Genomic DNA, 117,200 nt, shown 5'->3' with positions numbered 1-117,200 from the left:
TGAAAGACTAACTATATTTCCCTCCCTCCTATCCTATCCCCCTTTATTCAGTTTTCTCCCTTGACCATGTCCCTTGTCAAAAGTGTTTGCTTTTGATTACTTCTTCCCCCATCTGTCCTCCCTTCTATCGTCCTGCCTTTTTTATCCCCTTCCCCCTAATTTCATGTGGGGTAAGATAACCAATTGAGTGTGTATGTTATTTCCTCCTCAAGTCAAATCCGATGAGAGCAAGATTCCCTCATTGCCCCTCACCTGCCCCATCTTCCCTTCCAATGAACTGCTTTTTCTTGCCACTTTTATGTGAGATAATTTACCCCATTCTATCTCTCCCTTTCTCCCTCTCTCAATATATTCCTCTCTTATCCCTCAATTTAATTTTATTTTTTTAGATATCATCCCTTCATATGCAACTCACCCTGTGCCCTCTGTCTGTACATATGTATATTGCCTTCAACTACCCTCATACTGAAAAAGGTCTCATGAATTACACATATCATCTTTCCATGTAGTAATGTACACAACACAGTTCACCTTTAGGAAGTCCCTTATAATTTCTCTTTCTTGTTTACCTTTTCATGATTCTTTTGATTCTTGTGTTTGAAAGTCAGATTTTCTGTTCAGCTCTGGTCTTTTCACTGAGAAAGCTTGAAAGTCCACTGTTTTATTGAAAGTCCATATTTTGCCTTGGAGCATTATACTCAGTTTTGCTGGGTAGGTGATTCGTGGTTTTAATCCTAGCTCCATTGACCTCTGGAAAGTCATATTCCAAGCCCTTCAATCCCTTAATGTGGAAGCTGCTAGATCTTGTGTTATCCTGATTATGTTTCCACAATACTCAAATTGCTTCTTTCTGACTGCTTGCGGTATTTTCTCCTTGACCTGGGAATTCTGGACTTTGTTGACAATATTCCTAGGAGTTTTCTTTTGGGGATCTTTTTCAAGAGGTGATTGGTGGATTCTTTCAATATCTATTTTACCCTCTGGTTCTAGAATGTCAGGGTAGTTTTCCTTGATAATTTCTTGAAAGATGATGTCTAGGCTCTTTTTTTGATCATGGCTTTCAGGTAGTCCAATAATTTCTAAATTATGTCTCCTGGATCCATTTTCCAGGTCAGTGCTTTTTCCAGTGAGATATTTCACATTGTCTTCCACTTTTTCATTCCTTTGGTTCTGTTTTATAATATCTTGATTTCTCATAAAGTCACTGGCTTCCACTTGCTCCAATCTAATTTTTAAGGTGGTATTTTCTTCAGTGGTCTTTTGGACCTCCTTTTCCATTTGGCTAAGTCTGCCTTTCAAGGCATCCTTCTCCTCATTGGCTTTTTGGTGCTCTTTTGCCATTTGAGTTAGTCTATTTTTTAAGGTGTTATTTTCTTCAGTATTTTTTTGGGGTCTCCTTTAGCAAGTCATTGACTTGTTTTTCAGAATTTTTTTGCATCACTCTCATTTCTCTTCCCAATTTTTCCTCTATGTCTCTTACTTGCTTTTCCAAATGCTTCTTGAGCTCTTCCATGGCCTGAGCCCAATTCATATCTTTCTTGGAGGCTTTTGATGTGGGCTCTTTGACTTTGTTGACTTCTTCTGGCTGTATGTTTTGATCTTCTTTATCACCAAAAAAAGATTCCAAAGGCTGAGTCTGAATCTGAGACCATTTTTGCTGCCTGTTCATGTTCCCAGCCAACTACTTGACCCTTGAGTTTTTTGTTGGGGTATGACTGCTTGTAGAATAGAGAGTACTTTGTCCCAAGCTTGAGGGGCTGCGCTGCTGTTTTCAGAGCCACTTTTACCCAGCAAGCTCTGCCACACTAGTGCTTCTCCTCCTCCAAGAACTGCCAAACCCGGACCTTTGCCCAGATCCAAGCAGACTCTGCACTCCTGCTCTGATCCGCTACTTAATTCCTCCCACCAGGTGGGCTTGGGGCCAGAAGCAACTGCAGCTGGAGCTCTGGAAGCAGCCCCAGAGTTGCACCACTTCCACACCCCCGGGGCTGGGGCTGGGGCTGGGGCTGACAGTACCTTCTTTTCACTCAATCCAACAGTTTTTCCCACTAACCCGCTTTGTTGTTTTTGTTGTTTGTGGGTTGAGAAGTCTGGTAACTGCCACAGCTCAATGATTCAGGGCCCTACCGCCTGTTCCACCCGGCTCCCAGTCTGGTTGGTCCCGGCATGGCCCATACTAGGCTGTGATCTGCTCCTCTCCCAGCTCTGAGTGATAGACCCTTCCCAGAGACCATCCAGGTTTTCCTGGGCTGGAGCCCTGCTTCCCTTTGTTATTTTTGTGGGTTCTGCAGCTCTAGAATTTGTTCAGAGCCATTTTTACAGGCATTTGCAGGGACCTGGTGGAGAGCTTAAGCAAGTCCCTGCTTTCCAGCTGCCATCTTGGCTCCGCCCCACCTCCCTCCCCCCACCCCGGTACTTTCCTCTCTAGTATTTTTAATAAGAATGGGGGCTGTATTTTGTCAAAGGCTTTTTCTGCATCTATTGAGATAATCATATGGTTTCTGTTGTTTTTGTTATTGACACAGTCAATTATGCTGATAGTTTTCCTAACATTGAACTAGCCCTGGTATAAATTCCTGGTTTAAATCTCACCTGGTCATGGTGTATGATCCTTGTGATATATTGCTGTAATCTCTTTGCTGGTATTTTAAAAAAAATTTGCATCAATATTAATTAGGGAAATTGGTCTGTAATTTCCTTTCTCTGTTTTGGCTCTTCCTGGTTTTGGTATCAGCATTATATTTGTGTCATAAAAGGAATTCAGTAGGACTCCTTCTTTGCCTGTTTTTCCAAATAATTTATATAGTATAGGGATTAATTGTTCTTTAAATGTTTGGTGGAATTTGCGAATTGATCTGGTCTTGGGAATTTTTTTAGAAAGTTCATTGATGTCTTCTTCAATTTCTTTTTCTAAGACTGAGTTATTTAAGTATTTTATTCCTCCTTTTGTTAATGTGGGTAATTTATATTCTTGTAGATAGTCATCCATTTCATTTAGATTGTCAAATTTATTGTCACAAAATTAAGCAAAATAGTTCCTAACAATTGTCTTAATTTCCTCTTTTTTGGTGGTAAATTCACCTCTTTCATTTTTTATACTGGTAATTTGATTTTCTTCTTTCCTTTTTTAAATCAAATTAACCATTGGTTTATCTCTTTTCTTGGTTTTTTCATAAAACCAGTTTCTAGTTTTATTTATTAGTTCAATGGTTTTCTTACTTTCAATTTTATTGGTCTCCATTGATTTTCAGGATTTCATTTTGGTGTTTAATTGGGAGTTTTTAATTTGTTCTTTTTCTAGTTTTTTTTTTAATTGAATGCCCAGTTAATTGACCTGCCTTTTCTCTGTTTTATTGATGTAAGCAATTATAGACATAAATTTCCCCTAAATACCGATTTGGCTGCATCCCATAAATTTTGGTATCTTGTCTCATTGTTGTCATTTTCTTTAATGAAATTATTGATTGATTCTGTTTTGTTCTGTTACCCAGTTATTTTTTAGAATTAGATGATTCAATTTCCAATTATATTTTAATCTCTTTGTCCATTATTGAATGTAATTTTTATTGCATCATGACTTGGAAAGGATGCATTTACTATTTCTGCATTTGGTTGTGAGGTTTTTGTCCTAATATATGGTCAATTTTTGGGTGGGTGCCATGTACTGCTGAGAAAAAGGTATATTCTTTTCTATTCCCATTTAATTTTCTCCAGAGAGTTATCATATGTAACTTTTCCAGAATTTTATTCATCTCCTTAACTTCTTTCTTGTTTATTTTTTGGTTGGAGAGGGGAAAGTTAAGGTTCTCCTCCCCACCCCCCCACCCCAACTAATATAGTTTTATTATCTATTTCCTCCTGTAACTCATTCAACTTCTTCAAAAATTTAGATGCTATACCATTTGGTGTGTATGTGTTTAGTGTTGATATGACCTTGTTGTCTATGGTACCTTTTAGCAAGATATAGTTTCCTTCCTTATCTCTTTTAATTAGATCTACTTTTGCTTTTGCTTTGTCTGAGGATCAAGATTGCTACTCCTGCTTTCTTTGCTTCATTTGAAACATAATAGATTCTGCTCCAGCCCCTTACCTTTACCATATGTGTATCTCTCTGCTTCAAATGTGTTTCTTGTAAATAATATATTTGTAGCATTCTGGTTTTTAATCCATTCTACTGTCTACTTTCATTTTATGGATGAGTTCATCCTATTCATATTTACAGTTATAAATAATTGTGTATTTCCCTCCATGTTATTTTTCCCTTGTTATGCACACACCCCCCTGCACCCTTTCTCCCCTCAAGTGTTTTACTTCTGATCACTCCCTTCCCTTTTATCAGTCCCCTCATCCCCCTTCTATTATCCCCATCCCTTTTTACTTTCTTTTAGGCTAAGATAGATTTCTGTATCCAAGTGAGTGTGTATGTTATTCCCTCTTTCAGCCAATTTTGATGAGAGTAAGATTTAAGGTTTGCCTGACCCTCCCCCCACCCCAGTCTTCCTCTCTATTATATTTCTTTCATGCCTCTTTTACGTGGGATAATTTAGCCCATTCAATCTACCCTCCCCACTTCTTTTAGTGCAGTTTTTTTACCCCTTTATTTTTTTGGGGGGAGGGACCTGAAATCACCCCATCAGAGTCACCTTATATCCACACCCTATGTCTCTATATACACTCCTAATTGCTCTTATAGTAATAAAGTTCTTAAGAGTTACAAATATTATCTTGCTGAATACAAATATAAATAGTTTAAGCTCATGGAATTTCTTGTATTTTCTTTCTTGTTCTTTTTTACCCTTTTATGTTTTCCTTGAGTCTTGTATTTGGAGGTCATATTTTTTATTTAGCTCTGGTCTTTTAATTAAGAGTGCTTGAAAGCCTTCTATTTTGTTAAATGTCCATTTTTTGCCCCTGAAAGAGTACATTCAGTTTTGCTGGGTAGGTGATTCTTGGTTTTAATCCTAACTCCTTTGCCTCCTAGTATATCATATTCCAAGCTCTCTGGTTCTTTAATTTAGAAGCTACCAAATCTTGTGTAATCATTATAGCTCCATGATATTTGAATTGTTTGTTTTGGCTGCTTGCAGTACTTTCTTCTTGATTTGTGAATTCTGGAATTTTGCTATGATGTTCCTGGGAGTTTTCATTTGAATCTCTTTCAGGTGGTGATTGGTGGAGTCTTTAAATTTCTGTTTTTGCCCTCTCACTCTATCAGGGCAGTTTCCTTTGATAATTTCTTGAAAGATGTTGTCCAGACTTTTTTTTTTTTGATCATGGCTTTCCAATTCCATTTTTCAGGGAATTATTTTCCTCAGTAAAATTTTGTATGTCATTTTCCATGCTATTGATTCTTTTTTTCATGATTCTCTTGCATTACTCTCATTTCTTTTCCTGGTTTTTTTCCTTCTTCTCTAATTTGCTTTTTAAAATCCTTTTTAACCTCTTTCAGTAATTCTTTTTGGGCCCGAGATCAAATTACATTTTTCCTTGAGGCTCCACATGTAGCCATTTGGACAATATTGTCCAAATTTATGCCTTAATGCTCCCTGTCACCATAGTAACTTTCTATTGTCCAGTTCTTTTTTTGTTCTATTGCTCATTTTCTTGCTTTTTTTTTTTTGTGACTTAGCGTTTTCATGTGAGAATTCAGCTCTGGTCCTGCTTTTTGTGCTGGGGCTTGGGGTCTTACTGCTGGTTTCACTGAGCTTCAGGCCTCAGCTACTTGCTACTAAATGAAGGCTCGCTCATAGGTTCTCCTTGGAGGGGGAAATAAAGGATTTTTCAGAGTTAGTTTTCATCATTCATCCAAAGATAGTGAGAAACATGATTTCATGGACCATTTATTCAGTTTTAACACAGTGCTCCTTAGTACTTACAGGACTAGCATGAAAATTACTGCAACTTATATAACAGCATCTTTTGTAGAGGAAGAAGAGGAAAAGAAATTCTACTAAAAACTCAGTAAGACTTTTACTTTTAAAATTAATTTGATATATACTTTGACATTTGGTAACCTTAATGCAAAGATACAAATAATCAGGATGGAAAAACATTGGAAAATATCATTCAGGAATAAAATAAGGTCAAAGATTATTATACTCAAGAAGTCTCATACATGTCTGGTACATAGAGTGCTTAATCCTTATTGAGAAAATCATATGGTGCTGAGCATGGAAAACACTGAATAACATAAAAAAAAAACTGATTTTTTTTTCTTGACAGGAGATAATTCATTACTGATATAGGAGTCATTCCTGACTCAGATGTCTTTGTATAGTCAGGCCATCAACTTGCTAGAGAAAAGATCAGGAATAAAATTATTATAGTTTAGGCTTGGTATTAGAATGAAATAAGATACTCTTATGTCATTCAACAGGATTCAAAAGGAGGCTTACTTATCCAAAGCATGAAATGGATGTTTAAGAAAGATAATGCAACACAGTCTGAATAGACAGGTTCCTTTTTGCCCCACCCCATCCTACTTTGTTTCATATGGAAATGCATCTGATCTGAAGGCCTGGTGTGGTGATGCATGTGACCCTGCATCATCCTCCCCTGTTCCCTCAAGTCTGATAGGCCCAGACTCCATGGAGGTGGACCTTTTTAATCCCCTTAGGTGAACAGAAAGCTACATTTACGTGTCCAGAGACCACCAGGAAGTTGCATCAACTGAGACTTGGCTTGAGCTTTAGCCTCGTGGGTCAACCAAATCTTTAGAATAGACTCTTTACCTTTTGGAGAAAGAACTAGCCTAACCCATATGAGATGGGAGTGGGGAGGATGAGATAGAAAGTATGTCCCTGGTAGATAATGATCTTATCACAGTATACAAGGAAAATGGAATATGGAGGGAACAAAGGACATCAGCACAGATTATCACAACAATTTCACCTGTAAGTTTTAATGATATAAATCAATTGCCAGTAATGAGAAGTGCAAAAGTTGCTAAAAACTGCCCAAGACAACAAACACTTCACTTGCTGAAGATAGAGATGGTGGTAGGGAAGGGCACCACTGATTTTGAATATAAACATTTGTAAAATCTTACATAGAAAGATGGTGAAAGGTAATGAACAGTATTGTGTAATAAAAAACTGAGAAATACTGAAGGTAAAAACCATTCTTAATTAAGCTTGCCAAGAACCCAATTTAGTAAAGTCATCCAAAGAATATTTAAGAATGAAAATGGAAGGACAACAGATGAGATAGGGAAAATCAATCAGTCAATATTTATTAAGCATCTACTGTGTGTCAGACACTGTGCTAAGCACTGGGGATACAAAAAGAGGCAAAAGGGTTTTTATTTGAGAACTCAACCTAGGGAGCTCAGTAGGTATAAGAGGGAAAATGTCAGCAAAGTTTTTTATGACAAATTTTATCAAGGACAGGAAAGGTACTACAACTGGGTTAATTCCAGACACACTTATTGAGGTAAAAAAATAACATTGAAAGGAACAAAACGTAAGAAAAGCAGCTAGACCTAGACCAAGTATACGCAGATGAGGTCCATACTGAGGCAACACAATTTTGAGAGCATTGAGAGATCAATTTTAAAAGTATCTCAAAGGAAAGCAAGATATAAAACATGGAAAAAATCCCCCTTTATTACTCTCCAAAAAAGATGCCCAAGAAAGCATCAATAACTACCAATTCAAATGCCTGTTTTCCCATCTCTAGGAAATTTTTTTGAGAATCTACATATCTCTCGAAGCCATCCCCCTGAGGTTATTTGAAGAGAATAGGCAGTCCTTTATGTGATAATCCACAGTAGATTATATCCTTATGAAATGGCCCAAAAGATGTCAAAAATACAAAATCCTACTGTACTTAGGAAAACACCTTAAAGACTTTCCTCTTACGAGCTACATCCTATACATGTCATAATTATGTAAGATTCCTTGAGAAACATAATGGATAACTTTGTTTGATGATCCTTTGATCATTTATACCAAGTCAGATATAAAACAAGGAAATTGCTAGCTTGCCAAAGATGTTCCATCGCTGTTACTGAGGAGACCCAGTGCCAAGTTCTAGTCCCCTCATAGCTATAAGGTACTCTAGATACTTCCACCTGAAGATCACATTGTACCAATTGTATCAAGCCCTAGTACACTGCAGAGCCTCCTTGTTGATATACGTTATCAAAAGAACTGACTCTAACCATCCCCACAGGAAAAATCAGCCAGATGAAGAATGCCTATATTCCATACTACAATATGCAATTGGATGGACAATTTGTGGAGTTTACCTGTCAGTATATATAATCTTGGCCAAAGGTTCCCTCTCCTACTCTACCTACTGAGCTCCCTAAGTTGATTTCTCAAATAAAAACCCCTCTTTTACTGGAAGCCTTTCACTACCCCTCTTAGTTCTAGTGTTTTCTCTGTTAATTACTTCCTATTTATCCTGAATATAACTTGTTTCACATATATTTGTGTGTGTCTGTGTGTATTTTCTTTTTGCCACAGCAACTCTTAAAAAATATCTACGAAATTGTGGAGGGATGGAATGTCACTGGAGAGAATGCTCTGACAAATAACAGATTCCTGAAGTATAAAGCTATGTATGAACAAACACTCAAGTCCATTATTTCCCATGGATAAACCATAGCTAATTGCAAATACCTGGGATGTTAATAATTTTAGACTGTCAGTGTCTTTTTTTCTACTGCTTCTTTATAAAAGCTTGGGTGACTTTTACTAATATAGTACATATTCATTTCCCCTCCATTCAATACAAATTTTTCTGAGAGTAGAGGAATCTCCATTAAGGAATTTTGCCAGCCCCTTTCCCAAAATGGTGCAAATTTTTTGATGAAATTCAAAATATGATAACAATGGAATACAATGTTTTTGTAATGCAGGTGAGAAAAGTGGAATTTTTTTGAGGATATTTTAATAAGGGTTCAAAGTTAGTGTTGTCATAAAAAATAACTACAAATGTTCATCTGTTAATGCTGATCTGTAATGAGATTTTACATATTTCATTTTTGAAAATGTCTTTCCACAGAGATACTGCCAAATGCCGATACCAGTCCGAACATAAGATTTTAATTGAATGAATTGATCACTTGGAAGGCACTTATGGAATTTACCAGATTCTTCTTGATTTTTGCCTTTTAGCATGTCATTACATTGCAAATTAATCACAATTGAAGGTTACCTGGTGGAAGCTCCTTAATTGTAGTTAAATGGGATTTTGAAATATGGAAATTTCTTTTGCATTTCCATCAAAGTCTGACAAAACATTGCTAAATTGTAGTTTTAGAATATAAAGTATATCCACTGCAAATTCATGTGGAAATGGAGATCTCACTTTTTCTTTTAAGTTTTGACAGCACAGGAAGTATATAAAGCAGCTTGATGCTATTTGTGATTCAAACAACATTAGTGGTTGAATTGACATTACGCCAGTACAAGTTTTGCATATAAGCACTGTTTTGCCTTGTAATTTTATGTTGAATTCACTAATCTGCAGCAAAAACTAATTTCCAGTCATTCAGTCTTCCATAATAGTGGTTGAGGACAGTTCTTTTTGTTCAGAAAGATTTCAGCCTCAAAAAGTCATAATAAAACTTTTTTCTCCTCTTGTTCTGACATGGTGGGAATACACCAGTAATTAAAAAAAAAAATCATGGCAGTACACATGGCACTCAAAATAGTGTCATTATAGTCACATCACTGCAATTTGGAGTGCACAGACCAGCAGTGTGAAGCAAGGAGTACTACATCTGGTCAATGTCTCTTGACTCGTTTCTGCCACTGTAGTGTGATGGCAACCATACACAATATATAACTAATGAGCATAGCTGTGGTCCAATAAAACTTTATTTAGAGATGCTGAAATTTTCATTTTCATACAATTTTCATGTCAAAAAATATTATTTTTTAAAAATCTTTTTTCAACCACTTAAAATGTAAAAATAATTTTTAGCTCATAGGCCTGTACAAAAACAGGCACCAGGCCTTTGCCCCTTGCTTTATAAAATCAACCAGTGAAAGCTAGTCTTTCTCTTTTCCATTCCATTCCTTTCTCTACTACTAGAATAATCAAAAGATGATATATTTAGAGTTAGAAGGAACCCGAGAAGTCAGGTTCAACCCCTTAATTTTATAGATGAGGAAACCGAGGCCCAGAGAGCTTAAATGCTTGCTTTGTCCAGTCATGAAGCTAGTAAGCATCTGATGTGGGATCTGAACCCAGGTTTTCCTGATTCCAAGTACAACGCTCTATCCACTACAGTATGCTGCTTCCATATTCATAAAACACCTTTCTAAAGAACATCATCCTTCTACTCTTAAGTTCTTCATGGTTTCCCACTGCCTACCAAGTTAACTAGCTTTCAAAGATTCCAAAAGCTGGCTCCAATCTTAATTTTGCAGCTTCTTTCATATTTCTTCCAGTAGCACAAATTGGATTCCACTTTAATCTTACCACCTTTTGTCTTCCTGCCTTTACTCTCATCATTTTCCCTTCCTCCATAAGAGTATCCCCATCTGTATCTGTTGAAGTGTTTCCTTTGAAGAGGCAACTCAACTGAGTCAAACTTAATACAAACCATTCTCCAATTGATAAATGGTCAAAGGATACGAACAGGCAATTTTCAGATGAGAAATCAAAGCTATAGGCATATGAAGAAGTGCGCTAGATCACTTTTGATTAAAGGCATATTAAAACAACTCTGAAATACCACTCACATCCATCAGATTGGTTAAATATGACAAAAAAGGAAAATGATAAATGTTGGTAAAGGATGTGGAAAAATTGGGACAGTAATGCACTGTTGGTGGAACTGTGAACTGATCAACCACTCTGGAGAGCAATTTGGAAATATGCCCAAAGGGGAACCAAAGTGTGCATACCTTTTGATATAGCAATATCACTATTAGGTCTGCATCAAGGACCCACATGTGTAAAAATATTTATAGCAGCCCTTCAGTGGTGGCAAAATATTGGAAATTGAGGGGTTGCCCATTGATTGGGAATGGCTGAACAAATTGTGGTATATGAATGTAATGGAATACTATTGTGCAATAAGAAATGGTGAACAGACAGATTTCAGAAAAACCTGGAAAGGCTTATATGCATTGATGCAAAGTGAAATGAGCAGAACCAGGAAAAAACTGTACACAGTATCAGCAACGTTGTGTGATGATCAACTACGAATGACTCTGCTCTTCTCAGCAACACAACAGTCCAAGACAAGTTAAAGGAATCACAAAGGGAAATGCTATCCACATCCACATGAAAGAACTGATGGACTCAATGCAGACTGAAGCATATTTTTGTATTTACTTGATTCTTTTTTGTGATTTTTTTTCCTTTTGATGTTTCTTCTTTTACAACTGTGATTAATATGGAAATGTTTTACGTGACAGCACATATATAATCTGTATCAAATTGCCTACCATTTTCAGAAAAAGGGAAGGTAAAGAGGGAGAAAAATTTGAAACTCAAAATCTTATAAAAATGAATGCTAAAAATTGTTTTGACATGTAATTGGGGAAAAAATAATGAAAGGGCAACTCAGGTGCTATCTCCTTCATGACATCTTTCCTGACCTCTCTCCCTTTCTTCCCCTCCCACAGCTGACAGAGAGTCTCTTCCTTAGATTTTTCATACTTTATACATCTCCTGGACATCTCTCTTACATTTATACTCTCCTTTGTAGTAGTATTGTTATTTGAATATGCCATTTTACTATTTGATTGTAGGTTCAGTGAGAACAAGGTCTATGTAACCTGTCTTTGTACTCTCTCATGGTACCTATCACAAGGTGCTTTGCATTCTGTAGGTTAATATTATTAAATTAAATATTTTAATAAATCACTTATTAAACTAGCTTTAATATCAAATTAAATATATAAAAATGTTACAGTCCCTCAAATTATCGAGTTTACATCAAATCTTCCATGCAATGCTGGCTTGCCTCTGATTTCCAAAATCTTTTTGTGCTTCCTGTTTTTATTAGAATACGGGCTCAGTGGAGGCAAATGAATTTTGGTATTAACCTAAATCAGGGCCGTCCAAGATGCCACCCACAGCGCTATTTATGCAGCCTGCCTACAAGCGTGGAAATTTACATAAATGCTTTAATAAAGGAAGCCGAGCTACCACAGAGCTCTCGCTGAAATGGCAAATCAAAATATATTGTCTATTGTTTCAATAAAAACCTAAGGTTGGACAGCCCTGACCTAAATGAAAGAGTATTAAAAACACAAATATATAGGCAGGAGGAAATAGATAATTTATCAAATGTCAATGAAGTGATCTGTGGATTATTCATAGTAATGCACTTTTACTAACACAGGTTGGGGCTTTCTGCCTTAAGTTTTGTCTGCACTATTATCATTCTTTTCCTGGCTCTACTTATAACTGTCCAGACTTGACCACGGTGCCTCTCCTTCCCTCTGACCCTGGAACCTCTTTCTACCCCCACACTCTCCCATTATTTTTTTCCCAGAATATCCATTTTGAGGAAAGGCCTAGATCATATGTCCTGTATTCTCTGGACTTTACCACTGTACCCTGGGAAGGCAGCTTCCCTCCTGCCCCTATTTTTCCAGCTCCTTTTTATGTTTTGTCTCCCCCCAATAGAATGTAAGCTTGAGGACAGAAACTGTCCTTTTACCTATTTTTGTATCCCCAGTGCTTAGCACAGTGCCTGGCACATAATAATGGCTTGACTGTTGACTGACCTGGGAAGCTTCATCCTTTTACCCATGTGCTTGCCAAAATCCTCCCTCTTCTTCATGACCCTGTCCATATGCCACCTACTCCATGAAATATTTCTTAATCCTCACAAGTGCAAAGCACTTTATTATGCCTTTTTTGTCTAAGTTACCATATGCCACCTTGCATTTTGTTTATTTGTCTCTATTCTACTGTAAAGGCCCTGAGATCAAAGACTGTATCTTTATCATCTTTGTAGCCTTTGCATTACTTATACAAGGTTTTCCATTTAGTAGGAAGGCAAATATTTGTTGGAGTCAGTTAAATTAAAAGCTTAACGTAGTCCCCAGTATCATAGATTCAAAGGTAAAAAACTACTTTGATCTAGCCTCCTCATTTTATAGATGAGAAAACGGAAATGCAGAACTCATACACAGTAAAGGCAGAAATGGCAGAATGTAGATTCAAACCCAATCCTTTGACTCCTGTCTTTGTTCCATGCTGCCTCCTCTAGTATTGCCTACTGAAAAAGTCAAAAGTACTCAATGACCAACTAATTTTACTTAAAAAAATGTACACCAGAGGATTTTCTGATAAAAGAACTTATGACAACATAATCTATTTTCAGAAAGAAATGAGTGAGGCCTATCAGAATACAGACTTCACCAAAATGATAAAATTCTAAGTAATGTTAGAAAGACCTCTTGTATAAAAGTGGATAGATATGGTACATTTTCTCTAAAACAATAGTTTTCTTAATAGAATCTCAAGAGTTGTAGGAACCATGAGGTCATCTAGTCTAACTTATATCTAAACAATAATCCTCCCAACAATACGGACACATCCATCTAACTTCTACTTGAAAACCTCCAGTGAAGGGAAATTTACCATCTCCAAGGTATATCAGTGTTCAAAATTTTTAACATGTGTATGTGTGCAGACATATAGAAAAAAAATGGAAGTTTCCTGCAAGTTGTCTGGCATTATTAAGTTATAAAATCTTAAGTGTTCAAATATTATAATCTTTAAAAGACCTAATACTACAGAATCAAATTTGACTTCATAATACATAATTCAATTGAGAAATAGGGAATAAAAATTACTAGACAAATGAAATTATTTCATTTGGAGTATAATCAAAAAGTATCAAACTAATTTGCGTATCATAGCTTTATGTATTATTTTCTCATCTAAATAAAATACTAAGATGCAAATATGATATTTCAGAAACCTAGTCAACTACCATGGAAAAAGAAAATATTTGAATAATAGTCCCAGCAGAGTCAGCTCCATCAAATTATAGGGGAAAGATGAGATGTGAATTAGCTGCTGTTGCTTCATCTTTTCTTTCTTTCTTTTTTTTTTTTTTTGAGATTACTTAGGTCCATCCAACATACTGTAAAAAAAATTAACCATGTAACTTTATATTTAGCCATGAAAAATCAACATATAACAATCAGGTAAAGTCTCAAATGTTGAAATGATTTCAAGGTGAATTTGTTGACTGTATTTTAATCTTTCCACTACTGCCTTTTGAAGTAAAATTCTAAAGGCCACAGTAACACTGCAAATAGCAACCTGCATCACTCCTTGCTAAAATGAAATGAAAAATAACTAAAGTCAAAAGTAGTCAATTTTCCCATTAGTTTTTATAAAATGCAAATATTTATATATTTAAAGGTTGTATTCTTGTTTTTGTGGGTTTTTCCTGGGCTCAAAGCATAGTTGTGTGATATGTCACAGGTATAGATAGTCAAGTAGCCACTATTTAGAAATGATCTTTCAACCTAAAGATACCTAGTGAGTTAATGATTAGTTCGTTTCCTTGCCTTGTCCAAAAGCTTATTCTGTCCCACTGGCAAGAAAGGCTTATCGGCAATTAAAGTCAAAAGCATATCTTTTAGGAAATTAGCCAGTGGACAAAGCAAAAGATCTTAAAGGGGGCATTAAGCTTAATTTTTATTTAGATAAACTTAAGAGCATCCATCTCTGTTGACAATTACTACAAAATGATTTCCTTAGATCCCTATTCTATTCTAATTCAGGTTTTATAACATGTCTATGAAAAAAGATGCTTTAAATCAAAATGGAAAAAACACCCTAAAATGGAGTCCTTTAGCACTAAAATAGGCTAAAAGAGAATGTGATTAAAAAAAGTAAAAATAACTCCAATACCTAGACCTCGACACAGTAATAAGATGTTCTGATGTAAGTACTTGTGATAATCTTAAATTATTTAAGAAAAAAATGAGAAAGTCTTTTTTTCCTTTAGCAAATATAGTTAGGTAGAGGTGTTACCACTAACACATACCCATTCCCATTGCAACTTATTGGGATGACAAAGACAAGAATCATTAAGGACAGCAAGAAAGTATGGAGTGGGATCTAAGTCACTGAAAGATATATCCATAACAGGAAGATTTAAGATACATTTGGGTATCAGTGTCTTGAAACTACTCTTCAACACTTAAAAATTCAAAATTAAGTTTCACTAAAGTTAAAATAAATTGTTCGACCCAAATCTTAAGTAATTTTAGGATGCTTAAAACACTTAAAAAATGAAAAAGAAAGCAAAAGATCCTTTCAAATGACTGGCTTGTTTCCCAAAGTGATAAGAGCTCTTCGCTCTAGGAAACCATAATTACCTCTTAAAAGTTACAATTAAAATGCAAAAATTAATTTGATGAGCTTTTACCATCAAAAATGCTTTAATATGAGATTCTGTCAGTTTCTGTCACTTGCATATTATTGTTTTGAAACATATAAAATCTGCTATGGTGTTATAGAAAATTACATGAAATTTTCTTTTTAAAAATTTAAGATAATTGTGTAGTAAGAATACACCTGTTCTCTATGCTTGTGAGAAAATGGGTATACTATAATATTATTATGAAACAATTCCAAATTAATATCTGATGTGTTAAAAATATTGGCCCTTTTACATTATAATTCATATGATTATACTGCCCAAAAGAGAGGACAGCTAATTAAGGTCTGGCTACAAATAGCTAATAACCATTTATCATCTACTTTCAGGTAAAGGATTATAAGAGAAAACCTTTTAGAAAAATTAATGAAAAAGCATTTCATTATGAAAATTTTATCTGTTTTTGGAGGGGAGAGGCAGGGCAATTGGGGTTAAGTGACTTGTCCAAGGTCACACAGCTAGTAAGCTTGTCAAGTGTCTGAGGCCGGATTTGAACTCAGGTCTTCCTGACTCCAGGGCCGGTGCTCTACTCACTGCAACACCTAGCTGCCCCCAATTTTATCTATTTTTGACATGTGTATGTACACACACACACACACACACACACACACACACACACACACTCTCTCTCCTCAAGACATTTTTTTCTAAACGAAGTATTATACTTCTTACTACAAATTTATTCTCTCTGGTTGTAACAATAGCATATAAGCACCACAGATAATGCTGTAAACAAAATTTTAACAAGTAAACTAAGGGCAAATATCCATTTCCCTTTATTACAATATTTAATAGATCATGATTTAAGAGTTTCTATTTACTACAATTTCATTTTCATAATTAAAAATTCAGGCATATTTATACAAACAAGAAACAGTTACATATATTTTAAAAAAAAGCAGATTAGCCGGGTCTAAGACTTTTAGCATACAAAGTGAGCACACGAAACCTATAAAATGTTACTGTATGCAATGTATAAAAAATCCAATAACCTCTTATTTTAAAGCTTGTTTGAATAGATTAATCACTAGTAAGAAATAAGGATGGTAGTTTTGCTGGCTTATAAGTATTCCTGTAAACAGTCTGAAAGAAGCAAAAAATTAGAAATGTTTTAGTCAATAACTTACCCCTTTTCTTCCCTTCTAAACCAGTCTAACAGTAGTTAATATTGGCTCTTTTAAATAGATTGATTCTAGGAGAAAAAAAATTAGGACCATGGAAAAGCACTGTAATTGATTCTTTACAAATATACTAAAAGGAAAAAAAATATTGTACTCCAAATGTGAACTGGGCTGCAAGTTGTGTGAAAAAGTAAGAGTTACTATTCAATCTTACTGGAGGTTTGTTGTTATCCAACTGCTCAATCATTTGGTAACAATATAACAGAAAAAAATCCAAGGGTGGGGGGAACCCGAGTGCTTAACAATATATTTACAGATTTATGCAATTAGAACAACCTAATATTGAGAATGGTTTTTTTTTTGCTCTTGTTGCATAGGGAACAAATTTCATTTGGCACACTGGATTGAATTTTGAGAAATAAAATAAACTTACAGCATTTGGCATTCCAATTAGATATTGTAGTTAAGACAACTGTGGAAAAGGGGAATGGAAAAAAATGTTTCGAGGGGAAAAAAAAGCAAGAAGACAGAAGACCAAAGTTGCTGGTGCCTTCTACCATTCAATGTCTCTGGAATACTTTCATCTGTAACAACATATACAAATTATTATTCACACCATGATTAAACTGCTAGAAGATCTTAATGACTTTTTATTGTGCTCTAATTTACAGTACCCAGCAAGGAAACCCTGACTATAAAGGCAAGGATGCCTTAAACAGCAAAAGTGTTTTATTCACATTGTATGTTTTTATTCAAATTTGCTTTCTGGTTCAGTTTCAAGTTTAGTGCACAAATAGTTGTGAGAATCTGTAAGATCCCATAAACTCAGGCCAAATTTCAGCAGTTTAAACCAGCTGCTCCTTGCAAATAATGTTTTTCCTTCTTGGCAGGTAAACATAATCTCAGTTTCACACAAGTACTTCTTTAAACTGTAGTATCTCCAAAGTCTTTGTTCCAACGGATATATGCTTCTAGGGTTTGAGGGCTCACACTGCGCTTTATCTTTTTCAAGGACTCAGTGAAATCAGATAATCGAATATTTCTCATCTGTATTTCAAAGAATAAGAACAGAGCATTTTTATAAATACCTGCAAAATTATCAAACATTTTCTTTAGCATACATGTCTAAGACTAAAATTATTCAATCTGTCCATTAATGCTACAAATAGAGATGTATTTTACCTTACCCACCAAATTCTTCAAAATATTGTATAAAAATGTTTTATTAATGCTGTTTTAAACACACAAAGAGAATTTTATCTACATAAAACAAACTCTGAATTTTCATGTTTCTTAAAGTGAGGGCACATCTATGTGACAAGCTGAAGCACTTTTGTGCCCACCTATAATTTTAAAGATCATTATAAAGGTCAACTTGGACATTTAAAAAATGTAGGAGGCAGCATGACAGGTAGAAGGGGTAACTGGACTTGGAATCAATAATTCTGAACCTCAGATTTCCTCATATTATCTACTTCAGAGGGATTTTGAAAGGAAAATTATTGTAAATTCACGTAAAGAATTACATAATCAAGCTATTATAATAAAGTATAGCTTCCTAAATACAATTATCTTACGTTTTTGCATAAGCAAAAGATTAAAATCTGAAAGGACCCCAATTTATTATTTCAGTGCTTCAAAAAAAATTTCTCCTGTGTGGTTCTTTCCTCCATCAAAACAGACTACAATACTTCCTTGCTTTAGTAGTCTGCTTATTTAAAGTTCCAGTGGCAGGAAAATAAAAAGAAAATCACCAGTGGCCTGCCTCATGGTGACAACCTTTCCAAACTTAGCTAAGCTGATACTCTGACTATACAAAGCCTGTATAAAAGGACTTTCTAGCAGAATTCTCAAGTAAAAGCAAATTTTTACCTCATTTGTTAAAAAAAAACAAATATAAAATAATTTAGGTAAATCATCTGACTTTTTTTTTAAACATAAAGGGAATGATAAAGTAATATACCTCACTGGCAGACATATTCTTCACTTGTTCTGGTTTCAGTTCTACAAAATATAAACATTTTTTTGTAAAAAATGAAACTAAGGTTTCTATTGCATAACAATACAATACAAGAATACATGTAAGGTATACTGGACAAAAAGACACGTGATAATTTTACCAATACATAAAATCCTTCAAAATGTTGAAAACAATAATTCCTTAGCTGAAGAACTTTGAGGTACCCAATTACTATGCACAATGCTGAAGAACTGATTGTTATTCCTCTCTTATTAATTCTGGAGAGTACAATTTGTCATTCATATAGACAACTATTCAAACATTGTTCTAATTTGTTTCAAAATAGCAAGAAATGTTCAAAAAATATAAATGACTTATCTTTTCCAACGACCTTGGTTCTACTGTGACAAGGCTTGAGTTGAGTAGTTGGGAAAGAATTTCTTAATATATCCCTAAGCTTGAAATGCGCAAAGTTGTCAGCCTCACTGTCATCCAGAGTCATCGAAGTCCAGTGGCAAGACAAAAGTCGAGCTAACTGGTGATGGCCCAGGATCCAGTGAATAACCACTTGGTGTCTTTGATGTCTCTGAACAAGCTCTAAGCACTCCACAGCACTGGCTCCAGCTCCCTTCGTGGCCGTTGGAACAAATTGTTCTTATTCACCCATTCTGCCAGGGGAAGTCTTCACATGCTGGGGGGCAAATCCCACTCGGAACTTACTATATTAATGAAACCACAAGGCCAGTCCCTAAAACCTTTTGTTTTTTTTTTTAAAGTTGCTTTTAAAAAAAATATGGCTGAACAGAGAGGAACAGTACTAATGCTCTAATTATGTCTACTACAGTGGAAGGTTTATAAGCACTTAGTATCAAAGCAATCTTGTTCCAAATCAATTAAAACCATTATCTGGCAACTGAAAATTACTAGAAACCTATAATTAAATAGGTAAGGGGAGAAGCCACTAATCAAAACTAGCACTTCTGAGTCAAGCACCATGATTCAAGTCTCAAAATCTCCTAAGCATGTGGAGGAGTCTGAGGAATCCAGAAGTAGTAAAGGGCAGTTGTACCGTTATGGCTGCATATTAGTACAAAGGTGGCTCATTCTATCACAGGATGAAGAAATTCACTTAATCCTGATGATGGAAGTAAAAGCTGTGGCTCAAACAGGAAAAGATATCCTCTGAAGGTTATGACCAAAGTATCCAGAAGACATTACTAGAGTTGGCAATAAGGGCCTAAAGGTATCCTCTTGACATCCACATGATGAATAAATGATGAACATTAATTAAATACTGAACAGTTCTTGCCAACAAGGAGCTTACATTCTAATGGGAGATAGAACAAATAGGTGTGTCCTGGGGAAAAGAATTATGCTGAGAAGTCAAAAAGATGGCTATCAGAATAATATGATTATATTTCTCCCAGTCTAGAAAATGGAGAAAGAATCCTTTGTTTCTTTTTACTATTGGAATGTTCATGTTAATGTTTTATTCTCTTGTGGGCTCTCTTTGTTTTTCAATTAAAAAACAAGCTACTGCTTAGAAACTACTTTATTCCACATTTTCTAGTCATGGCAATGCTAACTCTGACTTAGAATGAATGATCTTTGTAAGCAATTCCACTTGAGAAAAAGTCTATTATTGGAAATCTCCTATTTTAAATGCTTTTGGTGCCTATAACCTTTGACAGTAAAATATTTACAAGGTGACTCTCAAAAGACAGTTAAAATAGATAGAAATGGCACATGTCTGTTTATCACCTACCTCGTATGGGACCCAGGGCTGCATCTTTTGCAAGTGCTGTTAAATCACTTCCTGAATATCCTTCAGTCATTCTTGGAAAAAGGGAAAGAAAAACACCAGAACACTTATCCCACTGGAAATATTAAATCTTAATGATGGCAAGTTTGGCACATTCTATGAAAAACAGTTGCTTACATCGCATGATCTTATGGTCTACCTGCCGCCCCCCCCCCAAATCTTCCACACTGGTTTGAAGTTTCTCTGATTACTTTAGGTTAAAGTATTTCTTCTACCATCAGAAAGATCCTGCAATTTGTATTTACTGGAAAGGGCAAAATCTTTCAACCTATGGAATTCATTAGAACATTAACAACAAATCTATTAACACTGATTAATTGCCACCTTGACAATGAGCCTAGGTAGAAGGGACAAGGACATAGCCTAAAGATTAGGAAACATATATCTAAATGAGAATGTCTTAGTGGAAAATCCGAGGGGAAATTCAGCTTGGAGCAGGAAGGGCTGAGAAGAAAAAATGTTTGTTGTAAAAAGCTATTTTAAAAAAAAGCTATTAAGAAAATGTGTGATAACCAGATCAATAAAGCACTTTTGCTATATGTCACATATGAGGATATGGAAATAGTTTCACTGGGTACTATCTATGTAAACTATAAAAAATAAATTATATTTGTTAAAGTTGAAAAATAAATGAAAATATTTAATTTTCTTCTCACTTTATCTTAAGGTGTTTAAACTTGATTCACTTATTTATTCCCATGTACTATGCCAAAAAGTAATATGATAACATTTAGTAGCAGTATACTTTATCAAAAAGACAGAGTAACTTCAATTTGTCCCAGTATTATTTGACTCTTTAAATATAAGACTATGACTATGAATGAGAAGCAGTCACTTACCTAGTTGTCAGGTATATACATATGCATGTTAATCTAATAGGGTTTTTCAGTGATTAAAATAAAGACCATGTGGCATTCTGAAGTGGAGACTTAAGTATATGGTGAATTGTTCAAAACAGGAGTGTGCTCACTTTAATATTCTCAGATACTGAAACAACACATTCACAGAGAACCAAGAAACTAATGTAAAAGAAATGAAAAGGAACCATACAGCCAGTTAAATGGGATAAACTGACATGCTAATAAATGCATATAAAGAAAAAAGGTGCACATAAGGCTATCGAAATTTGCATAAATTTTCAAAATTGGAAGGAACCTTATTAGGCATATAATCTAATCTAAACCTGAACAAGGATTCTCTCAATGAGTTTCTCAACAAGTTGTTATCCAGCCTTTGCTCCAATACCTCTAGAGTAAGGAAGCACTCACTACTTTCAGAGCCAGACCATTTATTTCACTTTTGAGGAGCTCACTTTTTACAGGGAAAAGGTTTTATTAATGCCTTTTGTCTTTATGTTAGTCATTTCTGGAAATACTCTTCTCAGTTCCTCTACCCACACTACTCCCACCATTGAACCCTTTCTTATAGCAAAGAAAAACAGTTAAACATAAACACCTGTTACAGAAAGTACATCTAACAATATATACATTCTGCCCTAGGAAAGCCCTCTGTCATAAGTGGGGAGGAAAGTTTCATCATCTGTTCTCAGGGAATATCACCAGTTATTCAGAGTCTGTCATCCTGTTAGTGACCCTTTCCTTTACCTTACTGTAATAATTATGCACATTGTTCTTTTGATTTTGCTTATTTCTGTCAGCACTAGTTGATATCAATTACCCATGCTCTTCATATGTATAATTTCAAAGTAAACCTGTTTCTTTGCAACTTCTACTCATTGTTCCTAGTTCTGTACTTTTGGGCCAACTAGAATAAATCACATTTCTTTTCTAATGACAGCCCCTCAAATACTTGAAAGCTGATACCATTCTCCCTACATCTTCTGCCAGTTCCTTCAATCCATCCTCATTTGTCATAATCTCCAGTCTCCTAATCACCCTGGTTTGACTTCCTAAAAACATTCTTTAACTTAATATTCTTCCTCAAATATTTTATTTAGGACTGAATACAATACTTCAAATATAGTCTAACCAAGATAGAGTACAGGTTGCTGTTAATGAAGCCTAAAACTGCATTAGCATTTTGTGCTTCCATCACACAGAACTTAAATATTAAGCTGTCAGTTCAATAAAACTTCCAGATGTTTTTCAAAAGAAATGATAACTTTTATGCCTCCCTCATATTATACCTGGGTCCAAACAAATGAACTTCACAAATGTACTTTAAATTTATTTCTATTAAATAAACTTTTCAGATTTGATCCATCTTTTTAGCTTACTAAGCTCTGTTTGGATCCTATGTCATTCAAAGTGTGGGTTATTGGTCCCAGCTTTGTGTCAACCCAAATGCACGTCTCACAAGAATGCCAATTATTCTTTTATCCAAGTCACTGGTAGAAATGTTGAATAATACAGTCATGAACAGCTCGTCACAGCACGCTATCATACCTTTTTTCAAGCTGACATCAACAAGTTCTGAATTTGTCTAACCATTAGTCTTACCTCCCAGTCAGTCAGTTAACAAGCATTTCTTAAGCACCTACTATATGTAAGGCACCATGCTAAGGAATGAGGAAACAAAGAAAGGCAAAAAACGATAACAAAATGTTTTTGTTCTAAAGAAGTTCAGCCTAATGGGGAAGATTACATGAAAATAACCATATACAAACAAGATCTAGACAGGATAAACTGCAGATAAGTAAACAGAGGGAAGGCACTAACAGTAAAGCGCATTGGGTTAAGGCTTCTTGAAGAAGGTGAAATTTTAGCTGAGACTTGAAGGAATACAGAAAAGCCAGGAGGCTTGGATGGGGAGGGACACAATTCCAGAGGACAACCAGTAAAAATGCATGGTCAGGACATGAAATAGCATGTTCAAGGAATAGCAAAGAAGCCAATATCACAGGATCTCAGAGTATGTGGGGGTGAATATGGTATAAGAAGAGTAAAAAGGTAGGAGGAAGGCCAAATTATGAAAGGCTTTAAAGCCAGAGGATTTTCTATTTGACCCTGGAGGGGACAGGGAGCCAATGGAGTTTACTGAATAAAAGGGTGACATGGTGAGAACACTGCATTAAGATCAATTTAGCAGCTAAATGTAGGATGGAAAGGAATGGGGAGAGATGAAGTAGGGAGGCAAAGCAGAAGATTACTGAAGTAGTCTAGATGCAAAGAGATGAGGATCAACAACAGGTAGCAGTGTCAGAGGGGATCTAGGCAACTGATTGAGAGAGAGAGAGAGAGAGAGAGAGAGAGAGAAAGAGTATGTGTGTGTGTGTGTGGGGGTGGTGTTAAATATGTCACCTGAGGTTTGAGCCTAGGTGACTGAGATGGTGGTGTCCTCAGAGATTTTAGGAAAGGGAGGTTGGGGGGTAAGGAGGAAGAAGAGAAAGACAATGAGTTCAGTTTTTAAGATATGTACAGGATATCCAGTTTGGAGATGTGATGAAGGATAGGGCTGGGCAAACAGATTATAAATGACAACTGAATGCATAGGAATTGATGACCTCACCAAAAAACTCAAATAGTACAAACTGTCTACTACAGAGGAGGAAGAGAAGAGGGTATCCAGGACAGAGCCCTGGGAGAAAAATCTAAATTGAACAATTTAGATCCATTACTACGAGGTCATACAAAACATATTCTTTTTGAGAACACAGAAATATTTAGGTAGAGATTTTACATTATATAGAAATTTGCATCTCCTTATTATGAAACTTACTTTAAATCAAACAGAAAATCACTTCTTCACAAAAATACTGAAGTAATCCAAACAGAAATACTCACCTTGCTAGCTGAGCTAGCTCTTTTTGGGTTAATGGGCTTCCTTGTTTGCTTAATAGATTTTTTAGTAAAAGTAGTCTAGTCTGAAAAATGAGAAGAAAAATGTACAAGTCACAAAGATCATCAGTTTAAAATCATCTTAAGAAACAAACATTTCTATTCAAATGATTCTCATATTTCTCTATAGCTCTCTTCTCAGCTCCAGGCACACATCACCAGCTATTGATACCTGGAAGACATCTTAAACTCAACATGTTCAAAACAGAATTTATTATCTTTTTCGCAAAGCCCTCCTCTCTTCCCAACTCCCCTATTACTATTGAGGACATCGATAGATCAATCAATAGGCATTTATTAAGCATTTGCTATGTGCCGGGAACTGTGCTAAGTGCTAGGCTAGGGATAACAAAAAGAGGCAAAAGAAAGTCCCTGCCCTCAAAGAGCTTGCAATATGACAGGGAAGACAACATACAAACAAATACAAAGCAAGATAGATACAGGATAACTTAAAAATAATTAACTGAGGGGAAGCACTGGAATTAAGAGGGACTGGGGAAGGCTTCCTGTTGAAGGTGGAATTTTGGTTAGGACTTAAAGGAAGCCAGGGAGGTTGAGTATTCCAGGCATGGAGTACAGCTAGAGAAAATGCCTGGAGCCAAGAGATGGAATGTCCTGTTCCTGGAACAGCCAGGAAGCCAGTGGCATTGGATCAAAGAGTATCTGTCAGGGGAGTAAGGAAAAGAAGACTGGAAAGGTAGGAGGGGGCAGGGTTATAAAGGGATTTGAATGCTAAACAGAGGATTTTGTATTTGCTCTTGGAGACAACAGGAAGCCACTAGAGTTTACTGAGTAGAGGAGTGACATGATTGGACCTGAGCTTCACGAAAATAACTTTAGTGGCTGAATGGAAGATGTACTGGAGTGGGAAGGGAAGAGACTTGAGGCAGGCAGACCCATTAGCAAACCATTGCAATAATACAGCCATTAGGCCATGAGGGCCTGAACTAGAGTAGTGGTAGCATCAGAGGTAAAGAGAGATGTTGCAAAGGTGATCACCGTAGGCCTTGGCAACAGATTGGCTAAGGCAGAGTGTGTGTGTGTGTGTGTGTGTGTGTCTGTCTGTGTGTGAGAGACAGTAAGGAATCCAGGGTGACTCTCAGGTTGTGAGCCTGACAGACTGGGAGGATAGTATTGCCCTTGACAGTAACAAAGAAGGGAGGAGTGGTGGAGGGTTTAGGGGGGAAGATAATGAATTCTGTTTTGGACATCACGAGTTTAAGATTGGAGGTCAGCAAAGAGACTGGGGTAAGAAAGGCAGATTTGAAACTCATCAGCACAGAGATGGTAATTAAATCCATAGGAGCTGATGAGATTACCAAGTAAAGAAGAGAAGAGGGCCCAGGACAAAATTCTATGGGACACTTATGGTTAGAAAATATAATCTGGAAGAAGATCCAGCAAAGGAGATAGAGGAGTGGTCAAAAAAATAAGAGGAAAACTGGGAGAAGGTGTTGTCCCAAAAACCTAGAAAGGAGAGATTATCAAGGAGGAAAGAGTGATCAACAGCATCAAAGGCTGCAGACAGGTCAAGAAGAATAAGGATTGAGAAAAGGCCATGGGATTTGGCAATTTAAAGATAACTACTAACTTTGGAGACAGTGGTGGAATAACATCAGAAACAAGACTGTATGGAGAGAGAGGAGAGAGAAAGTGAAGGCACCTGTTGTCAAAGGCCTTTTTTGAAGAGTTTAGCTGCAAAGGACAGAACAGATTTGATAACAGAGATGGAAGGATCAATTGAGGGTTTTTTCAGGATAGGGGAGAAGTGAATCTTTACAGGCAATAAGAAATGAGTCAATAGACAGGAAGAGATTGAAAATAAGCCACAAACAATAACAAATATTTTAATGATGATTAACAGTGAAAGACTAAAGACAATTCTAAAGGACCCATGATGAAAAATGTTATCCACCTCCAGAAAGAGAATTAATGAATTCTGAATGCAGACTGAAGCATACTTTTTTCAACTTTGTCTTTTCTTTTTTTGTATGTGTGTATATATTTTCTTTTGCAACATAGCTAATATGGAACTATATTTTGCATGACTTCACATATATAATTAATATCATATTGCTTGCCTTCCCAAGCATTGGGGAAGGGGTGAGGACAGAGAGAATTTGAAACTCAATTTTTAAAAAAATCAATGTTAAATATTTTTAAATGTAATCAGGAAATATTTAATTTTAAGTAAAAATACATTTAAACAAAGAAAAAAGTGATAGAGTAGGGATGATGGAAGTGACAGTCCGTTGGAAGAGATGGGATGGAATGAGATCACTTGAATAGGCAGAAGGGTTAGCCTTGGTAAGGAGTAAGTCTCCTCACATGAGACAGGGATGAAAGAGGAGCTAATGGCAGAAGGCATCAGAATGATAAGAGATAAGGAAGGAGTTCATGGTGAATGCTTTGAATTTTTTTCTATAAAATATGGGACAAAGTTCTCAGCTAAAAGGGCAGGACAGGGGTATCCACGGGAAGTATGAAGAGGGATGAAAAGGTCTGGGAGAGCCACTATGCTGTGGAGAATGGGCAGCAATATAATAAGGGGACTGGGGATTCAAGAGAGGAGGACACTAAAGAGCTGAATTGGTTCACCAAGGAGTTGAGATGGGGAAGAGAGAAGAGAGTGGCTAGTGTAGGGGAGACAGTCTAAGAAATAATTGAGGGATCAAGGTATTGGAAGTCACAATTCAAATGAAGAGTAGGGTTACATAAGGGAAGCCTGGAAACCTTGTTGCCATCAACTTCTCCCTTGAACTGTCACATAGACAATCTATTGTCAAGTGTTGCCACTTGTACCTTTACAACATCTCTTGTCTCCATTCACACAGCAACCACCATTGTATATGATCTTACCCCCTTTTGCTTGGAGTATTTTAAGTCTTCTTCCTAAGCATAGGTCTGACCATGTCATTATCACCCTATTCAATATACTCTAATGGCTCCCTATTATCTCTAGGATCAAATACAGAATCCTAAGTTTGGGCTTTAAAGCCCTTCACATTTCCTATATTTCAAGTCTTCTTACACTAGATCCCTCCTGAAACCATTCAATCTACCTATGCTGGCCTACTTGCTGATTCTGGAACATGACACGCTATCTCTAGTCTTCTTGCTTTTGCCCTGGCTATCCCCCCATGTCTGAAATGCTCTCTCTGCTCACTTCTGTGTCTTCATTTCCATGCATCGCTTCAGAGCTCTGCTCAAATTCCGCTTCTGCAAGAGGCCTTTCCTTCCCCCTCCTCATCCCACACCCACACCCTTCAGCTAAAGCCTTTCTCCTCTAAGTTTACCTTCCATCGTTCTGCATATATATCTTGTACTTATATAATTACATGCATTTTGCCTCCCAATAGGACATAAGCTTTTTGAGAATAGAGACTACATTTTTCTCTGTATTTGTAGGCACAGTGCCCGGTACACAGTACCAGGGTACCCTTAGTAAATGCTTGGACTGACTGGATGATGTACTTCTTCCTTCAGTTTAGCTTTTCTCTTATATTCACAAGTAGATATTTAGCCCTCTTTTCTGTTAACCGAGTTACTACGCTCCTAATCATGCAAGTTCAAAACCTCCCTCTCTCTAGCTCTTCATATTCAACTGAACCATCATTTAATAATGAATAAATGTCATGCACAAAGCACCAGAACACAAAGAAGAAATGAGATAGTTCTTGCCATCAACTAGCTTGCAAGCTTACCAGCTTGCAAAGGGAGACACGACATATAAGTAGTACGAACTAAAATATGAATGGAAAGAAAACATTTAAAATATATGCTATAGGGAAGTTATAGGAGGGAGGAGTCATTTCCAGATTTAGAAGGGTGGGGACCACAGAAATCATCTTTTAGGAGAGTATGCCCAAGGCTGAACCTGAAAGAAGAGAAGAATTATAAAGGTAGGGATGAGGGGTGGGAAGGCTTCCAGGCATTGAGTATCAGCTAAACAAAGGCACAGAGGTGGAAAAAAAAAGATGATAAAAAATAGGAGGCACTTACATAAAGCTTTAAGGCTTGCGAAGTGTTTTACACACAGGTTGTCATTTAATCCTTATAACGACTGTGTGAGGCAGGTGCTAATGGTATCCCTATATTACAGATGAGGAAATCAAGCCTCAGAGGCTGACTTCCCTAAGGTCACACAGCTATGAAATATCTTGGGGGGGGGGGGTGGTTCAAAGCCAAGTTTCTCTGACTCCAAGTCCACCATGGAATAGTTTAAATGGAACAAAATTAGTGAGGTGGAGTAGTGGAGTAGGGTAAGTAAGGAGGCAACATAGACTGAAACTAGGTTGTAAAAGCTCTTGAATTCCAAGTTAGGACATTAAACTACTGAAGGTTTTTGAACATCAAAGTGATGTGATCTGAGTAAGAAATGAAGAACATTCCAAGTACTGGAGTATAAAGGATGACCAGAAATAGAAAGACCATCAAACAGCCTATTACAATACACCAGTTAAAAAGTGGTGATGGTCTGAATTAGGATGGTCAAGTGGAAAGGAAGGGGCAGCCTCCCGAGTTACTGCACAGGGTAGAATTAACAGAACAGAAGGCATAGGAGCAGAGAATAGGGTGGTGGGGGGAGGAAAGAACCAAAGATGATTGTGATTTTGAGCCTAGGTGACTGGGAAGATAGTTTTATCAATCAAAACTGAGACATTAGCAGATTTGGGGTAGTGGAAAGGAAGGGGGTAAGTTTAGTTTCAGATATGCTGTTGAATTTGAGGTATTCCTGAGATGTTCAGGCACAGATATTCAAATTGCAGTCAGAAATGTGAAACTAGAAGAGACTGTGGAAAAGGCTGGGGCTAGAAGTGAAGATATGGGAATTATTCTCAAAAAGTTAACTGAACCATGGGAGTGAATGAGGTTACCAAAAAGAAAATAATTAAAATTAAAAGCATACAGTCTTTCTATATAAGCACTATGTAATTGGTAAAACAAACAAACAAGCCTATATATTCATTTCAAATTCCACATTTTTCATGAAGTTTTCTCTGATTACCCTGGCTACATGTGATTGCTACTTCCTCTCAACTCCTATAGCACACGAAACCATTCTTATGATACAAACTATTGCACTGAGTTATTTGTGTACTTGTCATGAAATAATTTCTCTTACTAGAATGTAAAATCCTTCAGGGTAAAAACCATCTTACTCATTCTTATTCATCTTATTCTTTTGACAAAACATAATCAGCTACCTTACTTACCAAACACTTAGGTATTAAATTAAAGATTCCCTCCCCCCTCAAAAAGATCTCTTTCAGCTTCTAAAATGGCATAATAATTAAATGAATTGAAATGAAGAAACCTATTTTTTTTGTTAAGAAAAGAGGCACTAGCTGTATAATTGGAAGTAAAAATATATACTTACCTCCTCATTTGGTAAAGACACATACACTCGTTTGATGAAACGCCTAAAAAATTGTTTTGATCAATTAAGAAAAATTTGATTTAAAATGTTAAATTCACTTTAAAACAAAGTCTAAATTCAAGACATCTTAGAGAAGACTTGAAGGAGGTTGTTTAAAAAAATTGTTTTATATAACTTTGAAAGACTTGGGGACTCAGATCAACACAATGACCAAAGAAATCCAGAATTCTCATGACAAAACATGCTATCCAGTTCCAGATGAAGAGGTGATGAATTCAGAGTGCAGACTGAAGCACTTTTTTTTTCAAACATGGCCAATGTGGGAATTTGTTTTGCTTGAGCATACATTTTTACAATGGGTTTTGTTTTTCTTGCCTTCTCAAAGGGTGAAGGAAGCGGCAAGGGAGGAAGAGAATGCAAACCTAAAAATAAAACTAAATTTTTTTTAAAAAAGAAAAACGTTTCAAAGAAATGCTTTTTTATGTTTAAATTTAATTTATCTACTTTACTTAATACTGTCATAAAATAACAGATAGAACTTCTGTGATAGCCAAAAACTGTGAACAAAGTGAGTCCCCAAAGTGAGAGAATGGCTGAGCTGTAACATATGAATGTAATGCAACACTCTTGCACTGTAAGAAATGACAAATATAAAGAACTGAATGAAGCATGGGAAAAGTTACATGAAGTAGGCATAAATAGAAAAAGTATATACAATGACCATAATAATGTAAATAAAAACAACACCGAAAGGCAGATAAAATGATTAATCTTAATGGCTTATTTGTTTATAAGAGGTGAGAGACAATGAATTTAAATGTTGCATGTACTATCAAATGATTTGCTTTAATTTTGCATAGCTGTTTTATTTTTTGAACAAGGGATGTCCAGTGGGTGGGGGTTTCGGGAAATGATTGTGGTATCAGAACAAAAGGCACTAATACAGCTTTAAAAAATGCCAAGTGTTACTGAACTATTTTTGGTAATAGGAAAGACATAGTAACATGCTACAGTGGCAAAATAAGTAATTAATTAATCAATTAACTCAAAATATATACCTAAATACTTGTACACCTGGGTTAACTTTTTAAGTACAAATATTTTGTACAACTTTGCCATAAAAATGTTTCAAAATAATGCTAATTCCTTAAATCTAGCTGCCTCATCATTCCAAGTGGTAGCTCTCTCACCTTCCTGTTTTAGAGGAAACGCTTCTACCTTCTTATTCTTGGTTAGAAATTAAGTACAACCAATCCATAAACAGTTACTGAACTTTTTTTCTGCCCAAAGGAGTTTCTATCTAGGAGAATTTCTTCTTATCATTATATACTTCAAAAGTTCTCACACCAAGAGTTTTAGGTCCTAAAAACAGATTTCTCATTTATAAGATTGGTCCTATTGAACTAACTTCCTTCCATACTGTTTTACCTAATATTGTGTTTTCACAAAACCAAATGACTTCATTAGGGTAGACATGTCTAAACTATGGAAATAGAAATAACTAGGAAGAAAATTGAAAAAAAATCCTACTATAAAGTATTCTATTATGCTATAGATTTAATTTTACTATTGTGTGAATCATGTTCCTCATGTACAAACTGATGGAATAACTATAAAGTAGATGGTGGATCCTTGCTCCTCAACAGCATCATGAGGACCTTTCTGTAACTGAAATTATGCCTACATCTTATAGAATAGTATACTTCTTCAGCTACCAGCAAGGACTCGCTTGGTAGTGCAGTTTTCCCACATTACTAATTACCACTTCTGTCTTTCCACTCTGCATTTCCACAGCTGGAAATTCATAAAAAGGTCAGAGAGTAATGGGGAACAGCAATATAGCTTCTCTACAAACCACTGTATATCAATGACAGCCATGATGCTAGGGCTATTATATGCACTCAAAGAAACCCAACAGAAACAAAGAATTTATCAACTTAAGCCTGCTTACAGAACTCCAATTCAACTTTATTCATTTGAATGGCTGAATGCTTATTCATCTGAAAGCTTACATGTAATAGTAATATATAACTGAATGAAAATATATTGAAATACCTCATATTTTTACAAGAGGGCACCAGACTTGGTCAATATTTCCCTAAGCCCTTCCACATTTTGGCTTTATTTATATCCATCCTTAGTATTAAACTAATATGAACATTATAAAATTAATGTTGGGTTTTGGGGGTTTTTTTCAGTCATGTAACAGTCAGAATATACTAAATTACGTGCTTTGGGAAAAACATATTTCTTAAAGGGTGTAAATCTTGAGTTGGAAATGTAAAATACAAGTTCAAATATAGTAAGTCAATATATATACTCATATAATTCCCATTTTCCTCCACCAATATTTTACTACTAGAAGAAGAAAGTGAAGGTTAGGATGCTAATTCTCAATTAAGAAAAGGAAAATGTAGTTGCTTTTGGTTTGAAGAAAAGTTTTCAACTATGTTGATTTACTAGTTAGTAGTCCTCATAGCTAACTCAAGAAGAGTTAAGCATTTGTGTGAACCATTTAACACAATGAAGAAAAATACAAATGATGACAACAATATGGTCTACCTTCAAAGAGCTGATATCACTGATAACCAAACACTACAGAGGAAATCATGACAGGAAAAAAAATATTATCCCCTCCTCACAATTAAGGAACAGAGGAATCAGGGGAAGAATAGAAGGCGAATGAGGGAAAAGGAAAGTAAAAGTGTAATGTAGCTATTAGAAAAACAGAAAGACACAACTATTTACCTGAGAACAGCCTCATCAAGCTCTTGTGGCCTGTTAGTTGCACCCATTACAAGGACTCTGTCATCTCCAGCAGACTGTACCTTTAAGATGAATCCAAAAAAATTTTTTTTTTAAGTTTAAATAAAGTGATAGAAAAGAATATATAGAAATAATATTACACACAAAAACTATATTTCTAATTTTGATTATTTAAAAGGAAAATGTTAAAAAATAATAAATATCATGAAGAACACTTACACCATCAAATTCTATCAAAAATTCAGTTTTTAAACGTCTACTAGCATCATGTTCTCCTTCTCTTCTTTCACATAAAAGACTATCGACTTCATCTGAAAAAGACAAACATGATACCATTATCAATGGTCAAACTACCCAAATCATTTAAAATTATTTCTATGTAGTTTACTTCTTGTTTTAAGAGCTAAATGGTTCAAGTTATTAGCAGAGGGAAACCAATTTAAATCATCATGTAGTCATCATGACTCTTCTTTGAACTTTTCCATCCAGAATGATGTTTGCTAACTAGTATCCCTTCTCCTCCATAAAAGTCTTATTACGATGTCCTCTAGGGGCAAAGAGATAAATTTGGGCTCTTGAAGACTCAGTCAATGGAGAACAAACTCTCTAAGGTTCTAATGTGCTGAAATGGTTTGAAGTAACAAAATAGGTCTGCTTTTTAAAAAGTGTTTTATTGACAAAACTTTTATGTTTGGTATGATAAAATTTTTATGTACTTAACCTAAGTACAAAGAAACTCATTTTCAGTACGCAATGAATGCAATAGCCAGAGCAATGTGTGAAACAAAGAAATACACAAAAGAGCCCTTGCTCTACCCTGACAGCCATGGTGTCAGTGGTTGGAAATAACGCAAAGAATGCTACAAATAAAAAAATAAAAACTGTCTTACAACAAAAAAGTTGTAAGATAATTAACATTAGTTAGCTGCTGGTACTTTTAATGTGAGATGGTTGGCCTATGACTGGGTATCCACTGTTCTGAAACCAAAACATGATAACACTGAAAAGAATCATATAAATCCTGGCACTGTCATTATAAAAGAAATCAGAAAATATAAGACTATTGCAGCTAAACTGAAAGACTGCTTACAAGTTCTTCAAGAAGGAGGTTTTTTGACCCCTGTAAAGGCTAAAAGAAATATAATTTCAAAGAACACCTGATCATTCTGTACTACAAAACACATGAGGACCATTTTGCAAAAGGATCACCAAAGATACTGGCAACTTATGTGACAACCTCTATCACAAATGATGCAGTCGTAGAGAAATTTATGGAAAACTTATTAAGACCTTCCTGAATTAAATCAATATATACTTTAAAACTCAAGGGTCTTCAATGCAAAGATGACTGAAAAATATGATAGAAAAATATGGTTCAGGAATAAGATATAAGGCAGGACAAAAATTCATATTCTATTCAGAAATCATATGCCTATAAATTATGAACATTTTCTTCAAGAAGAGAATCATAAGGCTCTGGCCATGGTAAAGATAAAATGTCATCAAAAAAATGAAACTTTCTAAACCTTAATAGATAAGAAATGATGGGTTACTAATCTACAGTCAGACCACTGACTTGTTATGGCAAAAGTCAAAACCCAACAAATTTAGAAGAATAAAAATAAGAAAAATGCTTTGTCTTAATATTTTGAATCTGACCTACTTAAATAACCTATTGATGCATAAAAATGGAAATTAAAAGACAAAGAAAGAGACTTATTAGCATTTCCAAAGTTAGTTTAATCAACACAAGTCAACTGCCACAGTGAGGGAATCAAAAGAGGTTGGAAACCACCTTGGATGGCAAACATCTAAATATCCTTGACAATTGGAGAGCTATGATAGCTAAGAACAATACTGACTTAGAACATATTCATTTGAAAAACAGAAAAAAACACATGTAATTCCAGCTACCAGGGATTATTGGGAGAATGAAGCTGGCAGATCTCTTGAGTTTGAGAGTTTTGAGGTGCACTGGAACATATCAATCAGGTACGTGCACTAAAGCAGGTATTAATATGATGAAGTCCGAGGTGGGGATGGGCTGGGAGAGCCAAAAATTATTGTGAAAGGACAGAACTGGCCCAGGTCAGAAATGAAGCATGTCAAAGCACCCATGCTGATCAACAGACTGTGCCTGTAAGTAGTTCTACACTTCCATCCTGAGCAAGATGGGGAGACAGGACAGAACAAAGGAAAGGACAAAGAATGGACAAAGGAAGGTAAAGGTAAAGAACGACATAGTTTCTCTAACAAAAATGATAATGGAGTCAATTTAGAATTTAATATCATACTGCCTGATATAATTTATGAGGTTGTAGAAATGGCACTAAAGAAAACCGAGATGGGAAAACCAAAAGACAACCTGAATACATGTCATGCACAAGGCACCAGAATACAAAGAAGAAATGAGATAGTTCTTGCCATCCTAGTGCCAACCTAGAGGGCACTGAATGACCAATTCTTAAGCTATCTAAAAGAGGGGGAAAAATCAAAGCTGTTATCATTACAAGAAAAGAAGAGAGAGGAGAACTCGGGAATATATCAGTAATGAATAATTTGTGTATCTATTCTTGCAACTCTGTAACATCTTTACGAGAATTTACACACATAAAAGACATTCTTGATGAAGAACTAAGAAGAGAAAAGGCAGGCTGCAAATTATATTCTGTGGCAGATGACATTTTTATAGTCAAAGAGTTGACTGAAAGGTATAAAGCCTAAAAGAACCCTGTTTGTTGACTGAAAAAGCATCTCTGGTCTGGCAGAGGAAGATGTTAGCCTTAAACATCTCCATCAAGATGTCTCCCAATCATATATATATATTAAGATCATAAAAGGTTCCTTGAAAGATGCAATAATAGAGAAAATGTTGACATTCCTCTGATTATTACTATCAAGTGAGGCATAAAACAGGGAGACATATGCTCACCAAAGATGTTTGTCACTGTCATGAAGGATGTCCAGTACAAAGTCCAAATAGAAGAGTGATTCCCTACAGATGAGGTCTTCCAGAAGCTCCTGTTTGTGGATGACATAGTGCTGGCTGCATCAAGCCCCATAACACTGCAGAGCAGCCAAAATGAAATCCATAATCACTCAAAAGAGTTTGACCTAACTATCCATGCAAAAAATACAAAGTAGATGAAGAAATCATACGGACCAGACTACAATATACACTCAATTGGATAATCTATAGAGCATATCACATACTTTAACTGGCAAACATGGTAGATGGACAATGAACTGGGCTCAGAATTGAACAGGAGAAAGGAATGGGCAAGATTGCCCATAGCACTCTCAATTGCTCCAAATTTCTCCATCTCCTCTTTTTAACATCACTAGTTTTCTAGTGATTGTAAATCATAGAATCCCATAATTCATGAGGAATCAAAATTATAAGTCAAAGTTAATACCAAGATGTGTGGTAGTAAACATATTGCAGCATGTTATCAATAATAAACTATGTACCCAAAGCAATGTAAAGGATAACAAAGAGATTTCTGAACAGAGAAAGTGATAGACCTGTTATAAATCAGTTACAGATGGATAACCAACATGCTGCAAAGATACCCATATAAAACAAAAGGTCTAGATGGAATTCCTGAACATTCTGGGCGAATCACTTATGAAAGATTTATAGGAAGACATGAATAAGAATCAAACAGCAAGCAAGAGTTTTGATAGGTTTCTATCCATAGCAATGATACCACAAATCTATTTAAGTACCGAAAGAATAAGAGCCTATTTGGAGAAAGGGATTTCATGAATGTTATTTATCAGGACAACACAGTCTTACCTATGAAAATTATAGAAGGCTGAAGTTCTCTAGCCACAGCAAAAAGAGCTCTTACCAATTTCTCTCCTTCACCTACCTAAAAACAAAGATTTAAACATTTTGTTACACATTAAACCTCAAAATTATTCCACCTGCTATCATTTCTATGACTGCAATCTTAGGACAAATAGACTTGATTTTTCTCCTTTTGTTATAATATAAATTTAGGGGGTAGAGAAAGAAAAAATATTTATCAAGATTAATTTGGGTTTGAAAATTAAAACAACAACAAAAAATAAAGACAACTTTGGTTTTCTTTTCCCTCATGAACAAATAGAATTTGGGATGGAGAGCACAGAGGGTAAGTGAGTATATAGGAATAAGTGAATTCTACATATACATACATACACATACACATGAAATTTTTTATGGTGGAGTAGTAGGAGGGGAAGATGAAGGAGAATCATCTTACAATGAATAATCCCAGTGAAACTTCCTGAGAAAGTTAGTGTCGTAAACACCAGCAGTAGGCAACAAATTCCAGGTATCATGAGTCACTTTAGCCTCTCTGAAATATTCCTAAAGTGCAAAAACCAGTCAACTTAGGTCATTCCCAGATGCCATGGTACTCAGTACTGCATAAGGAACCAACTGGCATATAGACAAGCTTAGCTGTAAATATGTTTCTGTAATGCCTTTCTTCCCTTCCGTTTCCACAACTCCATCATCAAAAGAACTTGGCATTTGGCCAAGGAGACTTGGCCCAAATTTATGGATGCCCAATCTTTGTACAAAGCTGCTTTGATGACTGTTTTACTTTACACATCTCAAGCAGAAGCTAAGGTGCTATTAGTGTAATGACTACCTTTAAAAAAGCTTTTCTAAATTATTTAAAAAAAAACCCAGCATACTAAGTCATACAGATCCTTTTTGTTTTAACATTTAAACTGAGCTAATCACTACACTTCCAAATTTTTGTCAGTTTTCAGATCCTTTTCTAACACCATCCTCATTGCCCTTGCTATTCTTCCTTTAATGGAGGAAATACCTCTATTTGCTACAGTATTAGGATTTGTAATTCATAAGCTAGTAAATTTGGTTTTTTATATATTTATTAGTCTACGTGTATGTAAAATTATCCATATTTAACAGAGAAAGAAAAGATATGCAACTGAAACCTTTGGGAAAGATTTGAGGGATTTCACACAATCATAAATTTAATATACACCAACATTCATATGCTCTTGCTAAAAAAAAGCTAATATAATCTTGCACTATATTAACAAAAATACATCATCTGGACAATGCAAAATAAAACAAATTACACATTTTAGAACTGGACAGCACCTTAAAAACATCAAGTCCAACCCCTTCATTTTGCAAATAAGAAAAGCGAAGTCCAGATAGTTTCCAAAGTTTTTCAGTTCCTCTGTATTTCTGTGCTACTCACACATCGGCAGTAATACGCCTAGTTCTGTCAGTTTTTAAGAGAATCATTTGCCAATCACAGTGTCCTCTGAGGCTGGGAAACAAGGATAATGGAAAAGTCCAGAGCCCTTGATCTTTGAGGGTGTGTTCAGCCTGGAGATAAGACTAAGGGCAGATACGGCACACTCATGAAAGGGTGTCCTGTGGAAGAGAGCACGTACAGTCTCGTTCTGTGCTGCTTTTGAAGGCTGGATGAATATTAGAAACAAGTAGATCTGGGTTCAACACAAGGAAAAGCTTTATAATAACCAGCACAATCCAATAACTGAACAGGCCAACGTGTTATCCTAACAGATGAGATTTCCTCAAGGTATCTAAGCCAATACTGGGGAGCCATTTGTCAAGGATTCCTTACTGAGTGTGACATTAAATTGGCCGACCTCAAAAGGACTTGGTATTTAAGGCATTTAATAAACATTCGTCCAACTGAATCTGTAGAATGATTCTAAGAACATACTAGCGCGACACACTAGAACACACTAATCCATAGTCAGAAAACGATTTTAGTTCAGCTGCTTTAATGATTCATTTTGCTCACCATTGTTATAAAACGCTTAATAACTACAGAACTTATATGCATACTTTCATCAAAGAAATCTACAATCAAAACCAAACCATCATCTAGGACCATCATAACATAGTATGATTTGAGGGGAACCAGAAAGGCTTTCTTCCTCAGAATTACCCCATCCCCTGATCTGCCACCTATGGCTAAAATTCCACCATTAGAGTTCATTCCTATGGCTTAAACCTTTGACTTCTATTAAAATCCAAATACCTCTGGAAAAGCTGATATAGTATATATCATCATTCCCAAATCTAAGTATGAATGAGATTAAAGTTTTTCCATCAAAAAAGTATAATCTTACTGTCTTATTTCCTTGGTTGCAAAAGAAATTTTTTAAAAAAGCTAGGCAAATCATCTTCAAAATATTCCTCTTAGTAAGAACACATTATTTCCAACTTCTAATATAGACAGAATTTATTATTTCTGCAACTACTTAAAAGTTCTTTTAAGTTCTGTTGGCTATTGTAATTTTCGCGTGTTTTCAAACTAGCATAATAATTTTTAAAAGGTTTTAAATTTTTTAAAAGATTGCAGATTTCTGCAATAGGATTATAGTTCACCATCCTAATCCAGGTTTTTATCACCTCTCACCTCAACTACTGCAAAAAAGCCTACATTTTTTCTTGACTCAAGCTTCTCCCTACATCAATCTATCCTCCATGTAACTGCCAAAGTAGTTTTCCTAAAGCTCAGGTCTCAGCTCTGGCACTCTCTTACTCAACAAACTCTAGTGGCTCCCTATTTCCCCTAGGATGAAACAGTGGATGTACCGGAAATCTTACTGTAGTTTTAAGCTTACTAGCTCACTAAGACTTCCAGGACACACCATATAAACTCTTCTGTTTGTACCTAAGCTCTTCACAACACAACTTCTTCCTACTTTTCCAGTCTTCTAGATCACTCTACAATGTGGCCATACTGGCTGACTTCACACAATACTCCGTCTTTCATTTCCATATCTTTGCACTCAATTGTTCCCATACCTGGAATTAATACCCTCTTCATCTCTACCTTTTGGAATTCCTAGTTTCTTCAGCACCATGGTTCAATGCTTCAGGTGCTTCTCCCCCTGATCAGCTCTACTCAGATAAGTTATGGTTCATCCTTCAGACTTTACCACAATCCAAACCTCCACCATGGATACAGCCCTTCCTTAAATCCTTCCTACTTTTCAGCCCTCTTTTATGTGTTGTCTTCTTCCACTAAAAAGTAAGTTCCTTGAGGCCAGGAGTTATCTTTCTTTTTGCTTGTATCTGTATCCCCAGCACTAAGCAAAGGGCCTGGCACAGAGAAAATGGCTGAATAAATACTTGTTTGTTTTTTTAATTTCCAAAATAATTTTTATTGTCAGGATTCTGTACTTTAGTTCTCCTTCTCCTGTACAGTCTTGGTACCCTGGAATCGACCAGTATGCTGGGCAGCAATGAGACCAACCTTTTGTCCAGCTAGGGCATCTCTTTGAATGGCAGATGGTTTTCTAAGATGCTAGTGATTATCTCCTCCGAAGGGATGTTCCACAGGTGAATGGCCACACCCTGCACATGAGGCCAGCAGTTTCTCTTGGCCTTGTATTTGTGGTAGACACAACCTGCCTTAAGGATGGGTTTATTAATACGACCTCCTCCAGCAATAACACCAACCACAGCTCTGTTTGCAGAGGAGATCACTTTCTTAAGAGCCTGAAGGTAGCTTCACCGGTGTCTTGTTGGTTTCAGGATTGTGAGAAATCACTGTGGCATAGTTTCCAGATGCATGGTCAAGCTTATCCTGATCCCTAGGCTTTTCTTCAAGACAGCACACTGTGGTCTTTTTGGGCATAGTGCCAACTGGAAGGACATTGCCCATGTTGAGCTGAGCTTTCTTACCACAGTACACAAACTGGCCGGTATGGATGCCTTCAGCAGCAATGAACAACTCTGTCCTCTTTTTAAATCGGTAAGGATCCCAGAAAGCTACTTTTGCAAGAGGAGTCCCTCAGCCTGGATCGTGGATTATGTCCTTTATGATATCCTTAATGTAGCCATGACTCTCAGCAAAGTTGACTGCCTGGAGCTTGGTGGCCCCTTTCCTGCGCTTCACGTGAGCATGGAAGACAGAGCCTGCACCCTTCCTCTGACCACGAATCACTTGGCCCATCTAGAGCGGTCTGGCTCTGGACTTGCTAGAAAGAGCTGAATAAATGCTTGTTGATTCAACTCCAGTACCACTTTCTCCATGTAGCCATTCCTGGTCCCCCCCACTGTTAGGGTTAGTGTACACTCTGCATACACTCCCGTATGTACATATTTTCTCCCCAATTAGAAGGTAAACTCCTTAGAAGTGGCGACTTTAGTCTCTGAATCGCCTGGTACTTCAGCACCATGCCTTGTATACTATGAGTCCTTATTGGCTGAATGAAGGTTGGAAGCAAAAGTCAAACTATCATATTCACAATTTTACCTGGCATTGACCCTGCTGTGTAATATCAGACACTGCTACTCTTAAAGTTCTTGCCATTGGATATACTAATATCAAATTAAGCTCTTTTTGGAATATCATCATAGACATTATAAGGCAAATGGAGAAAAGATACACAATTGACATATATAAATAACAGAAGGGAAATAAGAGAGAGGCTTAGGAAGGTTATATAGAAAACCTGAGTACTAACTAATATTATCTACTATTCCCTTCCTTTTAGGATAAAAACAAAACCTTTATCCTGGAATTTAAAGCCCTCTGCTATCTGGCTACCATCTAGCTCTCCAGTCTTATTTTACATTATTCATCTTTATAGACGTTCTATTTCAGTCAAGCAGCCTATCAACAATTCCATTTACAAGACATTCAAAATCTGCTGGTTGCCTCTTGTACCTTTGCACAGGCAGGCCCACATATCTCCGTATAGCTGCCTCATAAAATCCTTAGCTGCCTTCAAAGCATTGCTCTGGTGTTACCTCTTCCATGAAATATTTCTTGATTTCCTCCCACTAGTAATTAATGCTCTCTCCCTCTTGAGATACTTTTTATACATTTTATATTCATATTTTTACTTACTTTGTGCATGCTGTATTCTCTCAGAAGAAATGTAGCTCTTTAAGGGCAAGGACTGTTTCATGTTTTACTTTGTATATTTGGTGCTTGCATTAATAACATTTGTTGAACTGAATGTTTAGAAGTAAAATGATCATGTTCCACAAAAGGGGAATATTAAGAAGAGAGTGACAAACACAAATGAACTAACTACTATTATGTCTATAACTTCTTGTTATATCTTTAAAGTAGGTACCAAATTCTAAGATTTCTTATTTATACTACCATTATTAGTATTCAATATATTAAAATGTACACATTAACTTAATAAATATTGAAAGTAGTTACTCACATATTTTGAGGTTAAACTTGCAGCACTTATATTAAAGAAAGTTGCATTGGACTCTGCAGCTACTGCTTTGGCCTTTAAGAAATGTTAAAAAGCAGATGTAAAACCACATGAGCACAGGACCTAATCTGAGATGTTAAAATAACAAAGATTTTCTAAAAATTAAAGACATGACTACTGATATTACAAAACAATTAAGGTCAGCTAGGTGGTGCAGTGAGTAGAGCACTGGTCCTGGAGTCAGGAGGACCGGAGTTCAAATCTAGCCTCAGACACTTGCGACTTTGGGCAAGTCACTTAACCCCAATTGCCCTGCCAAACAAAACAATTATGATGTTTTTCTCTGTTATGTGAGAGGGGAAGCTTCCTGTCAGTCCTTTTCTCAAAAGGACTAGAAGGAAAAGAACAGGATGCTGGCTTTTCTCTTTTCTATTATGAAAATGGCAGCTTGCAATAAAGGGAGTTGAACTGCCAGCAAAAAACAGCACCAGGTCTCTGTTCATTCTCTCTTTTTGGCAAAGATATCCAGGAGAGCAGAAACACCTGGAAACGTTAGCAGGAAAAACGTCTTGGCAACTCTGACAACCAGGTTTCTGCACAAATAACCTGAACAAAATATTACATATAGTTCTTGCTCATTATTTTTCAGTCTACCAAAATAGCTAAAAACTAAAAAAGTATTCAACATAGTAGGGTGTATACAGAGTATATATTATTTGGTCCAGATGTAATTTCACTGATGTGGAGAACTTAAAACTTGAATACTCTCTCCACAGATGCAGACTGGCCATGCTTAAAGAGTTGCCTGGAGTCACCGAAAAATAAAGTGACTTCCCCCTGGTCCACACTTGTATCGTTTTAGAGGCAGAACTTTAATACAGGAATTCCTAACTTCAAGGCCAGTCTTCTAGTCACTCTGACATGTTGCTTATTATATCCTTTCATATAAAGCCTAAAATAATGAAAATTATTCCACTACTCCTTTCAGCTGTCCAAAAACACATACTGAGCAGAACGCATGTTAACCATCATGTAAATATGTTTGTGAGGTCTTTAATAGGAAAGATGGGAAGCAGAAAAAACATGCATCAAAAAAGAAAACTACAGTTATCCCTTCCACATCATGGGGGTTAGGGGTGTGGAGTCCCTGCAATCAGAAAAAACTGCATAAAATTTTTTGGCCCTCTTATGTAACAGAAAAGGGGTCTGAGTATTTTCTTTTATGGGGTATTTATAGTACCTTATTGTAAAATTTCAGTTAAGTATTTGGTCATAGGTTCCGTGTTGTTGGCTGGCCTTCATGTGTCACCTGTGGCTTCTGCAAAATTCCCCAAAAATTCCCATTTAATTTCTTATGGATTTGTTAAAGGCTGTTAAGGGGTCCTCTGAACTTATCTTTTTGAATCGTCATATTTTCCAGAAACATTGGACCAAGAGCATGCAGGAGGCCATCAATGTGTCAAGAATGAAGCCCCACTCTCTCCCCCACTAGGCTGACATAATTTGTTGTCTGCCCCCCAAGCTGGATTCCCTGTGTGTCCCTGGGAGGCAAGGCAGGTGTTAGTACTGGGCTGGGGAAAATGCTTGTGCAGCTGGGGTCCTTTGCAGATAAGCAGACCTTCCTCTCTTCATAGTCTAGCAGTTGCCAAGGGAAAAGAATGAAGCTTTTGCCATTACCTTCCTCCTCCCCTTCAGAAGGGGTTATTGCACCTTTCCCTTCCCATGCCATGCCCCTTCCTGTTTTCTCCTTCCCCTTTCTTTGCACTTCCATAAACATGCGAAATTCTGTAAGGATTGTGAACTCTTTGAGTTCCACATGCATGTTCATTTCTCTTATAATAAACCTGGTTTTCACATAAGTCTTTGTGACATTGTGATTGCTTGTTGACATGCCAACTTGTGATATATAGCAACCATGATCAGGAAAGTCGAAATGTGGAAGGGATAACTATACTCAGTTACAATTAAGGAAAAACTATCAAATACTACACAAGATGCAACCATTAATAAAATATTCATTTACTATTTATTTCCCAACTCATTTATACAGTTCTCTAAGGAATACAAAAACTTTCTTCATCAGTAAAATCAGGACAATAACATTTGCCTTATGAATCTCATAAGGTTATTATGAGCTAGCTTAGGCCCAGAACAATTAAGTGACTTGCCACTGATCATACCGCTAAATGTCAAAGGAGGAATAGGGGTGTAGATTTAACTCACAGTCTAGTCCTTCTTCCACTACACCACAAAGCTTCTCCCGCATTAATATTATTTTACATTTATCTACTTCAGCACTACTGAAGTTTCTGGATAGTGATAAATCTTTTAAAAAGAAAAAATCAGAGAACCTATCTAGGAAAGAAAAAGGATTTCTAGGATATATTTCTATATTTCTCAAATATAAAAGATTTACACACATAACAGCATTTCTTACCAGCATAGTTTTTCCATTTCCAGGTGGGCCGAATAGCAACAATCCCCGAGCTGGAGCTCTAAGCCCTGTGAATAACTTTTAAAAATACAAAAACATATTTTAGTTTAAAACTTTGTTCTACACGGAGATGAAAATCACCAAATCTGGGGGGAAAGTTATTAATGAAATAGAAAACAAGGACAAACATTTCCTAATTATTTTCATTCAGATATAAGACAAACAACATCAGAATCTGAAACCCAGGGAGACACCAATACATAGAATAAGATACTTTTAATTAGAAAGAACAATACGTTTCACTGTTTTTTTTTAACTGATATCGATAAGGCAGAAGGATAAACTAGGCTAAAGTAAAGCAAAAGTTCTAAGTACAGACAGAGATATGTTCAAGTCACACAAAAGAGAACTAGGGTATAATGACTCACATTAGAATATTATTGACTAGAATTTTGAACTTATTTGCAAGTTAATCGTATGAATCCATTCATGCCTCTATCTTCTTCACCCTCTTCCTTCTTTCCAAGCCCTACCCATCCCAAACACTACTTCCTCCTGGGAGACACTCAGCCCACAACAATCTTGTCTTGCTTCAAAATTTCAATAGCACTTAAAAGTTTGAACAATTCATTTGAAATCCAACAGCATAGCACATTATGACATTTACTTCTATTATTAATGCATTCAATTATTAATTTTACCTCTTAGAATGCTATTTAAGTTTTTTTGTAATAATATATTTATATTATATTTTAAGTTGCTTATATTCCCAATTATACTATAATTTCCTTGAGGGCTGCACACTACGGGAGATAAAAATAAGTAAGAGATTCCCTATCTGCACGGAGCTTACCAAGTGGTACAAAGAAAAACAAATTATTAAGGAAGAAAATGATTACTGTCACAAGTATATATAAAACGGTAGGGAGGATAATGAATAGAACACTGGACTCGGAGTCAGAAGACCTGAATTTGAATTCTGGCTTAAATATTTACTAGCTGTGAGACCCTGGGCAAGTCATTTAACTTCTCTAAAACCTCAGTTCCCTCATCTGTAAAATGAAGATAATAATAGCACCAACCCACAGTGTTATTTTGAGGACATTAACAACAGCAGCTAAGATTTACATAATACCTGCTATTAGCACTTAGCTAAAGTAATTAGCACTGTACTAAGTACTTCAGAAATTATCTTATTTAATCCTCACAAAAAGAAGGTTGATCTAGGAGGAAGGTCAATAATACATGAGATAACACATATAAAGAACTTTGCAAACTATAAAGGACTATATAAAAAAAATTTTTTTGGAGGGGGGAAGGCAAGGCAATTGGAGTTAAGTGACTTGCCCAAGGTCACACAGCTAGTAGTGTGTCAAGTGTCTGAGGCTAGATTTGAACTCCGGTCCTCCTGACTCCAGGGCCAGTGCTCTACTCACTGCACCACCTAGCTGCACCCCAGACTACACAGATCTCAGCTATAATTAATTATAATCACTTACATAGGAAGCCTAAGGGCTGAAAAATATGGAAAAGCTTCAGTGAGGAAATGGCCTTTAATATAAGCCTTAGCGTAAGTGTATAAACAAGCAAGAATGGCAAAGGGAAAAGCTTTCCAGGTACATGGGACAGAATGAGTGAAAGGTGGAGGTGGTAAAGTTAAATGTTTTAGAGATGAGATGTTTGGTTGTAGTTTTGATTGACTTGACCGTGTATAGTTACATTCAATCCAACTCAACAAATATATATTAAGTACCTGCCACATGAACGGTAAAAACAAGGTGCTAAGAACAGGACACAAAGATTAAATAGTTTTTGTTCTCAAAGAGGTAGAATGTCTCAGATGGGGAATACCAAAGTTGGTTTGACTCAACTATAGGGTACACGAGGGAGACTAATATGAAATAAATTTGGAAAGAAAGTCTGCGACAAGATTGTGTAAGGCTTTAAATGCCAAAGAGCTTGCATTTTATTCTAGGGACAATAGCAAGCAACCCAAGCTTCTTGAGCAGGAGAGTTGCATAGTCAAACTTGTACTGTAGGAAGGTGATTTTTACTGTTTTGTGGAGGATGGAATAGAGAATGGAGAGGCCAGAATCAAGAAGATTATTTATTATTATTACTTAGAAAGTTAATAGTTTGGTCAAGACACAACATAGGAATGAACATGTATACTGGTCACGTGAAGAAAGGAGGTGAAGGGACGCATACAAAAGAGGTAATGGAGATAGAATCAAGAAGACCTGGAAAGGGACTAGAAATGGGAGTGTAGGATCAAAGATTTTGCTGATCTGAACCTGGATAAACGGAACGACGTTGGTTCCTTCAACAGAAACAGAGACATCAGGATGAGAGAACTGGTTTACGGGGAAGGTTAGTAAGTTCCATTTTAGTCAAGTTAAATTTGAGATCTGTGGAATACATGGGGGAGATGTCCAGCTCCCAAAAAGAACAAAGGAAAAAGATAAGGTCTATCTAAATCTGTCAATTACTGCATGAGAAATGATTAAAGTATTAATTTGTATCAATTTAGAAACAAATAATATCTGAGTATCATCCATTACTTTGAAACAAATTTTATTACTTAAATAATCTGTTACTCCATAATTCTATTATAATGTGACTATGTTCCTGATAATACAAATTATCTGTTATTTTATTACAACTTGGTTTGCACATTGTTACTTCTCTGGGATTATGTCTCATACAAAGTCACCGAACAGTTTTACTCTACTGAGTAGTAACATCATTTGAGGGAGAGAGTTGGGAGTTATCGCCAAAAATAACTGTACCCTTGTGAGCTTACCAAGAAAGTGTAGAGAGGGCATAGAACAGTTTTGGGGTACACTTATGCTTAGGAGACAGGTCAGACAGACTAGAAAGGAAACTTGAAAGGAAGAGTCAGACAGGTAGGAAGAGAAACAAGATACAACAGTGTTGTGAAGACCAAGGGATAAAATGGAGTTCAAGAAGAAAGGGTAGTCTATAGTACCACAAGCTACAGAGAGGTCAAGAAAGAGGAGTACTGCAAAAGAAGACTATTCGATTAGTAGGAGTGACACCTAAAAAGCCAACATATGACCAAATAATAGAAGGTCTTGACTCATGAGATTTAGGCTTTATTTTAGTTCTTGGGCAAAAGAATAAAATGCTGGGAGCTTTATGAAGATTAATCTAGCAGGACCACACCAAATTAATGGAAGGGTGGAGACAAGAGGCAAAAAGACCATATAGGAGACTACAACAGGATGAGCAAGAGGTAATTTTTCTGCTTAAGTAGTACCTGGCCTTTCTATTTGCTGTGAAGAAACATAACAGGAATCCTCCTTTATGTGTGTCTCCCCCAATTAGAACATGATCTCCTTGAAAGCAGGGAGCATATCAATTTTCTATATGCACCCCCACAGTTTATCACAGCACTTGGCATACAGTAAATGATTAATTTTCCATTCCATTCCATCCCTCCCAAGCCTATTTATATTTTTAACAGAAAATCCATAAAGATGAAATCCCTTAGTCAAAATATGAAACAGTAACAGTGGGACTTTGTATACTATTGAAAAGTTGGTAGTAACATCAATTAGAGGAGAACCATTAGCAAAACCATTCCGATCACACTACCTAGGAAACTAATGATAGCTAATTACAATTTTACAATTTATAAAATACTTTCTCCAATAATACAAGTACTACAGTTCATTTTAGAGATGAATAAACTAAAGTGAAAGAAGGGCTTAGTGACACTGCCTGGGATCAGAGAATTAGTAGTGTGCCACGTGGGCATCCACTTATTTGCTTCCAATCCCAGCACCCTATCCCATAAACCTCGTGTCTGTCATGCCAATGTCTATAGCCAAATGCTAGACAGGGCAGAGTATATTCTCCTTTGGAAACATTTGAGGAAAGTTGTTTGGAAAGAAGATATTCTGGCACGGTGGGAAATAATCAAGTAGTCCTGGATACCATAGGGTTCTTTTGAACATCCACTAGAAGTTTCTGCATGAGAAAAGATTAAAGCATCACCTTCTATCAGTCTAGAAACAAATGATGTCTGAGTATCATCCATTACTTGGAAATCATTCAGATTGCTTCTGTTGTCACCTCATAATTCTACAATAAGGTAAAACATAATTGTCGTAACACTGGCATGTTCTTTTATTCCAGCTTGGTTTGTTCATGGTTACTGCTCTGGGAATATACCTAATACAAAGCCACAAAACAGTTTAATTCTGCCGTTTCCATCAGGTATGTTCCTGAAAATCTGAGTAATGACAGAATCGTTTTTCTCCATGATTCCATTACAGTTCCAGAAATGTTTCCCACAAAAAAAGATAAAAACCTCAGCAAGTATTAAAAACCACATTTAGTGAATACTCAACACTTTGTTGAGTATTTTCTTGATCTTTGTGCATTTGATTCTGTTACATAACTACTGACAGAAGTCAGTCAAATTGATAATCCATGTGGTTTGGCTACAATTTGAGGTAGGATCACATGATCAATAGCCAGACGAGATCTAGAGGTTCTCTCATTTAAATTGTTCATTTTATATATAGATGAGGACACTGATGATAAAGAGGTTAAGATGACTTGCCCATACTAAGTGACAAAGAGTGAGGGAATTTAAACCTAGGTTCCCTGACTCAAAATGTAGGGCTCTTTTCATTGCCTGTCAAAGAAGTAAGATCTCACTCTCCACAAGAAATATACAAAGATAAGACAAAGAAATAGCTATAATTTGAACTCTAAATAAAAAGCATAACTGTCCCCTTCATCAGTCCTATCAAATTTCCTCAAAAAAGTATGAAGATTTAATCAACAACAAAGGCTTCTCAAATAAAAGAGAATAATGTTTATATTTTTGTTTTTAAAAGCTTGAAATAATCTTTTAAGGTTTTTTGGTAGTGCTCACAAAATATGAACAAATATATAAATTGTAAGACTTGCTTTGTTAAGTGTTCAAATCCAAAACAACACTAAATGTTGCACTAAATACACAAAGAAGAGCCCCAGTCAGCAAACTGTTAATTTCCACATGGCAATTAAGTAATGTATTGGAAATTTAGAAGTCTCTCTGCCATTCACTGTCCTCCTCTTCACTCTGGTGAACTCAGTGACTTTGGAGAGTAATTCCTAAGCATTACCGAGGTCAGATTTCAAAGAAATTTCCTTTTGTTTTTCTAATTCTAGTTTTGTTTAGGACCATTCTATTAAGTTCCCTCTAAGGTCTCTCAGCTCAGAATCTATGATCCTATAATAATATAACAATTTTTTAATGACTGAAAAATGGAAAATACTGGTCCCTCTCCTACATAACTAATCATCATATTGTACTGATACATAGTATTGGGGTTTCCATTCCCCTCTCTGTCTTACCAATTTTTCCATGTTTTCATTACCTCTATTGTCATAATAGTGTATATAGCATGTGAATATAAATGTACTGACATAGCGGCATTTCCTTACTCTCTCTACAGATGCCATGATGCATGATGCTACAGGAGAATATTAATGATTTCCTTACCTCGGGTCTAAGGGAAGGAAGAATAACAATTTCTTGTAACGCTTGCTTTGCTAACTCTTGCCCAGCTATATCATCAAACTTGACAGCTGTTCCACTGACAAAGAAAAAGAATATTAATCCCATGATGGGAATCTATTCACAGTTACATCTAAATTTAAGTTAATTAATTAACAGTTTATTAGGCATTTAGTAATTTTCATGTTTAATTTAAATATTTAACTATAGCATAAATCATCTTTATTAAGTGAAAACTATCATGAAAATTAAAAATGTAAAAAGTATATAAACAGTGAACTTTATTCACTCAGAATGAACGTTAGTTATAGAACAAGAATTTTAAACTGATGAATAGAAGAAAATTCAATAATATAACTTACTTGTCAACAATTTCATTCATAATAAGATTAGCAAGATTACTGTCCACATTCCTAAAATTCTTCAAGTCTTTCTTTTTTCGAGCAGCAGTCACAGGGGTTGAAGGCTTATTTGTCCTATTAATTTTGGGAGTGCCCTTAAAAAATAAGGTTTTTAATAGTGAAACAAATAGAATATAACATTTGTACTCTTTTCCTTTTTTTTTTTTTGCTTTTTGTCAGGGCAATTGGGGTTAAGTGACTTGCCCAAGGTGACACAGCTAGTACATTTGTCAAATGTCTGAGGCCAAATTTGAACGCAGGTCCTCCTGATTCCAGGGCCAGTGCTCTACTCACTGTGCCACCTAGCTGCCCCTTGTACTCTTTTCTAACAAGTTATCTTTAAGGTTTCAAACAGTTAAAAATTTTAAACCATGAAATAAAAATTAAGCACATGCTCAGTTAAAAAGTTTTTTTTCTTAATTCTGTCAGTTAAAATTTAATTTTACCCCACCACCCTGGCTGAAGAACATTTCAAAATCAGATGTGCTATCCCACAGATGCATAGTTTTTCATCTTAAGTATTTCAAATCTGAAATGTACCATACTTACTCAGCAAAACTTGGCTAAACACATCTCCATTATGAGAATATTTATCATAAGGCAGGTCTGGGTTAGACTTTATCCAAAAGAATTTAATTGCTAAATATTAAAAATATCCTTTTGAAATCAGCATTTAACATATAAAGTAGTACTATAGGCTAAATAAGATCTACAAGAAACATTATACCAAGTCTCTAAAATGCTAAGATTCAATGACATTTCAAATGAAAATGGAATGCTATGTAAGTAAATGCAACATATGAAGACACAATAGGCACTGAAGAAGTCAGGATTAGGAGTCCCTTTAATAGTATGTTCCCAACTGTACTTTAAGTGAAATCCATTTTCAGAAACACAGCTTGTAACTTTACTTTTTAGGAACATAATTATTCAGTTAAGGAAAGCACATATGTACAAAAAATGAAACATAACCATTTCTAAGTTTTCACTTGTGGCAGCACAGTAAGTTAGGTTACATATTAGAGTACCTTATGAGACGTAGCTGCAGGGACAGTTCCCTGTCTAGCTGAAGAGAACATGGATAGCCCACTACAACTAGGTGCTCTGTGGTGACCTGAAAGACCTGTAGATGCAGTCTTTGCAACTGTTTTTGACCGAGGAAGTGAATTACTAGTGTGTGTTAATGGGTCTTTTCTTTTGGGAACAGCTCCACTTTCTAAAAGAAAAAAGTGAAAACATTTTATGAAGGTAATTCTTTAACAGTTAATACCAGAATACTGCAACATATTTACTAGTCAGTCTAATATTCAAAATCAAAATTATAATCACACAAAATATTTTCTCTACTCAAAATGATCAAAGCTGCCCCTCAAAATTGAAGAAACAAAGTGCTTAAGATAACGATTTTAGAGTGCCCTTGAGGATAAAAAGTGTTACTAAACTAAATGAGTTCTAAAATTTTAAGTGTTATTACATATTATACATATTTTTACAACCTGTGCCCCTTCATATATTTGAAATACAATAAACTATTAACCTATGCTCAATGATACCCCAACTGATAAATGGTCAAAGGATAGAAACAGGCAATTTTCAGATGATGAAATCAAAGCTATCAATAATCACATGAAAAAAAATGCTCTAAATCACTAACAATTAAAGAAATACAAATTAAAACAATCCTGAAATACCATTTCACATCCATCAGATTGACTAACATGACAGAAAAGGAAAATGACAAATGCTAATGGGTATGTGGAAAAATTGGGACACTAATACATTGCTGGTGGAGTTGTGAACTGGTCTAACCATTCTGGAGAATAATTGGAACTACAATGAAAGGGCTACAAAACAATGTATACCCTTTGACTCAGCAATACCACTATCAGGTCTGTATCCCAAAGAGACCAAAGAAAAAGGGGAAGGACATATACATACATACATACATACACGCACATATTTCTATCAACTCTTTTCATGGTGGCAAAGAATTGGAAACTGAGAGGATACTCATCAATTGGGGAATGGCTGAATAAGACATGTTATATGATTGTGATGGAATACTTTGATGCTGCAAGAAGGGACGAGCAGGATGGGTTCAGAAAAACCTGAGAAGACTTATATGAGTTGATACAAAACAAAGTGAGCAGAACCAGAAGAACATCACACATAATAACAACAATGTTCAAACAATGATCAAGGGGGAGGGGGGCCGAGCCAATATGGCAGCTGGAAAGCAGGAACTTGCCTAAAGCTCTCCCCCAGGACCCTCCAAACACCTATAAAAATGGCTCTGAACAAATTCTAGAACTGCAGAACCCATGATGCAGAACAGGCCCTAGCGCCCTGAATCAGTGAACTGTGGCAGTTACCAGACTTCTCAACCCACAAACACCAAAGATAACAGAGAAGGTTACTGGGAAAAACTGCGGGGACAGAGTGAAAGGAGTTTGCGGTCGGCCACCACCCTGGGGGGAACACAGGTGGTGCAGCTCTGAGGACAGAACTACAGCTGCGGTTGCTTCCAGTCTTAGGCCCACCTGTGGCAGATCACAGCAGGAGTGCAGAGCCTGCTTGGATCTGGGCAAATGTCCGGGTTGGTGGTTCTTGGGAGAGGAGGAGTGCTGGTGTGGCAGAGCTTGCTGTGTAGAAATAGCTCTGAAAACCACAGCACAGCCCCTCAAGCTTGGGACAAAGTACTCTCTACTCTACAAGCAGTCATACCATGAAAAAAGCTCAAGGGAAAAGTAGTTGGCTGGGAACATGAACAGGCAGCGAAAACAGACTCAGATTCAGATTCAGACTTTGGAATCTTTTTTTGGTGACAAAGAAGACCAAAACATACAGACAGAAGAAGTTAACAAAGTCAAAGAGCCTACAACAAAAGCCTCCAAGAAAAACATGAACTGGTCCCAGGCCATGGAAGAGCTCAAAAAGGATTTGGAAAAGCAAGTTAGAGAAGTAGAGGAAAAATTGGGAAGAGAAATGAGAATGATGCAAGAAAACCATGAAAAACAAGTCAATGACTTGCTAAAGGAGGCCCAAAAAAATACTGAAGAAAATAACACCTTAAAAAATAGACTAACTCACAATGGAAAAAGATCTTAAAAATTATTGGACTACCTGAAAGCCATGATCAAAAAAAGAGCCTAGATATCATCTTTCAAGAAATTCTCAAGGAGAACTGCCCTGATATTCTAGAGCCACAGGGCGAAACAGACATTGAAAGAATCCACTGATCGCCTCCTGAAAAAAGTCCCGAAAAGAAAACTCCTAGGAACATTGTTGCCAAATTCCAGAGCTCCCAGATAAAGGAGAAAACACTGCAAGCAGCCAGAAAGAAACAATTTGAGTATTGTGGAAACATAATCAGGATAACCCAAGATCTGGCAGCTTCTACATGAAGGGATTGAAGGGCTCGGAATATGACTTTCCAGAGGTCAGTGGAGCTAGGATTAAAACCAAGAATCACCTACCCAGAAAAAAATGAGTATCATGCTCCAAGGCAAAATATGGACTTTCAATAAAATAGTGGACTTTCAAGCTTTCTCAGTGAAAAGACCAGAGCTGAATAGAAAATGTGACTTTCAAACACAAGAATCAAGAGAAGCATGAAAAGGTAATCAAGAAAAAGAACAAGAAAAAGAAATTGCAAGGGACTTACTAAAGTTGAACTGTTTTGTTTACATTCCTACATGGAAAGATGATGTGTATGATTCATGAGACCTCAGTATTAGGGTAGCTGAAGGGAATATGCATATATATGTGTGTGTGTGTGTGTGTGTGTGTGTGTATATGTATATATATGTACATGTGAGTGTGTATGTATGTATATATGTATATGTGTATATACATATACATATATATATACACACACATACATACATATATATATAAAGACAGAGAGCAGGCACAAGGTGAGTTGAAGATGAAGGGAAGATATCTAAAAGAAATAAAATCAAATTAAGGGATGAGAGAGGAATATATTGAGAGAGGGAGATAGAGAGATAGAATGGGGTAAACTATCTCGCATAAAAGTGGCAAGAAAAAGCAGTTCTGTAGGAAGGGAAGAGAAGTCAGGTGAGGGGGAATGAGTGAATATTGCCCTCATCAGATTTGAACTGAGGAGGGAATAACATACACACTCAATTGGGTAACTTACCCCACAGGAAAAATGGAGGAAGAAGAAGATAAAAAAAGGGGGTGATGATGGAAGGGAGGGCAGATGGGGGTGGAGGTAATCAAAAACAAACATTTTCGAAAGGGGACAGGGTCAAGGGAGAAAATTCAATAAAGGGGGATAGGTTAGGAAGGAGCAAAATATAGTGAGTCTTTCACAACACGAGTATTGTGGAAGGGTTATACATAATGATACGCATGTGGCCTACATTGAATTGCTTGACTTCTTAGGGAGGGTGGGTGGGAAGGGAAGAGGGGAGAGAATTTGGAACTCAAAGTTTTAAAAACAGATGTTCAAAAACAACAAAAAAAAAGTTTTTGCATGCAACTAGAAAATGAGATACACAGGCAACGGGGCATAGAAATTTATCTTCCCTACAAGAAAGAAAGGTCAAAGAGGATGGGAGGGGAGTGGGGTGACAGAAGGGAGGGCTGACTGGGGAACATGGCAACCAGAATATACGCCATCTTGGAGTGGGGGGGAGGGTAGAAATGGGGAGAAAATTTGTAATTCAAACTCTTGTGAAAATCAATGCTGAAAACTAAATATATTAAATTAAAAAAAAAGAATCAAGAGAAGCATGAAAAGGTAAACAAGAAAGAGAATTCACAAGGGACTTACTAAAGGTGAACTGTATTGTGTACATTCCTACATGGAAAGATGATGTGTATAATTCACGAGATCTCAGTATTAGGGTAGCTGAAGGGAATATACATACATACATATATATACACACACATACAGGCAGAAGGCACAGTGTGAGTTGAATATGAAGGGATGATATCTAAAAAAATAAAATCAAATTAAGGGATGAGAGAGGAATATATTGAGAGAGGGAGAAAGGGAGAGATAGAATGGGGTAAATTATCTTGCATAAAAGTGGCAAGAAAAAGCAGTTCTGTTATGAAGGGAAGAGGAGACAGGTGAGGGGGAATGAGGGAATCATGCTCTCATGGGATTTGACCTGAGGAGGGAATAACATACACACTCAATTGGGTATCTTACCCCACAGGAAAGGAGGAGGAAGGAGATAAAAAAGGGGGGACAATGAAAGGGATGACAGATAGGGAGGGGGAGGAGGGAATCAAAAGCAAACACTTTTGAAAAGGGACAGGGTCAATGGAGAAAATTGAACAAAGGCGGATAGGATAGGAAGGAGCATAATATAGTTAGTCTTTCACAACATAAGTATTGTGGAAGGGTTTTTCATAATGATACAGATGTGGCCTATGTTGAATTGCTTGCCTCCTCAGGGAGGGTAGGTGGGAAGGGAAGAGGGGAGAGAATTTGGAACTCAAAGTTTTAAAAGCAGATGTTTAAAAAAAAAGTTTTTGCATGCAACTAGGAAATTAGATATACAGATAATGGGGCATAGAAATCTATCTTGCCCTACAAGAAAGTAAGGGAAAAGGGGATGGGGGAGAGTGGGGTTACAGAAGGGAGGGCTGACTGGGGAATGGGGAAATCAGAATATATGCTATCTTGGAGTGGGGGGAGGGTAGAAATGGGGAGAAAATTTGTAATTCAAACTCTTGTGAAAATCAGTGCTGAAAACTAAAAACATTAATTAAATAAATAATTTTTAAAAAGAAACATTGATCAACTGAAAAACTTAGCTACTCTGATCAAGACAGTGATCCATAAATAATGCCAAAGAATTCATGAAGAAAAATGCTATCCACCTCCAGAGTGAGAATTGGTGAACTCTAAGTGCAGATTGAAGTATGTTTTTAAAACATTTTTTTCTGTTTTTTTTTTCAACATGGCGAAGATGAAAATGTTTTGCATAATGTCATACGTATAACGCATATAATATTACTTGCCTTCCTGATGGGTAGGGGAGGAACTGGAGGGAGAGAAAGAAATTGGAACTCAAAAAATAATGTTAAGGAAATATAGTAACCTAAGCTCAATTTTCTGGAAGAAAGAGAAGTAGATAATTCCCAGAGCAATTAATTTGGGTTTAGGAATGTAACTCACTTACCCAACCCTATATCTATTTCTGTCCCCCAAGAGCTTAGTTCTATTATCAATAGCCCAGCACCCTGAGGGAACATAAGCGGGAGGCCTTCAATCATATTATAGAAGGAAAAGCACAAATAATTTACTTTTTGGTAATCAGAGGCAATTTAGAAGCAATTTACGACTAGTCCTTATCCAGTTTTCATTTAAGTGCCATACTGGGTGACAGTAATAGCCCACTGAACCCAGTATTCATTCATCAACTGTCAGTAAAAAGAAGTTTTGTATAAGAGTACAGATATCTTCCCAAACAAACTCCGAAGGGATGACTCAAGTGTCCCCAACCACCTGCCATGGATATGTCAATCAATAATGTAAACTCTTGCTGAACTTAAGAAAATTTTCTATCCATATAATCTGCTAAGAGCATTGAGCTCATGTAAAGTATCATAATATGCAATACTTCAAAGCTGTGATTTCCTTAGAGTAGGTAATTCTCAATGTGAACATTTTCAGCAACAACACAAATCATAACTCACCTACGACTTACTACTCCTGGGGAACTGCCTTAAACACAAAGCTTAGTATTCACCCAAAGTCACACAACAGCATCAGCAGTAGGATTTTATCCTAGGTCTTTCTGACTCTAAGCCCAATAATTAATCTCCTATACTTAGCACTTAATCCAAAATATAACATATTATACCAAATACAATAATAATTCCTTTAATGTTAAAACAACAACAAAAAAAAACCTTTTCAAGTCTTACTCCTTACTTATAGCATTCTGGGTAAACAAATTCTTGGTAAACAAATCTAGGTTTAGCCAAACCACATCTTTCATGATTCCAGAAAATCTGATCAAATCTTCTCTCAGTTTTTATCCTTATATGGCTGGAAAATTCTAATTGTTTTACTCTATTCTCACACTGAAGCCTTGCTGTTCCCTTGATCCCTTTCGTGATGTTGTTCAGTCTTTTCAGCCATGTCTGACTCTTTGTGACCCCCCTGGGGTTTTCTTGGCAAAGATACTGGAGTGGTTTGCCATTTTCTTATCTAGTTCATTTTATGGATAAGGAAACTGAGGCAAGCAAGGTTAAGTGACTTGCCTAGGGTCATATAGGTAGTAAGTGTCTGGGGCTGGATTTAAACACAGTACTTCCTGACTCTAGGCCTGGCAATTTAACAAGCCTTTTCTGAATCCTTTCTTATTTTGTCATATTTTTCTTGATGACAATCATAATAGCATGCAGCATATCAAATGCCCTTGTAACAAATATACATAGTTACGCAAAAAAAAATCCTGTTCGGTAATGTTTTATTTAAACTTAAGATAATGCTTTATTTTAATTTCTGTACACTTTCTGACATCATTTAGCATCTTGCTGCTCACACAAGGCTCCAAGATGTTTCCTGGGTCATGGCTGGTAACTGTAGTCTGGCTTATTTTCCCCTAAGTTGAAGTTTTTATCTGTGGCTTTCTAGTTCTGCCATATAGTGGCCTTTCCTGATTTTCCCAGGTATCACTGCACTTTTCCCCTTAAGATTACTTTGTATTAGTTTACATTTACATATTTATTTACATGTTTTGTCAACCCTAGGAGAATGTAAGTTGCTTAAGGGATAAGGTTATTCCATTTTTTGCCTTTGTATTCTCAAGCTCCTATGTGTTAAGGTGCCTAACACATAGCAGGCACTTAATAAACTGAACTGTGAGATTTTCAAATAGTTCATCTCCATAACTCTGACATTTAACTATCTGGAAGAGATGACAATAGTGTCTGGTATAGAACCTCAACACATAGTAAGTATTTAGTAAATAACTGTTAAATCTGTAAGCCTATAGATTTCAGCGTATACAACTTTTTTTTGGGGGGGGGGGGGCAGAGGAAGGCATTTTATTACGCTCCCCGGGAAAGCGGGTGCAGTGCTCGTGGGAACACTCACACTGATACAGCTGCAGGAGCAGGGGTAACCATTCCCTCCACTCCTGCTAGAGTCATGGTTAGTTTACAATCTTTGGTTTTTTACATAGTTTTCCTAGGTTATATAGTTTATATAAATAGGATAATAAGGATACAGAAGCAAAAGTGAAGTTAATTAGATTTTCCTTGTCTTAGTTTAGGATTAAACTATATTCTTTTACTTCCCCTACTTTCCCTCTTTAACATATGCAAATTAGGCCTGGATTCTTGACCAAGACGAGACCCTAGATAAGTTTGAACAGGTTCAAGTGGGTTTGGCCTCTCTAATTCCCTAGACTGCCTTCTCAAAAACTATGCACATGCGTACAAGCCTCTCACCTCTCACCTGACCGACCTTGAGGCCTGGTGTCTGCTAAAGCTGGGGTGGGGGAGGGCAGGGAAGCACACCTTTAGTTCTGTGGAAACAAAACTCCTTCTCCCATTTCTTACAATTTCCCCCTCTTCTTTTATTCAAATTTTTGTTTCCACATTTTTAATATTCCCTTACTCTCTTTCTCATCTGAATTTTTTCTTTAATCATCACCCCCTTAAATATGGGAAGGATTGATTGACGCATTGAAAAATCAAAGGGGGCAGTCCCCTTTGTAAATACAGATACAGAGACCTGAAAGAAAACGATAATGCAATTGTCCCTTTAAGATTCAAAAGTCTCTTCCCATAAGCTGTCTGGCAGGGAACATCAGTGAAGTCTTCTGGTCCTTGGTATTTGTTCCAGCCATCTCCAGCATCTTCTTCTTGCCTTCTTGTAGGAGCCAGCTTTCTTTCCATTCTCCTACAAAAGTTACCCTGGCACAATTTTCTAATTCTTATACCCTGATCATTTTTACAAATTCAAAATTGGAACTTTGGCCAATTGCCATGTTTAAGAAATTTTACATTAGAACCCAGTTTCTCATACTTTACATTAACTCAATATTAATTTCCTCACTAGGAGGACGATATTTCACTAAGGAATTAACAACATACTCCAGCACATAACAAAGCTTTAGACAAGCATATTAACCAAATAACAAAATATTCTCACAAGCCCTTGACCTAATTGTCTCCATACCATTTTCAAGAAAAAACCTACCTTAACACTAGTCCCAGTCCTAGAGTAATCTAAGATGTTCCATAATCAATTATTTTAATAGATTCACAAAACTTTCTGATTATAGAAACTTGCCACCAAGAGAGTAGGGACTTAGAGTAAGGGGACCATATTTTCCCCAGCTTCCTGTCAACTCCAGGCAGAGGCTGTGTCAAACTGCAAGCTGCATTGAGCCAGGTCTAGTCTGCCAGGTTTCAGTTGAGGCATCAGGTCAAGACAGTCCCACCTCAGCACATGCTGAACAGTTTTCCCCTCAACTTTGCCAAGAAATCATACCTGCAGCTCATGCCTGCCCTCCCACAGGGCTGCTGCCATCTTGGGTCAGCCTTCCTCGATACTCACACCTGGAGTTAGACTCAGAAAAACAGTCAGTTAACAGTCCCATTAAGTCTTTGAATGACAAGTTCCAATAACTGGTGACTATAAAGTCACATTGCTTCAGGAACATCCTTAAAGCTAGCTCTAAATAGCTTGCAAGCATTTCCTCCCTTTTTCATAAAATCTTCCCATTAAGATCATAAGTTACTGCTCTGACACATTTGCATCAGTTTCTCCTCTATTTCTCTATTCTTCTCTAATTATACCTGATCTGAAAGAATTGAACCATATAATTTTTATCTTTATGTTTTAGAAGATGGAATGAATTCAAATTCACATTTAACTTTTTCCATCAATACATAACTATTCTACAACTTCTCTCCTAAAGAGACTTACTTTGAAATTCCTTTCCCTAAACTGAAAATGTCTCTGATTTAGTTCCAGGGATTAATTACACTATTTGTATCAATACCTAATTGCTCTTATATCACTTTTAAACATCTAAGGACCCTATCCCACAAAGATACAATATAACTTTATATCCCAGCCTTAGTCTATGGGATAATGATTCAATAATATGATCTCATAAAACTTCTTCCACTCCCCCCTTTTTGGATTTTTGCTCCCACACTTCTTATTCACTCCTATTCTCAATTTGTTTTAACATTAATTCACATTCTTCATCATCTTTCCCATCATCTGTTTTTACAATCAACATTTTTTTTTTTACCCTCCCTCCTTCATTAAAATATACCACCCCCATACCCTGAATGGCAGTTTTGGTAACCAATTGTATAATACAGGGTATACATAGAGGTAACAAGAATAGGCCACATAATGCTAGCAGGAAGACTCCAATAATGCTTTTTAAAGCATTTTTTAAAATGCTAATGAGACTAAGCCCTAGCCTAGTACAGTAGAAATAACCCAGGTTCTACAATAAGAGGATGTAGTTCAGCTCCTGTGTCTGACATTCATTACACGTGTGACTTTAGGGAAGTTCCTTACCCTCCCTAGGCTTCAGTTTCTTCAGAAGTAAAGTGGAGGGTCAAATTTAGATGACCTCTAAGGTCACAACTAACTATAGATCTATGATCATATGATCCACATTCCAAAGGCTAACATTATTCCATTCAGAGAGGTGCTGATTACCATTTGTTGGATTTGTTTAAATAATGTCCCTATGTGGAAACGTTGCTCCAACTTCTCCTATAATCTCTTCTTTTTTCTCTTTGGATCTATGAAATGTTCTCCAAAGATAAAAAAAAAACAAAAAACAAAACCTGACTCTGAAGAAAGTATAGCTACTGTCTCTTGTTCAAAGGTAAAGGTGTGACAAACTTAACTATATCATAAATGCCTGAAGGTCCAAGTTTTTTCACTGCTGTACTTATAGAAGTATCTATAATCTCAAATTTTCTCTAAAGAAAAGTAGTCTCACTTCAAATTATAGTTCATTTTTTGGACTAAGGTCAAATGTAAAAATAAGGGCAACTGTTAATTGTTAGAATATACTGCGGGGACAGCTTGGTATAGAAATAAGTAGCAAAACTGCCTCCCTAATACTTGACTTAACAATTTCCCAATTAACTCATGAAATCTTGAGAAAAAAGGAGCATTGGTGTGAACTAATAAGGATAAAAGGAACAAAAATTAGATAAGCCAAGTAGATCATAAGGAAAAAAACTGGTAAACAGTAACAGAGAAGAAAGTAAATTGTGGATTCAAGAGAGAGAGCTAGTCTTGGCAACTGAGAACTGCTAGTTAAGAGAAGAACAGAACTGAGGAGCCCAGATGAACAACGCACTCAGAAAAAGCATTTTGCTCAAGGAGGAGAACCATGAGGAATCCATAGGAGAAAAAAAACTTTGAGACTCAGCAGTGCCAAAAGTAATGAGTTACCTACATGTATCTATCACTATTAGTATATTCTAAGTCTTTGCCCATTCTTCCTATAGATACTGTGTGTATCTGTGGAATAGTGGGGGGAGGGGTGTGCTGAAAGTGTTCTAACAATAAGGTCGTAGTAAATCTCTTTCCTAGGATCTAACTGTGTCTGACTGGCTGACTGTTAATGGGAAGCATACCATTAGAAGCTTGTTAGTTATTAGAAAAGGAGTAGCCACAGGTACCTTGAGAAGCTTAGTACCTTTAGAAGCCACTATCTGGGAATCCAAACCATAAGGGCCAGTGCAAGATGAGGAGGTAGCCCAAAGGGCTATAGAGAATCAGTTTCACAGAAAGACAAGGTAGAATTCTACTGATCACTCACAAAAATCCTAACAGGACTTATCGCTTTCTGGGGACTAACCAGATAAGAAGAGAAAGGTTGACTAGCCGCTAAGTTCTTTGGCTATGGCAACACACAAAACAGAAAATTACAAATGATCAGCCTAATATTAGTGTATTACTGGTAAGAACTGGTCCAACCATTCTGGAAAGCAATTTGGAATTATGTGCAAAAGTTTACTAAACTTATACCCTTTGATCTAGGAACACCACTACTAGGCCTAGATCCCCAAAGACATCAAAAAAAAAAAAAGACTCATACAAAAAAAAAATTCTTATGTATGAAAATTTACAGCAGTTTTCTTTTTAAGTGGCAAAGAACTTGAAATTAAGGGGATATTCATCAATTGGAGAATGACTTAACAAATTAAGACATATGAACATTATAGAATGATGTTGTACTATAAGAAATGATAAAGTAGATGATATCAAAGAAACACGGGAAGACTTGTATGAACTGATGCAGAGTGAATTGAGAAAAACCAGGAGAGCAATATAATTAATATAATATATAATATAATACAATATAACATAATACAATATAATAGCAATAATATTCTAAATAACTTTGAAAGACTTAGGAACACTGATTAATGTAACAACAACAATCATGATAAAATGTGCCAGAGGGGAGACAGTGTCAGAGTGAAGATTAAGAGATAAGTTTTTGGATATGGCCAAGGCAGGAATTTGTTTTGTTTGTCTATATGTGTTTTGAACATGGGCTTTATTTTTCTTGCTTTCCCAAATGGGGTCACTGGGAAAAGGAAGTAGATTCTGGCTTGAAAAGAATTAAATTTAAAAAACAGACCAAAAAATACTATAAAAATTATGGTATACGAATATAATGAAATGCTACTGTGACAAAAGAAATTATGTAAAGCACAGTTTTAGAGAAACCTGGGAAAGCTTGTATGAACTGTTGCAGAGTAAAGTGAACAAAATCAGGAGAATAATTATATTACATAACTACATTAATCAGCCAAATAGCTTAGACCTCTGATCTAAAGAGACTAAAGAGATTCTAGCGGACCCTGATGAAGCATGCTACCTATTTCCTGACAGAAAGGTAATAGATTCAAAGTTCAAAATGAGACATGTATTTTTTAGACATTACCAAATGGGATTTTTTTTTTTGCTTGACTACGTATGTTTGTTACAAAGGTTTTGTTTTCTTTTTCTTTTTTTCCAGCGGAGAGGGGTAGGAAGTGCGAGGTAGAGAAAACAGATTTTTGTTATTTGAAAAAAAAAAATTAATTATTTTTTAATGGCCAGCTTATTATGAGACTTTCTGTACAGGTTATCTCTGCTCCCTCTGCTTCTGCAGTGATAGTGACAAAGGGAAATTGAGGGGCCGAGAATCAGTTTCCAGAAATTCTATAAACATAACTTAGTTATAGATACTCTGATTGTAATACCCTTCTCCAACAACCAATGAGCAAACATACTCTTTTAGTAAAGGAAATGAATTATACAACAATGTGGTATTGTCCAAATTAACAAAATGAGAAGGATGCTATAAGTACATGTAAAGACAGATCATAGCTTCTCGTTTGAAAAACAGAAAAAAAGCAACTGGGAGATTTGGCTTTACTATACAATGACAACAAAAATACCTTTCTTGGGAAACCTGTTCATTTCATATTTGTAGCTTGTGAACTAACATTATGCTGAACATATGGGGAAGGAAAATTTTATGGAGCACTGCATAAGACTTTATTCCCCACGAAATCAATATATACTTTAATACTAACTTCACTGTAAAAATGCCCACTTTTGGATTTAAAAAATAATCAATTGTGTGACTGTAGAAGGAAGGCAATGAATATAAAAAATGTGCATAGATTTCTGCAACAAATTATTTTCTCCATCAATGACAGTAAAGCCACTGTGTCCTCAATGTGATTCACAGAGGAAACAAAAATGGAACCATGAGAAATGCAGTTATACAAGAGACAGTCAAACGCATGTCTCACTATGCTTACCATTTTTGACCATAAAAATGCATTTGCTGACTTAAAATTAGAATGTAGACTTAGAATATTATACATATATATGAATTATATGTATATATACTTAGAATTTTGATATAAAAGGCTTTCTCCAACAAGATGTCTCCCATGTATATATCAAAATCACACAGATTGCATTAAAGATTTAAAACAATTATCTTTGTCTGATGATCTATTAACATCAGACAAGGCATAAAACTTAAAGATAACTATGTTTGCTAAAGCTGTTTGCCACAGTCATCAAGGATACCCTAAAAAAGAGTACAAATGGAGGGACTCTTAACACAGGATCAGGGAATTTATTCTTTAGTATTTTGATGATGGGAAGCTGGTTTCCTCTGTAATCTTAAACATTTTGTTTTATGCGTTTAAAAATATTCTTTTTTTATTTTTAAAATTTATTTAACATATTTAGTTTTCAGCAATGATTTTCACAAGAGTTTGAATTACAAATTTTCTCCCCATTTCTACCCTCCCCCCCACTCCGAGATGGCATATATTCTGGTTGCCCTGTTCCCCAGTCAGCCCTCCCTTCTGTCACCCCATTCCCGTCCCATCCACTTTTCCCTTCCTTTCTTGTAGGGCAAGATAAATTTCTACGCCCCACTGCCTGTGTATCTTATTTTTTAGTTGCATGCAAACTTTTTTTTTTTGTTTTTGAACATCTGTTTTTAAAACTTTGAGTTCCAAATTCTCTCCCCTCTTCCCTTCCCACCCACCCTCCCTAAGAAGTCAAGCAATTCAATGTAGGCCACATGCGTATCATTATGTATAACCCTTCCACAATACTCGTGTTGTGAAAGACTCACTATATTATGCTCCTTCCTAACCTATCCCCCTTTATTGAATTTTCTCCCTTGACCCTGTCCCCTTTCGAAAGTGTTTGTTTTTGATTACCTCCACCCCCAGCTGCCCTCCCCTCCATCATCCACCCTTTTTTTTTTAATCTTCTTCCCTCTTCTTTCCTGTGGGTAAGATACCCAATTGAGTATGTATGGTATTCCCTCCTTAGGCCAAATCTGCTGAAAGCAAGATTCACTCATTCCCCCCTCACCTGCCCTCTCCCCTCCTCCCCCAGAACTGCTTCCTCTTGCCACTTTTATGTGAGGTAATCTACCCCATTCTATCTCTATCTCCCTCTCTCAATATATTCCTCTCTCATCCCTTAATTTGATTTTATTTCTTTTAGGTACCTTCCCTTCATCTTCAACTCACCCTGTGTCCTCTCTCTCTCTCTCTCTCTCTCTCTGTGTGTGTGTATATATATATATATATATATATATATACACACACACACACACGCATACATACATATATAGATACATATACATTCACATATATATACACATAAACATATATATATATATATACATGCATATTCCCTTCAGCTACCCTAATACTGAGGTCCCATGAATCATACACATCATCTTTCCATGTAGGAATGTAAACAAAACAGTTCAACTTTAGTAAGTCCCTTGCAATTTCTTTTTCTTGATTACCTTTTCATTACCTTGATTCTTATGTTTGAAAGTCAAATTTTCTATTCAGTTCTGGTCTTTTCACTAAGAAAGCTTGAAAGTCCTCTATTTTATTGAAAATCCATATTTTGCCTTGGAGCATGATACTCAGTTTTGCTGGGTAGGTGATTCTTGGTTTTGATCCTAGCTCCATTGACCTCTGGAATATCGTATTCAAAGCCCTTCGATCTCTTAATGTAGAAGCTGCCAGATCTTTGGTTATTCTGATTATGTTTCCACAATACTCAAATTGTTTCTTTCTGGCTGCTTGCGGTATTTTCTCCTTGATCTGGGAGCTCTGAAATTTGGCGACAATATTGCTAGGAGATTTCTTTTGGGGATCTATTTGAGGAGGCAATCGATGCATTCTTTCAATTTCTATTTTGCCCTGTGGCTCTAGAATATCAGGGCAGTTCTCCTTGAGAATTTCTTGAAAGATGATATCTAGGCTCTTTTTTTGATCATGGCTTTCAGGTAGTCCAATAATTTTTAAATTATCTCTCCTGGATCTATTTTCCAGGTCAGTGGTTTTTCCAATGAAATATTTCACATTGTCTTCCATTTTTTCATTCCTTTGGTTCTGTTTGATAACATCTTGATTTCTCATAAAGTCACTAGCTTCCACTTGCTCCAGTCTAATTTTTAAGGTAGTATTTTCTTCGGTGGTCTTTTGGATCTCCTTTTCCATTTGGCTAATTCTGCCTTTCAAGGCATTCTTCTCCTCATTGGCTTTTTGGAGCTCTTTTGCCATTTGAGTTAGTCTATTTTTTAAGGTGTTGTTTTCTTCAGTGTATTTTTCAGTATTTTTCTGGGTCTCCTTTAGCAAGTCATTGACTTGTTTTTCATGGTTTTCTCGCATCCTTCTCATTTCTCTTCCCAATTTTTCCTCTACTTCTCTAACTTGCTTTTCCAAATCCTTTTTGAGCTCTTCCATGGCCTGGGACCAGTTCATGTTTTTCTTGGAGGCTTTTCTTGTAGGCTCTTTGACTTTGTTGACTTCTTCTGTCTGTATGTTTTGGTATTCTTTGTCACCAAAGAAAGAATCCAAAGTCTGAGACTGAATCTGGGTGCATTTTCGCTGCCTGGCCATATTCCCAACCAACTTGACTCTTGAGTTTTTCAGCGGGGTATGACTGCTTGTAGACTAAGGAGTTCTACGTTCCACGTTTGGGGAGGATGCACCAGCTCTGCCACACCAGCACTCCTCCTTCCCCAAGAACCCCCAACCCGGACTGGGCTTAGATCTTTAGCAGGGTGTGCACTCCTGCTCTGATCCACCACTTAATTCCTCCCATCTGGTGGGCCTGGGGCCAGAAGCAACTGCAGCTGTAGCTGCCCCACCTCCGCTGCCCCAGGGGCGGTGGCCGAACCAATAACTCCTTCCACTCCGGCAGCTTTTCCCATTAACCTTCTCCGCTGTCTTTGGTGTTTGTGGGTTGAGAAGTCTGGTAACTGCTGCAGCTCACTGATTCATGGTGCTACGGCACGTTCCACCCGGCTTCTGGTCTGGTTGGTCCGCGCTGCTCATGCTGGGCTAGGCTGGGCTCGGCTCCCCTCTGCTCCCAGCTCCGTGAAGGATAGACCTCACCCAGAGACCATCTCGGCTGTCCTGGGCTGGAGCCCTGCTTCCCTCTGCTGTTTTGTGGGTTCTGCAGTTCTAGAATTGGTTCAGAGCCATTTTTTTAATAGGTTTTTGGAGGGACTCGGCGGGGAGCTCACGCTAGTCCCTGCTTTCCAGCTGCCATCTTGGCTCTGCCCCCTAAAAATATTCTGACAAGGGGTTGATAGGCTTCATCAAACTGCCAAAGGCGTCTAAGACGTAAAGAAGGTTAAGACATCCTGGTCTAGATGGTGAAGTCCTTCAGATGGTTCTGGTTGTGGACAGAATTATGTTAACTGCCTTTTCCCAGCACAATGTAGAGCCTTCTAGGTAAGAACTATAATCACTCAGAAGTCAGCCTAATTATACTTCATATTTCTGTCCTTTGCCTAGAATGTTCTCCTTTCCTCTATTGCTAGTTTCCCTGGTTTCCTTGAAGATGCAGCTTAAAGCTCACCTTTTGATGGAAGCCTTTCACACTCCTCCCAGCCACCAATGGCTTCTCTCTGATTAACTTCCATCTCTCTATATATATTCTGTATAGTTATTTAATGTTGTCTTCCCATTAGAATAAAGAGCCCAACAGAGCTCCTCAGGGCAGGAACTGTTTTCCTTTCTTTGTATTCCCAGCCCTCATCATGGTGCTTGGCACATAGTATGCACTTAATAAATGCTTACTGGCAAACTGAAAAATCAAGTGCATGAAGATTTCCTATTACCCAGACAAGGATATATAGTTGGATGAATTTAAATGTTTATTTCGGACATAGACTGCTGATAAAACAAGACTAAGGCCCAGAACTTAACAGGAGAAGGATAGTAGGCTGGATTGCATTTAGGAAACAGCATGGTGCTGTTAATGAGTTTAAACTTTTCTCTGAAACAAAAGCCCCTTTACAAACAATAATGCTCTGATGATGCCATATGACTTAGTTGTGGAATATCACAATCTCCAAAGAATTAAAGCTGCAAGTTACCCAAAGTACAACCAATGGACAGCTACTACACAGTAATTCTAAGTCAACAATAATGTGTTACCAAAAAAGAGCTGAACAACCCAACATTCCTCCTGCACCTCCCATCCTATGCCAAATGCCAAATGTGTGCTTGTAACTTCATGCCTTTCTTGTCTCTGTCTAGAATATCTTCCTCAGGTGAAAAACTCTTAACCATGTTTTAAAGCCTAACCCAAATGCTACCTCCTTCAGGAAGCCTTCACCTAATCTGCCTTCTCCCCCTGAGAGATCACATAGCACTTTGTATTGAAACCCTAGGATACCCTGGTCAGGCAATATTGCATAGCTATCTGAGTTCCTTGAGGGCAGGGATTGTATCTTCTCTAAACCTAGCATTTCCTCTAACAAAGTGCTTTATAGATGGTGAGTAGCAAATTTGATCGATATTATATCCAATCATAATTCAGAATACTTTAACTAATAAGATAATCAAAGTTAAAGAGGTGGAGATTGGTCACATTTGAGATTCATTCTTTTCATGATGGAGTCAAGTGACAAGGAATCAGCTGGAATAACAAAGCATCTTCCTCTTAATGATGAAAGTTCCTGGAGTAACCCAGTGGAGCATCAAAGAGTGGCAGCTTAACAGAAAGGAAAGGTAATTTCTGCCGGCCACAGCACCAAGGGGATCAAGACTACATTTACTTATGGATAAGGTATCATGTCCTCCTCATCAGGAACAAGCCCTTCTAAGTTAAGTTTCATGAACTTAATGTTAAAATAATTATGGGGAGGGGGGAGTTGGGGAAGTGGGATGTCCAAAAGGAGCAGTGAGCCATTAAGAAAACTGATTCCTTGGGGAGTCTCTATAGGGGAGGGGAGGCTAAGTGAAATCAGGTTGTCCCAAACATATGTGCTATATAAAATGCCAAAAAAAATCATTTATGATAATAAGAATGAAAAGAAAAACCCATAATAAATATATACAAGGCAGAATACACCCACACCCACCCACCCACACACATCCCTACTTATTCTGGGTAAATAGCCAAGGAGAACTATAGATCCATAAAAGTATGGCTTCTTTAAACTTAGAATTGTTAATCAAACATCTATTAAGAAGATGTTGCAAATAAGTATATCGATTCAATTAAAATAAACATTTATTAAATGCTGACTTTCTGTAGACTGTGTATAGGGGCTGAGTCAAGTTTAGATAATAAATTGTCTTCACAGTTTTAATTATAACCCCTAAACAGAGGGCTTCAAGACCACCCTTCTGGACTCCAGAATTCAATCTTCAGCTTCCTATGGAATCTCTCTAAATGTCTAGCTAGTACTTAAAACTCACTGAGGTCTTTTCTCCTAAAATCTCATCCTCTTTGTGATTTCACTATTTCTACTGATGGCACCAGTATTTCCATAATCTCCTGTGTTTATAACAAGGGTGCTCTCTTTGACTCTGTTTCGTCTTTCACTTCCTTACCAAGACCTGTTGATTCTGTCTGCCACATCTCTTGTACCTGATCATTCCTTTCTACTATTAATGCTACCAACTTAATAAAGGCAGATCCTCATTATCTCCCACATTAACTATATTTCAAGGGCCTAAAAAAGTCTCCCCAACTGCTCTTTCCCCACTCCAAGCCATCTTGTTAGACTTATATTCTTCATGCCAAAGGCAGCTAAGAGTTTTCAGTGTTGCTCCCTTATGAAAAATTCACATGGGTGCATACTACATTAAGTAGTTATCTATCCAAATCTAGCATCACACCCAGGAGAATTAAATCACACAACTATAGTGTTGGACAAGTGGTTCAATTATATTGGCCTATTAGTTCCTAAGCCCTTTTTTTTCTCCACAACCCTCTCAGATGGGCTACAGCATATAGTGAGGCAGGCTACACTTTAGATACCTGGTCCCTTACGGATAGCTATGTGATGCTATTCCTCTTCTCAAAATCCTACAGCGGATCCCTATCCTCTACCGACGAAAGATCAAAATTCCTCAGCCTGGTATTCAAGGTCTTTTACAATTAGATTCTCTACCTTTCTAGACTTATTTCATATTATACTCCAGACAAAATGTAGTATTCTTTGTTCCCTGTACACAACTCATATTGTACCCCATCAATCAATCAATAATTTGAGAAAGCTAGGTGGCACAGTGGATAGAGTACTGGTCCTGGAGTCAGAAAGCCCCAAATTCAAATTGGACTTCAAATATTGTCTAGTCATGTGACCCTAGGCAACTCACTTAACCTGTTTGTCTCCGTTTCCTCAACTGTAAAATGCGGATGATAGCACCTATTTCACAGGGTTGTTACAAAGATCAAATAAATAATATTTGTAAAGCACTTAGCACAAGTGGCACATAGTAGGCACCTTACAAATAAATGGTTATTTCCTTCCCCCTTCTCATTTATTAAATGCCTACTATGTGCCAGGCACCATGCTAATGCCTATCCTTGGTGAGCTCCATTGTTCTGGGAGTGAGACTATATGTCCACAGGAAAAAACAAAATAAATCCATGATGATAGGAGAAAAAGGTGCAAACAATGCTAACAACTGGAGGAATCAGGAGGTAGCGCTTGAGTTGAACCTTGAAGTGATCTAGGGGTTCTAAGAGGTAAGGAGAGAATGCAGTCTAGGAATGTGGGACAGTCTAATGCCACAGAGGAGGAATATAGACTATTCTTCACAGGAAAAGTTAAGAGTGCTAGTTTGACTGAAGCTAAGTAATATCTAATCAGCCAAGAAAGACAGGCTGGAGCCAGACTGTGAAGAGCTTTAAATGACAAACAGGGTTTGTATTTTTTCTAAACCTTCTTGTGCAGGGCAGTAAGATTGTCACACCTGAGCTCTAGGGATATCTATTTGCCAGTTACGTGGAGAATGGATTGGAGAGAGGAAAGATTAGAGGCAGGAAATCCTATATGGAAGTTATTCTAACAGTCCAGTTATAGGAGGTAAGTGAAAGTGAAAAAGAGACATAGATTACTCAAAAGTGGAGCCCTCAACAACAACTAGGAAATTAAGAGGAAGGGTAGGTTTTTATTCACATTGTTCTCCATACCTGGAATGTTTACCTCTTTCTCTCTGCTTGCTGAATTCTCACCAATCCTATAAAACTAAATCAAACACCATGATCTCCAAGGAATCTTTAATTCATTTTCTTTTTTTTTATAATCATATTAAACATATTTCCACGTTAGTCGTGCTGTGAAAGAAGAATCATCAGAACAAAAGAGAAAGACCATGAAAAAGAAAAAAAAAAGAGAAAACAGTATGCTTCAATCTGGATTCAGACTCTATAGTTTTTTTCTCTGGATAATATTTTCCATCATAAGTCTTTTGGAAATGTCTTACATCACTGTATTGCTGAGAAGTTGGTCATCAAAGTTGGTTACCACACAATGTTGCTGTTACCATGTACAATGATCTCCTGGTTCTGCTCAATTCACTCAGCATCAGTTCATGTAAGTTTTTCCAGGTTTTTCTGAAATCCAACTGCTCATCATTTCTTATGAAACAATAGTATTCCATTACATTCATATAACCACAACTTGTTCAGCCATTCCCCAATTGATGGGCATCCCCACAATTTCCAATCTTTTGCCACCACAAAACAGCTGCTATAAATATTTTTGTACATGTGTCATTTTCCCTTTTTTATGATCTCTTTGGGATATGGACAAAATCGTAGCACTTTGCTTCATTTACTACAATGCCCCTGGCACTAATAAGTAATGACCAGACCAAGAGGGACCCCACATATCTCTTTGCTCATACCTCCCTTATCCTTTTACCTTGTACTATTTTCTACTATATTTACTTGTTTATTTACCACAATCTTCTATTATATATCCCTAGCCTCCACAAGTATAGGTATGATTCCATATGTGAAACTTTTATTTCATCCCAAACCCTACAGTGGTTTCTACTTAGTAGGCACTTGGCAAGTGGATAAAAACTTCTTAAACTCAGAAAGAACATCATAAAAAGATACTTCCATTTCAATGGATTCATAATCTCATGTGTGGATTTGCCCTCCAACAATGATGACACAACTCCATATTATTCATACTTTGTGAAAGACTAATCTATGTCCTTTTGTAAATCCCCTGAGAGGATCTCTTAGTACCCTGGAGGCTTCTGAGTGTTTTTTTTTTAAATATTAGTACAACATTTGGACTACTCACTTAAATAAATGATTGGCCAACCTACGTCTTTGGTCATACATCTTTTTAATGGCACCATTAAGTTTCACAGCTGAAAAGGACCTTTGATAACATCTAATACTGTTTTAAGTTATCTAATAATGTTCATAATTTTTTCATTATAAGCAATATGAACTTAGACAAAGATTGCGGTTTAACAAAGACAGGATGCAAATGATCTCAAAAACTTAGAACATCAGGCCATCTCCAATACTATAAAATTTAAAGGACAAGTACAAATTCTTACACTTAGATTCAAAAAGCAATTTTATAAGTACAAGATGGGGGAGGTCATGGTTTTAGATAACTTCAACTGAATAAGATCTGGAGATGTTAGGAAAATGAACCAAAACCAAAGCAAAAGCAAAGCAAAACAAAACAAAAAATGACAAATCAAAAATGCAATGTGGAAGCCAAAAAGAGCAAGGCCACCTTAGGCCTTAAGAGAAGGATAGTGGCTAGGACTAAAGAAATAATTGTACCAATGGACTCTGCCATGCACAAACAACATCCAGAATATTTATTATGTACAGATTTAAGATACCACATTTAAGGATAAAAAAGATAATTCTGAGAGTGCATAGGGTGATACTACCTAAATTAATTTATTTACTTATTCAATGCCATACCAGTTAAACTAGCAATTACTTTATAGAATTAGAAAAAAAATAATAAAATTCATCTAGAGTAACACAAGGTCAAGAAACATAAAGCATTAATGAAAAAAGTGGGAACCTGGGGAGAGGGGAGGCTAATAATACCAGATCTTAAACTGCAAAACCACCATCAGCAAAACTACTTGATATTGAATTAAACACAGAAAAGTTGATCAAGGAAACAGGTTAGGTATACAATATTCAGAAACAAATGGACGTAGTAGTATAGTATTCATATTCAATAGGTCAAAAGATCCCAACTACTGGGGTAAGGACTCACTAATTAACAAAAACTGCTAGAAAAACTGGAAACCTTATGACCAAAATTGGATCTAAATTATCACCTCACATCATAGACCAAGATAAGCTCCAAGTGGATACATGTATGTGTATGTGTATATATACATACACACACACACACACACACACACATATATATGTATATATATATATATATATATATAATGTATGTATACACACACACACACATCTTTGATATAAAAAGTCAAATGATAAAGAAATTAGTGGAGAAAGAACGAAAATGCCTTTCACAACTACAGCTGGGCAGGAAGAGTTCATGACCAAAGAGGGATAGAGAGGATCAGAGAAGATGGAGTGGATAATTTCGATTGCATAAAATTAAAATGGTTTTTGCATAACCAAAACCAATGCAGTTGACATCGGAAGGGAAATAGCTAATGTAGGAAAAAAATCTCACAGCAGGTGTCTCTGATAAAGGTCTCAAATCCAAGATATATAAGGTACTGATTCAAATTCATAAAAGCCATTCCCCAAGAGATAAATTGCCAAAGGATATGAACAGATTTCAGAGAAAGAAATTTAAGTTCTCAATAACCAAATGGAAAAATATTCCATATCATTAAGTATTGAAGAAATACAAAAATGAAAGCACCTATGAAATTCCTTCTCACATCTATCAGGTTGATGAAGATGACACAAAAGAAAAATGATAATTGTTTACAGGGCTGCAGGAAAGTAGGAACATTAACATACTATTGATGTAACAATGAATTGGTCCAACCATTCTGAAAAATAATTTGGAATGAAACCCTCAATGTCAGCAAATTATGTATATCCTTTGACCTAGATACCACTACTAGATTTATTCCCAAAAGAGATCAAAGAAAGAAGGGAAAAAAAACATGTTTAAAAATATGCATAGAAGCTCTCTTTGATATATCAAGAAACTAAAGAGGTGCCCATCAACTGGGAAATAACCAAACATTATATGAATGTAAACAAATATTAGTGCACCATAAAATACAGTGAAAGTGATCGTTTCAGAGAATCCTCGGAAGCTTTATAAGAACTGATACAGAGCAAAAGGAGCCGAACCAGAATAATTTACATAACAAAAATAACACTAAAATAACTTGGATAAATAACTTGGAAAGACTCAAGAATTCTGATTAAAGCAATGAACATCAATGACTAAGAAGGACTGATGAAAAAGCATGCTACTCCCTCACAGAGAGGTGATAGACTCTAGCTGCAGAATGAGACATATATTTTTGGATATGACCAATGTGGTTTTGCTTCACCATGTATATCTGTAACAAGGATTTTTTTCTTTTCAATGGGGTTGGGGGAGTGGCAGGGTGTAGCAGTGGAAGGGAGGTGGGAATAGGGTTCTTTCTCTCCAAAAACAAAAGATAAAAACAAACAATAAAACCAGAAGGAATCAGATACAAGTGGGACACTTTGAGAGCTGCATACTGAGTTTATCATAAACTTAAAAAGAAAAGCAAGCTCTATGTAATAGAAACTCATTCTTTAATGTACTTTCCTCTCCCGTTCTACAAGGTATATATAGAAATGCTTGCTTTATTTGGTGTTTGAGATAAAAATAATACTAAATTTTTAAAAAAGAAAACACAAAAAATAGAATGCACAAAAGGTTGTCTGCAGAAGAGTGAACTGCTTTGACATCATGCCATAAGGATTTTTTTTAAAGGAGATTGAGATGTTTAGTCTGGGAACATGGTAATGATCTTCAAGTATTCGAAGGATTATCATAGGTAAGAGGAATTGCCCAAAGGGTAAACCTACAAGCAGGGGGTGGAAAAAGCACTGAAGAGGATCTAGGATTGACATAAGGGATACTTTCATAATTTTAGAGCTAGAAAATAGTAAAACAGACTTCTTACTAAAAAGGCCTCAAAGCAAAATGATTATCAGCTGAAAGGACCGGACTAGGCGTTTTCTAAATTTAACCAAAATGAATAGCCTCTGAAGTCTCCTTCAATTCTGAGATTAACCTAATCAAACTTAAGGTGAAAATCAAATTTAAATGTAAAAACAAAAGGAAGGGAAAAGGGGATGGGAGGGGAGTGGGGTTACAGAGGGGAGCGCTGACTGGGGAACAGGACAACCAGAATATACGCCATCTTGGAGTGGGTGGGAGGGTAGAAATGTGGAGAAAATTTGTAATTCAAACTACTGTGAAAATCAATGCTGAAAACTAAATATGTTAAATAAATTTAAAAATAAATAAATAAAATAAAATGAAAATAAAATGAAAAAAAAAATAAATGTAAAAAGGATGCTGGAAAACTTCCAAAATCATTTCAGCAAAACATCTGTCTACCTTTTAAAGAATTTCTCAAAGAAACTACTCAGTAATCTTTCCTTATTTCAACATTTTCATAATCTTTATAATAGAGCCAGGAAGGTTTCTAACATATAACCTAAATTGCTCCCACAACAGTTTACAGTAAGCAGTAACTTTCAGTAGACATAAAAAAAGGGAAAAAAAAGGTATATAAAACCATCTAGATATTGAAACAAACTGATACCCTGAAAATTCTATAGCACTTGATTTCTTCTCAGTTTTGCAATCCACTTACCAAACAAGTATAATAAATTTCATCTATTCCAGAGTGATTCAGTGAAACTGTTTGAACATTCCAATTTCTTTTGCTACATAAACCTGACTTCAAGCTTTTAATATTATAATACAATATTCATAAACTGTATATAAAATATATGCATAATGTACACATTACATTAAAGTATAACTAGAATATATAAATTGTAATTCTAATAACAATGAAAACAGTGAAAATCACAAATTCTACCGTTTCACTTTCAAAAATTACTTCCATAATCCCAAAGACACAAAAGCATAAGTTTCATGTCCTTTCTGAGAAAACTCATTTTAAAAATCAATTAGAAAAAGTTTTACTCATATTAAATGGACTATGCATAAAAGCATAAAAGAAAACAGAGGCATGTAACTGTTTTGCCTTTTAATTAATACTATCTTCCTAATAAAATTTTACTTACATCTATCAGCAATAGGAAAATGCAAGGAAAAAAGATATGCCACTTAATGTCTAAGAATAAGTAGTTAATAGAGCCTTATGAAAATGGAAAACTAAAACTTCTAAAACAGAAAAACGTATTCTCTAATTAAGTGTGGGATTAGTTGATCCAACTTTGCATGCAAGTCTTATCTTATGGTTTGAAATTAAAAGAGGTGCTCACTTACATAAATGTCAGTTAACCCAAACCCACCTGACTGGAGATGTCCATTGCGGCATGTCAGGTTAGTAGTGTCATTATAGACGTCCGTTTGCGACTTGGGAAATTGCAAAACTGGTTGCAGCTTCTCTATGCAACAAATAGAAAGGGGGTAAAAAAAATACAAAATAAACCAAAAAAACTAATATACAAATAAAATGTGCATGTTAAGATCAAGTGAGTTTTAGTGTAAGTTTTTTTGCATTTATATAAAACTGATATATATTCTAATTAGCTCAAAACATATGCATGAAAATAACAGTAGAAATCAACAACTGAAGTGCTTGTTTATAGGCAAAAATGAAAGGTTATTAATTATAAGAAGTCTAGTATTTGCTTACTATCATCATTAGTAAATACTTATTTAGCACCCACTATGGACAAGAAACTGTGCTAGGCATTGTGAATAATACATAGAAGTCTTAGACAGTACAATTCCATTTCTCATGACTTTAAAATCTACCTGGAAAGATTAAAATATGCAACAGTGAAAAAAACTACAGAACTACATATCTAAGTATGAAACTGTAGACAAAAAAGCAGAAGAGAGTCTGTATTAGAGGGATATCATTGTGGGTTAGGGTGGCATGTAAACAAAGGCTTTATAAAAGAGAGATCTGCCTTGGGCCTTGGGATGCAGCTAAGATTTTGATGAGCAAAAAGGAACAGAAAACTAACCCAACAGAGAGAACAGAATCAGAAAAATTACAAAAGTACAGACAGAAAGGGAAAATATGACCGTTTTTTTTAAGTGGGGGTGTCATTCTGTATAACTCATAAAGAAACCAAGACCCCCACCTCTACATTTACAATCAAGCAAGCAAAACACAGTCTGTGACAAGATTCTCTCCGATGATGCAAATCAGGATTCTGACTCTACTGCTTAAACAAAAACATTATGCAAAATAGCTCTTATAGACCTTAATGCCACATCTTATTTCATTAATAACTCACCTCTAACTCATCTACATTTGCTTTCATGAATGATGGAGCAATATACACATATTACTTCTATTATTTATCCTCACTCCTGCTGTCCAAGGAAAGCCAGAGCTACTGATGCCTCTGGGAACCACTGCCCTTGAATTATTTGTACAGGGTCAGGGAATAATCTTGCTGTTAGGACTGAAGCAGAAAAAGATGTGATCTAGGTATTTCCAATTCAAACTCATAACACATTATACCACAGGATGAATGTTATAAATGGCAGTCAGGCTCTACAGTAGAGGTTCTTAACCTGGAATCTGTGAGCTTGTCTAATATCTTGATAACCGTACTTCAATATAATATTTTTTGGTAATCCTATGTATTTTATATATTTAAAAACATTATTCTGAGAAGGGTTCCATAGCTTTTACCAGACTATCAAAGGTGTCTATGACACAAAAAAGGTTAAGAACCCCTGCCTTACTATATTATTAATATTATATTTCAGCTATCGTATTGGTTAAATAGGGTTTGGAGGGCTGAACAGGAAAAACAACCTGTAACACCATTTCCAATAGAAAATGTTTTCTGAGTTCCATTACTAAGAGATCCTTAAGGACTAAACTTCACTGGCATGAGGTTTCTCTCTCTATCAATATAGATCAAAACTCAGTAGATGGTCATCCAAGTATTGCTGTAGATGAAAAATTCATCTTCCTGAAGCCAACTGTAAACTTGGGCTGGTTCTTAGATCAGAGACATACTGTCTTTTAGTTGCTCTGCACTAAAAGCTTTCCTAGAACCTGCCAACACTTCTGTTCCACTGACAAAGGTTTTAAGTATCCAGAATCATTTAAGTTCCAACAAATGACATAAAATGAACTTTTGAAATGTAAACTAGTTGGAGAATATGCATGTTCCCCTTCTCCCCGCTCCAAAAAAGGGCACAGAAATGCTTTTTTTTTTATGACTCCAGAAAATAGTTCCTTGTTTGGTCACAGAAAGTATCTTTAGTTTATGATTACAAAAATAATAACATCCTTGGTATTGTCTGTTTAAAAAGTTTAAATTATAAAATTACTACAGTTAAGGTTATGATTTAATTTTAAAAATACTTTCGACTACTGTGATAAAACTCATACACACATCAAAAACTTTTACATAAAACTAAGAAATCAATGTCCTTCTAAATTAGACAAATATTCAGGTGAGATTCCATAAAGCAATTTTGAAGACATTCTTCATTTTTCTATGCAATTACTTTATACCTTTGCCACACAACTACATATCAAATGACATTCCATGAAGTTGGCAAAATTAGACTGAATTTGACCCAATGCAAAAACAAAACACACACACACACTTTCAACTATGCCCCTTCTATGCAAAAGAAATTTCCACACACCAACTCTTAGCAAAAACATTATTCAAGACATCTCTTAAAAAAAGGTACATTTCTCTTTTAAAACTGTCTGTATCCATATAGTGTGACTCCACTAAAGCTCATAAAATGACCAAATGTTAGAATTACAAGATGCTTTCTACTTCAGATCTCACATTTCAAAGATGAGGAAACTGAGGCCCAGAAACAGTAGCAAAGATGGGATTAGGACTTGGGTCTCCTGATTCTCAATCCAGTGCTCTTTCCCTTATTTTGCATTGTCATTATGTGGCTATTTTAAAATAAATCTTCAACTAAAACCAACTTTAATCAAAATAAAAAATTAAACATAATGCACTTAAAAGCAAGTTTATTAAAATCAGGTTTTATTACACCATATGCCACGTATTAATCTCTCAGATTGTGGGGAAAATATATCCTAAACAATATGGCAAATGGCACCCTGTATCTAGAAATGAAGTACGTATTTGGGAAGAAAGTTAATTTTTCTTTTAAACATCAACAAATTGTTTATACCACCTAAGTTACAAAAATTTAGATATTCTTAAATTGTATAAAGACTCTATGATGAGTCTTCATTTTCACCATTATAGAATTCCACTTGTATTATAAAGGAACTTTTATCTCTCCCTCATTTTCCTAACACAAATGCTCTTTCCTTCCGGTTTGACTTATCTGTATATATAATGCATTCCTTAGCAGAATGTAACTCCTTGAGGGCAAAAGTTGGTTCATTTTAGTCTTTGCATTCCTAGCACAAAACAGACACTTAACAAAACTTCTAAACTGAATTCCACTATATACAAAAGACAGAACAGAACTGGGGCAAAGGCTGGAAAACTTGACTATTATAGGATTAGGATTGCTATAAACAACTTAATCTACTGGCACCTGACTGCAATGGCACTTTGGAAATCACAAATTCATGAAACCTACTTGAAAACTCTATTTATTACAAGAGAAATGAATATACATATGGAACCCAAAGCCAGAACAAAGAGTTCACAATTCTTACAGAGGTTTGCATATTTATGACAGCAGGACAAAGGAAGGAGGAGATAGCAGAATCTCCACCTAAAAGGAGTGTGGCAAGTAAGGGAGAAAGGTACAGTAAAGGACAAAGGACAAAAACCCCTCCAGAAAGGGGAGGAGCAAGCTGATGGCAAAAGCCACATTCTTTTCCCTCCAGAACTGTTAGATCATGAAGATAGGATGGTCTCCTTATCTACAAGGGTTCCAGCTGTACAAGCCTAGCGCAGACTGTCTGATGCCTGTCTTGACTCCCAAGGACACACAGGGAGTCCAGTTTGGGATGCAAATGTTGAATTATGCTGGGGGCGGGGAGTGATGTTTTGTAGCTTTGTGCTTGGCACATCCAGGACCTCCTTCGTGCTCCGAAATGTTTCTGGAAAATACAGCCACTCAAAAAGACAAGTTCAGGGGAACTCTTACCAGTCCCTAACAATAGTGAGATGGAGACTAATATGTCTTGAATCAAATCAGCTTAAATTTGGTAATAAAAGTGTACTGAGAGACTATGGAGTAAACACAGAAGAAACACTGGCTGAAGGTGATAGGCCCTGATATAATAGTGATGATGGATCATTTGGTCCTGGTTCTCCTCCTTTTGCTAAGTGGTCACTGTGTGAGCGTCATCAAATCCCGGGATCTAAGAGTTCAAAGGAACCTCAGAGGCCATGTAATCCTACCTATTCCTGACCAAGGAACTCCACTGCAACTACCTGACTAGTAATCACCAGACTTTGCTTGACCCAGACCTCTACATTATGCTTCTAGCACTGCAGCCATCCCTGTCACCTCCCTTCCCCCAAGCCCATCTCAAAACTTGGACTGTGCTACTGGTATGCTGGGTTCTGGTAGGTAAGCTTTCACTTTTTGTTGCTAAGAACCAGGCCATCTCCACAGTAGACTGACTATACTGCCAACACTGCAGCCATCATCCTCTTCCTCCTCTCACCAGAACCTCAGACTCCAATCCTGGGACTCCAGGCTCTGTTAAGTGAGCTTTCACTTTGGCCTGTAACTAGGCCCCCACACTACTTACTGGTCATCTCCACATCATGCTGCCTGTTGCCCTTCACATGTTGTTTCCTCCTATTAAAAAGCTAGGCTCCTTGAGTGAAGGGAATTGAGGTATCTAATCAGTGAAAATGACCGACTATACTCCAGAGCTGTGATGTCAAACTCAAATAGAAGGGGGTCACAAAACCATAATAAGGATCTCTGTGGGCAGCAAATTGACATAGAAAACCATATATTAAAATTATCACCCAGCAAAACTGAGTATAATGCTCTAAGGCAAAATATAGACTTTCAATGAAATAGAGGACTTTCAAGCGTTCTCAGTGAAAAGATCAGAGCTGAACAGAAAATGTGACTTTCAAACACGAGAATCAAGAGAAGTGAAAAGGTAAACAAGAAAGAGAAATCATAAGGGACTTACTGAAGTTGAACTGTTTTGTTTACATTCCTACATGGAAAGATGACGTGTATGATTCATGAGACCTCAGTATTAGGGTAGATGAAGGGAATATACATATATATGTAGACAGAGGGCAGAGGGTGAGTTGAATATGAAGGGATGATATCTAAAAAAAAAAATCAAATTATGGGATGAGAGAAGAATATACTGAGAGAGGCAGAAAGGGAGAGATAGAATGGGGTAAATTATCTTGCATAAAAGTGGCAAGAAAAAGCAGTTCTGTAGGAAGGGAAGAGGGGGCAGGTGAGGGGGAATGAGTGAATCTTGCTCTCTCATCAGATTTGACTTTAGGAGGGAATACCATACACACTCAACTGGGCATCTTACCCCACAAGAAAGTAGGGGGAAGGGGACAAAAAAGGGGGGACGATAGAAGGGAGGGCAGATAGGGGGAAGAAGTAATCAAAAGCAAACATTTTTGAAAAGGGACAGGGTCAAGGGAGAAAACTGAATAAAGGGGGACAGGATAGGAGGGAGGGAAATAGAGTTAGTCTTTCACAACATGACTATGTATGAGAGTGTTTTGCATAATGATACATGTGTGGCCTGTGTTGAACTGCTTGCCTTCTTAGCAAGAGTAGGTGGGGAGGGAGGAGGGGAGAGAATTTGGAACTCAAAGTTTTAAAAGCAGATGCTCAAAAAAAAAAAGGCTGTTTTTGCATGCAACAGGAAAATAAGATATACAGGCAATGGGGCATAGAAATCTATCTTGTCCTACAAGAAAGTAAGGGAAAAAGGGATGGGGGGAGGGGAAAGGGGGTGACAGAAGGGAGGACTGACTGGGGAACGGGGCAATCAGAATATATGCCATCTTGGAGTGGGGGGAGGGTAGAAATGGGGAGAAAATTTGTAACTTAAAATCTTGTGGTAATCAATGCTGAAAACTAAAAAACATCAAATAAAAAATACAGCAGCAAAAAAAATTATCTATGTTCTATCGTATTATTTATTTTGTTAAATTTACTTTTAATCACATTTTAATCCAGTTGGCTCATACTAGTGAACGTTGTAGGTAAAGGCCTGGAGTTTGACATCATTGCTCCAGAGGACCAACGATACAACATGCTGACAGAGAAATGGTCTCAAGGTGTAGAATGAGTCAGCTATTTTTGGATATGGCCAATAGGTAAACACATACTGCACAATTGTTATAAATATTTTTCTTTTTTTTTTTTTCATCCTAGGGAGAAAATTTCCAGGAAAAAGGAAAGCTAAAAACAGTAGTGTCAAAAGAATTAGAAAAAAACAGAAAAGATAGTCATTGAAGTATTTTTTTTAAAGGCACAGAAGTAAACAGAAATACAAAAGAAAACAGATAAGCAGCAAAGCTTTGAAATTAACATATTAAATATATGCTTAAAAAGAAGAGCAAACACACATAACACACATAACAATAGCCACAATTTCATATGTATTCTTCGAATATACTCTACTTAATATATGGAAATTTTCATTTATTTGTTGTTTATAAGGTAGAGAATTTTTTTAGAACTTAAGGCAGTTTTTAAAAAAAAAGTTAAATTAATTCCTAAGGTCTCTTTCAAATCTAATATTCTGTGATTTCCAATGAACCAGCTGCTGTAAGCATCTTCAGGATAATGACAGAACCATAAGCCAAAACTCAAATTTTAATCTATTACAATTCAAACCAATCTACATGCTAAATTAACTTATACCCTGAACTTTGTATTACCAGTGTGAGACCGGTAATTACCAGTGTGAGACAGATACTACTTTGTTCTGGGACCATAAACAGATCAGTATTTTCAGCGTGGACCAGCAGTTACAGTAATTCTGGAGGACCAGACAGATAGCCTAACATTCATGTCCCAGTAATCTAACATTAATCAGGAAGTTTATATTCAGTATTGACATATGCTAAGCTAATACAGTGCTCCCAGCTTCCTTCCACTTTTGCAGACAAAACATAGGGAAGCCACACAGTGACTTCCCTTAAGCTTTACTTTGCAGGGTCAGACAGGCAGGCACCATGGCTGGTTTGTGGTACAACCTGCACATGCCTCTAGGGTAGGTTGAATAGCAACTACCCTTTTCTCACAAAGCACAAAAGACTGCAGAGCTTCTGTGTTCTAAGCTAGCTGATATAATATACCTTGGAGCAGATTTTGTTAGCTAACAGGTAGGTCATCTGATTTTTCTCAGTGATAATGCTCTTCAAATACACCATTTAGAGACAGGAGCTATTTGTGCTGGTAAAAGACATGAATTAAAGCAAACAGAACAATGATTTTAAAATGTTACCTTCATCAATTAACATTAAATCCAAAGAAATCGGTTTGCAAAAACACTTAAACTTAATTAAAAATGAAGGCCAGAAATGAAGCCTCTATTTTAAGTACATTTTTATAATCACTATTAAAAAGTTCTACTCATTACTGAAATAAATTATGGAGCCTATGTATGTCTTGGAAACCACTGCCAAAGTGAATCTAGTCCAATCAAATTCATTGGTAGTCAAAGAAAAGCTAAGAAACCTTCTTTCCAGAGTAGCAAATGCTCTGCTTTGGAAACTCAAACTTTTGAGTTAAAAAAAAAAATCTCCTTATAGTGCCAACAATTAAAAAAATGCAAATAAATTTGAAGTTAAATGAAAAAAAATTTGCTACAATGCAAAAATAGTATTTTCGGAAGGGGGCAGGCAGGGCAATTGGGGTTAAGTGACTTGCCCAAGGTCACACAGCTAGTGTGTCAAGTATCTGAGGTTGGATTTGAACTCAGGTCCTCCTGACTCCAGGGCCACTGCTCTACTCACTGCACCACCTAGCTGCCCCTAAATTGTAGCTTTCTTTTTTTGTTGTTTTAATCTTTAATTTTTTTTTGTAGGGGGGAAGGCAAGGCAATTGGGGTTAAGTGACTTGCCCAAGGTCACACAGCTAATGTGTCACGTGTCTGAGGCCAAATTTGAACTCAGGTCCTCCTGACACCAGGGCTGGTGCTCTACTCACTGCACCACTGAGCTGCCCCAAAAACAGTATTTTCAATAGAAGGTCTTTGATGCTTCAATTTTCACTTAAGAAAATAATTGTAAATGAAAATTTTCCTCAGCTAAACAATGAGCTATTTTCCCCCACTCAAAGCAGTATGGATATGGAATTCCAGGACCCTCTGCAAAAAAAAATTTGTAATAATGGAGCTCTAAGAATAATTACAGGACCCACCAATGTCACTATATGCCTAAGCTGTCATTGAATCTCCAGCTAGTAAAGAGAGGTGAGTAGAAAGACTGCTATATTTGCAATTAGAAAGACCTGGGTTCAAATTTCACCTCTAACACAAACCGTGTGATTATGGGCAAGTTAGTTGACCTCTGAGCCTGTTTCTCATATGTAAAATTAAAGAGTTTTACTAGATGGATTCTTAGGTCCTTCCACCTCTAATTAGATAATCCTCATTTGTAGTACATTCTTCAGCATTAGAATGAAAATCAAATGAAATAATGTCCATGGTGTGATGGAAAGACTGGATTTGGACAGACAACCCTAGTTCAAATCCCAGCTCTGTCATTAGTTATATGACCTTGGGTAAGTCAGCCTCTCTGGCCCAAAGTTTACATATATATATCAAATAAAGAGGTAGAATAGGTAAAAGCCTCCTTCCTATAATCTTATGCATGCAAAGCACTTTGTAACCATAAAAGCACTTTATAAATACCAGTTGTTATAATCCTGACTAAGTGCTTCTTGAATGTTTGTGGTGCAGGAGTATGGTCATGACAATATTATTTAGTACCAAAATACTTTCTATGGCATAGCACCAATTAACTTTAACAACAATGATTTCTTTATTTAGTTCTCTAACGTAATATAATGCAGCTAAGTTGCGCATAAGAAAAATTATCAGGATAATTTCATCATCCTGTAAGATCTCATCAGCCTTGGCATGCCAAGTCATCATAACCTTTTACCTCTCTGATTGGAGAGTGCATCCATGAACTCCAAACCTCTTTTATTTATTTATTTTTAATTTCTTTTTGGTTTTCAACATTATTTCCACAAGATTTTGAGTTACAAATTTTCTCCCCATCTCTACCCTCCCCCCACCCAAGATGGCATGTATTCTGATTGCCCTGTTCCCCAGTCTGCCCTCCCTTCTATCACCCTACTCCCCCTGCTCTTATCCCCTTTCCCCTTACTTGCTTGTAGGGCAAGATAGATTTCTATACCTCACTGCCTATATATCTTATTTCTCAGTTGCATGTAAAAACAATTTTTAAACATTTATTTTTAGAACTTTGAATTCCAAATTCTCTCCTTTCTTCCCTCCCTAACCACCCTCCTTGAGAAGGCGAGCAATTCAATATAGGTTATACATGTATCAAGACACAAAACACTTCCATAATAGTCATTTTGTGAAAGACTAACTACATTTCTCTCCATCCTATCCTGTCCCCCTTTATTCATTTTTCTCCTTTGATGCTGTCCCTTTTCAAAAGTGTTTGCTTTTGACTACTTCCTCACCCAATCTTCCCTCCCTTTTATCATCTCCCCCATCCACTTCCCCCCTACTTTCCTGTAGGGTAAGATACCTAACTGAATGTGTATGTTATTCCCTTTTACCTACCCCCTCTTCCCTTCCATTATAACAGCTTTTTCTTGCCACTTTTATTTGAGATAATTTACCCAATTCTACCTCTCCCTTTCTCCTTCTCCCAATATATTCCCCTCTCACACCTTAATTTTATTTTTTTAGATATCATCCCTTCATATTCAACTCACTCTCTGTCCTGTCTATATGCGTGTGTGTGTGTGTGTATATGTATGTATGTATGTATGTATATTCCCTTCAACTATCCTAACACTGAGAAAGGTCTCATGAATTATAAATATCATCTTTCCATGTAGGAATGTAAACAGTTCAACTTTAGTAAGTCCCTTATGATTTCTCTTTCTTGTTTACCTTTTCATGCTTCTCTTGATTCTTGTGTTTGAAAGTCAAATTTTCTATTCAGCTCTGGTCTTCTCACTGAGAAAGCTTGAAAGTCCACTATTTTATTTAAAGTCCATATTTTGCCTTGGGGCATGATACTCAGTTTTGCTGAGTAGGTGATTCTTGGTTTTAATCCTAGCTCCATTGACCTCTGGAAAGTCATATTCCAAGCCCTTCAATGCCTTAATGTAAAAGCTGCTAGATCCTGTGTTATCTTGATTGTGTTTTCACAATACTCAAATTGTTTCTTTCTGGCTGCTTGCAATATTTTCTCCTTGACCTAGCAACTCTGAAATTTGGTTATAATATTCCTAGGAGTTTTCTTTTTGGGATCTTTTTCAAGAGGTGATTGGTGGATCCTTTCAATTTCTATTTTACCCTCTGGTTCTAGAATATCAGGTCAGGTTTCCTTGATAATTTCTTGAAAGATGATGTCTAGGCTCTTTTTTTGATCATGGCTTTCAGGTAGTCCAATAAGTTTAAAGTTATCTCCTGGATCTATTCTCCAGGTCAGTGGTTTTTCCAATGAGATACTTTGCAGCACTGTCTTCCATTTTTTCATTCTTTTGGTTCTATTTTATAATTTCTTGATTTCTCATAAAGTCACTAGCTTCCACTTGCTCCATTTTAATTTTTAAGGCATTATTTTCTTCAGTGATCTTTTGGACCTCCTTTTCCATTTGGCTAATTCTGCCTTTCAAGGCATTCTTCTCCTCATTGGGTTTTTGGAGCTCTTTTGCCATTTGGGTTAGTCTATTTTTAAAGGTGTTATTTTCTTCAGTAATTTTTTGAGTCTCCTTTAGCAAGCTGTTGACTTGTTTTTCATGATTTTCTTGCATCACTCTCATTTCTCTTCCCAATTTTTTCTCTACTTCTCTTACTTGATTTTCCAAATCCCTTTTGAGCTCTTCAGTGATCTGAGACCAATTCATATTTTTCTTGGAGGCTTTTGATGTCAGCTCTTTGACTGTGTTGACTTTTTCTGGCTGTATGTTTTGATCTTCTTTGTCACCAAAGAAAGATTCTATAGTCTGAGTCCTTTTACACTGCCTGCTCCTTTTCCGAATTACTTGACTTTTGAGCTTTTTGTCAGGGTATGACTACTTTCAGAGTGGACAGTGCTCTGTCCCAAGTTTGCACTGATGTTGTCAGAGCTGTTTCTATTCTGAGGTAGTATGATGCTCCTCTCCTGGCCTGTGCTCTGGTCTATGAGTGCAAGCTTCCTTTCTGCCATGTAACTACCAGGAAGACTCCCTCTCCACATCCACCACAAGTTCTGCCACACCAGTGCTCTTCCTCTCCCAAGGACTGCCAACCAGGACTATGACCCAGATCCAACCTGGGCAAAGCAAGAGAATCCTGCCTCAGCACTAGGAAAGAGATCCCTGTACTCCCTCTCTGATCAGCCACTTGATTCTCCCCACTGTCTGTGGGCCTGAAGCTCTGGAAGCAGCCACTGTTGCTGCTGCTGCAGCCACTTCCGCCGACATGGGGCTGGGCCCAGACCTCGCCCTTCTCTCACCCAAGTTCAACAGTTTTCCCCCTGACTTGCTAAGTTGTCTTTGGTGTTTGTGGGTTGAGAAGTCTGCCACAGCTCTGTCATTCAGGGCCCTCCAAACCTCTCTTTAAAAGGAAAGCTAAGCTCAAGCATTTCATTTCTCATCTGGCCGCACTACTTTGGGCCTTCGCTGACTTACTTCTCCATCACATATTTTCACCACAGCACATACCTTTCCCCACCTTTTTCAGGTTCCTTCTCTATACTGTTTTCCCCCCTTTAAATTGTATGCATCCAGAGCAATTGACTTAAAATATAACATCTGACACTTATGTTACATAAATTGAAACTTTGCTGTCTACAAAGTCCTCTACCTACATTATTTCCTCTTCATAGCAAGTTCTAAAATGAAGGCAGCATAAAAGTCTTCAATTTACAAATGAGAAAATCGAAACTGTGAGAAATTAAATGACTTACCCAAAATCACACAGCTGGGCAGAACTAAATAACTAGATCAAATTCCAAATTTATGTTCTACCATTAGTTTAAATAACTACATATTAAATAATTACACTAAATTAATCTTCATCTCCCTCAAGTTCTTGTCTTATATCTTTTCCTCTCATATCAAATTCCTAGAAAGAATTGTCTACTTTCATTGCCTCTATTTTCTTTCCTCTAACATCTCCATCCCTTACAACTCTGACTTCCAAACCCAATACTCAACTAAAACTGTTGTCTCCAAAGTTATCACTAATCTCTTCATAACCAAATTCAATAGCCTTTTCTTAGTTCTTATCCTTTGTGATGTCTCCACATTATAACTAATTTTCCCTTCCTAGATATTCTCTCTTCCTGGATTTCATGCCATTGTTTTATTTTGATTCTCCTTTTACCTGCCTGACCATTTGTCCTCAGTCACTTTTGCTGAGTGTTCCAATAAGGTTTTCAAATTGAATATAACCAACACAGAACTAATAATCTCTTTTCACCTCTTTTCAGAACTTCTCTATCGCTTCAAGGGCACCACTATTCTTCCAGTCATACATGTTCACATTCTTAATTTCTCAATCTCTTTTATCCCACATAGTCTATCGGTTGACAAATCTTTTCATTTCTTTCTCCACATCTTTCAAGTATATTACATTCTCTATACTTACAGAGCCACTTAGTTTGCGTCTTCATCACTTCTTGCCTTAGACTATTCTAATAGTTTTATACTTATCTCCCCATCTCAGTTACCTCCCCACTCCAATCCATAACCCACACAGACTTACTCAAATTTCAGTGGATTTTTATTACCTCAAGGATCAAATATGAACTTCTCGGTCTAAAGTGTAAAACTTTTCACAACATGTCTCCTTCATATCTTTGAGTCTTCTTAAACATTACTGCCCTCCATATATACTCTACTGTCCACTCATACTGGTTTGCTTGCTGTTCCTCATCCATCTCTGTATTCCTTACATTTGCACTAGATGTCCCTCCCCCATGCCTGGAGTGCTCTCCCTTCCTGTTTCTGTGAGTCCTTGGCCTCCTTCAAGGATTCGTTTACACCAAATCATTTACAGTAGGCTTTTTTGGGTTCTCCCAGCTGTTAGTGATATCCCCTCTGAAGTTACTTTCCATCTACTCTATATGAATTTTGTATGTCTTTATTTGAGTACTTGTAGTCTTCCCCATCGGAATGTAAGCTGTGTGAAGGCAAGGACTGTTTTTGCTTTTGTTTCATATATTTAGTGCCCGGCACAGTACCTGACACTTAATAAGTATTTAATAAAAGCTTACTGATTGATCAGCATCCATGTGCAATCTCTTAACTGTGGGTATCCTCCAAGATTCTGTCCTGGGTCCCGTCCTCTTACCTTTCTACTCTCTCTTTCATAATATCCTCATCAAGTCTCATGTTTCAATCATCTCAAAACAAATGACTTCCAGATGTAATATAAGCCTAGTATCTCTCCTAATTTCTAGTCTCAGAAGACCAACCATCTATTGGACATTTCCAACTAAATATCCCACAGGTATCTCAACTCAACATGTTCAAAAAGAACTAATTCTCTTTCCCCCCCGAAATACACCTCTCTTTAAAACTTCATTATTTTTGTCAAGGGTATTACCCTCCTTCTAGTCATCTAGATTCACAACTTCCAAGTCAATGCCAACCCCTTGATTTTCCCCACCACACATGTCTAATCATTTTACATGTCTTACCAATTTTTACTCTACTGTTCTTTTTTTCTCCACTCAAGAGTATCCCCTAGCTCACCTATTCTCAATGAGACAATTGCAATAACCTCCTGTCTTCACTTCACCCAGCCTCTTCCCTCTCCAATCTATCCTTCAGGCAGATGCCAAAATGATGTATACCTAAGGTATAGGTCTGACTATGTTATTCTCTTGCTCAACAAAATCCAAATGGCTCCCTAATGACCTTAGAATCAAAGATGAACTCCTCTCATTAGCATTTAAATCCCTTCACAACTTGGACCCAATTTGCTTTTCATGAATTATTCCTATTCCCATGCTCCTCAGTCCAGTCAAAAGGACTTTCTCGCTATTCTCAAACTGTACAATCCATCACTCATGTCTGCATTGTTGAATCAATTGAATTTGTTTAGCTGATTATTTGGAGTTTACTAGTTTGACCACCACAGCATCTGCAAAAAATTAGTTTCCTATTTATCTATACTTATTATCTTGATATCTTCTCCTTTTCATATTGCTACAGTTAGCAATTCTAGCACCATAATAATAGAAGTGATTTACCCTTTGATTTATCCCTAGTGTTTTGAAAAGGCTCTAATTTTTCTTGATTATAAAGAATGTTAGATCTTGGGTTTAGAGAGATATAATTCGCAATATTAAAGAAAAGTCCATTTGTTCCTGTGCTTTGTAGTTTTTAACAAAAATAGATACTAGATTTTATCAAAAGTTTTTTTGAGCATCTCTTATCTGATCATATAATTTTTATTCTCTTTTTTAAATTAATATGGTCTATTATGTTTATAGTTTTCCTTTTACTAAATCAACCTTACATTTGTGGTATAAATACAACCTGGTCTTAATAATCAGATTTAAAATATGTTACTGTAGCATCTTTGCCAATATTTCAGTTAATATTTTTTTACATAAACATTCATTAGGAATATTGATTAATGTTATCCTTTCTCTGCTTTGTCTCTCTCTTATAATTTAGGAATCAAGATCATATTTATATCATTTTCTATTTCTTTTTTCAACAAGTTATATAAATTTATTATTATTCTTTGAATGTCTGATAGAATTCACTTATGAAACTATCTAGTTTTGAGCTGGGTTTTTCCCCCCTTTGGAAGGTTTAAGACTTGGACAATTTCTTTTTCTGACATTGGGTTAAAGAAATCATTTCTTGTTAATCTAGCTAATTTATTTTGTTTGCAAATATTCAGGGATTTAATCTGGACCTTTGTAACAGCTTCCTTTTATTTCATTGTCAATTACTGTGAATACTACTTTTTCATACAAACTTTTAGTTTTCTTTTCCTTTTAAAAATTAGACTATGTGATTAGCAATCTTATTAGGTTAAGAAAAAAACAGTTCCTATTCCTATTTATCAATCCAATTTTTTTTCTTTCAATTTTATCTTCTTTTTGATTTTTAGACTTCCCTTTTTGGTACTTAGGGCCTTTTGATTTTTGTTTTTGTAGTTTAAAGGGAATGTCCACTTTACTGATCTATTCTTTCTTTTGTTGATGCAAGTATTTAGAGATGTAAATTTTCCCCTTAGAATTGCTTTGGCTGTGTCCCATAACCTTTAGTAAGTTGTCTCATTATTTTAATGAAACTGTTTATAATTTTGTTTTTAGTTCTATAAAGTAGATTGATTTAGTCTCCCAATTAATTTTTAATCCTTTACTCAAAATCCTTTTATTGAATATAATTTTATTGCATTTAGTGACTAAAGGATGTGTCTAATATTTCTGCTTATATTTGTAAGATTTTTATACCCAAATAATGGTCATGGTAAAGATGCCATGCACAACTAAGAAATATGTAAGCTCCTTTCTGTTCCTTTTCAGTAACTGTCAGGGATCTATCATTGCTAATTTCTAAAATATTGTTCAGATCCATAACTTTTCATGACTCTTTTATTGTACCATCATTCCACTCTTGAAAGGTATGAAGGTACTGATCACAAGGAGGAAACTCCTTTGATTACTCTAGAAGAATCCTTGAGGGGAGTAAAAAAAAAAAAAGAACTGAAGAGTTTTGGGAAATAAGGTGACTATTATTCTATTAGGGTACAATGTTAACCAAGATTCTTATAAACATTAATTTAAATTGTCTTGTGTTAGATACCTGGGTATGTCTTTAAGCTAGAAATGTTGAATTTAGAATGCTAAATTAGTTAAAAAAAATTGTTTCTGGCTTACTGAGGCCTACAATGTAGAGTACAGAATTGATATATTTTCTTTAATATCATGTCGTTACTCTGCTTATCTCCTTTTACTGTTTCCTTGCCTAAAATTAGGATTACTCCCTGTATTTTTTTTTAAATTCACCTGAAGCATATTAAATTCTTTTCCAGTCCTTCCAGTGTAAAATTTCTATCTCAAGTGTGTTTCTTGTAAATAACATACTGTTGGATTCTGTGTTCTAATCTATTCTGCTACTCTCTTATGTGGATGAGTTTATAACATTCACAACTGTGCTTGTTAATTGTGTAATTTCCTTCCATCTTGTCCCTTTTGTACTTTTTCTTTTTGCCCTGTCCCCAATTTTTATAAAGAAGGTGGCAAAAGAGGAGTATGCTTAACACTAATGGTCACTGAAGCAATCTGTTTCTACTCTGTTGCTCCCCCCTTCTATTCACCTTCCCTCAGACCTAATCATAGTTCTCCAGACTCTTTTCCTTTTAACCTGCTTTTTACAATCTAACCTCCAATATTAGAGTTTGTTTTACTTATGACTATTCCTTTATCCTACCCCTTCCTACTAAAAATTCCATTCTCCTCTTACTACCCTTGCCTATTTTGCTGTTCAATTCAATGTCTATGCCACACTTTTAATCTTTGTGTGTTCAACCTTCCTTGTTCAGAAGAAAGTAAGGTTGATGGGATATGCATGCTCCAAACTCCATCTTCCATGTTTGGACACTCTTCCTCCAATGTTCCTCTACTATGTGAGACAGTGAGTTTCCTCACTTTCTTCCTTTCCTCTCCAATAAAATCCCTTTTCTCTTTCATTTCCTTCTCCTAAGACCGTCAAAATAGATCAAGATCACACCCAAGCTCCCTGAACGTATTATTTTTCTCTATCATCCTTGCAGATATTAAGGTTCTGAGATACTTGTTTCTCTTCTCTTTATTAAAATATAAACAATTTGTCATCATGTAGTTCTTTCGAAGAGATCCAGTGTATTTACCTTTACTCATTTCTCTCTAGTTCTACATTCGTATTTCAAAATTTCTACTCAGTTCTGGCCTTTTCATCATAAATGCTTGGAAGTCCTTTATTTCATTCAGGTTCATTTTTTCCCCTTGTAGCATTATATCCAGTTTTTCTTTATCTTTACCCTTTTTTAGGAAGTCATATTCTAAGTTTCTCTCTTCTTTATAGTGCCAGGTGCAAATATGTATTATCCTGACTATGGCTTCTTGGTACTTAAATTCTTTCTTTTTGTCTGCTTGCAGTAATTATTCTTTGTCTTGAATGTTCTAGAGCTTAGATATGATGTTCCTGGGATTTTTTATTTTAGAGTTTCTTTCATGAGGTGACTAATATATTCTATTTTCACTTTGTCTTATATAGTTCTAATAGATTGGGTCAATTTTCATTTTATGATTTCTTGAAATATGGTATATTTTAGGGGAGATGTCATAATTTTTCAGCAATCCATTGATTCTGACATTCTCTCTCCTTGCTTTCCATGTCAGTTGTTTTTGAGGCAGCTAGGTGGCATGGTGGATAGAGTGGATAGAGATACAGTCAGGAAAACCTTAATTTAAATCCTGTCTCAGACAATTATTAGCTGCGCAACTGTGGACAAGTCATTTCACCTCTGTCAAACCTATTTCCTCACTTTAATAACAGCATTAGCTTCAGTGTTATTGTGAACGTTGTATAAAATAACAGTGCTTTGCAAACTTTCACGCACTTTACATAAATGCTAGCTACTTAAGGCAACCAGGCAGTGTTTTGGATAGAATGCTAAGAAAACCCAAGTTCAAATTCTGCTTCTGACATTAAATAGCAGTGTGACACCAGGCAAGTTACTTCTTTCAGCCTTGGTATTCTCATCTATTAGGCAGCTAGATGGCACAGTAGATAAGAGTTCTGGGCTTGGAAGACTGAACTTCCTGAGTGCAAATGTGGCTTCAGACACTTACTAGCTTTGTGACCCTGTATGCCTCAGTTTCATCATCTGTAAAATGAGCTGGAGAAGGAAATGGCAAGCTACTCCAGGATCTTTGCCAAGAAAACTCCAAATAGAGTCACAAAGTGTCAGACACAATTGAAACAAACAACAAAATTCTTATCTATAAAATGGAGGTTATAATAGCACCTATCTGACAAGATTGTTGTGAGGATCAAATGAGCTAATATATGCACAGTTCTTTGCAAAACTTAAAGCACTTTATAGATGCTATTATTTGATAGTACGTACCTTATGTTTTCTTCCTTTTTTTCAATCTTTTGATTTAGTTTTAATATTTCTTGCTCATCTCATAAAGTTATTACTTCCTGTCAGTCTGTTCTAATTTTCAGGGAGTTCAATTCCAAGGTAAGATTTAACATGTCATATTCTAAGTTATTAATTCTCTTGGTCATTCTTTCCTCCCTTATTGTCATTTCCTTAAAAATTAAATTTCGTATCACACTTCACTTCTTCCAGGTATTACTGAAGCATTTACGGCCGGGACATTATTTTCTCTGAGGCTTTACTTGGACTTGCAGAGTTATTCTCATCTTCTGGGTTTACATCTTGGGCTTTTCTCAGGCCACAGAACTCCTTCACTATGTGATTTTCTTCTGTTTGCCCATAACTCCAGACTCAGCTTTTGGATTGAAGCTTTATGCATGAATCACATTCAGCTCCCTCCCATTCTCTTGGATAGTACAGGCAAGTCTTGCTGCCAGCTCTGGATTTGGTGATTCAGAGCAGGCCCCACCTTCTGAAGGAATTCCTGAGTTTTGGCTCTGGCTCAACTGATTTTGGCTTTGTATCCTTCTGGCTCCTCCTTCTTGCATGGTTCCAATCCTGGACCTGGCTCTGTCCTTTGTTGTGAGCCTGACAAGCTCCCACCTGATGTTGTAGATTGCTGATAGCAGGCCCCCTGAAAGACCCTTGGTAGTTTCCTTCCCATTACCCTTCCTAGTTCTTTCTTTTGCTGAGGCTTGGGTGTGTGCTGCCTGAGTACTGGTCTAGCCCTATTTCCTGAGCTGGATGCTGATCTGGTCCCTGCTCTGGGTCTACATTGCTTAATTACTCTGCTTTCTGCCTACCCTAGTTGCTCAGAGACTCTGGCAGTCTTTTTGTGAAGTCCTGAAGTGGATGGAAAAACTTACCTTGTTTTTTGGTTTTCTTTATCATTGTTCCTTATGGTTCTCTAAATCTATTAAAATCATTTTTAAAAAAGCCTAGCATATTCAGCTTTTGTTAAGTGTACAAGCAAGGGAAGTGCTGTATATTTTAGTATCCTCTCCTCTCCCCTATGCACCACAACTCCCTCTCCCCCCCAAAAAATACAACCTCAAAGAATTCTAAACAAAATGATTTCTTTTACCTGGAATAAGCAAGACCACTATAAAAAACTTCTTTCACCATTTGTATTCTTTCATTCTTTATACCTAATCTAGATTTTTACTTTATCTCTACCTCCAAAGTATTTCCTTTATAAAAGGAAAATAAAAAGCCATGTCTCGATAATTAAGAAAATTTTTTTTATAATTTAAAGTTGTTATATCACTAAAGCATATTATAAAATTAAATCTTAGGTCTAACAATCATGATTTATTTATTGACATTCTGATAAAAGAAAAGTTTGAATGCTTTATATTTTAGTTGCACTTATAGTTTCTTTTTTGGCTTGGACTTCTGATTTTATCCACATAAGGAACTGCTCTTGTGGAAGATCTTTGGCAGCTCCTTTCTCTTACTCAGAACAGCAGTTCACCTGTAACTTACTAAGTGCATTCACTGTGATTCACAGAAGTTAAGTGCCTCTACCAGGATGAAACATGGGTTATGCATCAAGACAGAAAATGAACCCAGAGCCTCCAAACTCCAAGGATGGCTCTACCTAATATGCCATGAGGATTCCCACAAGTCTTTACATATATGGATATAAACCTACAGTTTACAGTAATCACTAGGTACAAAGACTGTAGTGTGAATGATTGAAAACAAAAGGAGTGAATCTTATTATAAAGTAGAAAATCAAAATTCAGACCCACAGTCAAATTTCAACCAATTTTCTCCCACAGGAACATTATATAGAGCTCAGTATCATTTAAAACTCTTTCCCCCAAATAAACTGTCTTTTGATAAAGAATAAATCTGAGAAATAAAATCTCATCCAGAGAAAATTCCTCTATCTAAAGAGATGGTTAGGCTATTCTATCTTAACACTTCAAATAAAAGACACAGCCTCCTACTTAAAATTATCCTGCTGCTACAAGTCAAAATGTGTTTTAGCATGTCACTGCTATGATAATAACTGCCTGTTTTTATAAGTTATGGAAGAAAATCAGTCATTATTTTAGTCACATTGTATGTTTAATGTTACTAATAAAGTCAAAGCTGAACAAGAAAAGTAGGTTTATCAGAGGATGGCTTTGCTACAACATTCTCTGACACAGTTTTTTGAATAAAGATGTAATGACAATCATTCTGAATGAAGCACATATAGAACTTAGGTATTTTATGGGGGGAGTTAAGGAGTAAGTGATTAAGGCAGGCAGGCAGTCCTTAAATTATGGAAACATGTCTCAGTAGTTAGGCAATGAAGGGCTTCTTTTACTGTTTTTCAAAATTTTTCTTTTAAAACTACCAATAAAAATAATCACTCCCCTCCCAACTATCCCCCACCCAAACAAAAAGAGCAAATAGATGGATAACCTTTCAGAAATTTTACTTTTTTTTTTTGAGTGGGGACTAGGAGGAATGGCTATAAGTGGTTAAATTCAAGTCTGAGTTTTTGTATATTTTTCAAATGGACATCATAGTTTTATATCCATGTGAACTAAAACTTACACAGCTATCACTAAGTCCACTGTCCAAAATATTAACAGTACCTAGAAGTTGTAAACGATCCTTGGCCATGACCAAATTAGTCATCATTTTAGCTTGAAGGCGCCTAGCTCTGTCACACTGATCACCTAGGAGAAGAAAAAAAAAATCAAAGTTCATTAAAATATCTGTTTCTTTACAGAGATACAATCTAGAGTTTCATCTACAATATAAATCCAATAAATTCTAGGAGGTTAGAATGTACTCTATGAAATAACTTTTTAAAAAAGATTATTTAAATCAGTAGTCAAAATAAGAAAGTTCAGGTATAGTAAAATAATTTAGATTATTCCTTGCAGTTGGTTGATGGGACTTGGCCCATTATGGCATTATTCATATCTTTTGAAATAAATCTTAAGTCACTTTCTTCAAAATCTTATTCTAAACCATTAGCATAAAATAAATAATTGATAAAGGGGGACTTCGCACATGTTAAGTAGGTCCACTAAAAATTCACATCATCTAATTTTCATTAGGACCTCACTGTTGCACTGAAATCTTTTTATTCTTTCCTGACTTGATTCTCTTTTATAACCTTCTGAGCAGTTCTTTCAAACCATCTCTCCTCTAGCAAGAAGAAAAGAGTCTGTCTTTTGTGAACTTCAACTTCTCTCTACTATTATCTATCCTATTATCTACCCCTTTGCTCCTAGTTCTGACAAAGAAGTAGTTCTGCTCTTTGTGAAGGTCAACCATGTCCTTTAAGCTATGCCTCCTATAAGCTTTGGGAGTTTGTCCCTTCTACCATCCCTCTTACTCTGACCTTCATTCCCCTTATTCACACTAGCTCTTCCTTCTAGCATTTTAGTCTATCCAGATCTCTCCATTCTTAAAAAAAAAAAACAAAAAAAAAACACACCTTCACCTGATCTTCATGCCATTGCTTTCCTGTCTCTCTTGGACTACTTGTCTCTCCCTTTCTCCTTTTCACAGGCAAACTACTAGGAAAAAAAAAGGTATCTAATCTCATTGCCTGCACTTCTTCACTTCCCACTCATTTCTCAATTTTTTTGCAATCTGGCTTTCAATCTCACTACGCAATCTAAACTGCTCTCTCCAAGGTCACCAAACTCAATTGCTAAATCTCTTAGTTCTCAACCTTTCTGACCTCTCTGCAGCTTCTGACACTGCTGAATATCCCCTCTCTTTCATGGATATACTTTCCTCACTCATTGTCACTTGATCACAATACTGTGTATGAATAAAGGACATATTCAAATTCCAGAGTCTCTGAAATCGATTACAAAGGCAAACAAGAAATACTCTAAGATTTTACATACACACTACTCCCTATTTTGTTACATAACTAATTGTACGGGAGCATCATTAAAGTTTTGGTTTCTAACTTTAATGAGGGAAAAATGAATTGCACCATCAGGGAAAAAAACCTTGTAAATAAACATAATGTTAGAAAGATATGTACACCAAGCCAGAACAGTACCTTACCTTGTCCTGAGACTACAACAGCTATTCCTTTCTCTAGCTCTTCAATTCCTTTCTTATACCATTCCACAGCTTGATCCTTTTGTCCTGCTTTAAAATGAAAATATTTAATATTTACTAAGCACCAATAGTATAAAGACTAATGAGAATTTTTAATTAAATAAAAAGATTCAAAATAATACAAATACAAACAAATTTGTTGCAAATAAATTGCAAATATATCTTCAAAAACAGTAATGAAAGGCAAACTTTCTAACCCAACACAATTAATGGGGGCCTAACTTTCTAGCCTCAACTTTATTATGTCAAAGATTATATCATAAGAGCTTCTATGAGATAATTCAAGATGAAATACAATGTTTTCATTGAGACACCATATGGTAGTCAAGTTGTAAAGAAGAATTATGACCAATGAAATGAATCATGAGAAAGAAGAAACAATACCAAAAAAGAAGAGAAAAAAAAAAAGGGAGCAAATAGTTTGCCTCATTCTGAGTCCACAGTTCTTTCTCTGGATATAGATAGCTCTTTCCATCATGAGTCCTTTGGAGCTGTCTTTGAACCTTATGAGCCAAGTCTATCAAAATTAGTCATCACAGAATTAATATGTCTGTGGTTGTGTTCAATGTTCTCCTAGTTCTGCTCCCCTTGCTCAGCATCATATCATGTAGGTCTTTCCAGGTTATTATGAAGTCCGTATCTTCTCCATTCGTTATAGCACAATAGTATTCCATTACATTCACATACCACAACTTGTTTAGCCATTCCCCAATTGATGGGCATCCCCTTGATTTCCAATTCTTTGCTACCACAAAAAGAGTTGCTATAAATATTTTTGTACATATGGGTCCCTTTCCCACTTGTGTGATCTCTTTGGGATACAGCCCTAGAAGTGGTATTGCTGGGTCAAAGGGTATGCACATTTTTATAGCCCTTTGGGCATAGTTTCAAATTGCTCCAGAATGGCTGGATCAGCTCACAACTCCACCAACAATGTAACAATGTCCCAATTTTCCCACATCCCTGCCAACATTTATCATTTTCCTGTTTTGTCATGTTAGCCAATCTGACAGGAGATGTGGTACTTAAAAGTTGTTTTGATTTGCATCTCTCTAATCAATAGTGATTTAGAGCATTTTTTCATATGACTATAGATGTCTTTAATTTCTTCCTCTGAAAACTGCCTGTTCATGTCCTTTGACCATTTATCAATTGGGAAATGACTTGTATTCCTGTAAATTTGACTCAGTTTCCTGTATATTTTAGAGATGAGGCACTTGTCAGAGATACCGATTGTAAAAATTCTTTCCCAATTTTCTGCTTCCCTCCTAATCTTAGTTGCATTGGCATTGTTTGTACAAAAACTTTTCAATTTCATAATCAAAATCATCCATTTTGCATTTCATAACACTTTCTATCTTTTGTTTGGTCATAAATTCTTCCCTTCTCCATAAATCTGACAAGTAAACTATTCCTTGCTCTCGCAAACTGCTTATAGTATCAGCCTTTATACCTAGATCGTGGACCCATTTTGACTTAATTTTGGTATACAGTATAAGATATTGGTCTATGCCCAGTTTCTCCCACGCTATTTTCTAGTTTTCCCTGAAGTTTTTGTGAAATAGTGAATTCTTAACACAGAAGCTGGATTCTTTGGGTTCATCAAAGAGTAGATTGCTATAGTCATTAACTATTGCGTCGTGTGTTCCTAACCTATTCCATTGATCCACCACTCTATTTCTTAGCCAGTACCAAGTAGTTTTGATGACTGCTGCTTTATAATACAGTTTAATATCTGGTATGATTGTTACATTGCTGGTGAAGTTGTGAGCTGATCCAGCCATTTTGGAGAGCAATTTGAACTATGCCCAAAGGACTATAAAAATGTTCATACCCTTTGACCCAGCAATACCACTTCTAGGGTTGTATCCCAAAGAAATCACACATGCGGGAAAAGGACCCATATGTACAAAAATATTTATAGCGGCTCTTTTTGTGGTAGCTAAGAATTGGAAATCAAAGGGATGCCCATCAATTGGGGAATGGCTGAATAAGCTGTGGTATATGAAGCTAATGGAATACTATTGTGCCATAAGAAATGGGGATGATACGGACTACATAACAACCTGGAAAAACCTACACGACATAATGCTGAGTGAGCGGAGCAGAGCCAGGAGAACGTTATACACAACCACAGATATATGGATTCTGTGAGGACCAACCCTGACAGACTTCGCTCTTCTCAGCAACACAAGGTACAAAGACAACTCCAAAGGACTCACAATGGAGAATGCTATCTACATCCAGAGAAAGAACTATGAAGTATGAATGCAGATTGAGACACACTTCATGCTAGCCTTTTTTTCCCCCCTCTTTTTTTTTTCCTTTTCTCTCTTCTGTTTTTGTTTTTGGGTTATTTTTTGTTTGTTTGTTTTTTGTTCTTTGGTCCTGTTTCTTCTTTCGCATGATTCATTTCATTGATCACAGTTCTTCTCCATAACTTGACTAGTGTGTAAATTAATTCAATGCAAAGTTATACATGGAAGCTATATGGGATTCCATGCCGTCTTGGGGCAGAGGGGGGGGAAGGAGGGAAGAAAATCTGGAACTCAAAATTATGTAGAACCGAATGTTGTAAACTAAAAATAAAAATTAAAAAAAATATATCTGTTATGGCTAGGCCACCTTCCCCAGCATTTCTTTTTATTAATTCCCTTGATATTCTGGACCTCTTGTTCTTCCAGATTAATTTTATTATTTTATCCAGCTCTGTAAAATAATTTTTTGGTAGTTTGATTGGTATGGCACTAAATAAGTAAATTAATTTTGGTAAAATTGTCACTTTTATTATATTAGCTTGGCCTAACCATAAACAACTGATGTTTTTCCATTTGTTTAGATCTGACTTTATTTGTGTGAAAAGTGTTTGGTAATTGTGTTCATATAGGCCCTGGGGTTTGTCTTGGCAGGTAGACTCCCAAATATTTTATAGTGTCTACAGTAACTTTGAATGGAATTTCTCTTTCTATCTCTTGCTGATGGGCTTTGTTAGTATTACATAGGAATGCTGAGGATCTATGTGGGTTTATTTTATATCCTGCAACTTTGCTAAAGTTATTATTTCAAGTAGTTTTTTGGCTTGATTCTCTAAGTAGATCACCATATCATCTGCAAAAAGTGATAACTTAGTTTATTCTTCGCTTATTTTAATTCCTTCAATTTCTTTTTCTTCCCTTATTGCTAAAGCTAACATTTCTAGTACCAAATTGAATAATAGGGATGATAATGGATATCCTTATTTCACCCCCAATCTTAATGGAAATACATCTACCTTATCCCCATTACATATATTGCTTGCTAATGGTTTTAGGTAGATGCTACTTATGATTTTAAGGAAGACTCCGTTTATTCCTATGCTTTCTAGTGTTTTTAATATGAATGGGTGGTATATATTTTGTCAAAAGCTTTTTCTGCATCTATTGAGATAACCATGGTTTCTGCTAGTTTTGTTGTTGATATGATCAATTATGCTGATAGTTTTCCTAATGCTGAACTAGCCTTGCATTCCTAGAATAAATCCTACCTGGTCATAGTGCATTATTCTCGTGACAAGTTGCTGTAATCTTTTTGGTAATATTTTATTTAAAAATTTTGCATTAATATTCATTAGGGAAAATGGTCTATAATTTTCTTTCTCTGTTTTGACTCTTCCTGGTTCAGATAGTAATACCATATTTGTGTCATAAAAAGAATTTGGTAGGACTACTTCACCCATTTTCCCAAATAGTCTATAAAGCATGGGAATTAATTGTTATTTAAATGTTTGGTAGAATTCACATGTAAATCCATCCGGCCCTGGAGATTTTTTCCTAGGGAGTTCACTGATGGCTTGCTCAATTTCTTTTTCTGAAATCAAGTTATTTAGGTATTTTACTTCCTCTTCTGTTAATCTAGGCAGTTTAATTTTTGTAAATATTCATCCATTTCCCTAAGATTATCAAACTTATGGGCATACAATTGGGCAAAATAATTCCTAATTATTGTTTTAATTTCCTCTTCATTGGATGTGAGTTCACCTTTTTCATTTTTGATACTAGTAATTTGGTTTTCTTCTTTTCTTTTTTTTATATTTTCTTCTATTTTTTCCATTCTTTAGATTTTGACTCGATGCCTCATAGAGTCATTAGCTTCTACTTGCCCAATTCTAATTTTTAACAAATTATTTTCTTCAGATAGCTTCTGCATCTCTCTTTCCATCTGGCCAGTTTTATGTTTCAAGAAATCATTTTCTCCTGCTAGATTCTGTAATTCTTCTCTTACCTCTCTAATTTGGCTTTTAAAACCCTCTTTGAGCTCTTCCAGGAATGCTTTTAGGGCTTCAGACCAGATCACATTCTCTTTTGAGGTTTCAGATGTGGGTAGAGTGTCAATGCTGTCCTCCTCTGAATTCATATTTTGATCTTCTCTGTCCCCATAATAAAATTCAATGGTCTTTTTCACTTTTCTAGTTTGTTTCTTCACGGTAGTTGACTGTTTCCTGGCTTTTTAGGTGGATCTCTGCTTCTGGAGCCCAGGGGGCTCTGTCCCAAATTTCTTATGTCGGGAGCTAGGGACCTGGTTACTAGCTTTGTGTACTGTGGCCTCTGGTTTTGTCAGCTAGAAGCTATATACTGCTGCAGCTCCCCTGATGCTGAGCTGAAGTTGGCTGGTGTATTCCAAGGATCAAGGCCCAGTGAAGTCCGCGTTTCCCTGGGGAGGTCGCTGTGTGAGGTGTGCAGGAGGGGTGGTCTGGCTGCAGCAAGTCTCCTCTTCCCCTAGGGTTGTGCTGTATAGCACGAGTGGTCTCGGCCATAGATCTGCACTTGTGTCTGCTAATTCCCCTGGCTGTGCACAGGCACGCCTGGGGTCCTGGTGATGGTGCTTGTTGGCTCCATCCTCCTGGGGCTCAGAAACTCCCACTGGTCTGCTAAGGTGGGTTTGCTGCGATGTCTCCCTTCCTGCACTAATCTCCTTCCATCACCACAATAGGGGCCCATCACCACAATAGGGGCCTGCAGGCTCTCAAGTTAAATGACTTTTGAACCCCCACTTCTGGCTCCTCTATTCCATGATTTCTCCTAGGGCAGTATTCTCTTGGTTTATTTAAGGGAAGGATGAGAGCTCTTAAGAGTTTACTGAGTCATCATGGCTCCCGGAAGTTCAAGAAGGTGAGTATCAAAACTTTAGACTGTGGGCTTATAGTTCCAAGAGTAGCTGCCACTGCAGGCTCTGTGTTTCTCTCTCAGCTAGCTCCAACAGACTCCCATCTTGCACCAAGAGGCTTGGGGGTTGCCACCACAGCCACCACATTCCAGTATGGTGCTCCAGGGTGGTTCCATGCACCTAGCACTCTCTTGGTCCAGTACAACAGATCCCTCTCCTTTTGGACTCTTCTGGCTTGGAAACCTGCCACAGTGCCTCCTAGTGGATTCTACCTCTCTCAAAACTGTTCAGATTCACTTCTCAAGAAGTATCTGAAAGAATCTGAGAGAGCTCAGGTATGTCCCTGTTTTTACTGTGGCTCTGCCCCTATTTGTTTTCTTAAACATTACCCAATTACATTTAAATCTGGTTCCACCCACTTGGTTTACAGCCAGCTTCCAGTTTGATGCCTCTGTTCCACACCATCCCTTCTGCCTCCACCTCAGTTTAAGAAAACAGAACTCCCACTATTCCCCTACACTATACTTCAAAACTCCTTTCTCCTCCTTTGTTCTAGCTCCAGATGAAAAGATGGCTCTCCTTCCCCAGGTAAAATCCTATATAAATACACTTAATTCCATTCCCTCTAGGAGTTTGCCCGTTGGATCATCCCCATCCCCTCTCATCTTCAATATCTCTTCATCTACTGGATCCTTATCTACTATAGAGCTGCCCAGGTTCCCCATCCTTTAAAGAACCATCTTTCAACACTGCCATACACCTAGGTACCTACAGTATCATCCTATATATGCCCTTCTTTTCACAAACTTCTAAAAAATTAACTAGATTTGTTAACCCTTTCTCAAACCCCATTCATTTCTCAATCTCTTGCATTCAGTTTTCCAACCACATCTCTCCATTGAAACTTCTCTTTCCAACTTGTGATGGAAAACAGGAATCTGAATGCAGATAGAGGCATACTATTTTCATTTTTTCTTTCTCATGGTTTTTCCCCTTTGTTCTGATTCTTATTTCACAACATGACTAATGTGGAAATATGTTTAACACGATGTACATGTAAAACCTCTAACAGATTGCTTTCTCTCTTGGGGAGGAAGGGAAGGGGGGAGGAATTTAGAGCTCAAAATTTTACAAAAATGAACGTTGAAAACTATCTTTACATGTAATTGGAAAAAAATTAAATACTATTAAATGGGGAAAAAAAGAAACTTCTCTTTCCAAGGTTAACAATATCTTAATTGCTAAATCTGATTATCTTTTCTCAGTCCTCATACTACTTATAGCTATAATAACTACCATTTATATAGTGCTTTGAAGTTTACAAAGCACTTTGAAAATATTTTACAACTATTATCTCATCTGATCTTTACAACCACCCTGGGAGATAGATACTACTATTATCCACATTTTTACATATACAGAAACTGAGGCAAACAAAGGTTAAGTAACTTGACCAGGGTCACACCAAGTAAGAGTGGAAGATCAAATTTCAATTCAGGTCTTCCTGACCCCAAGTCCACTGTTCAACCACTGTGCCACCTAGCTGCCCCTATTTACTTCTATGCAGCTTCTGAGACTCACGACGACCACCCTTCTTCCTGGTTCTTACATATGTAAGACCACTCCTACAAATCCTTTTTTTCTCCACCAACAGTAGTTATATACCAACTCCTAATCCCTGACTAGATCTCCCCCAAAGATGTATGCTGGGGCCAGTTCTTTGTATACATTCTTTCTTGATGATCTCACCAGCTTCCATGGGTTAAATGATCATTTTTAGGCAGAAATATTATATACTAGAGGTGGTAACACCATTTTAAAGGCCATCTCCACACCATGGAGCCTCCTATCATCCCTACCTCTTCCCCAAAGGAACATATGAATCCATCCATAGAATCATCTTAGGCTCTGAGAGGTGAACTTTCCCTTTATCTTGACCAAAAAAAAGCTTCCACCACCCTTCCTGGCCATCTACCAAGCTGCCTCCATTATAATCACCAATCCCATCATGCACCTCTCCAAAGAATCCTGGACTCTATAATCAACCTCAGCTCTGGCAGATGAACTTTCCCTGTTCTTCACCCATCTCCTGGCTCCTTCCCCACTTCCTCCTTCCCGACTCTTCTTCCCCTCCCCCTCCCCCCACCAACCATGCACATCTCTTTTATGTCAATCAATCAATATACCAATATTCATTAAGTACCTATATGTCCAGCATTGTGCTAAACACAAGGATTACAAAAAGAGGCAAAAGATGGTCCTGGCCCTCAAGGAGTTTACAATCTAAAGGGGAAGACAACATGCAAACATATACAAAGCAAGCTATATACAGGATAAATAGGAAATAACAGAGGAAAGGCATTGGAATTAAGAGGGATTAGGAAAGGCTTCCTGTAGAAGGTGGGATTTTAGTTGGGACCTAAAGGAAGCCAGGGAGGTCAGTAGTAGGAACAGAGTAAAGAGAGTGTTCCAGGCATGGGGGAATGGCCAAAGAAAATGCCTGTAGCTAAGAGATGGAGCATCTTGTTCCTGAAACAGTCAAGAGGCCAGTGTTGCTAGACCAAAGAGTACGTGTTAGAGAGTAAGATGAAGAAGACTGGAAAGGTAGAAGGGGGCTAGGTTATGAAGAGCTGTGAATGCCAAACAAAACATTTTGGATTTGATCCTGGAGGTAATAAGAGAGCAAATGGAGTTTATTAAGTAGGGGAGTGACATGGTCTGACCTACACTTTAGGAAAATCATTTCAGTGGCTGAATGGAGAATGGACTGGAGTAGGCAGAGACTTGAGGCAGGCCAACCCACCAGCAGGCTTTTGCAAAAGTCCAGGCATGAGGTACACTAGAGTGGTGGACTGCCTTTTCTTTGTCAAAGGAGAGAAGGGATGGCGCTTTGTCAACAGACTAATGGGGATGGTGGTGGGACAGGGAGAAGAGATAATGAGGAATCAAGGATGACTCCAGCCTGCAGGACTGGAAGGATGGTGTTGGCCATTACAATAACAGGGAAGGTAGGAGTAGGGTAGGATTTAGGGGGATAAGATAATGAGCTGTTTTGGTTAAGATATCCACTGTACATCCATTTTGAGATGTCTGAAAGGCAGTTGGAGATATGAGATAGGAGGTCAACAAAGATGCTGGGGCTGGGGAGAATCATCAACATAGAGATGGTAGCTAAAGCCATGGGAGCTGATGAGATCACCAATTAAAGTAGTATAAAGGAAGAAGAGAAGAGGGCCCAGGACCCTGGTGGACACCTACAGTTAGAGAGTGTTGAGGATCTAGCAAAGGAGACTGAGAAAGATCAATCGGACAGGTAGGAGGAGAACCAGGAGAGTGGTATCTTAAAAACCTAGAGAGAACAGAGTATCAAGGAGGAGAGAGTGATCAACGATGTCAAAGACTGTGCAGGGGTAAAGGAGAATGAGGATAAAGAAAAGGCCATTGGGGCAGCTAGGTGGCACAGTGAGTAGAGCACTGGTCCTGGAGTCAGGAGGACCTGAGTTCAAATCCAGCCTCGGGCACTTGACACGCTTACTAGCTGTGTGACCTTGGGCAAGTCACTTAACCCCAATTGCCTGCCTTCCCCCCTCCAAAAAAAAAAAGGCCATTGGATTTGGCAACTCAGAGATAATAGTTAACTTTGGAGAGAACAGTTTTGGTAGAATAAGGTCAAAAACCAGATTGTAAAGGGTTAAGAAGAGAGTGAGGGGAGAGAAGGTAAATATTGTAGATAGCCTATTACCAATAGCCTTTTTGAGAAGTTAAGACACAAAGGGTAGAAGAGATAGAGAACAATAAGTGAGGGTTTTTTCGAGATGGAGGAGATGTGGGCATGTTTGTAGACGGTGGGAAATGAACCACTGGACAAGGAGAGATTGAAAGTAAGTGATTAAGTGGAGATGACTGGAGGAAATAGGATAGAATGGGATCATCTGAACAGATAGAGGAGGTAAGCCTTGGTAAGGAATAAGGCCACTTCATCATGTGAGACAGGGGTGAAGGAGAAGACAGTCACTGAAGGAATCTGAGTGATAGGAAATGAGGAAGCCAGGAGAAAAGGGAGCTCATGGTAAACGGTCTCAATTTTTTTCTGCAAAATATGAAGCTCAGATCACAGCTGAGAGGATGGGGGAGCCATAGGAGCTAGATGAAAAGGTTTGGAAGAACCATTTTGAAGAGTAGAATACTGAGTTGTTGAGGGAATATGGTAGAATTGCCTAGCAGAAGTGACAGCTCATTTGAGGCTATGTTACATAAATTTGTAGTGGATCCAGTCAGAACATTTGAATGATTTTCTTCCCCTTCACTCAGCAGCAATTGTATTAAGAGTAAAGGTAGTAAATGATAGGATGGGAGTGATCGAAGGCTGAGGTTTGGCAGGGCATAATTGGTGATATGATAAAGTGGAGCTAGGGACTCAAGAGAGGAGATGTGGAGCTGAACTGGTTCACCAATGGGTTAAGATGAGGAAAAAGAGGAGAAATTGGCTACTGCAGGGGAGATGGCCTAGGAGAGAACTGAGGAGTCAAAGGATTGGAGGTCCTCATGGAACGAAGAGTAGGATTTTGCAAGGGAAAGCAAAGAAAGGAGTGAAAAGCCAATAAATTATGGTTAGATAAAGGGATTCTGAAATTAGTGAACATGGAAGTAGTGTATTTGCAAATGATGGCAAGATCAAGGGTATGACCATCTTTGTGTGTGACTGATATGGGGTGGAGGAACTGAGTGGTTAGACGGTTTGAAGGAGAGTCAATATGTATGCTGAGGTCCCCTAGTATGAGGGCAGGATTTGGAGTGGAAAGAAAAATTGTGAGCCATATGCCACACTCTTTGAGAAAGGAAGGTAAGTAACTTGGAGAAGTAACAGCTATCAGGATTTTAATTGAATGGTAGATAGAATCTCAAGGCAAGAAAAGTTACTGAGTGATGGAGGTAAGGGGAGAATCTGAAAGTGGCAATGAAGAGCAAGGAATATTCCAACTCCCCTGCCTCAACCAGTAAGCCAAAGGGAATGACAGAAAGTGCAGCAAATACAAGAAAGGGTGGCCCAGGAGGCTGTGTCATCTAAGAGGAGCTAGGTTTCAGCAATAGCTAGTAGATAGAAGGTGTGCGAGAGGAAAAGATTTAGGATGATGGAAAATTTGTTACCTATAGAGCAATTATTCCAGAGGGCACAGTGGAAGGGTTGAGTAGGATTAGGATGAAACTATGGGGTGGGAGGGTTGATGGGGGAAGGAAATAAGGAATAAAGTGGCAAGGGATTATAGAGTCGGGTTTGGATGATTATCTACAGGGGTTCAGAATCAATGGTGTGTGAAAGGTATGACCAGGTGTGAGAATGTTCATTACTGAGCAGAGAGCAACACTCTTTCCAAAAGAGGCTGGCAATCAGGCTTCAGGCAAGAACAGAATGATAAAGGAAGGACACAGTTAAGTGGTTAGATGAGCTCTGCATCACTGGTCCTCTTCCCTCCAAAGGGTGAAGATTAGGCAGAAAAAGGACACAGCAGGAGATGTAGGTGGAACTTTCAAATTAGGAGAAAGAAGTCTTGTTCTGAATCAACTTTCCTTTTCTTCTTCCCTTAGATGAGAGACACAGAAGAAGTTGGAAGGCCTGAAGTCAAAGGGTAGGTTGCCCCTCTTTGAACCTGACATTCTCCATCTCCCATTTAGGATTTTCTACGATAGCAGCAGGAGGTGGAAGTTGCCTCATGCTGGCACAAATGGAAGTCATTGCTTTGGGGCAGGGGGAAGTCCTTTGGGACAGATGGAAAAGCCTAGTTTGGTCCCTTGCCATCTTCCCTCAGTGAAGACACTGAACCCAAAAAGAGATAGAAGAAACAAGGCAAACAGTCATGGAAATTCTTCTAGAAGTTGCTCTTAGAAACTAGGAAACCAAGGAATAGTTTACTTGTCAGATCTATGGAGAAGGGAAGAATTCATAACCAAACAAGAGAGAGAGAGAGAGAGAGAGAGAGAGAGAGAGAGAGAGAGAACAATATGAAATGCAAAATGGATGATTTTGATTATATTAAATTGAAAAGTTTTTGCACAAACAAAGCCAATGCAACTAAGATTAGAAGGGAAGCAGAAAGCTGGGAAGCAATTTTTATAATCAGTGTCCCTGATAAAGGCCTCATTTCTAAAATATATAAAGAACTGAGTCAAATTATAAGAATACAAGCCATTCCCCAATTGATAAATGGTCAAAGGATATGAACGGGCAGTTTTCAAAGGAAGAAATTAAAGTTTTCTATAGTCATATGAAAAATACTCTAAATCACTATTGCAACCCAATATGCAAACCAAAAAGACTTTGAGGTACCACAACACACCTATCAGATTGGCTAACATGACAAAACAGGAAAATGATAAATGTTGGCAGGGATGTGGGAAAATTGGAACACTAATAATGCACTGTTGGTGGAGTTGTGAACTGATCCAACCATTCTGGAGAGCAATTTGCAACTATGCCCAAGGGCTATAAAATAGTACATACCCTTTGATCCAGCAATACCACTTCTAGGTCTGTATCCCAAAGAGATCATAAAAACAGGAAAAGGACCCACATATACAAAAATATTTATAGCAGCTCTTTTTGTGGTAGCCAAGAATTGGAAATGGAGGGGATGTCTACCAACTGGGGAATGGCTAAACAAGCTGTGGTATATTAATATAATGGAATACTATTGTGCTATAAGAAATGATGAGCAGGCAGACTTGAGAAAAACCTGGAAAGAGTTATATGAACCGATGCTGAGTGAAATGAGCAGAACCAGGCGAACACTGTACACAGTAAGAGCCACATTGTATGATGACTGACCTTGATAGACTTAGCTCTTCTCAGCAATGCAAGTCCAAAAGACTCATGATGGAAAATGCTATCCACAACCAGAGAAAGAACTGTGGAGTCTGAATACAGATGGAAGCATACTATTTGCTCTCCTTTTCTTGTTTTGTTTCTTCTTTCTTGTGGTTCCTCTGACTAGTTCTAATTCTTCTTTACAATACAACTAATGTGAAAACATGTTTAATGTGAATGTATAAATAGAGCCTATATTAGATTGCACACTGTCTTGGGGAGGGGGTAGGAGAGAGTGAGGGAGAAAATTCAAAACTCAAAATCTTTTGGAAGTGAATGTTGAAAACTAAAAATAAATAAGTTATATTTTTTTAAAAAATAGAAGTTGCTCTTAGAAGCTCCATTTTGAGGAAAGGTTGAGGCCAGCCATTCTTCATTCCTCTCCTAGTTCTGTTTCTGACTCCCTGACTACCTTCTCACCTTGCCCCTATGTGAGTACTATTTCCTCCCCACCTTCATCCCACCTCTACTTCCAGCTCCCTTTAGAATGTAAGGTCTTCAGAGCAGGGACTGTCTTTTTGCTTATATAGTCAATTCTACTATAACCTGTGTTATCAAAATGAGGAAAGTATTCCAATGTAATTGATATTTTAGGGAATATCTTGAGCATAGCAAGAATTGCAAGTTTGCTTCTGCATGATTTCTTCCACTAGAAACAGCAAAAATCCAGAAAACAGCACTTCACAATAATTCAAAAGCTGCAGCCCTTCCAATGCCTACTTCCACAAGCAAATTTTAGGTCTTTGTCAAGGTAAAGTGCAACAACTACTGTACACATCTTTTTGTGCAGTAGGAGCTGTGAATGGAGAAGGTCTGGCACATACCATTCCACCACGGCCTTGGGCCCAAGGCCCATAACTGCAGTGGTGACTGCCCAATTCGCTTGTGCAGCCTAAAGCAAGAGCCTCAAGTCACGGACACAGACATCATTTACTGTAATATTTAAGGATTTTTTTAACCATTTGAAATGTATAAAAATGTGCTATTACTTTTTAAAATTAGGTTCCTATCTTCTTTTTTTATGCATCTCCAATGAAGTTTTTGAGTACTGTGTCTCCAACCCCATTTTCCCCACAAGCTCTGTGAGATTTTTTAATATTGAGGTACTTTTTAGGAACTCCTATGTTGCATTATAGCAGGATTGCCTGCATAGCTATCCCCAGCACTTAGCAAAGTACCGGGCACAAAATAAATGCTTAATAAATGCATGTTGCCTTGATAGATTTTCAAGCTCTCATACAAGGTAATATTCGAAGAAGGCAAAGATCACCCAACAAAAGTGGCCAAAAAATATCAGTAACAACTAATCCATTTGCTTACTTTTTCTTCTTTATAAAACCTTTATGAATATGGTCCTCAAACATATCAAGAGAATCAGTGACAAAAATATGAGAAGGAAACAAGGAGGTATTAGTCATTGATTGCTTAAAACAGACTACATCATCTCAGTCACGGAACTGAATGAAAAGCATATAAAATATGAGTCTGTGTTTTTAATTGGTTGATTATATAAAGTAGGTTTAATGGAATAAAACAGGCTTAAAGATTCACCTCCAAAAAAGTGTACAAGATTCCTTGAACTACACAACCACAGAATTAACTTGTGTTCATCAATCTTCTGACTATATTTAGCAAAGAATTAAAGAGGGACACATACTCATCAAAGAAGTTTACTACTCTTATGGAAGAGATCCTGCATAAACTCCAAAAGGAAAAGAAGTTCCCTATAGACAATGAGGTTACCCAGGTACTTCTCTTTGCAGATAACATTGTGCTTGACTGCAGAAAACCCTGGAACCCCAGATGGAACAAAAGAACTGTTCAGGTTTAGGGGTGCCAAAATATTGACACGTGGGTCCTGCTCAAATGAATTCGACCCAAGCCTTCTTTCGGCCAAAGAAAAAACAAAGTTTATTAAAAATTCACCATATTGTGTAGACTCTTAAGAAACCTGAGCATTTGTACTGCTAATGCCAGCAGGCCAGATTGAATCTGAGCACCTTCAGGGAGGCAAGATGGGTCTTATATACAGAAAAACTGTGAGAGGGATGTAGGGGTGGCCAAGTAGTCTGGGGTGATGGGAAGAGGGTTTTAGGAGGATCTTGATGGGATTGGGGTGACTAGAGGTCAGTCTCCAGGAACCAAGAGAATGGGATTAAGAATGGGAAGTAGCTGAAAGCTACCAGGATATAACAGACAATGGAGGGCTAGGCCAAATTAAGGGTAACAGATTTGGGCACAGATATTTTGATGGGATCACGAGTGGGAAGTAGCAGGAGACAATGTGGAGGTAACAGACAACAGAGGGGTAGGCTAGGTTAAGGGTAACAGATTTGGGCATGAAAAGCCAGATCAAGTGGAAAGATTCAAGGAGAGTTCAAGGGGGTTCCCAGAGCCTATAACCCCAGGAGAACTACTACCAATAAAGAAATATTGGTTTAATAATCTACCCAGAAAAAAAACAAAAAACAAATTCTTCCTGACTCCAAATACAGCACTCTTTTTAAAAACTACACCCCACAGTCAATCTATGGAATATGACAATTTCATTAGAATACCTTAGGTAATCCACAGAGTGATGGCAAGAGGTGTGGTTGATCACTTATAAGTCTATTCAGGGTGAGATTAAATGAGAAAGGAAGGGAATAAGCATTTATATAGAGTCCACAAAATGCAAGGAGCTATGCTAAGCACTTTTTTTACAAATGTTTTCTCATTTTCTCCTCACAATAACCCTACAAGATGTGTGCCCCATTTTACAGTTAAAGAAACTGAGGCAAACAGAGGTTAAGGGTCATACAGCTTGGAAGTATGAAGCTGAATTTGAACTCCAGTCTTTGTGATTCCAAAGCCAGTACTCAATACACTGTGCCATTAGCTGTCTCTAAGTGTAGAGAGAAAACAAGGTTGGATATAATAACACTATCATGTACTACCAATTAAAAAAAAAGAAACATAAGACCAGAAAAAAATGGATCAGCTACATAGTAAGACAGTGATTAAAAAAGTCATTCATTTTCATTCACTCTTTTTTTTTAAAGAATCCTGATAGAACTTAGAAAAAGTGTTATGATATTTCTTGAATTAAAATTAATTTTAAGATACTAAAAGCCCTAGAAAAGACCTTTAGCACGCTGGACAGAAATCCTTTATGGAAGGACACACAAAAGAATCATACAAGATGAGATGAGAAGGCACAAAAAAGTTTCATTTTGTACCACTGGGGGGAGTATTCACACCAATGAGATATGCAATCCATAATAAAGTATAAGCTATCTTTTGAGTTCATTATTTTTATTTGGACATCATGCTATAGTGAGAAGAGGAATGGGTTTGGGAATCAAAAGGCCAAGATTAAATACTAGGTCCATCACTTAACCAGTTGTACGACTGTGAGTAAATCACTTCACCTAACATTATTTCCTCATCTATAAAATTTAAGATAGTACTTCTTGGACTAGTTAGACTTCAAAGAGCTGTTGTGAGAAAGTATTTCACCAACCATGAAATCCTACGCAAAGGTGAGCTATTATTAGTATAAGGAGATTCTTTTTTCACCTGGTCCCAAATCAATTTCAGTGTTAAATAACATTACTTGGCATTCTTTTCCTGTCTTCTTCCTTTTCCCTCCCAAATTACAGTAGTTAAACTCCTATTTCCAAGTCCTTAGTCTCAGAGAAGAAACATTTATTTTTAGACACCTTGTGGCTTAGAGTAACTCTTTGTAAGTGATAGATACCTCATTACAATGGAGCAGTGTTTGTCAGTGTGATATAATGGAAAGAGTCCTGAACCAAGTCAGGAGATCAGGGTTCAAGTCCTGACTGCTCCCCTGGGGCAGGTTACTTCACCTCCTCGCACTTCACTTTAGGTTCTTTATCTGTAAAAAGGGAATAATACTTGGAACTATCTACTTCACAGGGCTATTAAAAAGGGACAGACTTGTGTTTTTTTCTTTGTAAGATTCCTCCCCTGCTACCCCAGGATTTAATAGAAAGGTAGAGAAACTGGAATATCCAACTCTGGTGGTTGGAAGCCTCTTCTCCCAGATCTATGATACTCTTGTTCTCCCTCTACCCTGAGATTACCTGTTTCCAATTACCTCTATGAATTAAACATAAAATTATCTGTTCGGCATTTAAAGTCTTTTTACCAGGGGGCTCCAAATGATTTTCAACATTAATACGCATTATTCCCCTCAAGTACAGCAGGAATGCCACTAAACTGGCCACCACTGTAGTTTCTCACATAAGACATTTCCATCTATCTTTCTCCCTGCCTTTCCACATGCTGTCATCCCCCATGCATATCTTACCCTCACCTGAGTGTTCTTATTTCATTCAAAGCTCAGTTCAACAGCTATCCCCATCAAATTTTCCCTGCTCTCCCCAGCTGTTAGTTGTTTATCCCCCAAAGTTAACTTATATACTTTTATATTTACACATTGTTTCTCCAAATTTAAGTTCTTTGAAAGGCCAAAACTCTTTTTGTGTCTCCAGCACTTTGCACAATACCTGGAACAAGGCATGTGCTTAAAAAATACTTTCGGATAAGGCCGATTCCGAACCAGAGTGTTTTTGGTCCTCACAATTACTGCACTTTCTCCCCCTCTCCCATGCCCATGTGTTTGAAGAGAGAAGAGTAAACGCAGTGCAGGAAAGTCACTAAGAAAACTGTAGTCTACTCTTTGCTTAGTAATCCAGAAAGCAAGTAAAATTGGGGGGGAAATGAGCAAACAAAACACAATGAAAACCATTATGAGAGGTTCTGTAATTCCAAAAAAAGTCTATTGTTTCTAACTAAAACTTACATTTTACTTTAAGGTAGTCCCTGTTAGGTTTTGGTTTAGGCTTTTTTCTAAGTAATTATTTGACATTCATTTAAAAAATTATGTGTGCCCAATTCTCTCCTTCCTTCTAGTACCTCTGCTCCACTGAGAAGACAAACAATATGATATCAATAGGTTTAGACTTTTCCCACAAGTTACAAACCAATATATGCAGGCCATCCGAAATGAAGTTAATAAAATCGGCGGTAAAAGTTATGCTACAAAAATGACTTTATTTTCCTGTATACAAGTGTCAAAAGTTGAAATTACGCCTGTCATTTTACCGTTTTGTTGTCTGGTTTTTTTAAAGGCCGGGAAACTTAGCTATTGTTAAGCTAGTGCAAATACAGTAATAAAAACACTATTTCCTTCATAAGGCCCCCATTCAATTTTCTTCTTCTCCATTACGATATTATTTAAAGCTAGACACAATCACCCACGCGGTCAACGAGCTCCTTTTTGGCAGCAGAGCCTTTCAGAAACCCGGCCTGGGCTGGAGGCCACTTAGCGCTGGCCCGGCCTGACTCTACCTCGGTGCGGTCACCGGGGGGCAGTCGGCGCGGCCATCGCTCCGGGCTCGGTGAAAGCTGTCATGCATCTGCTTGTCAAGCAGGGGATGGGGGGGGGGAGAGGCTGGTGACAGGGGCGCCCTCAGGTTCCCCTGGGGCCACGGGATGCGTAAGGTAGGGCGACTCCGACAGCAAGCAGCTGCAGGGCGCGCCCCACGGAGGAGCGACGGGCGACGAGTGGCCACGGAGAGTCGGGTGCAGGGCCTGGGGGGACAGGGAAGCCAGTCCCAGGTGCCTTGCGGAACCCCCTACCAGACCTGCAGAGAGCCCCAGACCGCCCTCCCACCCCACCTCCGTTACCTTTCTCGTCCTCGTCTATGCGCAGGGCGAAGGAGATGTACTCGAAGGCCTGCTTGTGGAAGGCGCGGACCCGCTCGGCCTCCCCGCCCGCCGGCACGGGTGGCGGAGCCGGGGCCGAGGCCGCCGCCGCCCCCGGCCCGGTGGCCGCCGTGGCCGCCGCCCGGGTGCTCCTCTTGGCGGCCATGAGGGCGCGGGAGAAGCGCTGGCAAAGCCACACGAAGAGGAGCCCCAGGTGGAAGGCGACGAAGCGGAGCAGGGCGAAGGTTGCCAGCAGCGGGTACGAGAAGTAGCACAGGTTCCGCTTATGCGGGGACGGGCCGGCGGCCGCGGGAGGGGCGGGGCCCGCGCAGGGGGGCGGGGGCCCAGCGGGCGCGGCGCTGCCGGAGCCTTTCTTCTTCCCTCTGCCGCCCGGAGAATTCATTCACGGCCCCCGCTGCCGCCGCCGCCATAACCCGCTGACGGCGACCGAGCGGCGGCGGTGCTGGTGCTAGTGCTGGCGGCAGGAGGAAGAAGAGAAGGGAAAGGCAGCGATGCTGACTAGAAGGAGAGCGAGTTCCCCGAGCTCGCGCTACCTCCACGCCCCGCCCCTTCCCTAGGTCAGGAGCGTCACCTCCCCTTCTCAGGGCCCCTCCCCAGCTGGTCTAGGTGTCGGGACTCCGTCCCTGTCCCGCCCCGCCCTCTCGGCCACAGGCTCATGCAGTAGGGCGGTCACGCGCACGTCCTGTCCCCTCGCTTTCCGTCTATAGGCTGCAGCTGCGAGGCGGACACGCGCACGTTCCACACGTTCTCATTCTCCGTCGGTCACGGGCGCGCCTAGGTCTTTGTTGACAGAGGCTCCAGCGGTGCGCTTGTGCAGCCTTTCTTTCAGCCCCGCCCATCCCTCCCAGGCTCCGCCTTCTATAAAATTGAAACTCCCAGCCTGCCTTGCAGCCTTTTCCAGCCAGACTGACTTTGGAATTATTTTAGTTTGTTGTTCGGCGTTTTGTTGACTAAATAAATGATAGCTGGCGTTTGTGAGCGCTTTAAGATTAGTAAAGTCCTTTCCATTATCTAATTTGAGCCTCACCACATTGTTATTCTTATCCCCATCTTGCCAATAAGTAAATAGATTCAAAGAGTGATTTGCCCAGGGTCAGTCACTAACTACCATTTATTAAGTACCTATTATGTGTCAGGCACTAGGCTAAGCACTGGGGATACAAAGAAAGGTTAAAAAAATAGCCCTTCCCTCAAGGTGGAAAATGCCATCCACATCCAGAGAAAGAACTATAGAGTCGGAAGGCAGAGTGAAACAGTGTTTTGTTTTGTTTTTTTCTCATGGTTT

General features: G+C 37.1%; 1 protein-coding gene and 1 pseudogene across 4 annotated transcripts; both read right to left on the bottom strand.

Annotated features, from left to right (window-relative positions):
• Nucleotides 1-16,038: 16,038 nt before the first annotated feature.
• SPAST (spastin) lies at nt 16,039-116,297 on the bottom strand. 4 transcript variants are annotated; one of them, XM_036751108.1, is made up of 17 exons: nt 115,877-116,297; nt 98,119-98,205; nt 96,678-96,761; nt 76,115-76,210; nt 50,820-51,007; nt 49,753-49,886; nt 49,376-49,469; nt 43,858-43,932; nt 41,424-41,495; nt 36,025-36,100; nt 32,445-32,536; nt 32,208-32,287; nt 29,460-29,502; nt 24,026-24,105; nt 20,226-20,296; nt 18,464-18,504; nt 16,039-17,547 (listed from the first exon to the last, which is right to left on the bottom strand). In XM_036751108.1, the coding sequence occupies exons 1-17, from the start codon at nt 116,295-116,297 to the stop codon at nt 17,425-17,427; spliced, it is 1,857 nt and encodes a 618-aa protein (XP_036607003.1). In that variant the 3' UTR covers nt 16,039-17,424. The 4 variants fall into 4 exon arrangements, with proteins under 4 accessions (XP_036607003.1, XP_036607004.1, XP_036607005.1 ...); XM_036751109.1 differs by having other exon boundaries at nt 98,119-98,202; XM_036751110.1 differs by lacking the exon at nt 76,115-76,210.
• On the bottom strand, nt 39,406-40,195 carry LOC118843461 (annotated as a pseudogene).
• Nucleotides 116,298-117,200: the final 903 nt, after the last annotated feature.

The sequence above is a fragment of the Trichosurus vulpecula genome, chromosome 3 (assembly GCF_011100635.1).
Source record: "Trichosurus vulpecula isolate mTriVul1 chromosome 3, mTriVul1.pri, whole genome shotgun sequence".
Classification (NCBI taxonomy): Eukaryota; Metazoa; Chordata; class Mammalia; order Diprotodontia; family Phalangeridae; genus Trichosurus; species Trichosurus vulpecula.
The sequence above is the reverse complement of the archived record's forward strand: the minus strand, read 5'-3'. Positions and strand labels throughout refer to the sequence as shown.

Coding starts and splice junctions, on each gene's coding strand:
- SPAST (XM_036751108.1), bottom strand. CDS start 116,297: ATGAATTCTCCGGGCGGCAGAGGGAAGAAGAAAGGCTCCGGCAGCGCC. Junction 49,887..50,819: donor CTGCAGCTACGTCTCATAAG/GTACTCTAATAT, acceptor TTATTTTTTAAG/GGCACTCCCAAAATTAATAG. Junction 32,288..32,444: donor TTTTGATAGAATTTGATGGT/GTAAGTGTTCTT, acceptor TTCATCTTAAAG/GTACAGTCTGCTGGAGATGA.